The 133,100-nt window shown below is 41.5% G+C and overlaps 5 protein-coding genes across 7 annotated transcripts; 3 read left to right on the top strand and 2 right to left on the bottom strand.

Moving 5' to 3' along the window:
• Window positions 1-18,095: 18,095 nt before the first annotated feature.
• Window positions 18,096-24,423, top strand: LOC139477057 (3-[(3aS,4S,7aS)-7a-methyl-1,5-dioxo-octahydro-1H-inden-4-yl]propanoyl:CoA ligase-like). Its single transcript, XM_071259618.1, has 2 exons — window positions 18,096-18,179; window positions 22,757-24,423. The coding sequence occupies exon 2, from the start codon at window positions 22,771-22,773 to the stop codon at window positions 24,421-24,423; it is 1,653 nt and encodes a 550-aa protein (XP_071115719.1). The 5' UTR covers window positions 18,096-18,179; window positions 22,757-22,770.
• A 2,334-nt stretch (window positions 24,424-26,757) lies between these two features.
• On the top strand, window positions 26,758-44,647 carry LOC139477040 (phospholipase A and acyltransferase 3-like). 2 transcript variants are annotated; one of them, XM_071259601.1, is made up of 5 exons: window positions 26,758-26,858; window positions 27,990-28,387; window positions 29,066-29,210; window positions 42,530-42,659; window positions 43,525-44,647. In XM_071259601.1, the coding sequence occupies exons 2-5, from the start codon at window positions 28,000-28,002 to the stop codon at window positions 43,615-43,617; spliced, it is 756 nt and encodes a 251-aa protein (XP_071115702.1). In that variant the 5' UTR covers window positions 26,758-26,858; window positions 27,990-27,999; the 3' UTR covers window positions 43,618-44,647. The 2 variants fall into 2 exon arrangements, with proteins under 2 accessions (XP_071115702.1, XP_071115703.1); XM_071259602.1 differs by having other exon boundaries at window positions 26,765-26,842.
• A 1,858-nt stretch (window positions 44,648-46,505) lies between these two features.
• On the top strand, window positions 46,506-73,640 carry LOC139477011 (phospholipase A and acyltransferase 3-like). The gene is made up of 5 exons (XM_071259571.1): window positions 46,506-46,609; window positions 62,787-62,918; window positions 64,605-64,788; window positions 65,979-66,108; window positions 72,040-73,640. Exons 2-5 carry the CDS (start codon window positions 62,807-62,809, stop codon window positions 72,157-72,159), a joined length of 546 nt encoding a protein of 181 aa, XP_071115672.1. The 5' UTR covers window positions 46,506-46,609; window positions 62,787-62,806; the 3' UTR covers window positions 72,160-73,640.
• Window positions 73,641-75,215: 1,575 nt separating this feature from the next.
• On the bottom strand, window positions 75,216-101,830 carry LOC139477035 (uncharacterized). Of its 2 annotated transcripts, none has more exons than XM_071259596.1 (6): window positions 101,558-101,830; window positions 94,428-94,682; window positions 84,170-84,313; window positions 82,247-82,349; window positions 80,439-80,544; window positions 75,216-76,814 (listed from the first exon to the last, which is right to left on the bottom strand). In XM_071259596.1, the coding sequence occupies exons 2-6, from the start codon at window positions 94,675-94,677 to the stop codon at window positions 76,797-76,799; spliced, it is 621 nt and encodes a 206-aa protein (XP_071115697.1). In that variant the 5' UTR covers window positions 94,678-94,682; window positions 101,558-101,830; the 3' UTR covers window positions 75,216-76,796. The 2 variants fall into 2 exon arrangements, with proteins under 2 accessions (XP_071115697.1, XP_071115698.1); XM_071259597.1 differs by lacking the exon at window positions 101,558-101,830 and adding an exon at window positions 101,131-101,294.
• A 3,527-nt stretch (window positions 101,831-105,357) lies between these two features.
• Window positions 105,358-128,108, bottom strand: LOC139477033 (uncharacterized). Its single transcript, XM_071259595.1, has 6 exons — window positions 128,022-128,108; window positions 124,737-124,997; window positions 114,683-114,826; window positions 112,803-112,899; window positions 110,525-110,636; window positions 105,358-106,689 (listed from the first exon to the last, which is right to left on the bottom strand). The coding sequence occupies exons 2-6, from the start codon at window positions 124,990-124,992 to the stop codon at window positions 106,675-106,677; spliced, it is 624 nt and encodes a 207-aa protein (XP_071115696.1). The 5' UTR covers window positions 124,993-124,997; window positions 128,022-128,108; the 3' UTR covers window positions 105,358-106,674.
• Window positions 128,109-133,100: the final 4,992 nt, after the last annotated feature.

Here is a 133,100-nt window from a genome sequence, read left to right as displayed (position 1 = left end):
GTATCATACCCCACCTGTTGTTATCCCCTATCTGACAACACATGGGGTATGAATACACACCAGTACTACATATAAGAGATGAATCATACCCCACCTGTTGTTATCCCCTGTATGACAACACGTGGGGTATGAATACACACCAGTACTACATATAAGAGATGAATCATACCCCACCTGTTGTTATCCCCTGTATGACAACACATGGGGTATGAATACACACCAGTACTACATATAAGTGGTGTATCATACCCCACCTGTTGTTATCCCCTGTATGACAACACGTGGGGTATGAATACACACCAGTACTACATATAAGTGGTGTATCATACTTCACCTGTTGTTATCCCCTGTATGACATGGGAATTGAATTCACCCCAGTTATAATTGTAATTTTGATTCTTTTTCAGGCTGCAGATTTGAAAGCTCCGATTGACCCCCGCCTCACTGATAACATCAAACAAAGGGTCCATGATGGCATTTTTAATGTCAATGAAATGAAGCGACATTCACAAATATTTGTTGAAAGTCTCTTTGCAGGAAAGACCATGCCAAAAAGATTTAATAGAAGATTTTTTTCCCAGCAGGGAAGACTTCAGGAAGATTATATATAGAGAACGTAGAAATCTTCAGCGGGGCCTATTGGACCAAGAGTTCCTCCAAAATAAAATTGAAAATTGGAAGAAAACAAGACCTTCCGACAGTTGGCATTTTAGACCTTCCACATCAAATGATGAAGGTAGACAATCATGTAACAGTTTGCTCCTTGTTTACCAATCTGATTGGCAACAAAAACTGCTGAATAGATATGGACAAGAGATCGTCTTCTTGGATGCCACTTACAGAACGACCAGGTATGCTCTGCCACTGTTCTTTCTGTGTGTAAGAACCAACCAAGGATATGCCGTTGTTGCCACTTTTGTTGTTGAGCATGAGGATTCTTTCTCAGTCGGGGAGGCTCTTGGAGTCATCAAGGGGAATAATTCATCGTGGCAACCCAAAAGCTTCATGATAGATGCTTCTGAGATTGAAGCAAATGCAATAGCAAACACATTTCAAGGTCAGTGTATGTTAAAGTTAGACAGATTATAAAGTTTGTTTGTTATTTTACGCCACACTCAGCAATTTTCCAGCTTTATCACGGCGGTCTGTAAATAATCAAGTCTTGACAAGACAATCCAGTCATTGACATACGTATCGATCAACGCAATAAGGATAAGATGACTAGAATCAACCAAGTCAGCAAGACTGACCACCCAATCCGATTAATCGTCTCTTACTACAAGAATAGTCGCCTCTTAGGCAAGCATACCTATTCTCTTCCCGGACCTTCACAGGTCCGGAGTATAGTAAAGTATGAAAGTACGGTAATTTATGTTGAAAAGGTATGCATGTGTTACAGTTGGTTCTTACAAACATATCATCATTGTGAATATACTTGTACGTTATTGATATGGCAAGTCTAACGATATTCATTGTAATATATTTCACAATCGACATTTTCATCTGTGACTTCCACAGGAAACAGGCATGGCAGCGGTGGACATCTGCTGTTAAGAATGGAGTGGCTGAACACCAGGAAGAAATAATGAGGTTGCTGAATGTAAGTTTGACAGTTATATGTCTGTCCATTCCACAAATCAGTAGGGGGTGTGTTGCAGCCATGAGATAGTGGTAACCACAGGCTCTGGGTTGTGAGTTTATTCTATAGTAGTGGCAGAAGACAGTCTGTAAGAACAATAATTAGACAAAATACATAACATAAAGTCACACCTGGTGAACATGTTATCATAATGAACAAAGTACAGTAATAAATGGTATAATTTCATATAGGTATTACACAACATTATACGTAATTGAACTCTCTTATGTACATTATCAATATCTGGCAATATCAACTGATCAACATTTCTGAACCTTTGTCAGGGATTTAAGAACGGTTGAATATGATTTGTATTTGATTAAATTATTTATTCACTGCGTGTTGCAGAATCGCTAACAACTGAGGAATTTGAGACAAACAAAGAGGTGCTGAGGCAAAGCTCAATTTGGAGCAGCTTGGGGTTCAGAAATTACATCATCAATCATTGGCTGGCAGAGGACAAATATAAGGTTGGTAACTTCATATATAGTTGTCATCATCAATCATGGAAAATTAATTACCATTCATATATGAGGAATGGTACATTATTATTTTTTTCTTTACCAAACAATACACAGGGGGTAATGTATCAGTTATGGTCTACCTTTAAAATGTTTCGATTACACGGGTAGTGAATTAGCAAAGTGTATCAACTAATTGTAGATTAATTAATTTCCAATGTTTCTAGTATATTTGGCAGTAACACAACTGAAGTAATTTTTATGCATTAAGTACCATTTGTTACTTAACTTACACGTAGTATCTGACATAGCATCAAACTGCTGTTTGTATGTTAAGAGATATATTTCATACAGAAATGTTTCAAACATTCAAAAATATGTTGACTTTCCATCTTTTCAGAAATGGGTATGGGCCTTCAGGAACAGCTTGCTGTCATTTGTTGTAAACACAAACAATGGTGTTGAAGCTCAAAATAAGCTGTTTAAGTATGAATACTTGGCCCCATTTAGAGTGAAAGCTCTAAATGGTTTGATGTCTACCTTGGTTGACAACTTCTTTGAAGATGCTCATCGAAAGTAAGTCCCAAAGAATGTGTTAAAATTCTTCCATAAAATATGAATATATACCCACACACAGATCATAGCTTCTTTTTGTTTGATGAATAGGTCTTGCATGTGTAAGTCTGCATTATCTGTTTCCACACATAGTTTTTCAATATTTATATTTTTTGGTACAAAATAAAAACTTAACAAATACTATTTAAATTGCAGTAACTTGAGTAATGGTGAGTATGGTTAGTTAGTCTGTGCACTACTTCTCATTCCCTTATGCTTTGTACCCTGCCCCATACCTTTAACATGCATGTCCTTTGTGTGTATAGGGATTAAGTTTCCATTACTAGCTTTGAAATGATATGTTATTCCTTTAAATACCATTAGTTGTTTCAGAAACAATACATGTCGCTAAACATAATAAATTAGTAAAATCTAAATATTTTTTACATTTGTATACTTATCCTGCATTACTCCGTATTGCATTTACTGCTGTCTTTGACAGAGTGACGAACTGTGTGAGATCCAGCTGCTGAAAAAAGTTGTCCCAACCAGCTCAGGAGGCAGCGCCCTCTCACAGTCGGCACGTGACCCGGAAGTCATGACGTCACACAAAAACACATAACTGCTTTAAACATGACATCTGAAACCTCGTGGGGAGGTAGCGTAGCGAAAGGGAGGGCACTTAGACTTCGTAATGCAGGATAAGTATACAAATGTAAAAAATATTTAGATTTTACTAAAAATTTTTAACTTATCCTGCATTACTCCGTATTGCATCTTTATCAGACGGCATGGCCGGTGGGCATACCTGCAGATGTGAACCATAATAAACCCTCGTCAAGGTCCGATGAATCCGCACCGCATACAAGTGATGACCGGAACATCTACGACCATTCCTGTCTTCAGGAAACAAGAGTCGATGCAAAAACGAAACGCCCGAATAGGTAACCGAAATACAATGAGGCGTGTAGCCAAAATATAGAACTTACCGAAGAGCGAAAGCGAAACGCAGTAGAGCCCTCTAATCTGAGGCGATAAACACCAGAGAGTTCGACGGGCCCCGCTCGGGGAATCGAAGAATCAGCGGCGTCGGCGGCAAAATCTACGACCAATCCCAAGAGCGAATGCGAAACGCAGGAGAGCCCTCTAGGCTGGAGGCAAGGAACACCGGTGAGGTCGACGGGCACCGCTCAGGTATCAGAGAAGCAGCGGCGTTGGCGTCGGCGCCGGTGTCCACATCTACTACCGTTCCTGTCGTCAGGAAACGAGAGTTGATGCAAAAAGTAAAACCCGGATAGGTGACAGCAATAGAATGAGTCGGGTAACCCAAAACTAAAACTGACCTAAGAGCGAATGCGGAACGCAAGAGAGCCGTCTCGTCTGGGGTGATAAACACCAGAGAGGTCGACGGGCCCCGCTCAGGGTATCGGAGAATCAGTCGCGTCGGAGATAGGGTTATGGGCCGGGAAGGCGAAAATCAATCCCTCAGAGTTAGAAATTACGTTCGCCTTCCCGGTCATCACAAAAATTCTTATTATGGCAGATGATCGCCTTCCCGGTACTTGTTAATAATAAAGAAAACACCAATGAAATGAGGACACTATTTAATCTGGACAACAAAGTCAATATATAATGAATGGTGTACACTTGGTCGAACAGCTTCGGAGAAGACGAGAAAGTGCCATCTGCATACACAATGTCTGCTTGACACAACAGTTCTAGGTTCTTGTCAGTAGTGAAGATAAGGATAGGGTTTTCACCTTCGCGACATATGTACCGTATGAAGAAACCTCTCTCCTCCTTGAGTACGGGTCCACTCTCCTTCTAAGTTGACGTGTAGTCTACTTTGAGGCAGGCGTGGAACAGTCTTGTGACGCTGGCGGTAAAGGATAGTCTTCATCGCTGCAAAGGTCGGGATCTCAGCCAGCACACCATCAGGTACAACGTCATGGTTCTTCCTCAGGTTGGCGATCTCATCATCGTAGATCCTGGGTATAGGAGTCACCTCGGTCTTGGTACGATGAACTAGTTTCGATTTGAAGGCATCAACGTGCATGATGAAGGGCTGTTCTACATGGTTGTGTGCCTGTCCTTGTGACATCATCGGAGGTGATGAGTTTGGCCTTGCACTGGCTGGTGACACACTTCCAATAAGTCTTCTCATCAGTCTTCTTGTAAATACGATACTTATGACCACTGTAGTAAAGATGCTTGCCGCCACGAACAGAGTCGATGAAAATCAAACGTACCTGTGCATTAGCCATCGTTTTGAACGTTAATGATCTTGTACATATAAAAATCTTATATACTTCTTACTTGGGTTTCAGAACAAAGAGAAATCCTACTCACAATTCAAACAACTTTTGCGTTAAAGTCGCATCTTCTCAATACAAGATATAGTAGTAGAGATTAACTGATTCCCGCGTGTTGTTATAGCGTCATCGTTTTTTTACTAGATTACTTAATCTGAGTTCAATGGAAGTTAGTAATCACATTCTCTGAGTTCAATTTTAACAATTTTAGTAGATTATCTCTTTCTTTATTTTTCCGTCTCACGAGTTCAATGGAAGTTAGTAATCACATTCTCTGAGTTCAATTTGTTTTATCTCTTTCTTTATTTTTCCATCTCACGAGTTCAATGGAAGTTAGTAATCACATTCTCTGAGTTCAATTTGTTTTATCTCTTTCTTCACTTTTCCGTCTCACAACACCCCAGTGTCCTCAATGTATAAGTGTCCGTTGTATACATAACGAGGGTACACATCACTGATCTTTTCATTCGCCTTCCCGGTCCCCAGTCCCTTACCCCTCCATTCGCCTTTCCGGTACTACTGGTAAATAGATTTTCGACTTCCCGGGCCGACACCGGAGATAGATGACCTGGTGGGCTACAACCAGGGACCGAAACTGTGAACGCCGGCGACAACTTTCAAGACTACATCACGGAAGTAGTGGTTGGTGAAGGCGGTGTCCGATCGCCACGAACAGGCTTCCCTGAACGACTGGATGGAACAGTATACCGTGAAGAACCAGTGTAAATACGATCGCCCTGATCTCATTTTATTTCAGGTGATAGCCTTTGGGGGGAGGGTCCAATCCGGCGTCTCCATAAGCTTTAAGGATGACCGCCCGGAGCCACAGGGAAAAGTATTCCGGCTGACCAACGACTGCGACGAAGGGGAGACCGGCAGAAAAAGGTGTTTCCTAGACTTGCGGCAGTCTTTAGATCGTCGTAGAATAACCTTCAGTGCCCTTACTGGGCATAATTACGCTCTTCCTCATCCTCGGCACCCACACTGGACGAGGGGGGAGGGAACAAGGAATGATCTATCAGGCTGTCCTGGGAGTTGAGTCTTTACGCTGACGTCCCAGTACGGTCTATGATGAACGGCGCCCTGGGTACCGCATTCGAACCGGGCACGGGTTCTAGACGTCGAGGGCGTGCTGTGCATGGACACGAGCGGCAGTAGTCAAACCCAGTAGAAACACCCGTCTTCTTCTTAAGGTCGTAGAAGGAAGACGAGGGGAGTGGTTCGCAGGGCGTTGAAGACCACATTCAGATCCAACGCAGGCGGTCCGAACTTGGCCTTCAGGTCTCCGATCGTCCGGGATGGCCAGAACGGAGTAGATGGCGACCAGGTATGTAGGGGTGGTAAGCCATTCAACCGACGGGTGCTACGCAAGTACAGAAGGAACTGATCCAGGATCTGCGGTGACGCTGTCATCGGATCCTGGTGTTTGTCAGAACAAAATGCCCCGAACGAGCATCATTTATCAGCATACAGTCCCCCCTGTAGATGGACGGTGGGCTGAAGCAATAGCCTTAGTCGCTCTAGCCGAATAGCCCTTGGCTTTCTGCAGTTGTGTCAGGCGTGCAGACGAGAACATGCGGGTATTAGGGTGTGGCACGGACCGTGTGGATGGAGCAGAAGGTTGGACCACACCGGAAGTTCCAGGGGTTGTCTCTGGCTATTTTTCGGAGGTCGATAACCCAACTTCTGGCTGGCCAAGAAGGCGAGACCAAAGTCAATGGCAGGGGTTGAGTGGCCTGGATCTCTGAAGAACCGTGGGAGGGAGAACCGGAGTCGGAAAAGCGTACGCGCGTAATCCTTCTCAGGAACGGTGGAATGCTTCGACTGCGGACGTATCCGGCACAGGTGGAATGGAAGACGACAGCTGGCAACATTCAGATATGAGGCAAACAGATGTGTCGACCGTATGGCATAGTCTGGCCAGAGGCGCCGGAGAGCTTGAGGCGCCTGGAACGCCGGAGATGGTGATTCTCGGGGGCGCCGGTCGAGTTTGTAGCGCCGGGAGAGGGGCGAGTACTCTGGGTCCGCAAACACCACACTACGGTGACGTCGTCAGTGGACACGATCAACAGGGCGTGACCGAGAATGCACTGTCAGCAAGTGACGTCCCGGATAAGCCGTTATCTCGAGGCTGTTGCTGTTCCAATGGTCTTGATCTCTGGATCACAGGTGGTCACAATGTGGGCTGGTGTGGGCAGCTAGCCACTGACAAGGTGGCAGGGGAGGTAGTCAGCAACAGGGGTCTGCGATTGCGTACCGTCGGTATGATTCGGAAAAAGGTGTGATCGCCTGCGAACCAACCTCAAGTAGACGAAGTAAACCAGCTTCACAATCGACCGCCGGGGCATCGACGTAACCGGGTAGTAGGAAGTCGAGGCAATATGGCCATTGCACGAAGTAAGGAGATCGTTTTCATCCCTGAAGCGGCGTATAAGTACTCCTGTTCTTATATCGAGGTGACGATGGAGGACGACAACACGATACGAGGCAGGTATGCAACAGGGGTCAGTGGGACGGCCGAGGGACTTTAAGTATCAAATCGACACTGTGTCCGGTAGTCAAGGCGGAAGATAGGAAGGTGTCGTAGTCGAAAAGATCAAACCGGACGAAGGAAGGCGATCTTTTCCACCCCTTGAACGCCTATAGGCGCTATCGTTCTTATAGCGAAGGGTTGATGAAACAAGGTTCCTCGTGACAGCCGTGTTGGTAGAGGAGGTCTATTGTTTCCAACATCCGTGCATGGATGGACTGCGACAGGCGCCTGGTTGAGTGGTTGCACCAAGCGCACAGGTAGACATGGAAACCAATCTGTAGAAGTACATGGCACCCCTTGCCATGGTAAGTTGACCTGGTTCCTGTCGGAGTTGTTGACAGTCCGAATACTTGACACGTGACATGTAAATCACTCTGCGCAGTAGCCGAGAAAGCCGTATTGGAGTCGGAACTGAGGTGCAAACTCCACACACAGACAATCCTCAATGAACTGTGTGAGAGACGAACAAGTGGTGTACCCGAGTTTTGCGATAAAACACGGAACCCCATGGGCGTCGTGGAAAACCCGGGGATCGCCGAGGAAGAGTCTCTTTCAGGAACGCTGGCGCTAGGGTAGGGTAGAACAGCGTTGGTGTCGGCGATGTCGACGAAGTAAACTCTTTATAAGTGGATATCGTCGTCGAATCTGATACAGACGCTGTTCACATGACGCTCTGTTTCGAAGGAAATCCGCAGGTCATCTCTCCGGAATCATAGCGCTTTAAACGACGGGATTATGGATAACGTCTCAGTGGGCAAGTTGAATAGACCAACTGTCTATTGGTTGAAAAGATTCCACCCAGGAAGTAGAACGATAGTCACGATCCCGAAGACCGACGGGAGAGTAGCGACAGGAGCGGCGACAGTTGTTTCACCATGCTTCTCCGTGTGACGAGTTATGAGACGGCAGCAAGAAAAGAGGGCAGCAAGAGAAGAGGGCAGTGGCGCCGGGGAGGCGATTGCCGATGGTGCCCCTTAAGCCGAAGTAGAAGATCGGATAGTCGGCTCGTTGATCTGAGCTTGATAAAGCTTGTTGATCTAGGCGCCGGAGGTCATCTTAGGCGCCGGATATATCATAGGCGCCAGAGGCGCCGGGAGCGCCGGGAGCGCCGGGAGCGCCGGAGGCGCCGAGTCATCAGAGGCGCCGGAGGCGCCGAGACATCGGAGGCGCCGGGAGCGCCGGGAGCGCCGGGAGCGCCGGGAGCGCCGAGAGCGCCGAGTCATCAGAGGCGCCGGAGGCGCCGAGACATCAGAGGCGCCGAGAGCGCCGAGTCATCAGAGGCGCCGGGAGCGCCGGGAGCGCCGAGACATCGGAGGCGCCGGGAGCGCCGGGAGCGCCGAGAGCGCCGGGAGCGCCGGGAGCGCCGAGTCATCAGAGGCGCCGGGAGCGCCGGGAGCGCCGGGAGCGCCGGGAGCGCCGAGTCATCAGAGGCGCCGGGAGCGCCGGGAGCGCCGAGTCATCAGAGGCGCCGAGACATCGGAGGCGCCGAGAGCGCCGGGGGCGCCAGAGGCGCCGCGACATCGCGAGGCGCCGGAAGCGTCGGAGACATCAGCGTTGATGTGGTGGTGTTGGAGACCGTGAACGGTCGTATGTCGTGCCTTGGGAGGCAGACTCTACGTTGGGAGCGCTGGAGCCGCCGGTGGAGTAGGAGACCGTGAACGGTCGTATGTCGTGCCATGGGAGGCAGACTCTACGTTGAGAGCGCCGGAGCCGCCGGTGGTGTTGGGAGCACTGCGAAGCTCCGCTGAGCGCTGCTGCCGTCAACGTAGATGGGGGTCTACGAGCACGTTGAGCGAGGTGTGTCCTGGATACTCGCATGAGCTGAAGTATCACAGCGACGAATGACTGCAACATCGGCACTGCCTTGTGAAAGTACAGAGCGTCGTACAATCACGGCAGAAAGGGGCGGCCCCGACCAGATTTGTTCCCGCGACAACAAGTGCAGCGAGGCAGAAAATCTGGAATTTAAGCAAAACATAACTATGTTGCAAAGCCACAAAGTGCGGGAAGCATAATGTGATTCAGAAACTTTGTATTTCAATGAAGTTTTTGAGATCAACCAATGACGCTAAAAGGTAGCGAAAAAGCATAGCTTTAAGCAAACACATAACCATGTGGCCAAATCACAAAGTATGGGAAGCATAAAGTAACTCAAAAACAGTATATTTTATTGAAGTTTATGAGATAAACAATTACGCTAAAAGGTAGCGAAAAGGCACAGCCTTAAGCAAACACGTAACCATGTGGCAAAACCACAGAGTACGGGAGACATTATGTAACTCAAAAACTTCGTGTTATATTGAAGTTTATGAGAAGAAACAATTACGCTGAAAGGTAGCGAAAAGGCAAGGCTTTAAGCACACCAAAACAACATACATAAATGTAATGTATTACCCAAGCCAAAGAGAGAATTCAAAACGCAGAACACGACATTACGTGGCCACGTGGTGAATGGCCAAATGGCGGGAAAGAAAACAAAATGGCGGGAACAACATTGCGCCCGTAAGTTACTGTGACGTGAGCCACAGACGAGCGATAAACGTTACAATTTACGAATGGGAAGACCCTAAGGGCACGGCCCATAACAGGTAACAATGTAGCAGCATATAATGAATGTAGAAACACGCAAAATATAAAAAACAAACAATAAGCTTTAATTTCCACAAGGGATACAAAGTACGTCCGTCCGTGGAGGTGACAAAGCAGTTATGTGTTTTTGTGTGACGTCATGACTTCCGGGTCACGTGCCGACTGTGTGAGGGTGCTGCCTCCTGAGCTGGTTGGGACAACTTTCTTCAGCAGCTGGATCTCACACAGTTCGTCACTCTGTCAAAGACAGCAGTAAATGCAATACGGAGTAATGCAGGATAAGTTAAAAAATTATACTACTAATATGATAAACTGTCTTGAATACATTAGATAAAAACATTTAAATCCTACATAAAAACTAATGCAACTATATTAGATTATTATAATGATGTACTAGATGTTACTGTGTCTCTTCTCAAGCCACCTTGCACCTTCTTTCACTCTCGCTGCACCCTGCTTAACAAAACTTATTACTTATAAACTGGTTCTGGTGTTTGTCTTAGTATTAGAAAGTCATTGTAACATACTTAGAACCATACATTTCAATATAATGTGTTCATCCTTCCATGATGAGTAGATTTTTATTGTCAGTAATTTCATTACTTTTATTACATAGAATAATTTAGGTCAATGAAAAGTAGATGTTGTTTAATGCCATAGTGGGTAATAGTCCAGCTTTATCAAACATCTGTCACTAAATAACGTGGGCAGCGTGTTTTATAGTGATAACAGATTGTTCCCACTTATATATTAAGCCTCATAGGCTGACTCTTATGGCAAATTTTGCAATACTAGGAACATGAAACCCATATTTATACTTAATAATTGCATTTGTAGGTACCTGGATGCCAATGTGACAATGTCAGCGGGATGGAGGGAGGGGATGGAGAACATTCCCGTGGACTTCCACCATCGCCCAGCTCCATTCATAAAACACATGAGGGAGCTGGAGCAGAAATCTGCTGACATCACGGTAGACATGGTGATGGAGGTGGAAGGGGGCCTGTATGAGGTTAAATCAGATGACACTAAACACACTTATAGCGTCTTCTTGGGTAGTGAGGAAACCAAATCCATTCCATCATGCACATGTCGTCAGTTTTGTAAGATTCATTTACCTTGCAAACACTTTGCAGCTGTGTTCCGGCATGTACCTGGTGTGAGTTGGACTTCACTGCCCAACTTCTACAGGTCTCATCCAATCATCACTGTTGATGATGATTGTGTGAACCTTCTTCCTCCACACACTAAAGCAGCTGATGAAATTTCCCCATCCCAATCTGCCATCAAACATCATGATTGCCTTGAGCAAGCTACCATCATAAATTCAGTGGAAGAATCATCACTGCACCTGGCAAGCAGTGCCAAGTCTGTAAGGGAGGTCATTGCTGCAATACAGGGTCTTACATACCTGATACATTCTGCAAAGGCACTGCAGAAAGCCAAATCAGACTTGCAGATGGTTGCAAATGAACTCATGGTTCATGCTCCTAAAACGGATGGTATATTATTGGGTGATCCTCCACAAAAGTGTACAAAGAGGTTCAGAGAATTACCAGCCAGAAAAAGGAGGAAGCAGTCCAGTTCAGGTGTGTAGTAGCTTACAGAGCATGTCACACAAAGCTCTTTGACTCAGTGGTCAGTCGACGGTTGATATTCTTCCGCATCCCCTCAATCTTTAGTGGATCCTTGCCTGTTAACAAAATTAGTAAGACATCATACATTTTTTCAATAAATTAACTTATTTAATCCTTCACACATACTTTCACTCTTGCATGACATGACGGACATCTTTGAAAAGGAAAATTGATTGAATCAATTTTTACAGGATATAAGAAACAGAAGACAAGTCACTGCGAGGACATGGCACCTGGTAATAATTTCATCATGTTGGACACCCTATGCTGATAATCATTTTAAAAACAAATACACACTTCATCATGTCATTGTCATTAATGTTAATTCATGCCACATAAATATTAAAACTACTCACATAACCATGGTCACAAGGGTGAATGATGCATACTTCGAAACAACTGACCTTGAACTGTAGCTTTTTCTTCAATAATTTTTGGTAACTCATTATCATATTTATTTTATCAGTTTCAACCTCTTCACTGTCAGCGGTGACCGTTCCTCAAATAGGTGTTGAAAAAGGTAAGGGGATACAATGGTATTACTGTATATACTAAATGTAATGAATAACGCAACAAATAATGACTGAATGCCTTGAAATGTTTCAGTTATCATGAAATTATAAAGAACTAATCTGAAGCACTTGAAAATGTGAACTCAATGTTTGTGATCATGTTTGAGGAAAAAGATGTTGACTTGATTGATTTGATAAAATTAGAACCTAAACCTTTTCTTTTTCATGGTTCAGGGGCAGCAGAGTTCTTAGACATCATACAAGTGGGAGCACCTGCTCAGGCAATAACCTTGACCAAGAAAGGCCTGCGCTATTATGTGCACGGGGAGGTTTTGGAAGACAGAGATTTTAAAACATTGCAAAACAACAACTGGTTCAATGACAAGGTAGTGTACACATTTTGTTTTATGACATCCCTTCCTGAATTGGTATATATACCGTTACATACACAATGCAGTTTAACAGGAGAGAATAATGTGGGTAATACTGATGATTAATTGACTACATTCATAAACAATATTATCCCATGTCATATTGGATATATTCATATTTTTTATGCATAAGAATTATGATAATATTGTACATTCTAAAATAAGTTGTATATTCATAATATTTATCCTATCTCATTCTATACATTTCATCCTTTTTTCTGGATTCTGGCGCTGATAGGATAAGTTTAATTTATTTTGGTTTATTAATGATTCGATGTACTATGCACCAAACATTCATGACATCAGCTCACATTACCTACAACACTAAAATAAATACTAATAATACACTTACATGGTTATAGGTAATAAATGCGTTCCTGAAAAAAATCATGGAGGATGAAAACAGAAAATCCATGGAACATGTCTTTGTGAACCCATCTTACCTGGCAGTGCTCTAGGAAAATGATCAGTATGAAACATGGATGTACAAGAAGGTATGGAATTTATTATATGTGAGCTAATATTTTAATTTTAATATTGAGCATATATGCATATTCTCATACAAGTAGTTGTCTCTACTGTTTTTCTTTGCTCTTGATAATGCTTAGCCCAAAAGGTCCAATGGCATGTGGAACTTCTGTCAATCTGTATCCTGTCATCTCTTAACCAATACTTTTCCCTCTTTTGCTGAAATGAGAAAGAAGATTATATGTTACTAATGGTATGTCATATGTTTGCAGGTGAAACTCTCCTTGTACAAGTGGATTTTTATGCCTGTGAATGTCAACCGCAACCACTGGGTCCTGCTTGTTGCAGATGTTTACAAGAGGACAGTCTCCATACTTGATTCATTGCCAACACCAGGAAGCAGTACACTCATAGAGAAGTGGAAGTTAGTATATGAATAACAGTCAAACATAAAGGCACTTTTAAAAGTAAAAAACACACAAAAAGACATACAACTGCTTGGGCTTTGAACAGGGTGACGGGTAATCATGTAAACGAGCATATTTCAGGTACAGGTGGCCAAGTACCCGATGGAGGGAAATAATTCATATCTTCATTTCTATACAATATGTGTTGCACTTACAGCCATGGACAAGAAACAGTATTGCCTGGATGTAATCTGACATAGATGTTGCTTAGAAGGAATGACAAATTACTAGAGTTGTGTGGCATGATACTTAGACCATGTAGACATTCAAATTCGGGTCAGGTATGACACACATGTACTTGAGTCCAGTAATTTCTATTGTAAGACCAAGAGGTCATCATACATAGACACTGATTGTTACTATTGCTTGTTCATCAAACAAACAAACCAACAATAATCAATTACCGTATTCGACGTAATAAGCGCCCCGCTCTAATAAGCGCCCACGGCGATAATTGCTAACATATTGGCTAGTGAACAATCCCAGTTAGCACCCCTTCCGATTGATCAATGTACACAAGACTTATCTATTCGCGTATAATACGCACTCGTATGTTATATGCACCCTTAATTATGGGCAATTAAATTCTGGAAATATATATCTGTCGTATAAAATCATTTCAGGCTGTCAGCATAAACCACGAAATGTATCTTTCAACTCTGTTTTTTCCACCAAAATGATATTCTAATAAGAGCCCCCTATTTATAATTGTGAGAGCGCCCTGGGCGCTTATTACGTCGAATACGGTATTTCATTATTTCCCCAATCATACATAAAATACATTATATGAAGTTAGGAATATGTATGCTTCATATTAATATTTACTGCAGAAAGTACATGAAGTTAAGAGCATCTGATGCTGAGGAACTTCCAGACTGGGAGGAAGGGGATCTTGTGTCTTCCAGACAGTGTGACGGAAGCAGCTGTGGCCCATTTGTACTGATGGTATGTTCCATTAATAATGACAACGGTAGCTATATTGATTCCATGTCAAAGGTAATGGGATTTGGGGATTTGTTTCCACCCAAAAAATAAGACAAACTATGGACATGTTAGAAACATAATTGTTTTTAAAACTTACTATTTCTGAATCATATCTCACAGTATTTGTTACCGATGTATTCGATTTAGGTGCTAACATTATAACATTTGTGTAATGATTCACAGTTCATACATTCTCTCACTTCAGTACAAGGTTTCAATATTCATAAACATCATCACTGTTATATTAGGTTTCATTATTCATACATTTCATAACCTTAGTGTAATTTACCTGTTCACAAAACGCATGCAGTTTTAATTTGTTTCATTTTCCCCAAATGAGAATTAAGGACATTTTCAGTTTAAATCAAAGTTGTTGCCATGGACACAGACACATGCATGCCAATACCTCCTGAACACTGCTGAAAACGTGTTGAGGGGGATTAACTTCTCTCCAGCTTCCATCTTTAATACTTCATAAAATAACATGGTAATCAACGGCATTTATTTTTTCCCCAGAATGCCCTTGCCATAGTGAACAGCATCCCAATACAAGAGCTGAATACAGACATGGCAACAAACATGAGACAGTATGTCTCATCTTCATTGCTGCAAGCAGCAAAACAGCCTCCTTCACAACGATCAACATGTGACATGTTAGGATGTTGTAGACCAACAAGTGAAAAATGCTGGATTTGTTGTGATGTCTGCGGGAGATGGATGCACTTTTCATGCATCAATATCAATCAAAGCCCAGAGGGGGATTATGTATGTCCCATATGCATTGCGCAATATGAGTGACTGATACTTCTCTTCTGTGGCTGTATACAAAAATGTTCTGGGTTGATACCTTGAGTATCAATGCATAATGATGGTTGAAAGTGGTCCATCAGATGCCAGAATATAATCTACATTCCTTAACATATATCCAGATTAATTTTGGGTTGTATGTTGCAGCTACAAATTATTCTTGATGTGTAATGTTCATACAGTTCATTGTTTGCTAAAGTATGTGCTTTTAAGGTTTTTCAACTGTCTTAATATTATGAAATGTTCATATGCGACAGAAATTTTTTCCCAGAATTAAATTGCTCATAATTAAGAATGCATATAGCACACGAGTGCGTATCATACGCGAATAAATAAGTCTTGTGTACATTGATCAATCGGGAGTAGTGCTAATTGGGATTGTTCACTAGCCAATATATTAGCAAATATTGCTGTGGGCGCTTATTACGTTGAATACGGTATATGTAGTACTGGTGTGTATTCATACCCCATGTGTTGTCATACAGGGGATAACAACAGGTGGGGTATGATACATCACTTATATGTAGTACTGGTGTGTATTCATACCCCATGTGTTGTCATACAGGGGATAACAACAGGTGAAGTATGATACACCACTTATATGTAGTACTGGTGTGTATTCATACCCCATGTGTTGTCATACAGATGATAACAACAGGTGGGGTATGATACATCTCTTATATGTAGTACTGGTGTGTATTCATACCCCATGTGTTGTCATACAGAGGATAACAACAGGTGGGGTATGATACATCTCTTATATGTAGTACTGGTGTGTATTCATACCCCATGTGTTGTCATACAGAGGATAACAACAGGTGGGGTATGATTCATCACTTATATGTAGTACTGGTGTGTATTCATACCCCATGTGTTGTCATACAGGGGATAACAACAGGTGGGGTATGATACATCACTTATATGTAGTACTGGTGTGTATTCATACCTCATGTGTTGTCATACAGGGGATAACAACAGGTGGGGTATGATTCATCACTTATATGTAGTACTGGTGTGTATTCATACCCCATGTGTTGTCAGATAGGGGATAACAACAGGTGGGGTATGATACATCACTTATATGTAGTACTGGTGTGTATTCATACCCCATGTGTTGTCATACAGGGGATAACAACAGGTGGGGTATGATTCATCACTTTTATGTAGTACTGGTGTGTATTCATACCCCATGTGTTGTCAGATAGGGGATAACAACAGGTGGGGTATGATTCATCACTTATATGTAGTACTGGTGTGTATTCATACCCCATGTGTTGTCATACAGGGGATAACAACAGGTGGGGTATGATTCATCACTTATATGTAGTTATGGTGTGTATTCATACCCCATGTGTTGTCATACAGAGGATAACAACAGGTGGGGTATGATTCATCTCTTATATGTAGTACTGGTGTGTATTCATTCCCCATGTGTTGTCATACAGGGGATAACAACAGGTGGGGTATGATTCATCACTTATATGTAGTACTGGTGTGTATTCATACCCCATGTGTTGTCATACAGAGGATAACAACAGGTGGGGTATGATACACCACTTATATGTAGTACTGGTGTGTATTCATACCCCATGTGTTGTCATACAGGGGATAACAACAGGTGGGGTATGATACTTCACTTATATGTAATACTGGTGTGTATTCATACCCCATGTGTTGTCATACAGGGGATAACAACAGGTGGGGTATGATTCATCTCTTATATGTAGTACTGGTGTGTATTCATTCCCCATGTGTTGTCATACAGAGGATAACAACAGGTGAAGTATGATACACCACTTATATGTAGTTATGGTGTGTATTCATACCCCATGTGTTGTCATACAGAGGATAACAACAGGTGGGGTATGATTCATCTTTTGTATGTATTACCTGTCCCATGATATGGTTGGAATGAAGGTCCTCAGATGGTAGGTCAATATAAATGAGCTTTTCCCTTCTGACATCGTCATACACAGGTGATTCTAATACAGTTCTGAGCTCTTGGGACTTCAGTTGCTTGTGGTGATGAGATTCACTCATTAGCTGCACAAACAACATATTTGTGTATTTACTACCAGTTTAATCATTGTTTGGGATTTTGATTTTTAACTGCAGCTGTTGTATTGTAAATATTAGGTTAACATTGATGTAAGAATTACTAACTGGACGAAAGCTTGACACTTGTTTATGGGGAACATGCCCTGTGACCTGGTTATTAAAAAGGTTTTTGTGATAATGTTTGTTTTTTGTGTTTTTTGTGGTTCAATGTGACACTGACAATATATTCCAACTATGTGATGGAGGCCTTGAAATAATCGAATCACGACCAGACAACACAATGGACGATATTGTGCATATAACGATAAACACTAGGCCTAACTGATTACACATAATGAAACACGTATGGAGTGAGATATTCCCCATCTGTGGTTTATAACATAACTCACAAATATTTCAGATAGAACTAACAATAGAACTACATTGATGTAGCCTACGCAAGTACCGCCTATAACATTTCGATATATTCGACAGAAACATTCACAAAATAATAGCACATATTGCACTTATGGCAAAGTCCATATCATAGCTTAAATGCTTAAACAAATATCGTAAACATTTTCCAAAACGGTTAGCTGTTTGTGTGTCTGTGTGACACGTGTTTCTCAACGTGCGCATGGCGAAAATGACTTCCGGTTTGGGATCGTACTTGACGTGTTGTCGTGTTCCCAGTCCCTCGCTGCACCGGCGGAGAGAAACATCGAAAATATATATAAACAAATCAAAGTAAGCTGTTTTAAACACTTGATTCATGGATTATGAAAGGATATGTTTTGGTTTTGATTAGTCCGCAATCGATGACATTATTCTCTTACACCGTCGAAAAATGGAGAAACCAGGGTGTTTCTTGATACTTTTCCATATTTTTCGTAATTTATCCTCAACAAAGGAAATCTTTATATTGGCAAGTGTCCAGGCACGGTATGGCTCATTTATCACAACACTATTCAAACCCAGCAGCCCTCAGCAAGTTCAGTCATGCGCATACCATTGTGTCCAGCGCACATACGAGAAGTGGTTCATGTGAGACGAGAGCTGTGGGGTATGTACCCCCTTGGGTTTGCAGTCCCAGGCACACTTGCTTGAAACAAACAAGGGACGCCACAGCTCTCTCTTCTCTCGTTTAAAGGCAAGAAAATTTTAAATATTGTTGTTATTTACGTCTAAACTAGAATTGTTTTCGGTTCAGTTTGAATCAGTACTCCCGTGTAACGCTCAATCTAATACTGTAGTATGGTGCTAGAACATGCTAGTAAATGTCAGCTAATACTATATTAATGACCGTTTGATACTTAGGCAATAACACCATATGGTGTGTTAAGTGTATTGTCGTTAGTTCCTCCAGTTATATGTTTGAAATGTGAAATCAATATTCCTTTTCTATGTTTCGACAACTATATTCTGTGTTCATCAATATCTGCTCAACATGTAATATGCAAATACAGCCTGTATGCTAATTTAATTACCGTAGTAATTTAAATACAGTCAGCAAAGTACATTCAAACGTGCATCGATTAAGTATACAATTACGGTACTCTCTCAATTATCTGTTATTATCTAGCTCTCTCAATATATAGTAAAGCAACGTCTAATCGTAATACATTACAGTAGTCACCAAAATAATCGCTACTGAACTAACTATATCTCGCTAAAACTGAGCTATACCTTCTACCGTGTACCTTCTTCCCAATACATGGTTATTTTCCTTACCGTACTCTCCGAAATTAGTAAGTCGGTAAATTTATTACAAAAAAACAACAGGTATGAATGTTTACCGTCTTTACCGTAGTAAATGGTATGTTATCACCCAACCTTGCCATTCGTCACAACTCGCCCATTTCCGTAACCTGCAAGTAGACTCGCCCCCTAGCGATGAATGTTATGTGCGAAAATACGACAAACCAATCCGAATGCGCGTATGATTTCAAGTTCTTCGTCAAAGAATCCCTCAGAAATAATTTGTCAATTTATATATGTCTTGCATCTTAAAATATACCCAAGACACAGTTATATGTGTTCAATCATACTGTATGATTCCGCATTTCCCGCTGTGCCGTAGCTTGCATCTGAAATATATATCATATATGGGAAAATATATGTGAACCATCACGCAAAGAGTTGACAATTGTTTTAGGTATGCCCGTTTGCGCTAAGACGGAACCCGGTCGAAAAAATGAGTCGCTATTCGGCTTGTCCCGGAATAACACGAGTTGGTCACGAATGCCAACCTTGCTTGGGATCTATACCGAACCGCCGCTTTTTACAGAAGATGTTATCCATAAAATTGTGTCTACCTTGTCACCAAACCACTCTGCGCAGTTTACCGTATGTATTTCCATTATTCAAATTAATTTGAACAAGTCATACATATTTACCGTAGTTAACAAAATAGGCGCTCGATACCACATATAGACTTGTCAATTCAATTCAATTCAATTCAATTCTTTATTGTATGAAAGGCCACAGGCCCATATACAACGGAGTTACATAACATATTTTATAAAATACAAAGTCAAGGTAACAATTCACTTCGTAACAAAAAAGCATTATGTATGTACAAAGCCAGTTGATGTTGTGTTATAAGATCCTTGCAAGACAGTAATGAAGACAATCTTTTAGCATTAAAATGAGATAGAGACCACTTCGGTAAGTACTTGTCTCTTAGATTTTCGTATATGGGGCAAATAAACATCTTCGACAACAATGTCACAAAATGGGCATAATCGTATCGATTTTTCAATAGCTGAAAATCTCCCTGTGTTAATTTTTAGATCATTCAGGCCAAGTCTGAAACGAATAAGGGTGTTACGAGAATTCCTGTACCGTAAATTTGATAAATAGGATTCTGTCTCCTTATAGTTACTCAATTTATCTGTAAACTGTTGTCATTACCGTAATTACTTTAGTAAAGGTTGCATTCATTGTATAGTAACTCTGTGTTCATTTACCGTACATACTCCAATTCCCCATACATTGTAATTATTCCCAGGCTCAGATTGAAACTGTATGAGGATATTACTATCATCATTATGATCATTGTGATATTATTATAATTTACCGTACATACTCCAATATAACAAACATAGTATTTATTCCCAGGCTTAGATTGGAAGTGTATTAGGATATTATCATAATTATTATTATCATTGCATGTAATTATTTTATACGAATTAATGTATTTTGAATGATATGACCATGCACTTGCTTGAATATACCCAAAAAACTCACAGCTCTCTCTCCTCTCCTTTCAAGGCTTGCTCCCAATAGGTAATTCCCCATATCGAGGCCTGACCGTACTTTGGTCACTAATAGTTTCTAAGGGCGTAACGTTTCGGCCCTCGGATGGTAGCTCAGGGTGATGACGGAAGACAAAACTCAGGGGTGAAGTTTAGACGACAGCAGCCATGTTTATTGCTATTTCAAGCCTACTTTGCAGTGCTAAAATATGAGAAGACTATCGCACATGTGAATAGTCCAATCAGAACACGTTTGACATAATCAACATCCGGGTTTCGAAAACGTCGCTGTTATGGCTACAGCCCTCACCTATCGAAATTTGGGCTGAAGATATTTCAAATATTAAGCGAAGACAAATAGTTTCGAAGTGGTTCAAAGCTTTCAATTAGCAAGTACTTTTTAATATTAAATTTTTTATCTGCAAAGACTGAATGCGTATCTCGGTGACTGAGATGCAATGCTATTTTTAGTAAACCTCTGCTGGGCGTTTCATGTTATCGCGATGTGCAATGTAACTTAATACTGTGTTGTCTGCATGCCTCTAATATTAAGGGGCGACATGCGGCTGTAGCGTGTAACTTTCCTGTGATCATTTTGTTTGGCTGTCAGGGATGAAAGCTTAAATGTTTTCATTATCGGATCGACCAGGTATTCCACGTGAAGCTATGTCGCGTTATTATTACAAAGGACATAATTCGAGATCTACACAGGGTGGCGCCACGATCGAGCAAAGAAGGGTACAAAAGCCTAACGGTGTCACTTTGGAAGCAAAACTTCTTTTTTTTCTCTTCTTTTCAATTTTTTCAAATATAATAGTTCGATGTTTTAAAATAACCTTGAAATAACGATAAATTAATCGAAGTAACGAGAGAACAAACCGAAGAAACAAGTAATGAGAAAAAACTAAAATAAGAAGAATCAGCTCGAAGTAGCGAGAAAATAATTGAAATTACGAAAACTTTTACATAATATTGAAATTTACGGGAAATAGATATTTTTAATATGATATTCAGGATAGGAAAGCTTAGCTAATAAACTCTATGTCTAGAACAACGTGTAAGAAACATTTAAATCAATATATGGTGAAGAAAAGCCAAAGATTAATTTGTATTGAACTCGTTTAAACGTCATTCACAAAACACGATTATACGTGTAGGTAGACCTTATATAGATCCCCATTTTACAAGTTATATATGCATTAATTAAGCACCAGTTTAGGGCATATTGAGCAGGTGAAGTGCAATTTGTGCACATCATGTGCATATGTATGCTACTGAAGTTAAGTCACGTGATAGGATTTAGAAACATGTTCTAATATTTCTGGGGCGGTGGGGTAGCCTAGTGGTTAAAGCGTTCGCTCGTTACGCCGATTCGATTCCCGATATGTTTGAAGCCCATTTCTGGTGTCCCCCGCCGTGATGTTGCTGGACTATTGCTAAAGGCGACGTAAAACCATACTCACTCACTCTATTTAAATTATTAAACGGATAATCATTCTTCAAAGTAACATTGTTTTAAATCCACATGGGCACAGTTACAGTAATGAACATTTACAACTTGGTACAATTGTTAATGTGACAGATGACTTTCAGTTATTGTACTTACTCCAAGTACAGCTGCCAACACCCATCACAGCTCAGTGAGTGAGTGAGTGAGTTGGATTTAACGCCGCTTTTAACAGTATTCCAGTTATATCGCGGCGTGTCAGCTTAATGTGGGAGGAAAGCCCGAGGAGATGCAGGTCTTAGACGTTTACCAGTTCGGTGAAACCCATGAGCACGGGTATGGTGCTGACAAACCTAGAATCATAATCGGGTCGAACTGGGATTCGAACCCACAATCATAGGTTTCTGGCGTGCCCAAGGGACGCAAATCTGCATAGCGAATCGCGGCGCCTCAGACGACTGGGACTCCCGTGCCCCCTACAGCTCAGTGATACATGTATCTATGTCCATCCCACTTGCGTATTCTTTCTGAATGGAGTGTTGCATGTTTAATGTGTTTACATATATTAATATCCCACGCATTTTTACACCAGTCATGAAATGTACCATGGTGTCTTGCAGGTGATACATCTAAAATGGAAGAAGCATGCAAAGACCAGACTATTGCTGACAGAATCAAGCTCTGGGGAGAAACAGATCCACACACACCTGCCTTTATTTTCTGGAGTCCTAACGGGAGATTTATCCTGTCTCGGGGCGATGTCCTGGATCTGTCCAGAAGGTTTTCCTCCAGGCTGACTCAGAAAGGTGTCCAGCCGGGCGATGTGGTGTGCGTGTCTCTTCCGAACAGCCCAGAGAGAGTTGTGGTGGACTTTGGCGTGCAGCTGACGGGTGCTGTGTCCATGAACGGACAGATTCTACGTTCAGATGGGCAAGATATTATTGAATCAATGCGTAAAGCAAAATGTAAAGTCTTAGTTATTGATCCAGATGAAGGGAATGATGCATGGAACATATGCAGGAAACATGTGCACATTGAATCTGAAGACCGACACATGCCTATCGCCACGAGTGTGGAGGTCCCAACACTGGCTAACATTGCATTTTGTAGAACCAGAAAACCAGAGTCGTTATTCCTGAAAACTCTTCTTTCAATAGAAACTAGCATCATGAACATCCCGAAGCACAAGCCAACTGATGTTGCCTACATATTTGCAACTTCCGGCACCTCTGGGTACAGTAAACTTGTTCAGCATACTCACAGGTCTCTGATGGTGATCTGCTTCAGACTAACGGAAGATACAGGAATGAAAGACAAGCATAGTAAAAGCTTCATTAGTGGCCCCCTTGGGTGGATTGGGGGCTTCCCAGTATATTACCTTTATTCCGGGTGCCCCCAGGTATTGATAGATGATACAGCCGAGGCTGTGTCCGATAGACTCCAATTTATTTGGGATGTAGCCTGCAAAGAAGACATCCAAGTCAGTACCCTCGCCCCGTTTCAGTTTATGGGCATTCTTGGACGCAGGGACATCTGGGAGTCCTCAGGAAAGAAACTTCCTATGATTGTAACGGGAGGACAGCCTCTTCACAGAGAGTATCTGGATACCATTGGACAGCTTACAGAATCCATATTTTGCCTGTATGCCTCAACAGAGGTTGGGTATGTAGCTGGCATCGGTTTCAGGGAATCCAATCTGAGCCTTTTCAAGGAAAACATGGCAGGGGTTCTTGCTTCTGGTGTGGAGGCCAAAATAGTTGATTCAAATATGGCCAGTGTGGCAGAGAACACTCGTGGCGAAATTCTCATACGTTCAGAGACAATAACTGCAGGATATGTTGATGTTCCTGATAAACATCAGGCCTTTCTATCAGACGGATGGTTCAGAACAGATGATATTGGGTTCATTGACGGCAAAGGTTGTCTGATTGTGGAAGGAAGAAGTTCGGATGCCATCATGCACGGTCAGTACATCCTCTACCCAACATGGCTGGAAGAAAAGCTTGCCAGATGTTCTGGTATTAAGCAGAACTATATTGTTCCGGTGCCAGACAAGGTCATGCACCACGAGATTTGTGCCTGTGTCCAACTGGAGGAGGGAGCTCGCCTTACAGAGGAGGATGTCATAACCTTTGTTAGAGGTGATGTGGCTGAGACCGTGAGGTCGGACATGAATGTTGTTCCAAAGTATGTGTTATTCTTTGATTCGTTTCCTGTCACAAAGACATTGAAGTTGGATCGAAAAGAACTCACCAGGTTTGCTCAAAAGAGGCTGCAGCTGGAGTAGACATCAATAAGGCGTATATTCTATCAGGAGAACACAAGTTTAAGCTTTACATCAAATAATTGTTTGCGTTTGGTGAACAGGGCTCCCTAATGTTAAGGGGGCACGGGTGGCCCAGTCGTCTAGGGCGCCACGATTCGCTGTGCAGAGTTGCGTCCCTTGGGCACGCCAGAAACCTATGATTGTGGGTTCGAATCCCGGTTCGCCCCAATTATGTTTCTAGGTTTGTCAGCACCATACCCGTGCTCGTGGGTTTCACCGAAGTGGTAAACGTCTGATACCTGCATCACTTCAGGCTTTCCTCCCACATTAAGATGACTCGCCGTGATATAACTGGAACGCTGTTAAAAGCGGCGTTAAACCCAACTCACTCACTCACTCATTTACTCTGAATTGTTGGTATTATGAAGAAAGACGTGATGTCACAGGCAATGTTTGGTGGGATGTGGGTTTAACAGGGAGTTTTCATGTTTCATAAATTATATTGCTATATATGTTAGGATGTAACTTCGTACATTTCTATTTTTGAGGAAGTTGTCACTCATGTATCGTATTATTCAGAGGAACATATTCGCCTAAACATGCTCATTTTTCAGTCGTCTTAAGGCGCCGCGATTCGCTGTGCAGAGTTGCGTCCCTTGGGCACGCCAGAAACCTATGATTGTTGGTTCGAATCCAGGTTCGCTCCGATTATGTTTCTAGGTTTGTCAGCACCATACCCGTGCTCGTGGGTTTCACCGAAGTGGTAAACGTCCGCGACCTACATCACTTCAGGCTTTCCTCCCACATTAAGCTGACTCGCCGTGATATAACTGGAACGCTGTTAAAAGCGGCGTTAAACCCAACTCACTCACTCACTCATTTACTCTGAATTGTTGGTATTATGAAGAAAGACGTGATGTCACAGGCAATGTTTGGTGGGATGTGGGTTTAACAGGGAGTTTTCATGTTTCATAAATTATATTGCTATATATGTTAGGATGTAACTTCGTACATTTCTATTTTTGAGGAAGTTGTCACTCATGTATCGTATTATTCAGAGGAACATATTCGCCTAAACATGCTCATTTTTCCTACTTTATGTTGATTTAATCAGGTGTTAATTAACAACTTGTATTGTCATGACCCGTGAAGATCCTGGGTAGATTAGGTCTTCAGTGCCGACTTAATTTCAGAGCTGGAAACTGGATGTGAATAAGCTGCTAGATCTGAGAAGGGGATGCGAGTGAAATTGGGGTGAATGGTTTATTAGATATATCTTTGGAGCCAGTAAGAGGCAAGAAATAACTGCCAATGTTCTGTTCACATCATAAGTTTTCAGCTTTGCCATCTTTTAAGTTCCAACTTTGGATACATAGTCATTTTGGAAAATGTTATTTTTTTGTTATTGTCTTCCATCCACCCGCTGCCTCTGAAGCTGAACATGGAGGTGAGGAAAACCATGAAATGATATGGATGTCCTTGCAGACATGCACGTGCAGGTGCCATATCGGCAGTAAAACTGGGGGAAGCATGTTGTGTACTAGGGCTGCAACGGTTCACCAATTCTTCGATTCGGTTCGATGCTCGATTATTTCCATTCGATTCGATTATTTTCGATTCGATTCATTAGTCTAATAATATACAATAAATAAGTAACAAAACGTGTTTTTACTTCAACTTTTTTATTGAACAGTGCAACACTGTGCACCAACAGGACAAACTCATCACCTCAGACTGTGAGGTCAATCAGGTCATCAGGGATGATCATGTTTTTGGATAAAAACACAAGCATGTCCACATTGTCACTGCTGAGCAGTCACAACACCCCCGGCTGTTGAAAAGACCCTCTCACTAGCCACACTTGAGCCGAAACCTTAGTTTTTGGATGACTTGGGGTTGGTGACAGCACGTCGTCTGCCATGCTTTCAAAGGGAGGTCACTCTAATCTAATTATAACATTGTGTTGACGTAATATTAACAAAATCAGTATTTCACTCCTCTGCGGGGGTAAGTTTCAAAGTCAGCATTCATCACAAACTGATGCGTGGATCGATGCTCATGATGTCAATCAACGAATTGTCTCGTCCAGACTGGATTAATTTATTTACAGACCGCCGTCATATAGCTGGGATATTGCTGAGTGCGGCGTTAAACAACACAAGAACACAAACTGAATGTAAACACCATGAATAGGTCGGACATCAATACAGAGAATGTGCACTCGGAACTACTCGGGTGAGTCCGTAGTGAATGGGTCTATTGATCTATATTGGCGACTCCACGCGGTATTGATTCGTGTGAATAGAGGAACAACTGGTATCGCCGCGCTGTTATACATAGTGTTGCTGTGCTTTCGTTACGCTACACTATAACAGAAGGGAGCTTGTGCTGTTAGCCGCGGCTGAACGACAGTGTGCCTAGGTTTTCTGACGTTTATCAGGTGAGAGGTCTACAAGGTACGTATCACTAGATTGGATGTATCTGTTACCTAACTACGTCCTATTGGGCCCGGGAGACGCTGTTGAGGGCAAGTGATCCTTTAACCGGTTTAAGATGCAGACAGTACGTAGTCCAGTTAGTTTCGTATCTTTGTGTGGCCAGCTTTATGGGACAATAGGGACACTTTATGAGTAACAGCTTCTGGTGTCTTGCATACTGCGACGTTTCGATGTGAGGTGAGGTGAGGTGAGGTGAGGTGAGGTGAAATTTGGTTTAACTTCCAAGATTATTGCACTTATATAGCGACGTGCATGTACGTGTATGTGTGGCTGCTTGTACTAGTCCGGACTGATGCCGATTTATAGTGCTAACTCACTGAGAAACCATGCCGCAGTTTAACATGAATACCCCACTCAGACGCAGTATACTGACTCCGAGCCGACCAGTCCTTGTTTTAACCCCTGAATGCCGAGCGCAAGACAGGTTAACAACAAGAATGACGCGGCCGGGGATCGAACCCCGGACCTTCCTCTCTCCGGGCGGACGCTCTACCACTAGACCACGGAGGCGGTCGACGTTTCGATGTAGGTTCATACACCGTTATGTAGATTGACTCCGACCAAGTGATGAGAGATATATTTACATGATATGTTGTGATAAGCAGCAGATTAATATTAACAACAGGTAATAGATGACAAGTATGAAGCCAGATTTAAATATGAAAAGGAAAATTAAATGTAAATTTTCACTATGAAGCTGGAGTGACGACAACCACTTGACGAGAGGTACAGATGATACAGTCAATATCTATAATCGGTCAATATGTTTATTGACTCAAACTTTCAGTCAATATGTATCTCGAATGATTCACTTAGGCAATGTACATATTGACTGAAATTTTAAAAAAAATCAGACTGAAATTTTCAGTCAAAATACTGATTGTCTGAAAAATGAGCAGAATTTTGGGCAGATTGACTGAAATGAAATAGATTCCTTAATTGAATCTCCTCATTTGATTTGGATCTATTTTGATCTTACGAAGATGTGTTTCAGTTGTTTAGCACAGCACTACCGATGGCATCTTATGACAAGCGAAGGTAGGATAAGTTAAGCGAATTCATTTTAAGACTTTGTGCTATTTGATTCAGGTTTAAAGATATGTTTACACGCAAACGGAAGACGACAACCAAAGCTAAAGGCACGAAGAAGCACAACGGAGAGACGTTGACTGACGCTAAAGGCACGAAGACGCACAATGAAGAGACGTTGTTTGACGCTAAAGGCACGAAGACGCATAACGAAGAGACGTTGTCTCAGGCTAAATGCACAGTGACGCCCGAGGATGCATTAGCTCGCGCTGCAAGGATAAAGCAACACAATGAGGAGACGTTAGCTCGCGCTGCAAGGATAAAGCAAAACAATGAGGAGACGTTAGCTCGCGCTGCAAGGATAAAGCAACACAATATGGAGACGTTGGCCCAAGCTTCCCCGGGAGACATGCTGAAGTTTGACCGAGGAATCTACTGTCACTGGGCGCTATACATAGGTACGGAGCTACACTCTTTCGTCACAACTATATGTTGTGATGCATCGAGTGAATATTATGAAGCTCTGTGATTTCCTTCATGTGCATAAACACAACGGGGATATATTCCATCTTATAATGGATCCCCTATACTTTTCATACAAGGCGAACTATATTAAGATATTGGGATTGCGTTGGGCTGGGAATTTGTATGAAGGCTTCTGTTTCACTTTTCAGGCCAGCCAACTTCAACCAAGCGAAGAACTCTGCAGGGTTGCTGATCGTCTCAACACACTACATAAACTCGATGCAGTGGTCGTTCAGATAGCCTCTCCTTTAAAAACTGATTCTGGCCCGATTTGATGGCACTTCGCTTGGATGACACCTGGGCCCACTTGCACAAAGCGATCTAAGCGCTAAGATGATCCTAACTCCCATGCTTTAACATAGGCTTACAATAGTCATAGCGCTAAGACCGCTTTGTGCAAGTGGGCCCTGCTGTAGCAGTACAGAACCACCAACAAAATTAACATTGACATTGATATTATGTTCCACATCTCGTTTAAGAAAACTGTGGATTATGATTATGATCATGATCATTATGATGATGTCACTGGTCTGTCTTGATATAGCTGGAATATTGTTCACTGCGGCGACAATCATTCAGTGAAGTCTTCCACGTTTGTTTTACCATTGAAGGTGAAGGTCGTGTGATTCACCTTGCGGGCAGGGACGGAGATATGAACGATAACGCCAATGACGTGAAGGTCAGAGAGGACAGTTTCTGGAAGGTTGCTGGAGGCGATGAAGTTGACGTCAGCAATGATAAAGACGACAGATGGAAGTGAGTTCCTGTAGATTTCTATGATTACAGTTTGTGTGTATTTCAATCTGTCAACTAAGTCATTCAAGGTTTATTATGATTATAAATGTTGGCTGTGCACAAACTATACCCGTACTCGTGGGTTTCACGTCGACTGTGGTAAACGTCTACTACCTGCGGGGCGGTCGGGTAGCCTAGTGGTTAAAGCGTTCGCTCGTCACACCGAAGACCCGGTTCGATTCCCGACATGGGTACAATGTGTGAAGCCCATTTCTGGTGTCCCCCGCCGTGATATTGCTGGAATATTGCTAAAAGCGGCGTAAAACCATACTCATTCTACAATGTCTTTATACCCTTTCTCCCGCTAACTCTTTCACTTCATCCATCTTTCATTCATTTTCTATTATTTCTTCTGTTATCCTCATTGACCCATTTCCAGCCTTCTTCTTCCCCTTGCCTTTTCTTTCAGTTACCTCACGTACTCTGTAACGCTGTTTCAGTTGCCTCACTTACTCAAACGCTGTTTCAGTTGCCTCACGTACTCTGTAACGCTGTTTCAGTTGCCTCACGTACTCTGTAACGCTGTTTCAGTTGCCTCACTTACTCAAACGCTGTTTCAGTTGCCTCACTTGCTCTGTAACGCTGTTTCAGTTGCCTCACTTGCTCTGTAACGCTGTTTCAGTTGCCTCACTTGCTCTGTAACGCTGTTTCAGTTGCCTCACTTGCTCTGTAACGCTGTTTCAGTTGCCTCACTTGCTCTGTAACGCTGTTTCAGTTGCCTCACTTGCTCTGTAATGCTGTTTCAGTTGCCTCACTTGCTCTGTAACGCTGTTTCAGTTGCCTCACTTGCTCTGTAACGCTGTTTCAGTTGCCTCACTTGCTCTGTAACGCTGTTTCAGTTGCCTCACTTGCTCTGTAACGCTGTTTCAGTTGCCTCACTTGCTCTGTAACGCTGTTTCAGTTGCCTCACTTGCTCTGTAATGCTGTTTCAGTTGCCTCACTTGCTCTGTAACGCTGTTTCAGTTGCCTCACTTGCTCTGTAACGCTGTTTCAGTTGCCTCACTTACTCAAACGCTGTTTCAGTTGCCTCACGTACTCTGTAACGCTGTTTCAGTTGCCTCACGTACTCTGTAACGCTGTTTCAGTTGCCTCACGTACTCTGTAACGCTGTTTCAGTTGCCTCACGTACTCTGTAACGCTGTTTCAGTTGCCTCACGTACTCTGTAACGCTGTTTCAGTTGCCTCACGTACTCTGTAACGCTGTTTCAGTTGCCTCACTTACTCAAACGCTGTTTCAGTTGCCTCACGTACTCTGTAACGCTGTTTCAGTTGCCTCACGTACTCTGTAACGCTGTTTCAGTTGCCTCACTTACTCAAACGCTGTTTCAGTTGCCTCACTTGCTCTGTAACGCTGTTTCAGTTGCCTCACTTGCTCTGTAACGCTGTTTCAGTTGCCTCACTTGCTCTGTAACGCTGTTTCAGTTGCCTCACTTGCTCTGTAACGCTGTTTCAGTTGCCTCACTTGCTCTGTAATGCTGTTTCAGTTGCCTCACTTGCTCTGTAACGCTGTTTCAGTTGCCTCACTTGCTCTGTAACGCTGTTTCAGTTGCCTCACTTACTCAAACGCTGTTTCAGTTGCCTCACGTACTCTGTAACGCTGTTTCAGTTGCCTCACGTACTCTGTAACGCTGTTTCAGTTGCCTCACGTACTCTGTAACGCTGTTTCAGTTGCCTCACGTACTCTGTAACGCTGTTTCAGTTGCCTCACGTACTCTGTAACGCTGTTTCAGTTGCCTCACTTACTCAAACGCTGTTTCAGTTGCCTCACGTACTCTGTAACGCTGTTTCAGTTGCCTCACGTACTCTGTAACGCTGTTTCAGTTGCCTCACTTGCTCTGTAACGCTGTTTCAGTTGCCTCACTTGCTCTGTAACGCTGTTTCAGTTGCCTCACTTGCTCTGTAACGCTGTTTCAGTTGCCTCACTTGCTCTGTAACGCTGTTTCAGTTGCCTCACTTGCTCTGTAACGCTGTTTCAGTTGCCTCACTTGCTCTGTAATGCTGTTTCAGTGGCCTCACTTGCTCTGTAACGCTGTTTCAGTTGCCTCACTTGCTCTGTAATGCTGTTTCAGTTGCCTCACTTGCTCTGTAACGCTGTTTCAGTTGCCTCACTTGCTCTGTAACGCTGTTTCAGTTGCCTCACTTACTCAAACGCTGTTTCAGTTGCCTCACTTGCTCTGTAACGCTGTTTCAGTTGCCTCACTTGCTCTGTAACGCTGTTTCAGTTGCCTCACTTGCTCTGTAACGCTGTTTCAGTTGCCTCACTTGCTCTGTAACGCTGTTTCAGTTGCCTCACTTACTCAAACGCTGTTTCAGTTGCCTCACTTGCTCTGTAACGCTGTTTCAGTTGCCTCACTTGCTCTGTAACGCTGTTTCAGTTGCCTCACGTACTCTGTAACGCTGTTTCAGTTGCCTCACGTACTCTGTAACGCTGTTTCAGTTGCCTCACGTACTCTGTAACGCTGTTTCAGTTGCCTCACTTGCTCTGTAACGCTGTTTCAGTTGCCTCACTTGCTCTGTAACGCTGTTTCAGTTGCCTCACTTGCTCTGTAACGCTGTTTCAGTTGCCTCACTTGCTCTGTAACGCTGTTTCAGTTGCCTCACTTACTCAAACGCTGTTTCAGTTGCCTCACTTGCTCTGTAACGCTGTTTCAGTTGCCTCACTTGCTCTGTAACGCTGTTTCAGTTGCCTCACTTGCTCTGTAACGCTGTTTCAGTTGCCTCACTTACTCAAACGCTGTTTCAGTTGCCTCACTTGCTCTGTAACGCTGTTTCAGTTGCCTCACTTGCTCTGTAACGCTGTTTCAGTTGCCTCACTTGCTCTGTAACGCTGTTTCAGTTGCCTCACTTGCTCTGTAACGCTGTTTCAGTTGCCTCACTTGCTCTGTAACGCTGTTTCAGTTGCCTCACTTGCTCTGTAATGCTGTTTCAGTTGCCTCACTTGCTCTGTAACGCTGTTTCAGTTGCCTCACTTGCTCTGTAACGCTGTTTCAGTTGCCTCACTTACTCAAACGCTGTTTCAGTTGCCTCACTTGCTCTGTAACGCTGTTTCAGTTGCCTCACTTGCTCTGTAACGCTGTTTCAGTTGCCTCACTTGCTCTGTAACGCTGTTTCAGTTGCCTCACTTGCTCTGTAACGCTGTTTCAGTTGCCTCACTTACTCAAACGCTGTTTCAGTTGCCTCACTTGCTCTGTAACGCTGTTTCAGTTGCCTCACTTGCTCTGTAACGCTGTTTCAGTTGCCTCACGTACTCTGTAACGCTGTTTCAGTTGCCTCACGTACTCTGTAACGCTGTTTTAGTTGCCTCACTTACTCAAACGCTGTTTCAGTTGCCTCACTTGCTCTGTAACGCTGTTTCAGTTGCCTCACTTGCTCTGTAACGCTGTTTCAGTTGCCTCACTTGCTCTGTAACGCTGTTTCAGTTGCCTCACTTGCTCTGTAACGCTGTTTCAGTTGCCTCACTTACTCAAACGCTGTTTCAGTTGCCTCACTTGCTCTGTAACGCTGTTTCAGTTGCCTCACTTGCTCTGTAACGCTGTTTCAGTTGCCTCACTTGCTCTGTAACGCTGTTTCAGTTGCCTCACTTACTCAAACGCTGTTTCAGTTGCCTCACTTACTCAAACGCTGTTTCAGTTGCCTCACTTGCTCTGTAACGCTGTTTCAGTTGCCTCACGTACTCTGTAACGCTGTTTCAGTTGCCTCACTTGCTCTGTAACGCTGTTTCAGTTGCCTCACTTGCTCTGTAACGCTGTTTCAGTTGCCTCACTTGCTCTGTAACGCTGTTTCAGTTGCCTCACTTGCTCTGTAACGCTGTTTCAGTTGCCTCACGTACTCTGTAACGCTGTTTCAGTTGCCTCACTTGCTCTGTAACGCTGTTTCAGTTGCCTCACTTGCTCTGTAACGCTGTTTCAGTTGCCTCACTTGCTCTGTAATGCTGTTTCAGTTGCCTCACTTGCTCTGTAACGCTGTTTCAGTTGCCTCACTTACTCAAACGCTGTTTCAGTTGCCTCACTTGCTCTGTAATGCTGTTTCAGTTGCCTCACTTGCTCTGTAACGCTGTTTCAGTTGCCTCACGTACTCTGTAACGCTGTTTCAGTTGCCTCACGTACTCTGTAACGCTGTTTCAGTTGCCTCACTTGCTCTGTAACGCTGTTTCAGTTGCCTCACTTGCTCTGTAATGCTGTTTCAGTTGCCTCACTTGCTCTGTAACGCTGTTTCAGTTGCCTCACTTGCTCTGTAACGCTGTTTCAGTTGCCTCACTTACTCAAACGCTGTTTCAGTTGCCTCACTTGCTCTGTAACGCTGTTTCAGTTGCCTCACTTGCTCTGTAACGCTGTTTCAGTTGCCTCACTTGCTCTGTAACGCTGTTTCAGTTGCCTCACTTGCTCTGTAACGCTGTTTCAGTTGCCTCACTTACTCAAACGCTGTTTCAGTTGCCTCACTTGCTCTGTAACGCTGTTTCAGTTGCCTCACTTGCTCTGTAACGCTGTTTGAGTTGCCTCACGTACTCTGTAACGCTGTTTCAGTTGCCTCACGTACTCTGTAACGCTGTTTTAGTTGCCTCACTTACTCAAACGCTGTTTCAGTTGCCTCACTTGCTCTGTAACGCTGTTTCAGTTGCCTCACTTGCTCTGTAACGCTGTTTCAGTTGCCTCACTTGCTCTGTAACGCTGTTTCAGTTGCCTCACTTGCTCTGTAACGCTGTTTCAGTTGCCTCACTTACTCAAACGCTGTTTCAGTTGCCTCACTTGCTCTGTAACGCTGTTTCAGTTGCCTCACTTGCTCTGTAACGCTGTTTCAGTTGCCTCACTTGCTCTGTAACGCTGTTTCAGTTGCCTCACTTACTCAAACGCTGTTTCAGTTGCCTCACTTACTCAAACGCTGTTTCAGTTGCCTCACTTGCTCTGTAACGCTGTTTCAGTTGCCTCACGTACTCTGTAACGCTGTTTCAGTTGCCTCACTTGCTCTGTAACGCTGTTTCAGTTGCCTCACTTGCTCTGTAACGCTGTTTCAGTTGCCTCACTTGCTCTGTAACGCTGTTTCAGTTGCCTCACTTGCTCTGTAACGCTGTTTCAGTTGCCTCACGTACTCTGTAACGCTGTTTCAGTTGCCTCACTTGCTCTGTAACGCTGTTTCAGTTGCCTCACTTGCTCTGTAACGCTGTTTCAGTTGCCTCACTTGCTCTGTAATGCTGTTTCAGTTGCCTCACTTGCTCTGTAACGCTGTTTCAGTTGCCTCACTTACTCAAACGCTGTTTCAGTTGCCTCACTTGCTCTGTAATGCTGTTTCAGTTGCCTCACTTGCTCTGTAACGCTGTTTCAGTTGCCTCACGTACTCTGTAACGCTGTTTCAGTTGCCTCACGTACTCTGTAACGCTGTTTCAGTTGCCTCACTTACTCAAACGCTGTTTCAGTTGCCTCACTTGCTCTGTAACGCTGTTTCAGTTGCCTCACTTGCTCTGTAACGCTGTTTCAGTTGCCTCACTTGCTCTGTAACGCTGTTTCAGTTGCCTCACTTGCTCTGTAACGCTGTTTCAGTTGCCTCACTTACTCAAACGCTGTTTCAGTTGCCTCACTTGCTCTGTAACGCTGTTTCAGTTGCCTCACTTGCTCTGTAACGCTGTTTCAGTTGCCTCACTTGCTCTGTAACGCTGTTTCAGTTGCCTCACTTGCTCTGTAATGCTGTTTCAGTTGCCTCACTTGCTCTGTAACGCTGTTTCAGTTGCCTCACTTACTCAAACGCTGTTTCAGTTGCCTCACTTGCTCTGTAATGCTGTTTCAGTTGCCTCACTTGCTCTGTAACGCTGTTTCAGTTGCCTCACGTACTCTGTAACGCTGTTTCAGTTGCCTCACGTACTCTGTAACGCTGTTTCAGTTGCCTCACTTGCTCTGTAACGCTGTTTCAGTTGCCTCACTTGCTCTGTAATGCTGTTTCAGTTGCCTCACTTGCTCTGTAACGCTGTTTCAGTTGCCTCACTTGCTCTGTAACGCTGTTTCAGTTGCCTCACTTACTCAAACGCTGTTTCAGTTGCCTCACTTGCTCTGTAACGCTGTTTCAGTTGCCTCACTTGCTCTGTAACGCTGTTTCAGTTGCCTCACTTGCTCTGTAACGCTGTTTCAGTTGCCTCACTTGCTCTGTAACGCTGTTTCAGTTGCCTCACTTACTCAAACGCTGTTTCAGTTGCCTCACTTGCTCTGTAACGCTGTTTCAGTTGCCTCACTTGCTCTGTAACGCTGTTTCAGTTGCCTCACGTACTCTGTAACGCTGTTTCAGTTGCCTCACGTACTCTGTAACGCTGTTTTAGTTGCCTCACTTACTCAAACGCTGTTTCAGTTGCCTCACTTGCTCTGTAACGCTGTTTCAGTTGCCTCACTTGCTCTGTAACGCTGTTTCAGTTGCCTCACTTGCTCTGTAACGCTGTTTCAGTTGCCTCACTTGCTCTGTAACGCTGTTTCAGTTGCCTCACTTACTCAAACGCTGTTTCAGTTGCCTCACTTGCTCTGTAACGCTGTTTCAGTTGCCTCACTTGCTCTGTAACGCTGTTTCAGTTGCCTCACTTGCTCTGTAACGCTGTTTCAGTTGCCTCACTTACTCAAACGCTGTTTCAGTTGCCTCACTTACTCAAACGCTGTTTCAGTTGCCTCACTTGCTCTGTAACGCTGTTTCAGTTGCCTCACGTACTCTGTAACGCTGTTTCAGTTGCCTCACTTGCTCTGTAACGCTGTTTCAGTTGCCTCACTTGCTCTGTAACGCTGTTTCAGTTGCCTCACTTGCTCTGTAACGCTGTTTCAGTTGCCTCACTTGCTCTGTAACGCTGTTTCAGTTGCCTCACGTACTCTGTAACGCTGTTTCAGTTGCCTCACTTGCTCTGTAACGCTGTTTCAGTTGCCTCACTTGCTCTGTAACGCTGTTTCAGTTGCCTCACTTGCTCTGTAATGCTGTTTCAGTTGCCTCACTTGCTCTGTAACGCTGTTTCAGTTGCCTCACTTACTCAAACGCTGTTTCAGTTGCCTCACTTGCTCTGTAATGCTGTTTCAGTTGCCTCACTTGCTCTGTAACGCTGTTTCAGTTGCCTCACGTACTCTGTAACGCTGTTTCAGTTGCCTCACGTACTCTGTAACGCTGTTTCAGTTGCCTCACTTACTCAAACGCTGTTTCAGTTGCCTCACTTGCTCTGTAACGCTGTTTCAGTTGCCTCACTTGCTCTGTAACGCTGTTTCAGTTGCCTCACTTGCTCTGTAACGCTGTTTCAGTTGCCTCACTTGCTCTGTAACGCTGTTTCAGTTGCCTCACTTACTCAAACGCTGTTTCAGTTGCCTCACTTGCTCTGTAACGCTGTTTCAGTTGCCTCACTTGCTCTGTAACGCTGTTTCAGTTGCCTCACGTACTCTGTAACGCTGTTTCAGTTGCCTCACGTACTCTGTAACGCTGTTTCAGTTGCCTCACTGACTCAAACGCTGTTTCAGTTGCCTCACTTGCTCTGTAACGCTGTTTCAGTTGCCTCACTTGCTCTGTAACGCTGTTTCAGTTGCCTCACTTGCTCTGTAACGCTGTTTCAGTTGCCTCACTTGCTCTGTAACGCTGTTTCAGTTGCCTCACTTGCTCTGTAACGCTGTTTCAGTTGCCTCACTTACTCAAACGCTGTTTCAGTTGCCTCACTTGCTCTGTAACGCTGTTTCAGTTGCCTCACTTGCTCTGTAACGCTGTTTCAGTTGCCTCACTTGCTCTGTAACGCTGTTTCAGTTGCCTCACTTACTCAAACGCTGTTTCAGTTGCCTCACTTACTCAAACGCTGTTTCAGTTGCCTCACTTGCTCTGTAACGCTGTTTCAGTTGCCTCACGTACTCTGTAACGCTGTTTCAGTTGCCTCACTTGCTCTGTAACGCTGTTTCAGTTGCCTCACTTGCTCTGTAACGCTGTTTCAGTTGCCTCACTTGCTCTGTAACGCTGTTTCAGTTGCCTCACTTGCTCTGTAACGCTGTTTCAGTTGCCTCACGTACTCTGTAACGCTGTTTCAGTTGCCTAACTTGCTCTGTAACGCTGTTTCAGTTGCCTCACTTGCTCTGTAACGCTGTTTCAGTTGCCTCACTTGCTCTGTAATGCTGTTTCAGTTGCCTCACTTGCTCTGTAACGCTGTTTCAGTTGCCTCACTTACTCAAACGCTGTTTCAGTTGCCTCACTTGCTCTGTAATGCTGTTTCAGTTGCCTCACTTGCTCTGTAACGCTGTTTCAGTTGCCTCACGTACTCTGTAACGCTGTTTCAGTTGCCTCACGTACTCTGTAACGCTGTTTCAGTTGCCTCACTTACTCAAACGCTGTTTCAGTTGCCTCACTTGCTCTGTAACGCTGTTTCAGTTGCCTCACTTGCTCTGTAACGCTGTTTCAGTTGCCTCACTTGCTCTGTAACGCTGTTTCAGTTGCCTCACTTGCTCTGTAACGCTGTTTCAGTTGCCTCACTTACTCAAACGCTGTTTCAGTTGCCTCACTTGCTCTGTAACGCTGTTTCAGTTGCCTCACTTGCTCTGTAACGCTGTTTCAGTTGCCTCACGTACTCTGTAACGCTGTTTCAGTTGCCTCACGTACTCTGTAACGCTGTTTCAGTTGCCTCACTGACTCAAACGCTGTTTCAGTTGCCTCACTTGCTCTGTAACGCTGTTTCAGTTGCCTCACTTGCTCTGTAACGCTGTTTCAGTTGCCTCACTTGCTCTGTAACGCTGTTTCAGTTGCCTCACTTGCTCTGTAACGCTGTTTCAGTTGCCTCACTTACTCAAACGCTGTTTCAGTTGCCTCACTTGCTCTGTAACGCTGTTTCAGTTGCCTCACTTGCTCTGTAACGCTGTTTCAGTTGCCTCACTTGCTCTGTAACGCTGTTTCAGTTGCCTCACTTGCTCTGTAACGCTGTTTCAGTTGCCTCACTTGCTCTGTAACGCTGTTTCAGTTGCCTCACGTACTCTGTAACGCTGTTTCAGTTGCCTCACGTACTCTGTAACGCTGTTTCAGTTGCCTCACTTACTCAAACGCTGTTTCAGTTGCCTCACGTACTCTGTAACGCTGTTTCAGTTGCCTCACGTACTCTGTAACGCTGTTTCAGTTGCCTCACTTACTCAAACGCTGTTTCAGTTGCCTCACTTGCTCTGTAACGCTGTTTCAGTTGCCTCACTTGCTCTGTAACGCTGTTTCAGTTGCCTCACTTGCTCTGTAACGCTGTTTCAGTTGCCTCACTTGCTCTGTAACGCTGTTTCAGTTGCCTCACTTGCTCTGTAATGCTGTTTCAGTTGCCTCACTTGCTCTGTAACGCTGTTTCAGTTGCCTCACTTGCTCTGTAACGCTGTTTCAGTTGCCTCACTTGCTCTGTAACGCTGTTTCAGTTGCCTCACTTGCTCTGTAATGCTGTTTCAGTTGCCTCACTTGCTCTGTAACGCTGTTTCAGTTGCCTCACTTGCTCTGTAACGCTGTTTCAGTTGCCTCACTTACTCAAACGCTGTTTCAGTTGCCTCACTTGCTCTGTAACGCTGTTTCAGTTGCCTCACTTGCTCTGTAACGCTGTTTCAGTTGCCTCACTTGCTCTGTAACGCTGTTTCAGTTGCCTCACTTGCTCTGTAACGCTGTTTCAGTTGCCTAACTTACTCAAACGCTGTTTCAGTTGCCTCACTTGCTCTGTAACGCTGTTTCAGTTGCCTCACTTGCTCTGTAACGCTGTTTCAGTTGCCTCACGTACTCTGTAACGCTGTTTCAGTTGCCTCACGTACTCTGTAACGCTGTTTCAGTTGCCTCACTTACTCAAACGCTGTTTCAGTTGCCTCACTTGCTCTGTAACGCTGTTTCAGTTGCCTCACTTGCTCTGTAACGCTGTTTCAGTTGCCTCACTTGCTCTGTAACGCTGTTTCAGTTGCCTCACTTGCTCTGTAACGCTGTTTCAGTTGCCTCACTTACTCAAACGCTGTTTCAGTTGCCTCACTTGCTCTGTAACGCTGTTTCAGTTGCCTCACTTGCTCTGTAACGCTGTTTCAGTTGCCTCACTTGCTCTGTAACGCTGTTTCAGTTGCCTCACTTACTCAAACGCTGTTTCAGTTGCCTCACTTGCTCTGTAACGCTGTTTCAGTTGCCTCACTTGCTCTGTAACGCTGTTTCAGTTGCCTCACTTGCTCTGTAACGCTGTTTCAGTTGCCTCACTTGCTCTGTAACGCTGTTTCAGTTGCCTCACTTACTCAAACGCTGTTTCAGTTGCCTCACTTGCTCTGTAACGCTGTTTCAGTTGCCTCACTTGCTCTGTAACGCTGTTTCAGTTGCCTCACTTGCTCTGTAATGCTGTTTCAGTTGCCTCACTTGCTCTGTAACGCTGTTTCAGTTGCCTCACTTGCTCTGTAACGCTGTTTCAGTTGCCTCACTTACTCAAACGCTGTTTCAGTTGCCTCACTTGCTCTGTAACGCTGTTTCAGTTGCCTCACTTGCTCTGTAACGCTGTTTCAGTTGCCTCACTTGCTCTGTAACGCTGTTTCAGTTGCCTCACTTGCTCTGTAACGCTGTTTCAGTTGCCTCACTTACTCAAACGCTGTTTCAGTTGCCTCACTTGCTCTGTAACGCTGTTTCAGTTGCCTCACTTGCTCTGTAACGCTGTTTCAGTTGCCTCACGTACTCTGTAACGCTGTTTCAGTTGCCTCACGTACTCTGTAACGCTGTTTTAGTTGCCTCACTTACTCAAACGCTGTTTCAGTTGCCTCACTTGCTCTGTAACGCTGTTTCAGTTGCCTCACTTGCTCTGTAACGCTGTTTCAGTTGCCTCACTTGCTCTGTAACGCTGTTTCAGTTGCCTCACTTGCTCTGTAACGCTGTTTCAGTTGCCTCACTTACTCAAACGCTGTTTCAGTTGCCTCACTTGCTCTGTAACGCTGTTTCAGTTGCCTCACTTGCTCTGTAACGCTGTTTCAGTTGCCTCACTTGCTCTGTAACGCTGTTTCAGTTGCCTCACTTACTCAAACGCTGTTTCAGTTGCCTCACTTACTCAAACGCTGTTTCAGTTGCCTCACTTGCTCTGTAACGCTGTTTCAGTTGCCTCACGTACTCTGTAACGCTGTTTCAGTTGCCTCACTTGCTCTGTAACGCTGTTTCAGTTGCCTCACTTGCTCTGTAACGCTGTTTCAGTTGCCTCACGTACTCTGTAACGCTGTTTCAGTTGCCTCACTTGCTCTGTAACGCTGTTTCAGTTGCCTCACGTACTCTGTAACGCTGTTTCAGTTGCCTCACTTGCTCTGTAACGCTGTTTCAGTTGCCTCACTTGCTCTGTAACGCTGTTTCAGTTGCCTCACTTGCTCTGTAACGCTGTTTCAGTTGCCTCACTTGCTCTGTAACGCTGTTTCAGTTGCCTCACTTACTCAAACGCTGTTTCAGTTGCCTCACTTGCTCTGTAACGCTGTTTCAGTTGCCTCACTTGCTCTGTAACGCTGTTTCAGTTGCCTCACGTACTCTGTAACGCTGTTTCAGTTGCCTCACGTACTCTGTAACGCTGTTTTAGTTGCCTCACTTACTCAAACGCTGTTTCAGTTGCCTCACTTGCTCTGTAACGCTGTTTCAGTTGCCTCACTTGCTCTGTAACGCTGTTTCAGTTGCCTCACTTGCTCTGTAACGCTGTTTCAGTTGCCTCACTTGCTCTGTAACGCTGTTTCAGTTGCCTCACTTACTCAAACGCTGTTTCAGTTGCCTCACTTGCTCTGTAACGCTGTTTCAGTTGCCTCACTTGCTCTGTAACGCTGTTTCAGTTGCCTCACTTGCTCTGTAACGCTGTTTCAGTTGCCTCACTTACTCAAACGCTGTTTCAGTTGCCTCACTTACTCAAACGCTGTTTCAGTTGCCTCACTTGCTCTGTAACGCTGTTTCAGTTGCCTCACGTACTCTGTAACGCTGTTTCAGTTGCCTCACTTGCTCTGTAACGCTGTTTCAGTTGCCTCACTTGCTCTGTAACGCTGTTTCAGTTGCCTCACGTACTCTGTAACGCTGTTTCAGTTGCCTCACTTGCTCTGTAACGCTGTTTCAGTTGCCTCACGTACTCTGTAACGCTGTTTCAGTTGCCTCACTTGCTCTGTAACGCTGTTTCAGTTGCCTCACGTACTCTGTAACGCTGTTTCAGTTGCCTCACTTACTCAAACGCTGTTTCAGTTGCCTCATGTACTCTGTAACGCTGTTTCAGTTGCCTCACTTACTCAAACGCTGTTTCAGTTGCCTCACGTACTCTGTAACGCTGTTTCAGTTGCCTCACGTACTCTGTAACGCTGTTTCAGTTGCCTCACGTACTCTGTAACGCTGTTTCAGTTGCCTCGCGTACTCTGTAACGCTGTTTCAGTTGCCTCACTTGCTCTGTAACGCTGTTTCAGTTGCCTCACGTACTCTGTAACGCTGTTTCAGTTGCCTCACTTGCTCTGTAACGCTGTTTCAGTTGCCTCACTTACTCAAACGCTGTTTCAGTTGCCTCACTTACTCAAACGCTCGTATCAATACGTTTAAGTGAACTGTACGTTAATCTGGTACCTCACGTACACTCAAACGCTCCTATCGATACGTCTTAGTGAACTGTACGTTAATCTGTTACCTCACGTACACTCAAACGCTCCTATCGATACGTCTAAGTGAACTGTACGTTAATCTGTTACCTCACGGACACTCAAACGCTCCTGTCAATACGTCTAAGTGAACTGTACGTTAATCTGTTACCTCACGTACACTCAAACGCTCCTATCAATACGTTTAAGTGAACTGTACGTTAATCTGGTACCTCGCGTACACTCAAACGCTCGTATCAATACGTCTAAGTGAACTGTACGTTTATCTGTTACCTCACGTACACTCAAACGCTGTTTCAGTTGCCTCACTTACTCAAACGCTCCTATCAATACGTCTAAGTGAACTGTACGTTTATCTGTTACCTCACGTACACTCAAACGCTCCTGTCAATACGTCTAAGTGAACTGTACGTTAATCTGGTACCTCGCGTACACTCAAACGCTCGTATCAATACGTCTAAGTGAACTGTACGTTTATCTGTTACCTCACGTACACTCAAACGCTCCTGTCAATACGTCTAAGTGAACTGTACGTTTATCTGTTACCTCACGTACACTAAAACGCTGTTTCAGTTGCCTCACTTACTCAAACGCTCCTGTCAATACGTCTAAGTGAACTGTACGTTAATCTGGTACCTCACGTACACTCAAACGCTCCTATCAATACGTTTAAGTGAACTGTAGTTAATCTGTTACCTCACGTACACTGTACGTTTATCTCCCCGACAGTCCGTATCCTCCAGACGAAATCGTTGAAAGGGCGAAATCTCGACTGGACCGGGTTGGCTACAATCTGGTCCTGTTCAACTGTGAACACTTCACCTCCTGGTGCAGGTACGGGAAGAGCCAGAGCGATCAGGTAATGGCGATAGTAATACGTTATACACACATGGGCTGTGACGTAAACTTAACCTTAATTATATAATTGAAGTTGTCATAATGTAAATAAAATCTCTCGTATATACATGTGTTGTTTCTGCAGATCACAATTAACTGCAAACAATCCACAGTAACAATTGTTTACCTTCATGCTATTGCCATTCTGACGTCATCAGTTTACCCATGTGTGTGTACAGCATAAAAAACAACATTATTGAATGCTGCGAATCAAATCACTCTGAAGTGCTAGTATTTGACGGTGTTAGAAAATCTCCCCAACTAATGCTGTCTGTTGGAGGCAGCTAAGAATCGGTGACTTGGAAGAATGCGTTTATTCGTACCCACTCAACATCAATCACTGGTTTGTCTGGTTCGATCCCACAGTGCATGCTAATATGGCTGTAATATTGCTGACTGCGACGTTATCAAGCTAATTTCAATCTTTATTGGCTTGACCCCTTAAAGAAAGGTTTGTTGTGAGAAACACGCATCCCTCACATCTGTGTCATCACTCGCTATGTTACCTTCGTGATGAGGGGGCACGGGTGGCCCAGTCGTCTAAGCGTCGCGATTCGCTGTGCAGAGTTGCGTCCCTTGGACACGCCAGAAACCTATGATCGTGGGTTCGAATCCCGGTTCGCCCCGATTATGTTTCTAGGTTTGTCAGCACCATACCCGTGCTTGTGGGTTTCACCGAAGTAGTAAACGTCCGAGACCTGCATCACTTCGGGCTTTCCTCCCACATTAAGCTGACACACCGTGATATAACTGGAATACAGTTAAAAGCGGCGTTAAACCCAACTCACACACACGCACCTTCGTGATGATGTCTTGTCTTGGCACAGGTGGACCAAGTGGCTGCTGCTGGAGCACGGGTATTCGGAGGAGGAGTGATGCAGATATATGACATCTTTAAAGGTCTTGTGAACTCGAGCTAGCGCTGAAGCTGTGGCTGTGACGGAGGCTGATATTTCACATGTGTTTGTTTCTATGACAAGGCTTTCAGGATGGATCTGTGACTAGCTGTATTTGCTATTTTGACACCTGAAGCAGAGGCTGTATTTGTGGTTGTAGCTGAGAGTGATTACAAGGTTGTAGCTCCTGTAGCTGAGAGTGATTACAAGGTTGTAGCTCCTGTAGCTGGCAGTGATTACAAGGTTGTAGCTCCTGTAGCTGGCAGTGATTACAAGGTTGTAGCTCCTGTAGCTGGCAGTGATTACAAGGTTGTAGCTCCTGTAGCTGACAGTGATTACAAGGTTGTAGCTCCTGTAGCTGACAGTGATTACAAGGTTGTAGCTCCTGTAGCTGACAGTGATTACAAGGTTGTAGCTCCTGTAGCTGACAGTGATTACAAGGTTGTAGCTCCTGTAACTGGCAGTGATTACAAGGTTGTAGCTCCTGTGGCTGACAGTGATTACAATACTGTAGCTCTTGTAGCTGAGGATTTATGTATTGATCTGTTCACCACTTACTACAGACTACCAACGAACGTAGGACACATGTGTAACATCTGTCAGAGAGCTGGACAGGAACGGACTGATATTGCTTTAGGTAGTTGTACATGGTGTCCTACCAATATTGTTCTATTTACTTCATATGAACAGGCATTCTAAGCCTCTATGTTTCAAACATTGTATGATTTAACATATGACCGAATAAAACTGATTCCCACTTACTGTGTTTTACTGATGTTTATGCCTAGAAAGGCAGTAGGCCTCGGAAGTAAGACATACCCTTCTTTAAGGGTGTGGGGACGTTTAACCGGTAGCAGGTCAAAACGGCACCATGTCAGAACGGCCTCGACAGGTAAAGTCAAAACGGCTACAGAAAGAAGTCAAACGGCCACAACCCATAGTCAAGACGGCCAGAAAAGAGTCATTAGGGCCACACAGAAAATAAAGAAGTCAAACTCAAGTATTGTGTCACATTACAGTAAACTACGGTTATGACGAACACGCTTATAACGAACTGACGGATATAACGAACTTACCTTTTGGTCCCGACTATTTGCTGTTGTTATACTGTATATATGCTTATAACGAACTACAGTTATAACGAACTAAAATTAGTAATCCCTTTGAGTTCGTTATAACCGTACTTTACTGTAATTATGTAATTACTTGTATTATGCATTAATTGTAGTACATACATTGTACGAGTTTTGGGGTCGTCTTGACATGAGGCCCCGTTAAACCTTTAGCACTATGCAAGCAGTATCAGTGACGTGCCACGAAGAATGAACTTCACATTTTGCATAAGTAGACATTAGAAGCCTCTATTCTTTAAAGATTTGTATTATTTCACATATGACCGAATAAAACATTTTCCCACTAACTCAGTGTTACAGATGTTTATGTCTTAAAAGGCAGTAAGCTTTGGAAGTAGGACAGACCCTTCATTTAGGATGTGAATATGTGTGAGTATCAGTGACGTGCCAGGAAGAATGAACTTCCGCCCTTGTTCTCTTGTAAGATACAGCGATGTGACGATCTACAATACCCAATACGGGAAGCCTAGTGGTTAAAGCGTTCGCTCGTCACGCCGAAGACCCGGGTTCGATTCCCGACATGAGTACAATGTGTGAAGCCCATTTCTGGTGTCCCCCGCCGTGATATTGCTGGAATATTTCTAAAAGCGGCGTAAAACCATACTCAGTCACTCACTCACTCATCTGCAGCGGCTTATTATGCTGCACTAGTTTGACATATGTTCAATTGAGCTTTCCTTCACGCACTACAGACCCCCTCGGATACATAGACGCCACTTGTTGCATCCCGTATCACATTAACCTGACTATACAAGCACAACAATCTCTACCCGACGCAGAATAGCGTGCACGCCGCGTAGATTCTGAACAATCGTAAGTGTTACCCTGTAAACAGCATTTCAACCTATTTCATAACTGTTGAGAACAAACATTACGAATCAAATATATATTTTTAACATTGCTGACATCATGATGCTTATTTATGTATAGTTAATATTATCAGTAAGCTATAATGTCCCCCACAACAACCCCACCCTCACTCACTAACTCACTCACCCCAACTAACCCCCGCTCACTCACCCCACTCACCCTCACCCCACCCACTCACTCACCCGCACTAACTCACCCCACCCACTCACTCACCCCCCTCACCCCCACTCACTCACTCACTCACTCACTCACTCACTCACCCCACCCACTCACCCGAACTAACTCACCCCACCCACTCACTCACCCCACTCACCCCCACTCACTCACCCCACTCACTCACACACTCACTCACCCGCACTAACTCACCCCACCCACTCACTCACCCCCACTCACTCACCCCATTCACCCCCGCTCATTCACCCCAAGTCACTTACCCCACCCACTCACACACTCACTCACCCGCACTAACTCACCCCACCCACTCACTTACCCGAACTAACTCACCCCACTCACCCACCCCCACTCACCCACCCCCACTCACCCCACCCACTCACACACTCACTCACCTCCACTAACTCACCCCACCCACTCACTCACCCGAACTAACTCACCCCACCCACTCACTCACCCCACTCACTAACCCCCGCTCACTCACCCACTCACCCCCATATGACTTCATGACTTCTCATAAGAGGTAAATCCACACGCACCCGCAACAGTGTGAAACATCAGTGTAATTGAATCGCTTGTAAACACGACACATACTACCATTGATCGTGTATGTTTAATCCAGGTCACATATGACAGCACACCCAACCAGCTGATGTTGTTTTTATATCCTTGCACACTGACAAACAATAAACTGTCGTGTCTATAAATAGCCCTCGCAGTAACGATTCCTCGGAAATACAACTGGAAATCCCGGTGACGACATGACATCACCGCATACGTAGGCCTCGCTGTACGTGTACAGCGACCTGAGGAAGCGGACCCTGGATCTCTGGAAGAGGCGGGTAAGTGAACATATTTACCCATCATCTACACACTTCACGACGCGAACGTGTGAGTGAGTATGGTTTGACGCCGCTTTTAGCAATATTCCAGCGATATCACGGCGGGGGACATCAGAATTAGGCTTCACACATTGTACCAATGTCAGTAATCGAACCCGGGTCTTCGGCGTGACGAGCGAACGCTTTAATCACTAGACTACCCCACCGCCCCCGAAGTGAACGAAAACATGATAGGTGGACTGACATAGGGGGGCACAGAGTGCGAATCGCCTTCACCCAAACCCGCACCCCTATCCCACCCAACTCTCCAGCATCCCCACCTCACCCGAATCCCCACCCTACCCCACCCTCCAGCATCCCCACCTCACCCGCATCCCCATCACACCCAGACCTTCAGCATCCCCACCTCACCCGCATCCCCATCACATCCCACCCTCCTGCATCCCCACCTCACCCGCATCCCCATCAAATTCAACCCTCCAGCATCCCCACCTCACCCGCATCCCCATCCAATCCTCCAGCATCCCCATATCACCCGCATCCCCATCACATCCCACCCTCCAGCATCCCCACCCCACCCGCATCCCCATCCCACCCCACCCTCCAGCATCCCCACCTCACCCGCATCCCCATCCCACCCCACCCTCCAGCATCCCCACCCCACCCGCATCCCAACCCCACCCCACCTGTTCTGAAGCATCCGGGAACAATTGTCCGGGAACAAGGGTCCGGGAACAAGAGTCATGTTCCTGGACACAGTGGTTGACTCATGGGTACACAACAGCTTCGCGGAAAGCGTTAAAGTTGGTATGCAGCACGTGCTTCTTGCTGGATGAGCGCAAAATGCGCATGCTCTAGACACAGTTTATTTCAGTTGGCTTCTGGCATTCATATGGGTAAGGAGTAAATGGATATCTCTCTCTAAGTTAGCAAATTAGAATATTACAGAAATAGAATAGAAATAGTTGAGAGAGTTACCCATTTACATTGTTACCATACGGCAACTTAACTTTTAGTTTCAAATCCATTTCATTTGATCTTATCACATTTTCATTGTTCATTACATTACAAGGGGATTTCACGTTCAGTTGATTACAAGGGAAGTTCACGTTTAGTTGATTACAAGGGGATTTCACGTTTAGTTGATTGCAAGGTAAGGTAAGTTTAGTTTAGTTTAGTCTTCCACTGCGAACCACCACCCATTTGTACATACAATACCTTTGTGTTGTTGTGAAGACTGCGAGTGTACTACATCACATTTTTACAAAGAGGTAGGTGAATCAGCGTATTCGTTTGTGGATTCTGTTGTTCTGTGATGTCATGATGGATGTCCAGCCTGACATCCTTGTTGCAGCAATGACGTGTATATCGAACAGCGAATATTTTGACTCCCATCTTGAAAATATGACGCCATTTTATTGACAGAGTGTACTTTCGATTTGATAACAAAACTCGGTTTTTGCATTATCATCAGCATGCAATACATAGCCCTTATAATGCTGAATGGAATGGAATGGAATTAATGCATCTTTGCAAAGTTTGAGAGAGAATGTGTGTGAGAGAATGTGTGTGAGAGAATGTGTGTGAGTATGTGTGTGAGTGTATGTGTGTGAGAGTATGTGTGTGAGTGTATGTGTGAGAGTGTATGTGTGAGAGTGTGTGTGTGAGAGTGTGTGTGTGTGAGTATGAGTGTGTGAGTATGTGTGTGTGAGTGTGTGTGTGAGAGTGTGTGTGTGAGAGTGTGTGTGTGAGAGTGTATGTGTGAGAGTATGTGTGAGAGTATGTGTGAGAGTATGTGTGAGAGTATGTGTGCGAGTATGTGTGTGTGAGTATGTGTGTGAGTATGTGTGTGTGAGTATGTTTGTGAGTGTATGTGTGAGAGTGTGTGTGTGAGAGTGTGTGTGTGAGAGTATGAGAGTGTGTGTGTGAGAGTGTGTGTGTGAGAGTGTGTGTGTGAGTGTGTGTGTGTGAGTGTGTGTGTGTGAGTGTGTGTGTGTGAGTGTGTGTGTGAGTGTGTGTGAGTGTGTGTGTGTGTGAGAGTGTGTGTGAGAGTGTGTGTGAGTGTGTGTGTGAGTGTGTGTGTGAGTGTGTGTGAGTGTGTGTGTGAGTGTGTATGTGTGAGAGTGTATGTGTGAGAGTGTATGTGTGTGTGTGAGAGTGTGTGTGAGTATGTGTGTGTGAGTGTGTGAGTGTATGTGTGAGAGTGTATGTGTGTGTGAGTATGTGTGTGTGAGTGTGTGCGAGTATGTGTGAGAGTATGTGTGTGAGTGTGTGTGTATGTGTGAGAGTGTGTGTGTGAGTGTGTGTGAGTGTATGAATGAATGAATGAATGAATGAATACTCTTTATTTCCCCCAATGATTTGGAGAGTAGTACATACAATTACATTACATTATTTGACAACGGCAATGACAAAATACATGTGAATACAACAGGTTGAGCTGGGTAAGCAGTAATGAAGTGATGCGTGAAACTCTATTTACATGATGTGTGACATAGCTTCACAAATACAATATGGATGTTAAGTTCCATGAGCTGACATGTTTAGCCACGATACTCATGAATGTTGCCCAGCTGTCAAGTGTCATGTCCTGGACCACATCTGTAATAGCACCGAGGTATGTCAGAATCTTGACGGCATCACTAGACGTGTCCTCAAGTCTGAGATATGTTTCAAGGCTAACATTGTCAAATAGAGACTCACTAAGCACATTTCTCTGTTTCATTAGGCCATCACAGTAAAGCAATTGGTGCTTAACAATGTCATCACATTCACTGTTACAGATAAGACATAGTCCAGACGTTACAGGTAATATGCCGAGCTTTACAAGAGCATATACAGGGGGGGGAGTAATATCATACCATATACACAGAGACCAGAGACGATGTGGGGCAAGGCGGGTGTGGATAGCACTAAACCTATGCATGTCTGGACGTTGTTGCAAAGTATTTCTCCAATTCATATTTTCAGACTCACTAATAGCTCGTTGTACCATGCTCTTCCATACACTCTTAGATGGAAATTCCCCAGAGTTGATTAGTTTATCTAAGACGCCTGAGAATCCATACTTTTGAGCCACATTCAGTAGATCATGTGTTATGGATCTGGCACTGTGTGAGATCGTGGTGACATATTGGGATAGTCTGAGATAGAAAATCGGCTTCACAATGGTTGTGCCTGCTGCTCTACAGAGTCTTCCCAGAAAGAGAAGCTTCATTTTCTCCACCTTGCCCAGCATTGACCACAATCCTAGAACCTGGGTTGTAGCAGCTGTAGAGGATCTCCTGTGAAGGTTTTGGACTCGTCGTGCAAAGTAGCGCTGTAGGGTTTCCATCTCACTGATCTCACGGTTGTTGATATTAGGCCAGAGCTCACATGCATAGAAGGCAGTGGGGAAGATCACTCGTTGCCAGATATTCGATGAAGATACTGGGCTCAATCCTCCAGCTCTAAGACCAACATTTCTTAAGGAGTTGATTGTCTGTCGCGCCTTAGCACAAGCCCTAGCAGTTCGTTCACTTGCTTTTTCCGTGTGTATCAGAGAGCCGGCATAAATCGTACTGCTTTGGATCTTCATTGTCACATCTCCAATTCTGAACACAGGTCTATTACAATGTCTTCTGTTATTGCAAAAAGACAAGACACAGCTCTTATTTGCGTTATATGTCAGTCTCCAGCGCCGAGCATACTGGTGGATAGTATCAAGAGACATATTCAGTCCATGTACACTCGTACTCACAACAGTAGTGTCATCAGCCAGTACTACCGTTGGGATGTGCTCCTTACCAACAATTAGTCCACATTGTAGATTATCAAGCTGGGATATCAGGTCATTGATATAGACTAGAAACATCCATGCTGAGAGCACGCGACCTTGTCCTACTCCTTGTTGAACATTGAACAAATCACCTGTGCTCCCATTGTATTTAACACAATCACTTGCTTCTTGGTAAGATTGACGGATAATGTGCCATGCACGGCCTTTCACACCAAGATTGTATAGTTTCAGTAGCAGCCCCTCATGCCATATCCTGTCGAAGGCCTTTTCGTTATCCAGAAAGGCAACATATATATTTGAGTGTCTATCTTGATAATAGGAAATAGCCTCTTTTAACACAAATGTAGCAACACTGGCGCCATGCTCTTTCCGGAAGCCGCATTGGAGACGATGTGGGAAATCAGGATTAATAGATTTGATGTAGGACTCCAGTCTGTCTAGCAACAGCCTCTCAAATACCTTCCCAATCACGGATGTTAGAGTGATACCGCGATAATTAGCTGGGTTGCATTTATCTTTATTATTCCCTTTGTAGATGGGAATAATAGTTCCAGTTCTCATCATGACAGGCGTGTAACAAGTACTGATCATCATATTGTAGAGGTGTGCCAGATGTTTAAACAGAAGATTGTCAGCATTACAGAGGTGTTCTACAGTAATACAGTCTGGTCCAGGAGACTTATTCTTTTTCAGCCTCTTAATGGTTGATTTCACTTCATTAGATGCAATACTTGTCGCCAGGATTGGATCGTTCTCAGATATGTTACTGTTTGCTATATCACAAACCTTTGATTTTGTTTCCTCATAAAAGTCCGTTTCAAACTCAGGCCTATCGAGAGGAGACAGCAGATCTCCGTAGTAATCAGTCCACATATTGCAGATGTCTTCGGGTGTGCTGGCCGTCTTGTCTTTATACTGTAGAGATGTACACGTTACATTAGTCTTCCTCTGTCTCCTGACAGTTCTATAAAATTCACCAATGTCCACTTCACAGGCAGAGTTCAGCTCTGTATACTTGTGTCTGTCCCATTGCCGTTCGGCTTTTCTTTTCTGTCGACGGAAGTTGCATTTAGCTGCTTTATACTGTTTATAAGAGCCATGTGCATCTCCTCTAGGTTTACCTTGAGATATCCATTGTCGTCTAGCATGACGCATCTGGTAGTGGTAGTAGTCTAGACTAGATCCTCTCCAATAGGGCCGAAGGTATGGTCTGTATGATCCTGTTGGGATGTACATTGCTGTTGACGTGTGGAGAGAGCTCACTATAGCATCAAAGTAATATTCCACCATATCGCTGTCAGCATGTGTCACGTCTGGAAGGGTGTCCCCAAGTATTTTGTTAACTTCAGATGAGTACATCTTCAGTTCAAGGCCATTCGCCTTCTGCCATTTGTAAGTTGGGGGAGTCCATAGCTTTTGCTCTGTTAAGAACGCATCGCTAAGGAATGATACCACTACTGGTGAATGATCCGATATCTCGAAATCGATGTTGTTATTGACAGAGGTCGTCAGCACAGATGATTGAAGAGCATCTGGCAAGAAAATATAATCAATCAGAGATGACTGTGTTCCAGCCTTGTTGCACCATGTCTTGAGATGACCTAGAGTGACACCACAGTTGTATGATGGTATCATGTTTCTTGTATCCAAGTATGACTGCAGTACAGTGGAGCGAGGGGATGCTGGGTAATTTACAAGATCTGTATTAAAATCTCCACAAAGAACAACATAACTGCTTTCTGATAGCTCATCAACCACGTCGAACACTTCCTTGACACTCTCCTCATACACTGCTGTGTTGTGATTAGTGGAGGGGAGCAGAGCACACACTACATACATATCAGCACACTGGGGACGGGAGAGTCTCACAGCTACAACACTATCATACTCACATTCACATATATCAGTGTACCTGTACATATTTTTCTTAACTAAAATTGCCACACCGCCTTCCCCTCTACATCCTCGCTGGTTAGCCTTAACCTTAGACGCGACGTCAAACTTATCATTTAGACAGTCAAACCAGCTCTGCGTTCTATCGTTCAACCAGTGTTCACACACTGCAAGGGCATCACAGTCACTCGCTAGTTTCTCTAAGTACTGGCGACAATACAGTACACCTCTTACATTCCATGTTCCTATACTTAGCATGATAATAAGTATTAGGCAAGTGTTCAATGCTATCATGTTAGATGAGTTAGCGTGCACCATTGCTGTTTCTGTGTGACTGTGGTATCCATTCCCGACATCTTACATTTGGCGGCCAGAAATCTTCATTCTTAGTAACTTGTTCTGCTGTCCTACTGTCAATGTTCACTCTCAGTGTGTAGGTGGGATTGTAGCCTTCCCAGTGCCTCAGCAAACGAACGTAACTCACATGGACGCCACGTTGTTTAGCATATTCACATATGGCATCTTGCACTGTCTTTAGTGGTTTATCCGCTCTAACATACGATAGCACAAACCTTTTTGTTTTAAATTTTGGTGAAACACCTCTAAAAGCTCTGGACCATTCACTGTCGAATCTCACAGATCTCTGAGCATTGTCTTCGTGTTGTTTATGGCTAACGTCATCATATCCAACATCCCTGATATGGTCATCGGTGACTCTGTCATGTTGAGTAGGACTTGTACATATAGTGTCACTGTCGCCGCCCTCGTCGTTCTCGGTGTTGTCTCCAATAGTATTCCTCTCGTGGTTAATAGAAATGTCAACAACACTTGGAGTTTTTGTTTGGTTGGTCTCTGCTGTTCTGGTCAGAACACTGTCAGCCTCATGTCCTGGTTGTGCGCTGGAGCTCACAGTTCTGAGCAGCGGGGGGCTTCTAACTGCCTCAGAGTACATAAGCTTGTTGCGAGTGTTTACTGTGTCTATTTTGCCGTCTATAGCATTGGTTTTTCGCGTTAGGTTACTAATATTGTCTTTCAGATCACTTTCAAGGTGGTGTATCCGTGAATCTTTCTCACGTAGTTGAGAGACTAGTATCCGTACGTCTCCACGTAGCTTGAGCTCTACGTTTTTAGACCTTTCTATCTCCCTTGACGCTGTTATTAGATCGCTGTTCTTCTCTTCGATGGTCCGCTTCATATTCATGAGTTCAGTGTCGAATTTGCTGTGTAATTCTTCAATTCTTCTGTCCAGACTGGCATTATGTTCGCTCACAGAATCCCGCATTTCCATCATTTTTGCATAGATTAGTGTGAGTATGTGTGAGAGTGTATGTGTGTGTGTGTGAGTGTGTGTGTGAGTATTTGTGTGAGTGTATGTGTGTATGTGTGAGAGTGTGTGTGTGTGAGTGTATGTGTGTGAGAGTATGTGTGAGAGTATGTGTGTGACTATGTGTGTGAGCGTATGTGTGTGAGCGTATGTGTGTGTGAGTATGTGAGAGTATGTGTGTTAGAGTATGTGTGTGAGTATGTGTGTGATTGTGTGTGAGAGTGTGTGTGAGAGTGTATGTGTGTGAGTATGTGTGTGAGAGTGTGTGTGAGAGTGTGTGTGAGTGTATGTGTGAGAGTGTGTGTGTGAGAGTGTGTGTATGAGAGTGTATGTGTGAGTGTATGTGTGAGAGTGTGTGTGTGTGAGTATGAGTGTGTGAGTATGTGTCTGTGAGTGTGTGTGAGAGTATGTGTGTGAAAGTGTGTGTGAGTGTATGTGTGAGAGTATGTGTGAGAGTATGTGTGAGAGTATGTGTGTGAGTGTGTGTGTGAGTGTGTGTGTGAGTGTGTGTGTGAGTGTGAGTGTGTGTGTGTGTGTGTGTGAGAGTGTGTGTGTGTGAGAGTGTGTGTGAGAGTGTATGTGTGAGAGTGTATGTGTGTGTGTGAGTATGTGTGTGTGAGTATGTGTGTGTGTATGTGTGTGTGAGTATGTGTGAGTGTATGTGTGAGAGTGTATTTGTGTGTGAGTATGTTTGTGAGAGTATGTGTGCGAGTATGTGTGAGAGTATGTGTGTCAGTATGTGTGTGAGTATGTGTGTGAGTATGTGTGTATGTGTGTGTGTGTGTGTGAGTGTGTATGAGTGTATGTGTGTGAGTATGTGTGAGAGTGTATGTGTGTGTGTGTGAGAGTGTGTGTGTGAGTATTTGTGTGAGTGTATGTGTGTATGTGTGAGAGTGTGTGTGTGTGAGTGTATGTGTGTGAGAGTATGTGTGAGAGTATGTGTGTGAGTATGTGTGTGAGTATGTGTGTGAGCGTATGTGTGTGAGCGTATGTGTGTGTGAGTATGTGAGAGTGTGTGTGAGTATGTGTGTGAGTATGTGTGTGAGTATGTGTGTGAGAGTGTATGTGTGAGAGTGTATGTGTGAGAGTGTATGTGTGAGAGTGTATGTGTGAGAGTGTATGTGTGAGAGTGTGTGTGTGAGAGTGTGTGTGTGAGAGTGTGTGTGTGAGAGTGTGTGTGTGAGAGTGTGTGTGTGAGTATGAGTGTGTGAGTGTGTGTGAGAGTGTGTGTGTGAGAGTGTGTGTGTGAGTGTGTGTGAGAGTGTATGTGTGAGAGTTTGTGTGTGAGTGTGTGTGTGAGTGTGTGTGTGTGAGTGTGTGTGTGAGTGTGTGTGAGAGTGTATGTGTGAGAGTGTATGTGTGAGAGTGTATGTGTGTGTGTGAGTATGTGTGTGTGAGTGTGTGAGTGTATGTGTGAGAGTGTATGTGTGTGTGAGTATGTTTGTGCGAGTATGTGTGAGAGTATGTGTGTGAGTATGTGTGTGAGTATGTGTGTATGTGTGAGAGTGTGTGTGTGAGTGTGTGTGTGTATGTGTGTGAGTATGTGTGAGAGTGTATGTGTGTGTGAGAGTGTGTTTGTGAGTATTTGTGTGAGTGTATGTGTGTATGTGTGAGAGTGTGTGTGTGTGAGTGTATGTGTGAGAGTGTATGTGTGTGAGAGTGTGTGTGTGAGTATGTGTGTGTGAGTATGTTTGTGAGAGTATGTGTGCGAGTATGTGTGAGAGTATGTTTGTGAGAGTATGTGTGAGAGTATGTGTGTTAGAGTATGTGTGTGAGTATGTGTGTGAGTATGTGTGTATGTGTGAGAGTGTGTGTTAGAGTATGTGTGATAGAGTATGTGTGTGTTTGTTTGAGTATGTGTGTGTGAGTATGTGTGTGTGAGTATGTGAGAGTATGTGTGAGAGTATGTGTGTGAGAGTATGTGTGAGAGTATGTGTGTGAGTATGTGTGTGAGCGTATGTGTGTGAGCGTATGTGTGTGAGCGTATGTGTGTGTGAGTATGTGAGAGTATGTGTGTGAGTATGTGTGTGAGTATGTGTGAGAGTATGTGTGAGAGTATGTGTGAGAGTATGTGTGAGAGTATGTGTGTGAGTATGTGTGAGAGTATGTGTGAGAGTATGTGTGAGCGTATGTGTGTGAGCATATGTGTGTGAGCGTATGTGTGTTAGAGTATGTATGTTAGAGTATGTATGTTAGAGTATGTATGTGAGAGTATGTGTGTGAGTATGTTAGTAATATGGTAGGTTAATCAGCGTATTCGTTTGTGGATTCTGTTATGTCATGATGGATGCCCAGCCTGACATCCTTGTTGCAGCAATGACGTGTATATCGAGCAGCGAATATTTTGACTCCCATCTTGAAAATATGACGCCATTTTATTGACAGAGTGTACTTTCGATTTGATAACAAAACTCGGTTTTTGCATTATTATCAGCATGCAATACATAGTAGCCATTATACTGCTGAATGGAATGGAGTTAATGCATCTTTGCAAAGTTTGAGACGCCAATATAAAAAAAATAATACATACCGTATTCGACGTAATAAGCGCCCCGCTCTAATAAGCGCCCACGGCGATGTTTGCTAATATATTGGCCAGTGAACAATCCTAATTAGCACCCCTTTCCGATTGATCAATGTACACAAGACAAATATTCGCGTATAATACGCACTCATGTGTTATATGCATACTTAATTATGGGCAATTTAATTCTGGAAAAATATATCTGTCGTACATAAACATTTTAGGCTGTCAGCACAAACCACGACATTTATCTTTTAACTCTTTTTTCATTTAAATAATCTAATAAGAGCCCCCTATTTCTAATTTTGAGAGCGCCCTGGGCGCTTATTACGTCGAATACGGTAATTATTACTACACACAGGTAAATATGGCTTTATTTGGTGTTAATTGCTAGTCGTTTACAGAACTTCAGAAAACTTTTTTTTGACGCACGTTAAATGAAAGTAATTGTTTTTTGAATATATTTTGAGGCTATTTTACCCGAATTCTCAGCTGATCTGTAGCTCTGCCGATTAATTAGTACATTATTACAATCGAAGCTATCAAATGAATATAATTAATAGCCGTGAATATTCAACTCTACAATTCATAAGTGGACAAACTAAACTTCCTGACGAAAACAACGAATTTCACAGTTTGTCGTAAAGTGGAAGTAAGTAAAGTGTGAACATGCCGTTGTTCGTGTATAATTATATATCAGAAGCTACCAGAAAGATAACTACAGAAGTTGTTATTCATAAATTATCTCTACTTTGTCATCCGTCAACTTCTAAGTAATGTCTAACACACAATTTACCAGGGAACTGGTTAGTTTCCAATGTATTAAATTCCTATTCATTTGAGTATGTGTGTGAGAGCATGCGTGTATGTGTGTGAGAGCATATGTGTGAGTATGTGTGAGAGCATGCGTGTATGTGTGTGAGAGCATATGTGTGAGTATGTGTGAGAGTGTGTGTGAGAGTGTGTGTGAGAGTATGTGTGAGAGTATGTGTGTGAGCATGTGTGTAAGGATATGTGTGTGAGTGTGTGTGTATTTGTGTGAGTATGTGTGTTAGAGTATGTGTGATAGAGTATGTGTGAGAGCACATGTGTGATTATCTGTGTGAGACAGTGTGTGAGAGTTTTAGTGTGAGAATATGTATGAGAGCATGTATATGAGTATGTTTGAGCGTATGTTCGTGTGTACGTGTGTGAGAGTATGTGTGTGAGTGTGTGTGTGAGTGTGTGAGTGTGTGTGTGAGTGTGTGTTTGTGAGTGTGTGTGTGAGTGTGTGTGTGTGAGTGTGTGTGTGTGTGAGTGTGTGAGAGTGTGTGTGTGAGAGTGTGTGTGTGAGAGTGTGTGTGTGAGAGTGTGTGTGTGAGTGTGTGTGTGTGAGTGTGTGTGTGAGTGTGTGAGTGTGTGTGAGTGTGTGTGTGTGAGTGTGTGTGTGTGTGAGTGTGTGTGTGTGAGTGTGTGTGTGAGTGTGTGTGTGTGAGTGTGTGTGTGTGTGAGTGTGTGTGTGTGAGTGTGTGTGAGTGTGTGTGTGTGTGTGTGAGAGAGAGAGAGAGAGTGTGTGTGTGTGTGTGTGTGTGAGTGTGTGTGTGTGTGTGTGTGTGTGAGTGTGTGTGTGAGAGTGTGTGTGTGAGAGTGTGTGTGTGAGAGTGTGTGTGTGAGAGTATGTGTGAGAGTATGTGTGTGAGTATGTTAGTAATATGGTAGGTTAATCAGCGTATTCGTTTGTGGATTCTGTTATGTCATGATGGATGCCCAGCCTGACATCCTTGTTGCAGCAATGACGTGTATATCGAGCAGCGAATATTTTGACTCCCATCTTGAAAATATGACGCCATTTTATTGACAGAGTGTACTTTCGATTTGATAACAAAACTCGGTTTTTGCATTATTATCAGCATGCAATACATAGTAGCCATTATACTGCTGAATGGAATGGAGTTAATGCATCTTTGCAAAGTTTGAGACGCCAATATAAAAAAAATAATACATACCGTATTCGACGTAATAAGCGCCCCGCTCTAATAAGCGCCCACGGCGATGTTTGCTAATATATTGGCCAGTGAACAATCCTAATTAGCACCCCTTTCCGATTGATCAATGTACACAAGACAAATATTCGCGTATAATACGCACTCATGTGTTATATGCATACTTAATTATGGGCAATTTAATTCTGGAAAAATATATCTGTCGTACATAAACATTTTAGGCTGTCAGCATAAACCACGACATTTATCTTTTAACTCTTTTTTCATTTAAATAATCTAATAAGAGCCCCCTATTTCTAATTTTGAGAGCGCCCTGGGCGCTTATTACGTCGAATACGGTAATTATTACTACACACAGGTAAATATGGCTTTATTTGGTGTTAATTGCTAGTCGTTTACAGAACTTCAGAAAACTTTTTTTTGACGCACGTTAAATGAAAGTAATTGTTTTTTGAATATATTTTGAGGCTATTTTACCCGAATTCTCAGCTGATCTGTAGCTCTGCCGATTAATTAGTACATTATTACAATCGAAGCTATCAAATGAATATAATTAATAGCCGTGAATATTCAACTCTACAATTCATAAGTGGACAAACTAAACTTCCTGACGAAAACAACGAATTTCACAGTTTGTCGTAAAGTGGAAGTAAGTAAAGTGTGAACATGCCGTTGTTCGTGTATAATTATATATCAGAAGCTACCAGAAAGATAACTACAGAAGTTGTTATTCATAAATTATCTCTACTTTGTCATCCGTCAACTTCTAAGTAATGTCTAACACACAATTTACCAGGGAACTGGTTAGTTTCCAATGTATTAAATTCCTATTCATTTGAGTATGTGTGTGAGAGCATGCGTGTATGTGTGTGAGAGCATATGTGTGAGTATGTGTGAGAGCATGCGTGTATGTGTGTGAGAGCATATGTGTGAGTATGTGTGAGAGTGTGTGTGAGAGTGTGTGTGAGAGTATGTGTGAGAGTATGTGTGTGAGTATGTGTGTAAGGATATGTGTGTGAGTGTGTGTGTATTTGTGTGAGTATGTGTGTTAGAGTATGTGTGATAGAGTATGTGTGAGAGCACATGTGTGATTATCTGTGTGAGACAGTGTGTGAGAGTTTTAGTGTGAGAATATGTATGAGAGCATGTATATGAGTATGTTTGAGCTTATGTTCGTGTGTACGTGTGTGAGAGTATGTGTGTGAGTGTGAGTGTGGGTGTGTGAGTGTGTGTGTGAGTGTGTGTGTGAGTGTGTGTTTGTGAGTGTGGGTGTGTGAGTGTGGGTGTGTGAGTGTGTGTGTGTGTGTGTGTGTGTGTGTGAGAGAGTGTGTGAGTGTGTGTGAGTGTGTGTGTGAGTGTGTGTGAGTGTGTGTGAGTGTGTGTGTGTGTGTGTGTGTGTGTGTGTGTGAGAGTGTGTGAGTGTGTGTGTGAGTGTGTGTGTGTGAGAGTGTGTGTGTGAGAGTATGTGTGTGAGAGTGTGTGTGTGAGAGTATGTGTGAGAGTATGTGTGTGAGTATGTTAGTAATATGGTAGGTTAATCAGCGTATTCGTTTGTGGATTCTGTTATGTCATGATGGATGCCCAGCCTGACATCCTTTTTGCAGCAATGACGTGTATATCGAGCAGCGAATATTTTGACTCCCATCTTGAAAATATGACGCCATTTTATTGACAGAGTGTACTTTCGATTTGATAACAAAACTCGGTTTTTGCATTATTATCAGCATGCAATACATAGTAGCCATTATACTGCTGAATGGAATGGAGTTAATGCATCTTTGCAAAGTTTGAGACGCCAATATAAAAAAAATAATACATACCGTATTCGACGTAATAAGCGCCCCGCTCTAATAAGCGCCCACGGCGATGTTTGCTAATATATTGGCCAGTGAACAATCCTAATTAGCACCCCTTTCCGATTGATCAATGTACACAAGACAAATATTCGCGTATAATACGCACTCATGTGTTATATGCATACTTAATTATGGGCAATTTAATTCTGGAAAAATATATCTGTCGTACATAAACATTTTAGGCTGTCAGCATAAACCACGAAATTTATCTTTTAACTCTTTTTTCATTTAAATAATAATCTAATAAGAGCCCCCTATTTCTAATTTTGAGAGCACCCTGGGCGCTTATTACGTCGAATACGGTAATTATTACCACACACAGGTAAATATGGCTTTATTTGGTGTTAATTGCTAGTCGTTTACAGAACTTCAGAAAACTTTTTTTTGACGCACGTTAAATGAAAGTAATTGTTTTTTGAATATATTTTGAGGCTATTTTACCCGAATTCTCAGCTGATCTGTAGCTCTGCCGATTAATTAGTACATTATTACAATCGAAGCTATCAAATGAATATAATTAATAGCCGTGAATATTCAACTCTACAATTCATAAGTGGACAAACTAAACTTCCTGACGAAAACAACGAATTTCACAGTTTGTCGTAAAGTGGAAGTAAGTAAAGTGTGAACATGCCGTTGTTCGTGTATAATTATATATCAGAAGCTACCAGAAAGATAACTACAGAAGTTGTTATTCATAAATTATCTCTACTTTGTCATCCGTCAACTTCTAAGTAATGTCTAACACACAATTTACCAGGGAACTGGTTAGTTTCCAATGTATTAAATTCCTATTCATTTGAGTATGTGTGTGAGAGCATGCGTGTATGTGTGTGAGAGTATATGTGTGAGTATGTGTGTAAGGATATGTGTGTGTATTTGTGTGAGTATGTGTGATAGAGTATGTGTGATAGAGTATGTGTGATAGAGTATGTGTGAGAGCATGTGTGTGAGTATGTGTGTGAGTATGTGTGTGAGACTGTGTGAGAGTTTTAGTGTGAGAATATGTATGAGTGCATGTATATGAGTATGTGTGAGCGTATGTTCGTGTGTACGTGTGTGAGAGTATGTGTGTGAGTATATGTGTGAGTATGTGTGTGAGAGTATGTGTGACAGCATGTGTATGTTTGAGCGTATGTTCTTGTGTGAGAGTATTTGTGTGTGAGTATGTGTGTGAGTATGTGTAAGAGTATGTGTGAGTATGTGTGTGAGAGCATGTGTGTGAGTATGTTTGAACGTATGTTCGTGTGTATATGTGTGAGAGAAAGTGTGAGCATATGTGTGTGAGAGTATGTGTGAGAGTATGTTTGAGCGTATGTTTGAGCGTATGTTTGAGCGTATGTTTGAACGTGTGTGAGAGTATGTATGAGAGAGTATTTGTGAGAGTATGTGTGTTAGAGTATGTGTGTGAGAGCATGTGTGAGAGCATGTGTGTGAGACTGTGTGTGAGAGCATGCGTGTGAGAGCATGCGTGCGTGCGTGTCTTACTGTCCCACATGAAAAGTTTGCACTTGTTCCCAGCGACAAGTCGTTAAATAACATAATTCATCCATTATATACAAGCATCACTACATTAATTGTTTGATCAAAACATTTGGAGTAAGTGACACATCAAATATATAGGATGACACCGTAAAGGTTAGGGGTCAAAGGGAGACTACTCTTCAACCCTTAGAGGCCAAACCGTGTTGATAATTTATCAATAAAGTCACGAACGTGATCTAAACATATATTAATGTCCTTGCGCATCAAAATAAATGATATTAAGACACAAAACAGTGTCGAATAACGAATTTCTGTACTCGATTTTTCATGTGAAAAATGTGAGGTGGGTTTTGGAAAATCCAAAATGACTGCTACTGACGGTTTACGGTCTCATATCAGATCAGTATGAACTACTTGGATTTTTACTGACGGTATACGGGCGCTTAAAGTGTCAGTAGCTCTGCTCTCTGATTTGTCAGTCTCACTATAACACATCAGATATCTGCTAAAAACCTTGCATCAGCACTTTCAACATTTGACTTTAAATGTACATCACTTTCCAACAGGACAAAGAAAAGGAAAAACGCCATTCCCTGACCCCTGGGTTTGAAGGCCCGGGTTCGATTCCCCAAATGGGAACAATGGTTAAACCCACTTCTGGTGTCCACGGCCGTGATATTGCTGGAATGTTGTTGAAAGCGGCATAAAACCCATCTCACTCACGCACTTGATCTGTGGGGCATTGTTCACTCAACTTGATGACCATAGATATAGCTACATATCTATCTTCTTGATGATCTGTTTCTGTAGCATATGATTTCAAAGAGCGTCATATGACATTCAAGTCCTCAGTAAACGTTTTATGGTGGATACATTTGACACATCAGAGACGAAAAGGATGTCGGATGCAATTGCCAAGGTTGACAGTATACTTGCCTTTGCATGTGTTTGTGACGGGTGTCACCGGTGTAGCAGGATACGCTCACCCTTTCGCGAACACCTGGTATCGTCATTATTTGATAGTGATATAGACGGAATAAAACCTGCTCATGATATAGACGAAATCGAACAATCGACTCTGCTAAATGCATGTCGCTTTATTTACGTATAGGAATCAATACAGTGTAAAATGAAACACTCTTCATATACATTACCGTCACTATATGGCTGAAATATTGCCGATGTGACGTTAATTCTTAACTCACTCACTCATATACATTACACTACAGTACATATAAACAATAGATCAATAAGTAAATAATGAAAAGATTATAATATATGTTTATTTCCATATGGATGCTTATGGCGATGTGTTTTGTTTTATAATCGTGACAGTTGAGTGACCTACAGCCGGGATGACGTCCAAGGAAGTTCGCCGCCATAACGAGTCCGTGTACACTGACCTGGAGGTGGGAGACTTGGTGGAGTTAAAGCGAGGAATGTACTCCCACTGGGCGTTGTTCATCGGTAGGTCATCGTCACTCCTCATCAGTATCTGTATTGTCTGATGCTACAGGGAGCAAGGGTTGTCTGGTCATCTGGGACACCACGAGCAGCTGAGAGGAGTCCGACACCCATCCCCGAATGCGCTGTTCCCAGCAGACTTCTATATTAATGTGTACCAGTGGCTACCCTCCAGGCAGACTTCTATATTAATGTGTACCAGTGGCTACCCTCCCAGCAGACTTCTATATTAATGTGTACCAGTAGCTACCCTCCCAGCAGACTTCTACATTAATGTGTACCAGTGGCTACTCTCCAAGCAGACTTCTATATTAATGTGTACTAGTGGCTACTCTCCCAGCAGACTTCTATATTAATGTGTACCAGTAGGTACCCTCCCAGCAGACTTTTACATTAATGTGTACCAGTGGCTACCCTCCCAGCAGACTTCTATATTAATGTGTACCAGTGGCTACCCTCCAGGCATACTTCTACATTAATGTGTACCAGTGGCTACCCTCCCAGCAGACTTCTATATTAATGTGTACCAGTGGCTACCCTCCAGGCATACTTCTACATTAATGTGTACCAGTGGCTACCCTCCCAGCAGACTTCTATATTAATGTGTACTAGTGGCTACCCTCCCAGCAGACTTCTATATTAATGTGTACCAGTGGCTAAAGCACTTCTCCTGCCGTGATGTGACTGACCTAGTTGTCCTAATGAAGCAGTGTTTAAGAGAAAATCTGTCGCTAATCTGCCACCTGAACTATGCCAGTGCATTCTGTGATTACAGAACACCAATAAAAAATATATTGCACGAACTTGAATGAATGAGGTAAGCGAACTCAGTTTTTGCTCATGACTTAATTTCATATTGTAACTATCCATGTTCTGTAGAAGCAGTTTGCCATTTTGATCACCTGTTAGAACAAGAAGGAGCTGTTAATGGCATACATGAGGACATGGTTTGCTCAGGGCTTTCATATCGGGGCCAACGCATTCTTCTGTTATTCAACGACGTGTTGCAAACAATATGCTGGGGGTCGTAAAACAGGGGCCTTCGTTTACTAAGCGAACGCTTTATCGACCAAAAAACCCGAAAATGGTCATTTCAATATTCAAATTTCTGGTGTAAAAATATAATTAGGACCAGGATGATTGGAACCCATGGTAACAGGATGACGATATATTTAACACTGGTCGCTAAAAACGACGAGGTCAACTGCGCCCATTTATGTTGAAGAGAAAATGCAGGTGAAAGTTCAGAGACAATAGTAACTTGGCGTCGGAGCGGGGTATATTTTTAGCTCACCTTGAATGAAGGCACACGTGCACACACTGACATTGACTCCATGGCCTTACGTTCTTCTGCCTGGCACAAGGGATGAGCCTGAACGTTCAGTTCCTCTCAAGAAACTGACAATACCCTGAGTGCTTGAATTTATGAAGATGTGAAGAACCGTGATACGACATTGATTTTGTTATTGTGTGAAATTGAAAAAAACCATTTCTTTTAAAAAACCAGAAAGGTCAACACATGGAAAAATGTTTCAACATTGTCTACAAACTGCAATGTTTATGAAGCTGGAACATTGCTACCATATGAAGCAGTTATGTACAAACAGATCATTGCTTTAATCAAATTGCTTTAAAAGTCATAGAACAAGTTTTTTGAAAAACTTTAGCAGCGTTATTCATATTACATAGGTAACAACGAGGTGATCCATCTTTCCGGCGAGGACGACGACGGCCTTGGCGACTTTGACAGGAAGCACATATTCACTATAAGTGGAGTGACATTCGATAAGGCGATCGTCCGCCGAGACAACTTCTGGGACGTTGTTGGCGACGACATGGTCTACAAGAACAACTCCAAGGACTCCAAGTGGAAGTAAGTATTTAGTTAACATAGTTCAGGGAATCAAACACACCTGAAACATTTATGTGCCAAAAGAGCAATACCATGTAATGACAAGAATTTGATATTCGAGACAAAACAATTGGATTCGAAACCATTGGATCCTGCTTTAAGAAGAGCTTGATGTTCTACTGGACCACTGGACACCTTAAACAGAGACAAAATAGCGCAGAATCTAGGGTTCGGAACGCAATGCAGTAATGAAATCAATGATCAAGCAACCTGGTGATATAACCATTCAGATACCTATTAGAATTCCAGGGTCGAAAACCCCCCGTGTACCATGGTTGTAAGAGGCGACTAATGAGGATCGGTTGGTCACAATGTGCGACCTGGCTGATAGTTGATCATCATGCACAGTCGTTCACCCCTTAAATAAATAAATATCTAAATAGTCATTGTTGCGTCTTTGTCTGAACTTTTGTGACGACTGGTTTACGGGTGCACCCTTCCACAACTTAACAAACATCGAAAACACATACTATTTAGGAGAGATAGTACTGAGGAAATATTGTCAGCATAAGGCTTGAAGCAAATTATTGACCCTTTGTTTTGTCATAAAAGCAACAGCATATATTCCTTCTTGTTCATTGCACAAGGCGTTTGTAAGAGACCATTGGGCTTTGAAATAAATCAGTGTGAGATATAAATAATATTACTGACCCTTTGATTTGTCATAAAAGCAACAGCATATATTCCTTCTTGTTCATTGCACAAGGCGTTTGTAAGAGACCATTGGGCTTTGAAATAAATCAGTGTAAGATTTAAATAAAATTACTGACCGTTTGTTTTGTCATAAAAGCAACAGCATATATTCCTCCTTGTTCATTGCACAAGGCGTTTGTAAGAGAACATTGGGTTTTGAAATAAATCAGTGTAAGATTTTAGTAATATTACTGACCCTTTGATTTGCCATAAAAACAACAGCATATATTCCTTCTTGTTCATTGCACAAGGCGTTCGTAAGAGAACATTGGGTTTTGAAATAAATCAATGTAGGATTTAAGTAAAATTACTGACCCTTTGATTTGCCATAAAAACAACAGCATATATTCCTCCTTGTTCATCGCACAAGGCGTTTGTAAGAGACCATTAGGTTTTGAAAGGAATCTTGAAAATATAATATAGGTTTAACATGTTATGATTCATGACTATGTTTCCAGACCATTACGTCCGTCACAGATTGTAGAGAGGGCCTTGTCCAAGGTCGGCCGTGTCGGTTACAACCTCATCTTCAGCAACTGTGAACATTTTGTGTCCTGGTGCAGATACAACGTGGAGCGAAGTGACCAGGTTGGTCAATAGTCTTCATATTATTGTTCATATTTCATATTAAATGTTCATATTGAATTTAATTTTACAAATGTAGAGTCATGGACAATGATGGATGCTAACCATGTGACTAGAGGGATGTGACTGGAGGATGTGGCTGGAGGCATGTGACTGGAGGGATGTGACGGGAGGGGTGTGACTGGAGGGATGTGACGGGAGGGGTGTGACTGGAGGGATGTGACTGGAGGGATGTGACTTGAGTGGTGTGACTGGAGGGATGTGGCTGGAGGGATGTGACGGGAGGGGTGTGACTGGAGGGATGTGACGGGAGGGGTGTGACTGGAGGGATGTGACTGGAGGGATGTGACGGGAGGGATGTGACTGGAGGGATGTGACGGGAGGGGTGTGACTGGAGGGATGTGACTGGAGGGATGTGGCTGGAGGCATGTGACTGGAGGGGTGTGGCTGGAGGGGTGTGGCTGGAGGGGTGTGACTAAAGGGGTGTGGCTGGAGGGATGTGACTGGAGGGGTGTGACGGGAGGGGTGTGACGGGAGGGGTGTGACGGGAGGGGTGTGACTGGAGGGGTGTGACGGGAGGGGTGTGACGGGAGGGGTGTGACTGGAGGGGTGTGACGGGAGGGGTGTGACTGGAGGGGTGTGACTGGAGGGATGTGACTGGAGGTGTGTGACGGGAGGGGTGTGACTGGAGGGATGTGACTGGAGGGATGTGGCTGGAGGGATGTGACTGGAGGGATGTGGCTGGAGGGATGTGACTGGAGGGATGTGACTGGAGGGGTGTGACTGGAGGGATGTGACTGGAGGGATGTGACTGGAGGGATGTGACTGGAGGGGTGTGACTGGAGGGATGTGACGGGAGGGGTGTGACTGGAGGGTGTGACTGGAGGGATGTGACTGGAGGGATGTGACTAAATGGGTGTGATTGGAGGGATGTGACTGGAGGGATGTGACTGGAGGGATGTGACTGGAGGGGTGTGACTGGAGGGATGTGACGGAGCACCGAAACCTCTTTAGTCATCTCTTACTGAAATCCTGGGACACTCTGTTCTAATGTTATCCCTATAGAGAGGGCATGTTGTAAATATAGAGCGGCAGCCCAGAGCACTTTGGTCAAACGAACAAGGTACCAATATCCAAACACAGGAACATTTACTGTGTAACCCAACATATTCATATATGGATGTATGCCGGGGAGCCCCTGCTGCGTGTGGCCCCTGGCCCCCCAAAAGAAGGGGCCATTCAAGGGCTGGATCAAACATTGGAGGTACCACATGAAAGTAAGTGTAAATGAACTGGTACATCTCACAGAGTACAGAATGGGCCACGCCAGATAAATCTTCCTCTGCAAAAGGCCTGCCAGACACCCCCAAAGAGGGTCCCCAAATTTGGGCTGGGTTAAACATTGGAGGTACCACATGAAATCAACATAAAATGAACTATTTCACTCTACTAAGAATAAAAAACCCATTGCCAGACAAATCGTCTGCTGCAAAAGGCCCGCCAGACACCCCCAAATGTTGACCCTTAATGCACTCAGTGAACACTCTGGTAAAATTTGACTAGAGTATACATTCAAAGTACCAGATGAAAGTAAGTTTAGAGGAACAGGTACATGTTACTGAGTACAACACGGCCCATACCTGACAAATTTTCCTCTGCATAAGGTCCGCCAGACCCCCCAGAGAGGGTCCCAAAATTTGGGCTGGGTTAAACATTGGAGGTACCACATGAAATCAACATAAAATGAACTATTTCACTCTACTAAGAATAAAAAACCCATTGCCAGACAAATCCTCTTCTGCATAAAGACCGCTAGACACACCCTCACCCCACCCAACACAGTTGTCCCAGTGTGCATAATGAAACATTGGACATCAGCTCTAAGAGTCAACAGATGGTCAAATTTATGTTTTGTTCTTAAAGATGGAAGGATTTTATTGAGATTAAAATCACGTATTTATAAAATCAGGTCTGGGTTAAACATTGGAGGTACCACATCAAACCAACATAAAATGAACAATTGCACTCTACTTATTGCACAATACCCATTGCCAGACAAATCATCTTCTGCATAAGGCCCGCCAGACACCCACAAAAAGTTGACCCTTCAGGTATACACGGGTAAAATTGGTGTGGAATATGTATCGATTGTACCACATTAAGGTACGTTTGAATGAACAGGTTCATATCACAGAGTACAGAATGGGCCACACCAGACAAATCTTCCTCTGTATAAGGCTTAAACATTGGAGGTATCACATGGAACCAACATAAAATGAACTATTTCACTCTACTTATTACAAAATACCCATTGCCAGACAAATCCTCTTCTGCATAAAGACCGCTAGACACACCCTCACCCCACCCCACCCCACACAGTTGACCCTCTGTAATCCCAGTGTGCATAATGAAACATTGGACATCAGCTCTAAGAGTCAACAGATGGTCAAATTTATGTTTTGTTCTTAAAGATGGAAGGATTTTATTGAGATTAAAATCACGTATTTATAAAATCAGGTCTTTGAATACTAGTATTGATATCATAGATTAGGCCTATCGTTGAAATGTAATAAAAAAAGGCATGAATCTGATTCTTGTGAATATATATCTGATCAGCTATGAAGTCCTCAAAGCCTGCTATAGCCTGATAGCTTGGCTATGGATTCCTACAAACCCAAACATGCTTAGGTAGTCCTCAAAGCCTGCTATAAGAATTGTAAATGACAGTCCCTGATACCATTTGGAAATCTTTCGGTGATAATTGTGTTTAAAAACCTATGATCTCCGTTTATTTAGCAAGTTTTATCGTCTAAAAAGCTGAATGTAAAATTGATAAATATGGAGATATATTTGGCCTGAATTCAGATTTTTAGATGATAAAACTTGCTAAATAAATGGAGATCATAGGTTATTAAACACAATTATCACCCCGAATTTCCAGATTATCATCCTAAAACATTTCCAAGTGGCATTAGGGGCTATCATTATCCATTCAGCAACACTCAACAACAAAAGTGTATAGTGTATTTTTCAAACAAGTAAAGTTTGGTTTTCATTATTGTAGTACATGTATGGAATCAAGTCACAAAAACGCAAATGCTACAGAAAAGCATGCATTCCATGCAAATGTTTATGCAAGCCCCATGCATTTCGTGTGCGTTAACGGGATTCCATATGCATTGTTTAGCATCGTGCTGACAACAACCATTCAGAAAAACAATAAAATTATGCAATTATTCAACATTATGAAATGCCACGCTTGTCCGAAAACGAGCGTCTGCGAGCCATTGGTGTGCTTGAAGAAGGATTGAGTCAACGTGATGTTGCAAGACAATTTAACGTCCACAGAAACACCATTTGGTGTTTATGGCATCGTTGGCAACAGACGAATGCAGTCAGAGACCATCCTCGGAGTGGCAGGCCACGCGTAACCAATAATCGACAAGACAACTGGATTCGAAGAGCACACCTACAAAATCGATTCTATCCAGCAACAGTTACTGCAAGAAGCATCCCTGGCCTTTGACGATTATCTTCACAAACCGTACGTCTCCGCCTCAGATGTGCAGGGATTGTCTTCATTGTGTCATGGAAGAAGATCGGTTCTGGGGCGGCAGCGTTTTGGTATCGGGTCAGATTACAGCAAGACAGAGGACCCGTTTGATAGTGGTAGAGGTAAATCTCAATGGACAGCGCTACCGCGACGAGATCATCGGACCTGTTGTTCTACCGTTTTGGAGTCGTCATGGCCCAGGCATTACCTTTCAACATGACAACGCCCGGCCTCATATTGCTCGACTTGTTCAGGATCTCTTCAACAAAAACAACGTGAATGTCATCCCCTGGCCGGCTCGCTCCCCTGATCTATCAGCAATCAAGGACCTGTGGGATGAGATGGATCGGGGCCTTCGACGTCAACCACGTGTTCCACAGACACTCCTGGAACTTCGAAACATGCTCCAGCAGATATGGACAGATATCCCACAGAACTTTGTGCGACGCCTGGTCCATTCCATGAGACGAAGATGTGTTGCTTGCATCGCAGCCAGAGGCGGACACACTCGGTATTGATTTGTAAATTGGCATTTTGGCATGTTCATGTTTTTTTTAATGAAATCACGCATTTTCCGAAGTCAGTATGACAAATTAAAACCATTTGAACACTTACAGGAGTCTTTTATCTGTTGCAAGCCGAAATTGTTTCAGATTTGGTAAAAACATAACTTTGCATTAAATCTTATTCAATGTCACAGGAACTTTTGTTGTTCAGTATATAAAAATCATGGCACATAGCATCATATGCCTATCTGGCTTGTAGGAATCCATAGCCAAGCTATCAGGCTGTAGCTTTGAGGACTTCATAGCTGATCAGATATATATTCACAAGATTCAGATTCATGCCATTTTCATTACATTTCAACGATAGGCCTAATCTATGATATCAATACTAGTATTCAAAGACCTGATTTTATAAATACGTGATTTTAATCTCAATAAAATCCTTCCATCTTTAAGAACAAAACATAAATTTGACCATCTGTTGACTCTTAGAGCTGATGTCCAATGTTTCATAATGCACACTGGGATTACAGAGGGTCAACTGTGTGGGGTGGGGTGGGGTGAGGGTGTGTCTAGCGGTCTTTATGCAGAAGACGATTTGTCTGGCAATGGGTTTTTTATTCTTAGTAGAGTGAAATAGTTCATTTTATGTTGATTTCATGTGGTACCTCCAATGTTTAACCCAGCCCAAATTTGGGGACCTTCTTTGGGGGTGTCTGGCAGGGCTTTTGCAGAGGAAGATTTGTCTGGCGTGGCCCATTCTGTACTCTGTGAGATGTACCAGTTCATTTACACTTACTTTCATGTGGTACCTCCAATGTTTGATCCAGCCCTTGAATGGCCCCTTCTTTTGGGGGGCCAGGGGCCACACGCACCAGGGGCTCCCCGGCAGACATCCATATATGAATATGTTGGGTTACACAGTAAATGTTCCTGTGTTCGGATATTGGTACCTTGTTCGTTTGACCAAAGTGCTCTGGGCTGCCGGTCTAATAGTGTACGTGTGTTAAGTGTTATACTCAGTCGTACGGGAAAAAAAACGATATATAGTTCTATGCATGCACTGTTCACACGTTTCTCGGACATCTCAGGAAATTTGACTGACATTTCAAATATCCTCGAGAAAGCACCGAAGCATCAGAAACTAATTACCAATGTAACAATGATGCTTTTGCTGTGCCTTTTTAGACAAAGTGATGTTTCGAAAAGCATCCGAATGGAAAAGGGATGATAAATATTTGGTTTTGGTATCTGTACCCCAGTGAGGATTGCAGATCAGTATAGGTCCCCAGCAACCTACGCAGCTTACTGGAACGGGTGGTCAAGCGCGGTGAGGGCGTGTTAACAAACTTAACAGCGTAGGACATTGCTCATGTATCAATTACTGGTTTATCTGACTAAACTCAGATTATTAACAGGCCACTATCACATAGCTGGAATATTGCTGAGATCGGCCAACCGGACGTTTACAAAGGAAAAATAGTATCAGCTTAATTGCAGTTCTAATACCAGTTGTTAATTATGTCGCAATTTTCAGGTCAGAGAAATTTTATCTTTATTTTGTGTTTTCACCTAAACGTTTAAAGGACTGAGAACAATTCAAATGACAGGTAGATTATTAAAACGATGGTGTTATGTCTGCTATGGGCTAGAGTTACTTTCCGATACATCAAGTTTTGCCCCCGTTTCGTTATTGGAGCTACAGAATCAGAAAGCAGTATCTTATTATTCTTCGTTTCCTCTCGAATCGAGATGTTGGTCAGCAGATACTGAATACTAAGTCTAACATCAATGAAAATCAATGATTATTTATTAACCCTGTTCTTATACATGAAGTACACATATGGAATCCCATCTCCCTGCATTCCCTTCCAGGTGGAAAGTTATGCGACAGGCCTGGCAGTGGGTGGGGCTATTGCGGTGGTGATGGGGGCGGTCGCCTGGCTGGGGAGCGGCTCAAAGGACAAGACGAAGGAGAGAAAGTCAGAGTACTGAATACTTTAACCGGAGCATCCGATGGCTACGTTAGATTACTTGCATTGAATTGATTGAACTGTCACTGCTGATGAATGAAAAACTTCGTTGCATTCGTAATAAATGTGTGTTTAACACGGCTGACCAATGAACCATTGCAAATTGTAATGGAAATATTCCGTTTGAGGTGGATGCTTACACAGTTTTATTGAAACTGGCGGATATATAAGGTAGTTCAAAATGAAATATTGGCTGTGAGTGCCCACAGTTTAAGTGGATGAAAGTCACTGTGTGTATGAGGTGAGGTGAAATGGGGTTTAACGTCGCGTCCAAGATTATTGCACTTGTATAGCGACGTCACTGTGTGTATGAAAGTATTCTGTTCGAAAAGTGTTTTTTTTATCAAAACATTGTACCATGGAAGAATTTCTTAATCTTGTAATGTGTTCCATGTTATTATTATTACGAACAGTCCAAAACAACCCGTGTGCGTTTGGCGGCAGTTTGCAAGGTTTTGTGTCCAAGTATCCTTGGGATAATTACACCCATGAGCACTTGAAATAATTAGTACTCGTCCACACACAGATATATGTTCCATGTTTTGTCACGATTCAGATGTACATGATACCTCATTGTTGTGAGAGCCAACTTACACAGCGACTGGGTGGTCAGTCACGGGGACTCGAGGTGGTGTCAACGTACATCGTTCCCTGAGAGAATATGACGTTGATGGTTCTGCCGATAACTTGTTCAGTTAACCACGGCTATTTTACAGACGACCGTAATATAGTTAGAATATTTATGCCTATTGCGTCAAACAGCCAAAAAACATGTTGACATTTTGTCAAGGCAGTCTATTATTGCTCACCTATGCTTTTCCATTCACGAGTAGGTTGTGTGTGATTATCCAAGTTAAAATTCCAATACGTAAGCCTTATGTCCTTGATTGTTAAGACAGAGAAACTCAAATTTTAGACTTTTTAAGTGACATTTAAAAACATTCAAGGTGAATGGTTTTGAATGTCATCTTTTTGTTTTTCTGTTGTGTTTGTTTGTTTGTTTGTTGTTTAACGCCGCACTCTACCAGCTATATGATGGCGGTCTGTAAATCGAGTCTGGTTCTCTGTTGTGAATGCGCGGCGTAACACCCGACTTATTCGCCCACTACTGCAATGTATATACAGATGGTGATTGTTTAGAAGTATTTATCAACCTCCTCAGATATATTTTTGTAGCGGTTATTCATTGAGAGATGCGTCCATACTTGTTGCATTCTTATGTGTTCTGGGGCGGTCGGGTAGCCAAGTGGTTAAAGCGTTCGCTTTTCACGCTGAAGACCCGGGTTCGATTCCCGACCTGGGTACAATGTGTGATGCCCATTTCTGGTGAAGCCCATTTCTGGTGTCCCCCGCCGTGGTATTGCTGGAATATTGCTAAAAGCGGCGTAAAATAATACTCACTCACTCACTCTTATGTGTTCTTAATAACATTGGAGATGATTAAGAAACTGAATAAATATGTTCTTATACGTCATGCGTTGTGGGAGTTCTTGTATGCGATAGTTAGAAGTGCATGAAGACAGATGACATTCAAGCGATTACATACTCTGACATTTATTGATTAATACCAATCTGACAGTTAAACAAACCGTCATTGCATAGTTATCCAGTATTTAGACTTAGAGGGAGAACATGGTGGTAGGGTATTTGATTATGTGGAGAAAAGGTGGCTTCACATTGGAAACCTTAGTTTGCCGATTAACGTTTACAAACACACGTCTGTGTGTGAACATGGCGAAACTAGTTTTTGAATACTGACAACTGTTGGAGAATCTGTCTCTCTACGCACCAATAGTTTAATAAACATGTTGGTGTTTTCCAGATTTGTGCTACGTGTGTGTTGTAACATTAGCAAAATATGTTAACGTGTATCTTCACTGTAAAGATGAAAATGTCCCTGGCTTGCTGGAGGTCTGTTGACCACGTCTCTGTGTCATCCCTGAAGTGTCACCTCATCCTGGAGTATCAGCTGAATCATTGTATTTAGCCAGAACGATCTACTCCCGAATGTATCAAGGAGTCAAGATTTAATAGAAAGAATACCATCATATATGTATGCCCGAAAATAAAACAGTGATGTAAAGTAAAGTTATGTGCTATTTGTCCTTCAACGTAGTCAAGATTTAATATAGAGAGTACCCTTATATTATAAGTTTGCTCTTAATTGAAACCAGCAAGGGATCTGCTGTGCGTCTCTCAGGGGTAACTTGTATCAGATGTTGTCATCAGTGTGCAAGGATGTTTCTTTCTCAGCTCCCTGTGTAGACAATAAACAGTCCAAGGTTTTACCGACAGTCAATTCTCTGCACTCTGACACGAGGACTTAAGAAACAAGAGCATGTGTCAAGGAAACGCCATCAGTTTGTTCTGATTTTTAACACAGCAGAACCTTCCCATTACGTATCAGCGAATTTCATGCAATTTGGAAGACAAAGGAGTTCCTTGTGGCATCCCAAATCCGTTTACTACTCATACTATTAACACTACTACTACTACTACTACTACTACTACTACTACTACTACTACTACTACTACTACTACTACTACTACTACTGGGGGTAGGGGGCACGGGTGGCCCAGTCGTCTAAGGCGCCGCAATTCGCTCTGCAGAGTTGCGTCCCTTGGGTACGCCAGAAACCTATGATTGTGGGTTCGAATCCCGGTTCACCCTGATTATGTTTCTAGGTTTGTCAGCACCATACCCGTGCTGGTGGGTTACAGGAAGTGGTAAACGTCTGAGACCTGCATCACTTCGGGATTTCCTCCCACATTAAGCTGACACGCCGTGATATAACTCGTATACTGTTAAAAGCGGCGTTAACCCAACTCACTCACTACTGAGGGCACAGTCTTCGAAGGTGCTGCAATTCGCTGTACGAGTTGCGTCCCTTGGTCACGCAAACGCTCGTGGATTCGAATCCTGGTTTGCCCGAGGCCCGCTTAACCAGTCTCACTCCCTCACAGCCACTACTACCTCTGTCACAAAATAGGAATACATCATTCAGAAAGTTCGCCAAATTTATTTATCCAGTATGAGCATAAGAAGATGATAAACGTTACGGTAAAGCTAAATTCATTACGTATAGATACTTTGACCAATGGACATTTACAGGATGATTATGCGTAACACTTGTTTATCATAACACGTTAATCATTGTTAATCATTACAGTGACAATTCCTTTGGTTTTTGCGACTAACCAAATTGCAAAGCTTAAAGGTAGTATATTATCGGTAACGCTCAATTTCCTGGATTGGATATAATGTTTCCATGTAAAGACGTTAGCTTTACAGGAAATGAGTGTGTAAACGTTCATCAATATTCATTGGTCAAAGGCTGTATGTGTTTTGACTTCAGCTTTACGTGTTAGGCGTAAAGACATTTGCTTTACGCATGTGAAGTGTGGTTACACGTCAACCTACATGGTCAGTCTTTACACTTAAAGGATTAGGAGATAAACATACTGTGTTTTCAATGTAGGGCTAGGTTACCTGTGGATTTAACCGCATGAATTTGGAATCGAACGCGCATGACTAAATAAAACGCGAACTCTTTGGGGTTTGGAAATATATTGAGTGAAGCGGCATGGGTTGAGTCCAGTGTTTTGAGCGGGTTGTTGATCTGAATTACGGAATCACCAACAACAGTCTGTAAACAAAATATGCCGCTTAATATCACCAAGCAGTTTGTTTCCACCGTAATATTTCACTCGAACATATGACAAGCATTGAAAACATAAGCACGGCAAGCTAACATGAGGTGGGCATCCCTAAGGAAAACTAAGCAAGCTTTGCAAGACTTTCGTTCTACACAGCGCGTCACCATCATGACGTCATATCGTTCATTGTGACGCAAAAGATATGACGGTCACAGTCGTCAATAGAAAAGCACTAAGCTCTCTGTTGTCTCCAAAACGTAAATACATTCTTCTTGTAGATTTCTATCATGTTTTCTGCACGTAATGTATTGCCACACATCCTTTGAATATTGTAACCGTAACTGTGCATTTTGTAACATGTAATTATACATATAATTATATAAATATGCCTACCGACAATGACTGAAAAAAGTACTATTCTGGGAGTATTAGCTTCCGCGGTGATGCAGCCGTCAAATCAGCCCTTTCAATCAAAGGAGGTTTATTGTGATTTAATAGCCTCAGATTCACCAATCAGAATCGAGTAATTTAAAAATTCATGGAAGAATTGCGCTTTACTGTGTAACGTTTATATAATAGATTGACCCTATTCGGTAACTATGGACATGAGGATGATACGTGTCGCCATAAACTCACTGAAATTAAAGATGATGATGAGATGATGGCAAAAAGTGATCCTTTTTTATCCCAGCATTGAAACACATTAACTAACTGATCATGAGTGAAACAAACAAGAACATTTTTACAATATACACTGTTAAATACAGTTTGACATACAAATACAAACACTACATATGTGCAGTTTCCATGTTGATACACACCACATGCAGTTGAGAAATATACAAAGAGAACTAAAACTGGCAGGCGTCCATCATAACAGTTCAGCATGGCGACCAACGTGTTGTACTGTTGTCAGATGTCGTCAGCCATCATAAATTGATGTCAAAGACCCAAGAACGACTGAAAGATAAAAGATGAAATAGTACAACAATTGATCTAATGTGGAATAAATAGCAGCATCTTATTTGTGAGACATTTCCTACTGTGCATTAAAATACATAATGATTTCTGTTTCTCATTGTATTGTGCAATATTCTAGCATGACAAGTGGAAGAACTAAAATATCTAGTTTTTACATCATTTCGGAGTGAAACAACTGTGTTTCCCACTTTTCTGCCTTGAAATACGGATGCATTGTGTTACTTACTTGGAACCCAACGTTTATCGTACATGTATTATCAAGACGGTATAAACGTCTTAGATTACAGAGAGACCACTAACGGGTGAAATGGTTCCAGAAGTTTTAAATAAACCCCACAGTTATCTTTTCTTTGTCCAAATTTGCTGATGTATCATGTAAGTCATTCCTGATTATTCGTGTTCAGTCAGTAAAGCAGTGATCATACCACCCTACAGAGCAGAAGATGTCGAGATCTTCCACAAAATTACACAGCAATGAAAGACAACGGATACAAATTCGTGTCTAAATCAATTTGATGACATCATCACATGAACATCTCTGTGACGTGACAAGTCATGTTTATGTCACTATACTGGTCAGTTTTGAACAGTTTTGGACAGTGAGTGATTACTCGCAAGGCATTGGCACGAGTAAAGGCAAGATGTTTAGACGGTTGGGTGAAAGTTGTTTTTCCACACAGTATAGTACAGACATAGTCAGCACAAACTTGTGGTCATCTGTCACTCCTGTTGGGTGAAAATTGTTTCTCCAGACAAAATAGTGTAGACATAGTCTGGAAACAGTTTCGTCACAAACGTGTGGTCATCTGTTTGAGCAACGACTCCTGTCTGTGTGCTACTACTGCAGTGCATATATATCTTGATACTTTTATATATTTTTCACAAATTACCCTTAACAAAGAAAGGAAATCCTTATATTTGCAAGTCGGTAGGCACGATATAGCTCATTTATCACGACACTAATAAAACACAATGGCATTCCCTCAGCAAACTAATCTATGTGAACCTTAAATTACGTAATCCTAGATAAAGCATGTCGTATCCATGGCGAGACGAGTTTTCCTCTCTTGGTCAAGTGTCGATAAATATTCATCCCCAGCAGGCACATGTTTAACGATCTTCCAAACTATAATTAAAATAGACTTTTATAATTATATAATTATAAAAACTTTGTTTGGCAATACTGATATTACCATCTTATCAGCCCCTTTTAATGTCGTGAATACCATGGTCAAGCGTTAAGACCTATTCCCTTGGCCGCAGACATATGTTTAAAAACGGACATACCAGTAATTGATAGAAGTCCTCATTTGCTGCTTACCATATACTGAACTGAACTTTATCGGCTTTGGGCAGATAGCATTGTGTCAAACCCACAACATTAGAGAAATGGTAAATGTTATATAGAGAGCTGTGGGGTATTTAACTTCTAAGGCACACCAGCTTGAATACACACTAGAAAATCGCAGCTCTCTCCTCTATTGTTTCAAGGTAATAAACTGTTAAATAGTTTTGTTATTTTATGTCTAAACTTCCTATTTCATTATTATTGTCTAGAAGATTCGAGAGTTAAGTTTGAATCAAAACTGCCGTACTGTAACGGTCAGTTTAACATGTACAAGAACATGATATTTCTAAACGGCTGCTAATAATATATTATTTATTGTTTAATTCTAAGGAACTATTCAAACTATTTTAGGTACATTGCGTCGTGGGATCTTTCAGTTATATGTCTTTAATATACAAAACCAGTGTTCCATTTCTATATTTCCACATCCACTACCATATCCCCATTCTATGTCTATGTTCAACAATGTATACAAAGTCTACATTTTTATGGGTAGCGTACGTGTAGCGTGGTCACAAAACGGTTCCTAGAGTTCAGGCAACTACTTCAAACATTGTTTATGTTATACATAGGTCATTTTTTAAATGCTGCCCAGTCGCCCATCAAATGTTATGTGAGTAGATTTACCTCCCGTACGCGCTTACAGTATAATCTATAACAACAACAACGCATTTTGTATTTTAGGTTTTATCATCATGTATAAGCATATATATAAACAATTACTCTCTCTTATCCGGCACAACACAACCCACACACCCATTTCATTACCGTAGTCATCTAAATTCAGCTATTGTCTTCTTTTGTATCTCACGACAATGCACCTTGAAAGGCGCATCGTTTAAATATATAATTACCGTATTCACTCCATCATCTGCTATCGTCTAGGTCCGTGTATATATAGGAAACACACGTAATCAATAGCAACATCTCCTTCGTGATGTATTACTGTAGTCAGAAAAATAATTACTTCTGAAACTTACTATACTCTACTTACCGTACTTGCCGAAATTCTAACGTCGTCTTAGTGATACATTATCACAGTCACCACAATATTCACTACTGAAAGTAACTATTCTCTCCCTAAAACTGAGCAATATCTTCTACTGTGTACCTTCGTATCTTTATTCTGAACAATAACCCTGCTTTTTTACTTACCGTATTTGCCGAAATTATTATGTCAGGAAAGTTATAAGTAAAACTACTCATCTGAAAGTCTTTACCGAAGCAAATGCAACGTTCCTCATCTAAATACACAGTTTAGCGTAGATGCCTACGTATGTATTTTTCATTTATCAAATTAATGTTACCGATAGTAATAAATTCTTACCATAGTTACCCAAACAGTAGCGACATCCCATACATAAAATTGTCATGAAGGTTGTACCGTACATGCTCTATTAAAATGTTATAATTACTAGGCTTTATGTAAACTAATGTTATTATCATTACCGTTCTTACTCTAGTAAATGTTGTATCCTTTGTATATTGCCTATATGCGCATTTACCGAAACTACTTAAGCATTACAAACATTTATTCCCAGAATTAGATTGAAACTGTCTCAGGCTATTATTATCATTGTTTGTCATGATTACATGTGAATTAATGTAATTTGAATGATATGTCGCAACACTAGCTTGAATACACCCTAGGAACTCACCGCTCTCTTGTTTCAAGGCAAGCTACTAATAGCTAATTCCCCATAACGAAGCCTGACAGTAACGTGATCATTAGAGCAAAGCTGTCTTACTACAAAGATACTCAGTCAACCGTGTAAATCATTCTAACCATCTGGTCGTTCCCCTTCGTCTTCTCTGACAACGTGCACAATGTTCTGTAAACTTTTCTACTCTGGAATGATCACGATTCACAATGGGCCTTGAACATATAGGGTCACCCAATTGTAAATATTTAAATATTCAAGCCCTAACTGACAAGTTATCGTTCATATGTTGTTTGTGAGGTTATATTAAATCAGTGACTATGTGTCCATTGTGTTTGCCTGTGATCCAATCTCACACGGTCAACATTATCCAAATAGTGTCCAATTATCACTTCCATACATCAGACCTTCTTGCAGTATGACCTGTATGCTTATATCTGACAACGATCAAGGACTAGAAGCGACTGTTGATGTAACTGATCTCAAACAGTCTACACAAACATGCATGGTTTCAGGTGCACAATGCTAGTGATTAGAGTGGAATGCATATTGTTTGAACATGCATGTATAGGCTTTAAACATCATGGCACCTACGTTCTGGCCTGTGTAACACCACCATACAAAGTCATCACCATCAAACACCTGTCTGACTCTTCCTGTAGCTCGCTGTACCCTCTCTACACTGTCATAGTACCTGGAACTATTCACAAACACATGTACACCCATGTTCTCCTCCGGTGCTGCAATATTAACACAACATCCTGTGTCGGACACATCACAACTGAAATGTAGATCTCACATATATGTACACATATGTTCTCCTCCTGTCTCTGCTATATTACCAGAGAGAAAACTCTATCATATGGCATATATATGTTCCCCTCTAACCAAGGTGCAGTCCTAGTTGCATCATACTCAATGCGCTATCAAAACCTAAAATATCATACCAACGGTACATTTTATTCTGTAATATTAAGTAGTAAGGTCCTGCTCTGTTTATGCTATTGGTATCTCAGGATAAACAGGAGACAATTGAAATCGATACTGGAACATTCAAAAGGCGAGATAGAAATACTCTATATTCTCATCCCCCAAGGAAGGGCGGTAACTCATTCAGACATAAGACTAGAACTGCATGTCAGTGCAGCTGGGCAGCGTAGATATAAGGAGCAGACGTAGGTTGGACAACGCCAATAAAAAACGTTACATAACTCTATCGACATATGAACAGGGAGATGGTTTATTTGTGGATGTGTATAAAACTTAGAACTTTTGATAGAAATGTTGTAATTTCTGAAGATCTACACAAGTAAGCGGTTGATTAAAACTGCACGTGATCATTATACGAATTTAGGAACAGCAGCTGGCATCTCTCAATACATTGTGACAGTTTGCCATTTATAATGGAATGAAAATAATTTGATCTGAGTAACAAAATATCATTCAAAGACAAGTGACTGCTGCATGTATATACTTTCAACTGGTCGCTAAATATATACATATATATTGTTGAGAAAAGAATGGGTCATGTGAAGAGCAAATAACACAATCACCGGAAATCCAACTTCCAAAGAAGAATGTATATGTATGGTATGACAGTAATTTCAAAGTTGAAAATTAAATCAAACAAAAAGGCACTTGTGTTGCACTTGTAGGCCCCCAGCAACCTAAAGGTATGCTTGTTGGAAGTGGATCAGGTGGTCAGTTACTGACTTGGTCGCTTTCACGTCATCAATTCACTGAATCGGTGATCATAATGTCAATCACTGGATTGTGTTGTTCGGACTCGATTATTTACAGACCGCCGTCATGCAGCTGGCATATTGCCGAGTGCGGTGTTGAACATGTGTTAATATGTGTCAGGCCATAGAAATCGTATTTTGTCCTTTTTCCTGTGTTTTATACGAGTTCATCAACTGTTAATTTGACTGATCGTGGTTACTAATCCTCATAAATAAGTCACGACAGAGACGCTCGAGCGCGAAATATCATGTCAAGAAAGGGACACGGGGAATGAGTGTCACAATTAAAAAGAATCAACCATGTAACAAGGGTAACAAGGGTAACGTAGGGTCCGTTAAAGTTCTACCCGTGAAGGAAGTCCAAGTTACTCCCGCCGTTTTCACGAGGCTGAGTGATTATTTTCATTTTGACATGCAGATCCATTTTATGGTTTAATATTAAGGTAGTGTGTGGAAGAGAAATATTTTGTTAGTGACGTGGACGTTACACACGTTTACAGGAGAGTAAATCTTTGGTTTGATTGAGTAAACAGTTGACCTTTGCTGTCACCTGGCAATAATATTATATTCTGTCAACATGTAGCTCAGTATTACAAATGCTATCACCATTTACAGCAGAGCAAATGAGGGAAGTGTACATAGTGATTGGAAGATACTTACTGAAACGATATTCCCCAATATTTCGTGAAAGGCTCCTTAACGTCCAGTGGCACCTTTACTACCTTCCTTGTGTTCTTGTCTACTGTGACAACCATCCCGTCTCCTGCAACAACGTCACCATGCACTCAGCACGATATACGACATCACACCATCAACATATAATCAGGACATTCACGAGAAAGTGGGCAGGTATGTTCACAATGATAATAATGTCAATGTCACCTAAAGTACTTAGTCATATCATTATATTCCATATTGTATGTCAAACATCTGTACATATTTCAGTGAACTGAATCGTGATAGTTGTAACCATGTGTACATTTTCCTAAAAATATAGCACGGAGTAACTTAGTTGTCCTTGAAGTTAATCAGTATAGAATGATGTGAGTATTCCTTCTGGTGGCATTGAAGCAGAGGGAGAAAAAAACAGAAGCTTATCATAAAATTACCTGAACAATAAACCTGTTCTTGGTGTATTTCTAAATAATACATGCTTTTACTAACATATAACGTACACGAACATTCTGATGTGAACATTCTGACGCCACTTTTAACATTATTCCAGTAATAACACGGCGTGTCAGCTGAATGTGGGAGGAAAGTGAGTGAGTGAGTTGGGTTTAATGCCGCTTTTAACAGTATTCCAGTTATATCGCGGTGTGTCAGCTTAATGTGGGAGGAAAGACCGAAGTGATGCAGGTCTGATACGTTTACCACTTGGTGAAACCCACGAGCACGGGTATTGTGCTGACAAACCTAGAAACATAATCGGGGCGAACCGGGATTCGAACCCACAATCATAGGTTTCTGGCGTGCCCAAGGAACGTAACTCTGCACTGCGAATCGTGGTGCCTGGCCCGGACGACTGGGCCTCCCGTGCCCCCCCCCATGCAGATGTAGATGTTACACGTAGCGTGTGTCTCAAAAAGCGTAAATCTGTTGGGATCCCTGGACAGACTCGGACCAAAGTACTTCAAGCCTGTTGAGAGAGCAGTATAAGATGGGACTCACTCAGTCAGTCCTCTTTTTTAATTTCTTTCCTAATGGAGTCATTTGGCTCCTGCATGAAAACATACTGGAGCCAAAATGATAATCCATGGAGCCAACTGAACAACAAGCACATGTCATCACAGTTTTGTTGAAATGTGAACATTCAAACACTTTTAGTCACGTCTTACGAAAGACGCAAGGGGGGTGTTTGTCTGTCGTTGCTTTGTCGGGCATGTCACTGTCAAACTGCAAAGTCAATACTCTAAACACCACCACTGTATAACAACAAGGCAATAGCACATTCTATTCAGTATGTACCGAGCTTACTACGCTTTTCATTGGATGCACATCTTAGGAAACTGGACTTAAGGTGAAAATGCGCATATGATATAACGACTTATAGTTGAAAAAACCCTTTAAAACACAGCATAGTTTGTGATATTGCAGTGTTAACATGACGGACATGTGCTATGGAATACGGACATTGTTTTCTCAAGTACATCCTGCGAATAACTTCCAGCTAGGTATCTGCTAATTCTACTGAAAAGTCAACAATAATGAGGCAAACAAATCAGCAAATTAAAGTTCAGTCGCTTATGCGATCGGTCAGTCGCTTATGCGATCGGTCAGTCGCTAATAAGAGGGCTGGAAGGCTCTGTCATGATCACTAGGATGATTGTATTTCAGTTGACTCGGAAGAGTTGGGAAAGTTGATAATGCTATCAGCGACCTCCCCGGAATTGATTGCCTACAGCTGCCGTGATGTAGCTAGAACATTGGTGCCTGTGGCATAAAACAACAAACAAAGCAGCAACATTCAATGAGCAGAAAACAACGTATGAACTGTAGAATACACAAACACAACGCATATTACAGCTGAAGTCGAGAGTACATGTGGAGTAATGTGGGGTCTGTGATGTGTTTTCGTCTCACCAACAAAGATACCGCTGTTAAAGTTTCCTTTGCTGCCTATCACCACAACATCCCCCAGCTCGAGCACACTCCCCTCACTGTCCACCACTGTCTGGGTGCAGATCTTCACTGCATGGGAGGCTGGTCCTTGGTCACGTGGTCTGCCTGCAGGCGGGAAGTAACACACACATGTTTAGCAACTTACGCAGTCAAGGTGATGCATCCGAATTACACAATATGGTCTCGAAAGAAGAAGAAGAATGTTTTTGAAATATGTCTTTTTAAATATATGGACAGGTTTTTAATAACAGAATCATTTCTGGTAGATAGAAGACACATATGGTTGGTAACATTTTGGAATTAAATTTTCTCTACTGCATTTATAAAAAGGACAAATTAACTAAAAATGGTATTCATTTTCTATTTCATAGCGGTTACATTTCAAACATAAACTAAACGATGACTCTGTGGTTGTATTAAATCGAGTTTTCTGTACATAAAGAGTATGGCTTAAACAACGGAATTTACATAAAGCTCTAAGAAGATCTCTTTCATATGCTAAAGTAGACAGATATTTTTCTGGTTCGAGTATTGATTTATAAGATGAATAAAGGGAAGAAGAACTGGTGATTTTGTAATGCCAGTTATGGAATTCTACATCTTTTCTTGTTTGAATATAACCATGAGGCATTTCATATCACCGCAATCCTGAGACAACCAAACATATGAAAACCAAGTTTGAAACAATAATTTTCTTATATAGGAAACCCAGTTAGTTTGACCATTTTCGTCAAATGCTTTTAACATATGGTAACAGGCATAGAGATATCTTGTTTCGTGTAATCTAAGTTGTCAACACCAGTACTTAATACAACGACTGTAATAGTGTACACACTTTCATGTTCTTCCAAGCTCTCCTAGAATTGCATTTGTTGATGTTCTTTCAACCACGGAAAGAAGTACTGTTAAAGAAATAACTCTGAACCTTTTCAACGCTTTTTCAAATGGCACATCCCCAAATGTCCGAGCCTTTTAAAAGAACAGGAGCAATATTTGAATCAAATATTTTAGTAGCAGTAGAAAGTGGGAGAGATGGGAATTTTTAATCATATCTAACACAGGGAATTCGCTTTCCTTTCTTGAATAGATAGTGCTTTCACATGCTTTGGTCCAAACAAGCCTGAAGAGAATAAGAGACCAAGATATTTGAAATATGATACTTATTCAAATTGCGAACCTTTATAAAACCATTTCTAAGTTTTCCTCAGATAACCACCCTTTCTAAAAAACTATGACATTTGTCTCATCTATATTAACTTCAAGGCCCCATTTGTCACAATAAGAGTCTAAAGCATCTAGTTTTCTCTGCAGTCCAATTACACTATCATCAATAAGAGTGACAACATCAGCAAAAAATAACAACACGATTCATCAAAATTATCTTTCACAATCGAATCTCCATTTCACGTACAAACTCGTTTATAAAAAGTATAAAAAGAACAGGATATATGCATCCTTGTCTAATACCACTTGTGTTTAAAAAGACCTGTTTTCACATCTTCAACCCGTAGACATGATTGTATATGTTCATACACATTTCTAAGGATTTTAAACATTTTACCATGAACATCTCTCTTTAATAACACATATAACAACTTATTTCCATCTACATAGTCGACTGCTTTACTAAAGTCCATGAAATAGGCATAAAATCTGTGGTTTGATTTTCTAAGAGATTTCTGACATAGGGATTGTAAAACATTTCTTTTTATCAGTGGTGGAATAATAATTTCTGAATCCCGCTTGTGCTTTGTGTAGCATATCATTAACTTCGACCCAGTTTTGTATTCTCAGTTCCTGAACTGAAGTGAAAATTTTACCAACAATATTTTAAAGCGAAATTCCCCTGTAATTATCCGGATTTCGAGCGACACCTTTTTTATATAGTGGGACAATCACTCCTATATTCCACTCATCTGGACATTCGCCACGATGATATACAGAATTATAAAATATGTTTAAATATGACACAATGGAAAGTGCATTTTTATAAAGTTCAGAAGGAACACCGTCCATACCAAGTGCTTTACCAGACTTTAAACTTCTAATAGCTAAAAGTTATCATAATCAGAACTTGATACACTGTTGTGAACAGTGTTACAGACGACAGACATTGTAAAATTTTCTTCTTCTTCTCATAACACAATTTACGGTTTATCTTCTTTGTTGTCAAGTAGTTATCTAAATGTTGTCCAAATCTGTAGTTAATCCTAAAAAATCTAAACATATCTATTTCTTTCTCTTGGCACATGGACATTCAGAGTCAAACCAAGGAGATTGTCTCACTCTATCATATGATCTATTTCTATTTATAACTTTAAAGTGATCGCCAGCATATTGGAGTAATTCGACAATTTTAGCAGTCGCTGCATATACATTCGTATGTACAATATCAAGAAAATCATTAACTATAAGACTGCCGATATCAGAGTTTGATCGACTTTTAAACTTTCAATTACCGTAACTCTTCATTACTCTTCATTACTTAAGAACTTAATATGTGCGTTTCAGGTTTACTTGAATCATGTCCTTCCACTTATTTATTATTGGCCTTTAGAATACCTTTTCGCCATCATCGATATACCACCTCTTAATCCTTTCTCAACAAACAAGTGCATATCATAAGTGGTGAGTAACATTAATTCCACAGTGGTCTTCTTATAATGCATCCCAGAATAGTCAGGGACTGGAACAGTACCATGCTGGGTCCAGGCCGTATTGTTTTAAACATGTATTTCTAAATATAGCACATATATCAGCAAGTAACAGTACATCGGTTTTTAAGTGCAAATCGTGTTAATCGCAACATAATTTATCCCACACCCCGTGTTCATAATGGGCATCGGATATTTCAGATTCTATTAAGTTACCATAGAATGATTCAACGAGTGGTAATTTAGTTTCGTCGAATCTAGATCAATCATCCATATATTCGTAAGGATATACACCTTTTTTCAACAACAAATGCCGTGTTAACCGATCAGTATATTGATTTGTTATTGGCTAAATTGTCCGGGGAAGATAACAGACACTGAGCGGGGTCTATGAATCTAAGTCCATTACTTTGTTTTCTTCACTTACCGTCTGTAACTGGAGTAGTTATGCTTTTATAACATGAGGACTTAACTCTATTTGAACCTCGTCCAGTTTTTGAACTGGTGGTGTTTTCTCTTCTCTGGTCTTACAAAAACAACCATACCACTGCTATAATACCTAGGTCATCGGGAGCTCAAGCTTTCATTGTGTGTGTACTATGTTCAGTGAGGGCTTTTGCCTTCCTGGCTAACGTTCCCCTTTTACCAGCTGCAACTTTTCAAGGATTCTAAGTCACTCTCACATTTGGTGTTTCCCCGTTCACTTATGGTGTTTCCACATTCACTTGTGGCGTTTCTGCGACGTTAAGAACATTCCGTATCTATGGTAAAACTCACAGCTTACTGCAGTTAAAGAGTGTTTGATAAACAGTGTTTGTCGAGAGATTTGCATAAATACAGGCGATTCCCTGGCGGGATAGGAAGAAACGGACTACACATGTAGTCACAGCTGTGTATAATTGTACCATAACAGAACCTATTGTTTTAGTCATGGTGTAATTTGATCATCAGTTGTTCAAGTTTACAGTGCTTCGTTTCTGCTAACAGTTTTCTGACTTATCTCGCTCGAGCTTGGTATAAATAACATCATTTTCACATAGACATTCCTCAAATGAATCTCGGTCTTTGCAGTGAAACAGGGCAACCCATTTCGTCTGCTGTCTGAGATCTTTAAGGACAGAGTTGCATTTTTGAGTAAGAACCCAAACTCTGTGCTCCATAATTTGTCAGGAGAATACTAAACATGAAAGCATATCTTTCTTTTGGGTAAGTTCTTCTCTACTCGCACTGCAGTCGTCTATTATGAAAAGAGTTGATTCTCCTTTGCAATTTCGTGACATACTCGTAAACAGTCTTGTAAACGATTGCACAGAGTTGTGCACATCCTTCATTACACAATCGCTTTTTAGGTAGGTTATTTTAACGTTTATAGTTGGGAACAGAATAATAATATGGGCGCAAAAATTCTGATGAATATCTAGAATAAAAGCTGTTTTTCCACACAGCGTGGTTCCCTAGGTAAAATATTATTAACAGATCGCTTGCACAAATCTTCCATCTTGTATGTTAAGTTGCACGTCCACAATCACGTACAAATATACGATAAATTTACCAGGCGTTTCAGCCTAAATGTACTTCGTTATCTGTATAGTAACGCCCTCAGTAGCATTCTCTGTTCTCCACCCAGTATCGTGTAGTTGGTCATCATCTGTAGTTCGAATGTCGAGCCATAGCGCCAGAGCCAGATCTTTTGTGACCGTTAACTTCTGGGCTTCATCTTATAGAAGTTTTTTAATCTCATGACACTGTTGATATGCTTGTATGCCTTGATTATATAGTCGATTAGGCACACCTTCGATAGTCAATTCCACTTTGTAATCTTGGGGTTGTAGAACGCCTTGGTATCTCTGGCAAATGGCTCAGAAGTGTCCTTAACAACATTAAACTACCCTTCAACGATCTAGCGGGGAGACTTATCTCTTTTGTTCCTGGCTAAACTTCTTTTATACTGGTTATGAGTTTGTCTGTCTAATTCAGGATCCGTTATCAGCTCATACTCCAGTGGGATATTGTCAATGGAATAGCGAGCATCATCGCCACCGGTTTTGATTTCTCTGCCGTAGTCAATAAAAGTGAGTTCATATTCTAACCTATCGCCTAGGGATGCTTGATAGAAGGGCATGTGACTATCCAGTTAATCAAAGTCGAGTTGGCTATCCAATGCAATAGCAACAGCCTTATCTTCTATGATGTTAATATCACCAGCAGAAGCACCCACATGCAGTCTAGTGCTTGTGTCAAAACCTAGATACTGTAAGTTTTTTCCGTTCTTTTGTTATTCTCCAGAGATCCATGTAACAGAAGTGTACATCGTTGTCAATACTCAAGACCTCATTACCGCTGATTTTAATCATGATTTTCTTTACAATCGCACAGCCTTTTTTCTGAACAAGCTTCCTGACAGGGTTATCAGAAGTCAAATTAATTGTAAATCATAGTCGGGCAGTTCCTGGAACTAACACATCATGAGCGCTGAGATTAGGAAAGCGAACCAGAAGTGTTTGATTCTGATCAATGGTACTCGGGTTATTAGTTATAGTTACAGACTGGTGAATTGCTTTGACTCCTAATGGATCCCGAAGTCTACTCTGTGGATTTAACTTGCGTCCGTATTGTGAAGACATTGTCTATATTGAAATGATGTAACCTTATGTTTAAATTAAAAATGGATGATATTAATCTAGATTACCTAACTGATACTAGTACAATAGATGAGGGTACTGATGAAACCAGCTTTATGAATCTTAATGAGGAACTTGTGCAATCAACCATTAATGATTATTACAATGTCTTAAAAGAAGACCCAAAAATATGTTACTCCAATTGGCCGAAACTATTCCAAGTTTACAATAGATAGTAAAGGAATATTGCGACTGTGTGGCTCTCCGAATATTGATCTTATGAATTCTTGTACGATATAGCATCCACATCATTTGTCATGAATTAGGTCTTATAGACTACAACAACTCACAAGGAAAACTTTATGTAAAGACTACTAGGGTTCTTCAGACTGTGCGGACTGAACTCGGGGCAATGGTGGCTTCCATAGATAAAGGTTTGGAAGACGTACCACATGACACAAAGCAGGTCTTGGATGGTCTTTGAGAACTCTTGGAAACCTACGATTACCACATTACAGGTACCATTCTTGGAGTACAATATTTGAGAATTACGAGGTCTTGACAAGGCAATGCAAACAATTCGGGGGTCACTCGTTGTGACAGTGTGAAAGCAACACCACCCTTATAGTTCATACGATCGTCTCTCCACTCGTTACTCGATAGAGCAAAGCTTGGAAGAAGTCGACCTCTTTTCAGTAAATCATCGCTGACTTCTTCAACAGAGTGTGCGCCAGCGTATGGAATACCTAGACCATGGTTAACTCCAAGCAGACGCCAATCGTTAGGAGAAGAAACATAAAATCCCTGACAAATAAGTTCATATGCCCACCTATTGTACGGATTATTTGATGCATTCCATGCTTGATCCTGCGGTAATGGGGCACTAATTTCTTTAAGTATACATCTAATCTGATAGTATACATGAAATGATAAAACAAACTCATTCAGTTCAAAGCTGGTGGCATAAAGAGATACACCACATCCTGTTGTAGCACATCACATGGCAAAGTTTAACTAGTTTTGCCTAAATTGCATTGGATTGTGTAACCATTTTGGCACTAGTTGCTATGAACCTCTATTTTTCAAAGATAACAGGGAAATGAACAATAAAATGAGCAGCAGAGTCTCTTACTAAAATCGACAGGTTCGGAAGATAGGTTGCTTCATAACTACACTCGATATTAACACCTCCCATATTATACAGTATCTTTGTATATTTAATATGCATGTTACACTTCCGGGAATCGCTCTAAAACTCGGCTGGGCAACCTTAAGTTGCTCTCTGTGATGGAACGTATCACCCACGGTGGACCAATAAAGACAGGTAATTATAAGTTATTACTCGATAAAGAATGTCGCACTATATCTGATGGGTATTACAGCGTTTGCTCACTCAATGATGAAATTTTAAAGCCTTTGGGAGCTAGCCTCACATGAAATGAATCGAATGGGGTGCTGATTTTTGTGGAGCACATTCTATAAAACTTGACAGGGACTTTTGGATTTATAAGAAGAAACGTAGCATCAATCACAACAGTGCATGGAGTTAAATTACCCGATATAGTTCCCTATCAAGAGTTGTGCATCCATCTTGAGCAGATTAGTACAACGGATAATATTCAACATGAGAGTCCTTCAACTCTGCTAAGAGCTATTCAAGTCAAAGATGAAAAATACAATGGTGGTAGAACGGAATCTTTCTCATCTTTGCAGTATAAGAAGTTTAAGCAGGGTATTATTACAGATCTCAAAATTTCTGTATTAGATGTAAAACATCAACCTGTACATATACGATATTTGAGTGTGACACTCCATGTTATAAATAATGGTTGATTCTTCAGGTCATGGAACGAATTACCTTAGAGAATGATATACATTTGCGCTTTCCGATCTTGGAGACAAACCTGCTATCAAGGGCAAGTTATGTACTTTACACTTACAAGATACTGTCTACAAGCGGAAAGAAGTTATATTCACGGTATATTTGGAGATTTAAATGATGTTGATGTTAGTAGACTATATAAAAAACCGATGACCCAGGCTATATGTCATTGAGTCGTCCATCATTAAAAGATGTTAGCTTAGATTTGGTTACTGGATTCAATGATGTATTAAATAACTTGAAGGATATACCTGATGGTACTACAATTCTTATGGACTTATTTTGGGGGGATGCGCCAGAAGATGCCCTATAGATATTACCAAGTCTCACCTCCAATTCCCACTGATTCATCAGTCTTATCCCATGTCTCACCCGGAGACCCCTCAGTGCCATGCATTATAATGTTATTGCATCTACTCTGAGCGTCAGCCTTATCAACACTATCCTCTAACTCTGTCACACGGTTCCTCAGTTCAGTATTTTCTGATTTCAGTTGATCAAATTATTTAGTGAATTCAGATTTCACATTATCAAACTTTTTGTTCAAGCCTGAAATTTACGACCTGATACTTTTCAAAATATCCGCTACATTTTCCTCGGCATGAACAGTACACACTGTTACTTTTATCAAAGGAATGTATATATACTGAACAACAAAACTTCCTGTGACATTGAATAAGATTTCATGCAAAGTTATGCTTTTCATCAAATCTGAAATAATTTCGGTTTGCAAGAGATAAAAGACTCCTGTAAGTTTTCAAATGGTTTAATTTGCCATACTGACTTCAGAAAATGCCTGATTTAATAAAAAAAACCATGAACATGTCAAAATGTCAATTTACAAATCAATAGCTTGTGTGTCCACTTGTGTCGCATGGGGATATCTGTCCTGTGTGATATCTGTCCATATTTGCTGGAGCATGTTTCGAAGTTTCTTGAGTGTCTGTGGAACACGTGGTTGACGTTGAAGTCGCCAATCCACTCATCCCACATGTGCTTGATTGGTGAGACATCAGGGGCGTCGTCATGTTGAAAAGTAATGCCTGGGCCATGACGACGCAAAAAACGGTAGAACAACAGGGCCGATGATCTCGTCGCGGTAGCGCTGTCCATTGAGATTTCCCTCTACCACTATCAAACGGGTCCTCAGTCTTGCTGTAATTCCACCCCATACCATAACGCTGCTGCCCCCGAACCAATCTTCTTCCATGACACAATTATTGACGTAACGGTCACATCGACGTAGGTAGACTCCAATCCCTCCTTCGCTGTGACTGAGGTGAAAACGAGACTCATCAGTGAAGAGAACTTGTCCCCACTGCATGGTTGTCTGCACCACTGTTTCCTGTCAAAATGGGACGTCTGGCGGGTCTTCTGGCGACAATCCCTGCACATCTGAGGCGGCGACGTACGGTTTGTGAAGATATTCGTCAAAGGCCAGGGATGCTTCTTGCAGTCACTGTTGCTGTCTGGAATCGAATTCGTAGGTGTGTTGTTCGAATCCAGTTGTCTTGTCGATTATTGGTTTCACGTGGCCTGTCACTCCGAGGATGGTTGGTCTCTGACTGCATTCGTCTGTTGCCAATGTTGCCATAAACACCAAATGGCACGTTGACTCGATCCTGCTTTAAGCACACCAATGGCTCACAGACGCTCATTTTCGGACAGGCGTGGCATTTCGTAATGTTGAATAATTGCATAATTTTGTTGTTTTTCTGAGTGGTTGTTGTCAGCACGATGCTAAACAATGCATATGGAATCCAATCTCATTAAAATCAGACCTTACTTATCGCTACCGCTAAACGGAGATCTGAAGACATCCCATTAGGGGTCATGTCAGAACGACCTTTCATCCGACCAATCAGTGCGTCGCTTACAATATTATGAAAGTGACAGCCGGAATGTGATTTCTAATCATGCAATCTCGAAAACTTTAACATTGGGTATTCCGAACGGTAGTTTAGCGGGTTTAGCGACTGAATCCTTACAATCTAGTCAATCTATTAGCCATTCCAGAATGTTGTTTTGTTCAGGTTTCAAATTTGTAATCGAGAATTTGTCAACATATGTTTCGAAGCATAGTCGCCAATTTGAAATTTGTGCCGTCATTCCATTGGTCGGTCAAAGTTCGTGCAAGGTCAGTCTGACGTGACCCGTAATAGGATGCCCTCAGATCTTTTTTAGCGGTAGCGAGAACAAAGATCTGGTTTTAATGAGATTGATATGGAATCCCGTTAACGCACATGTTTTTATACCCATCCTTTGGTAGTGAAATGTATGGGGCTTGCATAAAAGTCAACTTTTGCATGGAATGCATGCTTTTCTGTAGGAGTTGCGTTTTTGTGACTTGATTCTATACATGTACTACAATATTGAAAACCAAACTTTACTTGTTTGAAAAATACACTAAAAAATTGGTGTCACAGGAACTTTTGTTGTTGAGCATATTTACCAATTACACAATATGGTCTGGAAAGACTCACCATTGTTATTTGACTGACAGGTCCACTATAATCAATACTCGCTGTTACTTTTTTCACAGGAATGTAGATATGTACCAAGTCAATATGAATCATGCATTATTTGCATTAATAAAAATTCAACAAATTCTATTATATGTATGAGATGTATATGTTACAGATTTCAGCAAACTCGTGATATATGCATGAATGACACAGAGACTACAAACGCGACAGGCAAAGACAAAAGGACATAAAGAATGGTGTTGCCACCACACACAGATATCTGGCAGAAGTGCGAACATCCACACACTGTTTGCTGAACCAACACAACTGCTGGCTGACTACTGCCTTGACGTTGACTGAAGTATCGAGTATATACCTAGTCCTACAATGAAGGAGTCCCCATGACTACCATGAATATATTACCATGGTTACCATCATGATATCACCATGACTACCATCAGTATATATCACCATGACTAGACACATATAACCATGATAACATGTTACAGGACATTTAAGATACAAACGAAACATGCAATGTGATATGAATTCTCATAATTATAGGTGCTGGGATAATGTGTAATCACGTGACTTTACCTGGGGCCGTTGCAGGTCGGCCATTTTTCTTGGCCTTCTTTTTAACCTGAACTTGGACTTGACGGAGATAAGGTTCAGTTTTGCCATCTGTATCAGTTGTTGGGGGAGGAGGTTGGTTGTAGTAGTTGATGTTTATTATACAGTTGTGGAAAATGTTGTTGGCGTTGGTGTTGTTGTCACCAACTTGAATTTCTTCGCCATTTTGGATGTCTATCACTTTCGTTGGTCTAGACGAGGGTGACGCCGCCATTTTGCCTGCAGAAACAGAGGTCACATAAATGCGAACACATGAACAGTATCAAACACGTGAGTGAATTGGGTTACATGCGGGGAGGCACCAGCAATGGGATTCAAAGACTTACCCATGTAGGAGTGAGTGAGTACAGTTTTACGACGCTTTTAGCAATATTCCAGCAAGATATGGGCTTCACACATCAAACTCGGGTCTTCAGTGTGACCAGCAAACGCTTTAACCACTAGGCTACCCTACCGCCCCGTTCCATGTATGTATGAAATGGCGTGATGAGGAAAGGCTTTCACCACAAGAGCAATATGATCATCGCTGAAGAGAAGAAATATCATCAATTCTCATTGTAATTATAACGTTTTGACTTGTTCAAATGTTCTCCAGCAACGTGCTGACTACAACAGTAGGTCGAGATAAGTAAAGTGTCAGTATTATCTGTGTCTTCATTTTGAATGGAATTTCGAGTGTATCGTGAGTTATTTCAAGTGTGGTTAGGAGTTCGCGTTGATAACGAGTTACGCCCCTCTAATTATCGAGTGCAAGAGGTATCCATTCAATAACCAGCTTGTAGCATGGACCTGTCAATCAAATGTCAGGTCACATCACCACCTCGGAAGATCACGCCCTCTTTCTTGACTTGCACGTGGCAGTTTTGCAGGGGGAAAACGGGCGACCTTCAGGGACTCGCCGACACCGTATATAATTCTGTTGAGAGGATGATTTGATGACTTTTGCTGTTGGTGAGTGAGTGTGTTTTAACAGTATTCTAGTTATATTGCGGCTTGTAAGCTTAATGTTGGGGGTAAGCCCGAACTAGTACCGTGATATACACTGGTCACTGGTTCAACTAGTACTGTGATATACAATGGTCACTGGTTCAACTAGTACTGTGATATACAATGGTCACTGGTTAAGCTGGTACTGTAATATTGAATGGCCACTGGTTCATCTGGTATTGTGATATACAATGGTCACTTGTTCAAGTGGTACTGTGATATACACTGGTCACTTGTTCAACTAGTAGTGTGATATACACTGGTCACTGGTTCATCTGGTACTGTGATATACAATGGCCACTGGTTCAACTAGTACTGTGATATACATTGGTCACTTGTTCAACTGGTACTGTGATATACACTGGTCACTGGTTCAACCGGTACTGTGATATACACTGGTCACTGGTTCAACTAGTACTGTGGTATACAATGGTCACTGGTTCAACTGGTACTGTGATATACATTGGTCACTTGTTCAACTGGTGTTGTGATATACATTGGTCACTTGTTCAACCGGTACTGTGATATACAATGGTCACTGGTTTAACTGGTGCTGTGATATACAATGGTCACTAGTTCAACTGATACTGTGATATACACTGGTCACGGGTTCAACTGGTACTGTGATATACAATGGTCACTGGTTCAACTAGTACTGTGATATACAATGGTCACTGGTTCAACTGATACTTTGATATACAATAGCACTGGTTCAACTTGTACTGTGATATACAATGGTCACTGGTTGAACTGCTACTGTGATATACAATAGCACTGGTTGAACTGCTACTGTGATATACAATAGCACTGGTTGAACTGCTACTGTGATATACAATAGCACTGGTTGAACTGCTACTGTGATATACAATGGCACTGGTTCAACTTCAACTGTGTCAGACTCCGCCGTGTTAAATACAGACAGGTAGCTCTACCGCTATTCGTGTATTGCCAGTATAGCGACTACACGAGTTGTGTCCCTTCTTCATTGTTCCCATCAATAGGGCCCGTAAGTCTCGCGAAGCGCTACTTCCGGTGCCAGCATTTCCGGTGACATGCCTATACTCGTGAACTAGTTCTGCTTTCGAAATGCGCGACCGCCAAAGCTAACTCTGTAGACGGTACCAAGTAAACTACCACGCTTGGTTGTCACCGCTGTTGACAGTCGTAAAAGTTTACTTGTTTCAGAATAATATGATCGGTTATTTGTCATTCATGTTAGGTTTATCGGTTCCTGACTGACAACTGACAACCATGGGACCGTTCGTAAAGGTATGTGTTCTTTTCTTTACCTTTAAAATAATTTTGACAACCAGTGCGGTACTATCGTTCAGACGTGTATTTATAGTCTCAGTGGACAGTGTTTTATGATTACTGAGGATGTGTTGCCTGTTTCTGTGATGTAGTATTATTTATGAAGATGTAACTACTAATAGGTAGGCCACTTTACCCAACTTACCACGTTATTCTGATATATGACAGCATGAGCAGTGTCAAGGAAGCCGTGCCTTTGACAGTTTGAATAGGCATTAAATTAGGCAAGATTTGGAGGATGAAATTTGGAAAATCTATGCTATGAATATATTTGTAAACGTGAAGTTTATTTCAGTATATTGTATTAATTTATTTTTTTAGTAATTATAGTACTCAATAACCCAGTCATGTGTTTGGAACTTAAAATTTAATATACGGTTCACTATATTTGGTCATATTTACCATGTTTACTCTGTCACACAACTTTAATTAAGTAAATAATTTTCCATTAAGAAATTTGTTAGTTTTGAGAAGAAACGTATTTTTAAATATTTTTTTTTTATGAAGGAGACAAGAGGGTTTTTATGCAATGCAGAAACCTTGTGCATAAATTAGTTTGTAAATTAGTTTAAATGTGAATAGATATATAATAACTCTCAGCTACATGTACTGGATGACTGTATGGAATTGCGGATGTCAGAAATTAACAAGAAAGACTCAAAAGACACCCCCCTCAAAAGATAATAGTAAAAAAAATGTTTTGTTTTTTTAAATAATCAAAAGTTGAGAGAAAATGAATGATCTCCTCTACTTTGGATGAATGACAGTCATTACTGCATGCCAAATAGATTTTCTTAGCCCTGCCTGTAAATATATTGATCCCAAAAATAATTATCCAAATTAAATTAAATAAAGTTCTTCTCATCAACATGCACCAAAAAAGAATGTATGGGAAAATAAACATAAAAACTTATAGTGTCACAAACCTGTAAAACATGCATGCCCCTTAATTTCGAATCACATTTGAATATGCATTATCATGTTATAATAAAAGTAAGTAAGTCAAATTGTTTTATTTTAGTCACATATTTCAATGAAAGACCTCTTAGTCTCAGGTGGTTTCAGGTTTGTGAAACAAGTAACTGCGGTTAGTATTACATATGAATATTCACAGTGATATACCTATTTTTCAAATTGTGTAAACATTATTTGTTAAGTCCGGTGATGAATAGAACTGGTGTTGGACAATAGTTATTTTACACTTTACATGTATGTACTTGATGTCTAGTTCTATTTTGGTGCAGAACATGAATGGGTTTTTTTCTTGGTCATAGAGTGAATTCCTGCTGTACAGCAACCAAAAGATAAAGCAGCATCCAGCACACAGCAACTTCAAGTCAGAAGTGGCCAAAATGCAAGACAAATACACTGAATTATGGAGGCGATCACCAATGACGTCCTACATTAAGAAAGATACTTACTAATATATGAAGCGTAATGTTATTCTGAGGGAAGAAATAAAAGTGTTACACCTTGTCAGCAATATAATTGTTATGACACTGCAGACTGTGATTGATAGCAGGGGCAAGATTAAAAGATTAATTGTGATGAACGGTAGGTTTTTTTAAATTAATATTTCTGGTTGTGAGGCTCAATTGAACCAAGTAAAGAAAATGGCCACAAGTTCAAAACGTTAATACATTCACCTTATCACTCAATCAACACTGATGAACACAAATTTAGTGCAACCATATTGACTTGATGCAGAGATAGAAACAATTGCACCTATTTTTCATATATTTGTGTATTTCAAATATTCTGCCAATAAATCCAAGTCAAACAAATGAGGTAACTGACATTTCAGATTTTCCGCTATCCATTTGGACCAATCTGTTCTAAGATCTGGTCAAGAAATGTCAATGTTTATTGGCTATTGTTCTATGAATCAGTGTAATTTGCATGCTGGACCCTAAAACAGCGATGTAAAAACAAGACATGTTGATATTTCAACAAAGAATTCATTTCACAAAGCAACAACTGATATGCCATTGGTTAAGTTAAATTTTCATTGGTAAGCATCTGTTGTATTTTTTGTGGAAACTTTTGACCCATAAACTGGAAATCTATTATCACACATTCCTTGTGCTTTGTTATGATATTATATTCAATATCAATTCACTATCATGGCTGATACCAGAAATATTAAAAATCATTTTTTGTATGGCATTATCCCAGACAAAAAACAATAAATAAGCTTCAGATCTATTCAGTAATTTTATTCCAAGGTCAAGAGTATTAAACATTCATGGCAAATATTCCCAAATGCCAAGCCTGAACAAATAAATGCCAGCATGAACTGTTACTGGTGTCAGTATCTAGATTCACACTGGACTTTATGAGAGAGTCCTAAGATGTTCTGCAACACCATGTTGATGACAAGTAGGTCCTGTTCCAGCAAGTGTCCAGTGTATATGGTGTATTCTGATGGTCACAGACATCATTTACAGAACCAGTACTTCAGATAGAACTTTAATATGTTTACACCTGTATACACTGTAACACAACAAGAGTTGTTCTTTCATAGGCAATGCAATGCTTGACCACAAAATATTCCAAGAAATATGTCATAGTCCTAGATGCTCTTGAGGTGCAGTTATGTTTGGCATCAAGGTAATTCTGGTGATCCATATGCATCTACTCATGAGTTAGATGAGGAAATCTTTCTCCACTCAAACATGGAAATATGGCCCAACTGCAAAAGATAAATAACACTTATGAGATCATATAATATATACTTCTAAAATACCAACCATTTCTTACAATGCCCACATCAAGATATACTTAATAAATTATGCATGTACATTGTACCTTCAACTGAATATGATAAACAAATGCTAAATGGGGTTGTAATGATCAAGTCTATTCGCATCATACAGAATACATTGAAGTGAGGTCACTTTTCAGAGATCTTAAAAACAAACACCGCACGGATTTAATCATCATTATTTACAAATTAGATTAATATTTTTTGTGTGTGAATAAAACCTAATTTTTCAGTGCACATAACATTATCATCGTGATATTGGCACATATCCTTATTTATTAACACAGGCACCCCCATAAGTCTCCTTGCACAACATTAAGTATTGACAAAATTTGCATTGCCAAAATGCACATGATAGGCCTTCTTTAGATATGACTATAGTTTGTGTCATCTCCCCTGGACCTACAAATATATAATTCTGTGACGTTCTCTATCAGAGCTGAACATTTATTATTGGAAAAGGCTCAGGATAGATGTAATGGAAATTTGCCATAACATTGTATGGTGCATAAACCGAGAGCATATTGCAAATACCTTCAGAACGAATGTTTATGCTCATTTTTCAACGCCATCACCATTGTACGTGTGATGATGAACCATGAACCGATCAGTATTGCCTTATCAACACTGACAATTATACCAACTTATCAGAAGTGTGCAAAAAACTTACCTCAATATTTATGAATGGGTAGCGGCCAGTTTGACATCGACCATAAGACGTCTTGACAACACTGCAACCGCTTTGACAAGCCAACACTTGCTATTCATGTTCCCCATCTCGAGTGTTTTAATGCCTGTGACAATGTCATGTTTTTCTAAGTTACACCTGCGTGTTCCAAATATGATTCGCCGGGCCCTGTCCGACGTGACACTGCTGTCGCCATTGCCGCGAGACGTCGTTTGTCACCGGAAGTACTAATAACGTTAGGTCTCGCGTAGTCCCGTGACCTACTTACACCCCCTATAAACCCAGTCTCGTACCCACAATCGATGTACTAAGCTGTGTTTGTGTGTGTTTCTCTGGGTCCGTCCCCGATACACTGGTTGAACCAGTGACTATTGTTTGGTCACTGGTTCAACCGATACTGTTATAAACCGACCTATATATAATCTGTTTTGCCCCTATTTAAGATGGAGCCGTGAACGACGTTCGAAGTTGTTATGTGTTTGTTGCTAGGTAACGGTAAAGGTGAGAAGAGCTGACGTCAGCGAGTCACACAGTCGATCCTTTTGTAAGTCGATATTCATAAGGTGTTATTGAACAATTTCAAATACAATTTTATAGAAATATTTTAAAACGTGTTTATATTCAGTGTGTAAAAATCTGAAGGACAAACTTCAGACCATCATTTACGCAGTATTTTGTCAGGTCGCTCCACTTGACGGGCAATGAAAACATGTCAATCAATATAATCAGTACATTATAGATTGATGTTGACACGTTGGGTAACTGTTGATTCCTGTCGGGACAACACTGCTGTTTCTTATTGTTATTTACTTGTCTGTCGGCTGGCATGTGGTCTTTATTTACTTTATCTGTAATATTACAAATCTTTCACTTATCAAAACGTTTTGATTATAAGGGAATGAAAGAGAAGTTCCTACCGGTTTCTTGATAAAATTAAGTGATGGTGATCGAATAAAGTAAAGAACACTTCAACCTTATAAACATCTACATGTAGTTTCCTCCAGATGTCATTGTACTGTTTGAGGACAGTATGAGGTGTATTCAGTTATACAGTGCTGACGTCACTCATTGACACGGTGGATCTATTTATAGATGTCAAGTGACAATTGAATTATAACTGAGTGTTTGAAGGTCTTGAAAAACAACTCAACGCGATACAAAATATCCAATACGTAATATTAAAGCATAAACATGCTATTTTCCGGATGTGTTTATCTTAATGTAGATGAATGTAGGGCAATATACTGATTTAAGGTGAGTTAGGTTTTCAGAGAGTAGGAATCAGACAAAGTTGCCGTCTTGTGTCACTAATGACGATCTATCACTATAAAATCATCAACTTACAGATTTGCGATGAATACCTGGAGATTTCTGTCCGCTAAACACTCCTGCTTGCTGCCTGTGACTTGCCGCCTCCGACTCGGGTAATAACACAGGGGAACCCCCTTCACATCACGTGACCCCAGCTTTCATTCAGAAAGGTTAGGAACGGATTGATGAAAAAAAACAGTTTGCCGGGTAAGTGACAATATGTCTCACACAGTCGAGGTCATGTTTTAAGGAGGGAGTTCGTTAACATTGCAGTGTATCGGGGACTGAGCCAGGGAAACACACACAAACACAGCTGGCTACATCGATGGTGGGTACAAGACTAGGTATGACAAAGGGACACAACTCGTGTAGTCGCTATACTGGCCATACTCGAATAGCGGTAGAGCTACCTGTCTGTATTTAACGCGTAACAAACAGGAAATAATCGATCAATGCATGTGTGTCAGTTCCTGGGTGATCAGAGGTCCCAGAGAGTAACACGGCGGGGTCTGACACAGTTGCGCCCCTTGGCGTGGAAACGAGATGATGGAGTCGAACATCGCCTTCCACAGCCAGGTCGATGTATATGTGGGTGTGGCTGCTTGTACTTCTCCCGACTTAAAGTGAGTGAGTGAGTGAGTGAGTATGGTTTTACGCCGCTTTTAGCAATATTCCAGCAATATCACGGCGGGGGACACAAGAAATCGGTTTCACACATTGTACCCACGTCGGGAATCGAACCCGGGTCCTCGGCGTGACGAGCGAACGCTTCAACCTCTAGGCTACCCGACCGCCAACCGGACTTTAAATGCATGGCCACAGAAATATGATGGCTCTGTTTAACATGGTTTGGTAAAGAACGGATTGATTCAACAAGAACCAGCTGGTTTAGATTAGTGACTAAATATCCCACACGGTCGAGGTCAGGTCTTGAGTAGATGTTCGTTATCCGTATAGTGTATCGGGGACTAAGTCGGGGTTTTATCTCAACTCGGACCTGGAACATTCACACCATGGTGTTGTAAACCAAATAAGTCCGAGTTGTATTTGATTCTGAAGCAAGATACTCTGACACGTCAGTGAATGATAATCTCATGACCGTAACGGATCTTCTGACCTGCGTGGTCTAGTGGTGTAGTGTCCGCCCGGAGAGCGGAAGGTCCTTGGTTCGATCCCCGGCCGCGTCATACCAAAAGACGTTAAAAGATTGTACTTGTTGTTACCCTGTCTGGCGCTCGTCATTAAGGGGCTAAAACAAGGACTGGTCGGCTCGGAGTCAGTTTACTGTGTCTAAGTGGGGTATTCATGTTAAACTGAGGCATGGTATCTCAGTGAGATAACACTATAAATCGGCATCAGTCCGGACTAGTACAAGCAGCCACACAAAATACACAGACACGTACATGCACGTCGCTGTATCAGTGCAATAATCTTGGACCCGACGTTAAACCCCATTTCACCTCACCTCTGCGATTTAGACTGTAATCAGTCGCACTTGCAGTCGACATTGTGGGATGCGTGAGTGCCCGAAACTGATTCGGATTCGCTGCGCTTCCTCTGGAAACCTGACATGAATCAACCGTGCCCTCCTGAAGTGCACAAAATGTCCGTCCACTTATTTGGTGCTGCTGACTCGCCTCGAACTATGCGATCAAACGATCCGCTCAGGACAATGCAGGCAAGTTCAGTTTTACTGCTCTTCAGAGTGTCCCGCACGACTTCGTCGTCGATGACCTAATTATATCCGTGAAGTCCGAAGATGAAGCAAAATGCCTGTCGCAACAACTTATCCAGCTATTGCAGCTATCCAAATTCGCAGGAAGTCCTGAACATTATGAGTGAAAGAGCTATCGAGACTGACTTGGATTTTGATTAACTACATATGCAGCATGCACTTGTTCTGAGGTGGAATATGCCTGATGATCCACCCACAGAGATGATTAATAAGCAAGGTCAGTTCTTTGACCCATGTGGATTTCTAGCTTTGTAAGAGCGAAGTGTTTGATCCAAGAACTGTGGCCACAGAAACCATTATTTCCTCCCTGACTATCTTTCTGCCTATTGCATCAAACAGCCAAAAAACATGTTGAAATTTTGTCCAGGCACTCTATTATTGTTCATCTATGCTTTTCCATTCACGAGTTGGTTGTGTGTGATTATCCAAGTTAAAATTCCAATACGTAAGCCTTATGCCCTTGATTTTTAAGACAGAGAAACTCAAATTTTAGACTTTTTAAGTGACATTTAAAAACATTCAAGGTGCATGTTTTATCAAATGTGTATGTTAGTAATGGTTTTGATTGCATATTTCTGTCTTTCTGTTGTGTTTGTTTGTTGTTTAACGCCGCACTCTTCCAGTTCTATGATGGCGGTCTGTAAATCGAGTTTGGTTCTCTATTGTGAATGCGCGGCGTAACACCCGAATTATTCGCCCACTGCTGCAATGTATATACAAATTGAAACCAGGAAGGAAATCTGCTATGCGTCTCTCGGGGGTACGCTTGTATCAGATGTTGTCATCAGTGTGCAAGGATGTTTCTTTCTCAGCTCCCTGTGTAGACAATAAACAGTCCAAGGTTTTACCGACAGTCAATTCTCTGCACTCTGAACACGAGGACTTAAGAAACAAAAGCATGTGTCAAGGAAACGCCATCAGTTTGTACAGATTTTTTAACACAGCAGAACCTTCCCATTACGTCTCAGCGATTTTCATGCAATTTGGAAGAGAAAGAAGTTTCTTGTAGCATCCCAAATCCGTTTGCTGCTGCTGCTACTACTACTACTAGTACTGCTGCTGCTGCTGCTGCTACTACTGCTACTACTACTACTACTACTACTACTACTACTACTACTACTGCTGCTGCTAATGCTACTACTACTACTACTACTACTGCTGCTGCTGCTACTGCTGCTGCTACTACTGCTACTACTACTACTACTACTACTACTACTACTACTACTACTACTGGGGGCAGGGGGCACGGGTTGCCAAGTCGTCTAAGGCGCCACAATTCGCTCTGCAGAGTTGCGTCCCTTGGTCACGCCAGAAACCTATGATTGTGGTTTCGTATCCCGGTTCATCCCGATTATGTTTCTAGGTTTGTCAGCACCATACCCGTGCTCGTGGGTTTCACCGAAGTGGTGAACGTCTGAGACCTGCATCACTTCGGGCTTTCCTCCCACATTAGGCTGACACGCCGTGATATAACTGGAATACTGTTAAAAGTGGCGTTAACCAAACTCACTCCCTCTCTCACTGATGAACCAAAATCCGTTGTCATGTGCCACACAATGCCAACAAACAATATGTGCCTATAAGTCTGTCAGATCACACGTCAAAACGAGAGTAAAAAAGCACGAAAACCAAATCATTGTACTAAAAACCAATAGCGAGTATGTGTTAACAGCCTCGCACCATCGTCTCATGCTCCCGTTCAGTGTCTGGATGGGTGCCATACGATTGTTCCACTCTTCAGTGAAATCATGGCTGAGTCACAGGGTGTAGTGAGTTCGATGGGGTTGGGGTTGGGGTCACTACTTGGAGCACGGTCTTCGAAGGTGCTGTAATACGCTGTACCAGTTGCGCTCTTGGTCACACCAGCGCTCGTGGATTCGAACCCTGGTTTGCCCGATACAATTGTCAGCACCATACCCGTGCTCGTGGGTTTCACAGAAGTGACAAACATCTTAGACCTGCATCACTTTGGGCTTTTCTCTCACATTATGCTGACACGCCATGATACAACTGGAATATATTTCAAAGGCGCGCTAAAACAGTCTCACTCCCTCACAGCCACTACTACCTCTGTCACAAAATAGGAATACATCATTCAGAAAGTTCGCCAAATTTATTTATCCAGTATGAGCATAAGACGATGATAAACGTTACGGTAAAGCTAAATTCATTACGTGTAGATGCTTTGACCGATGGAAATTTACAGAATGATTATGTGTAACACTTGTTAATCATAACACGTTAATCATTGTTAATCATTACAGTGACAATTCCTTTGGTTTTTGCGACTAAACAAATTGCAAAGCGTAAAGGTAGTATATTATCGGTAACGCTCAATTTCCTGGATTGGATATAATGTTTACATGTAAAGACGTTAGCTTTACGGGAAATGAGTGTGTAAACGTTCATCAATATTCATTGGTCAAAGGCTGTATGTGTTTTGACTTCAGCTTTACGTGTTAGGCGTAAAGACAATTTGCATCACCAACAACAGTCTGTAAACAAAATATGCCGCTTTATATGACCAAGCAGTTTGTTTCCACCGTAATATTTCACTCGAACATATGACAAGCATTGAAAACATAAGCACGGAAAGCTAACATGAGGTGGGCATCCCTAAATAAAACTAAGCAAACTTTGTAAGACTTTCGTTCTACACCGCGCGTCACCATTATGATGTCATATCGCTCATTGTGACGCAAAAGATATGACGGTCACAGTCGTCAATAGAAAAGCACCAAGCTTTCTGTTGTCTCCAAAACGTACATATATTCTTTTTGTAGATTTCTATCATGTTTCTGCACGTAATGTGTTGCCACACATCCTTTGAATATTTTAGTTACCGCAACTCTGCATTTTGTACCATGTAATTATACATATAATTATATAAATATGCCTACCGACAATGACTGAAAAAAGTACTATTCTATGAGTATTAGCTTCCGCGGTGATGCAGCCGTCAATTCAGCTCTTTCAGTCAAAGGAGGTTTATTGTGATTTAATAGCCTCTGATTCAGCAATCAGAATCGAGTAATTTAAACATTCATGGTAGATTTGCGCTTTACTGTGTAACGTTTATAATAGTTTGACCCTCTCCGGTATCTATGAACAGAAGGATGATACGTGTCGCTATAAACTCACTGAAATTAGAGGTGAGCTGAAATTACTGCCTGCAGATGATGGCAAAAAGTGATCCGTTTTTATCCCAGCATTGAAACACATTAACTAACTGATCATGAGTGAAACAAACAAGAACATTTTTACAATATACACTGTTAAATACAGTTTGACATACAAATACAAACACTACATATGTGCAGTTTCTGTGTTGATACACACCACATGCAGTTGAGAAATATACAAAGAGAACTAAAACCGGCAGGCGACCAACGAGTTGTACTGTTGTCAGATGTCGTCAAAAATCGCAGAGCTGAAAGATAAAAGATGAAATTGTACAAAAATTGATCTAATGTGGAATAAATAGCAGCATCTTGTGTGAGAGACATTTCCTACTGTGCATTAAAATACATAATGATTTCTGATTCACTTTGTATTGTGCAATATTCTAGCATGACAAGTGGATGAACTAAAATATCTAGTTTTTACATAATTTCGGAGTGAAACAACTGTGTTTCCCACTTTTCTGCCTTGAAATACGGATGCCTTGTGTTACTTACTTGGAACCCAACGTTTATCGTATCTGTAATCTTCTATGTGGTAGTGAAAGAATTAATTGCATTCAGCGCACATCATATGTACCAGTCTGATTTGTCAGTGAGTGTGAGAGTGGTCTTGTGTTGCTAATCTAGCAATGCACTCTCATTTTCACTCATACTAATCATATGAAGAATCTAACCTGGGTCTTCAGCGTGCTCACTGACAATTCGACAAGTAAACTACCCTAGTACCTGCTTTGTGTTTGACAGAACGCCACTGTGCGCCACTGTGTCAAGCCATCTGCTGCCAGAGAACGTTCAACATTACCTTTTCTTTGTCCAAATTTGCTGATGTATCATGCAAGTCATTCCTGATTATTCGTGTTCAGTCAGTAAAGCAGTGATCATAACACCCTACAGAGCAGAAGATGTCGAGATCTTCCACAAAATTACACAGCAATGAAAGATAACGGATACAAATTTGTGTATAAATCAATTTGATTACATCGTCACAAGAACATCTCTGTGACGTGACAAGTCATGTTTATGTCACTGCACTGGTCAGTTTTGAACACTTTTGAACAGTGACTGATTACAGGCAAGGCATGGCGACGAGTAAAGGCAAGATGTTTAGACGGTTGGGTGAAAGTTGTTTTTCCACACAGAATAGTACAGACATAGTCAGCACAAACTTGTGGTCATCTGTCACTCCTGTTGGGTAAAAGTTGTTTTTCCAGACAAAATAGTGTAGACATAGTCTGGAAACAGTTTCGTCAAATACGTGTGGTCATCTGTTTGAGCATCGACTACAGTGCATATATTTCTTGATACTTTTATATATTTTTCACAAATTACCCTTAACAATTTTTCACAAATTACCCTTCACAAAGGAAATCCTTATATTTGCAAATCGGTAGGCACGGTATAGCTGATTTATCATTTATCACGACACTGATAAAACACAACAGAATTCCCTCAGCAAACTTATTAATGTGAACCTTAAATTACGTAATCCTACATAAAGCATGTCGTATCCATGGCGGCACGAGTTTTCCTCTCTTGGTCAAGTGTCGATAAATATTCATCCGCAGCAGGCAAATGTTTAACGATCTTCCAAACTATAATTGAAATAGACTTTTATAATTATATTATCATAAAAACTTTGTTTGGCAATATTGAGATTACCATCTTATCAGCCCCTTTTAATGTCGTGAATACCATGGTCAAGCGTTAAGACCTATTCCCTTGGCCGCAGACATATGTTTAAAAACGGACATACCAGTAATTGATATAAGTTCTCATTAGTTGCTTACCATATACTGAACTGAACTTTATCGGCTTTGGGCAGATAGCATTGTGTCAAACCCACAACATCAGAGAAATGGTAAATGTTATACAGAGAGCTGTGGGGTATTTAACTGCTAAGGCACACCAGCTTGAATATACACACCAGAAAATCACAGCTCTCTCCTCTCTTGTTTCAAGGTAAGAAACTGTTAAATTGTTTTGTAATTTTATGTCTAAACTTCCTATTTCATTATTATTTTCTAGATGATTCGAGAATTAAGTTTGAATCAAAACTGCCGTACTGTAACGGTCAGTTTAACATGTACAAGAACATGATATTTCTAAACGGCTGCTAATAATATATTATTTATTGTTTAATACTTAGGCACTATTCAAACTATTTTAGGTACATTGCGTCGAGGGATCATTCAGTTATATGTCTTTTATATACAAAACCAGTGTTCCATTTCTATATTTCCACATCCACTACCATATCCCCAGTCTATGTCAATGTTCAACAATGTATACAAAGTCTAGATTTTCATGCGGTAGCGTACGTGTAGCGTGGTCACAAAACGGTTCCTAGAGTTCAGGCAACTACTTCAAGCAATGTTTATGTTATACGTTGTTCATTTTTTAAATATTTTCCGTCAGTCGCCCATTATGTGGGAGTAGATTTACCTCCTGTACGCGCTTACAGTATAATCTATAACAACAACGCATTCTTTAGGTTTTATCATCATGTATAAGTATATATATAACAATTACTCAGTTATGTCCAGTGCAACACAATCCACACGCCCAATTTCATTACCGTAGTCATGAAAATTCAGCTATGGTCTTCTTTTGTATCTCACGACAATGCAGCTTCATGTGCGCATCGTTTAAATATATATTTACCGTTTTCACTACTCCATTATCTGTTATCGTTTAGGTCCGTACATTACGCACGTAATCAATACCAACATCGCCTTCGTGATGCATTACCGTAGTCAGAAAAATAATTACTTCTGAAACTTACTATACTCTTCTTACCGTATTTGCCGAAATTATTACGTCGCCTTAGTGATACATTACCATAGTCACCACAATATTCACTACTGAAAGTAGTTATTCTCTCGCTAAAACTGAGCAATAGCTTCTACTGTGTACCATCGTATCTTTATTCTGCTTATTTTATTTACCGTAATTGCCGAAAGTATTATGTCAGGTAAGTTATAAGTAAAACTACAAGTATGAAAGTTTACCGTCATTACCGAAGTAAATGCAACGTTCCTCATCTAAACACACAGTTTACCGTAGATGCCATACATGTACGTATGTATTTTTCATTTATCAAATTAATGTTACCGTTAGTAATAAATCCTTACCATACATGTAGCTACCCAAACAGGCGCGACATCCCATACATAGAATTGTCATGAAGGTTGTACCATACATGCTCTATTAAAATGTTATAATTACTAAGGCTTTCTGTAAACTAATGTTATAATCATTACCGTGCTTACTCTAGTAAATGTTGTATCCTTTGTATATTGCCTATATGCGCATTTACCGAAAATACTTAAGCATTACAAACATTTATTCCCAGAATTATATTGAAACTGTCTCAGGCTATTATTATCATTGTTTGTCATGATTACATGTGAATTAATGTAATTTGAATGATATGTCGCAACACTAGCTTGAATACACCCTAGGAAATCACAGCTCTCTTGTTTCAAGGCTAGCTACTAATAATTAATTCCCCATAACGAGGCCTAACAGTAACGTGATCATTAGAGCAAGGCTGTCTTACTACAAAGATACTCAGTCAACCGGGTAAATCATTTTAACCATCTGGTCGTTCCCCTCGTCGTCTTTTACAACATGCACAATGTACTGTAAACCTTTCTACTCTGGAATGACCACGATTCACAATGGGCCCTGAACATATAGGGTCACCCAATTGTAAATATTTAAATATTCCAGTCCTAACTGACAAGTTATCGTTCATATGTTGTTTGTGTGGTTATATTAAGTCAGTGACTATGTGTCCATAGTGTTTGCCTGTGATCCATTCTCACGCTGTCAACATTATCCAAATAGTGTCCAATTTTCACGTCCATACATCAGGCCTCGCAGTATGACCTGTATGCTTATATCTGACAACGATCAAGGAATAGAAGCGAGTGTTGATGTAACTGATTACCTATTTCAAGCTGTCTACACAAACATGCATGGTTACCCGAACATCTTTTCACGCGCACAATGCTGGTGATTAGAGTGGAATGCATATTGTTTGAACATGCATATATAAGCTTTAAACATCATGGTACCTACTTTCTTGCCTGTGAAACACCACCATACAAAGTCAAAGTCATGACCATAAAACACCTGTCCGACTCTTCTTGTAGCTCGCTGTACCCTCTCTACACTGTCATAGTACTGGTAACTGAAATGTAGATCACAAACACATGTACACATATGTTCTCCTCCTGCCCCTGCAATATTAACATGCTTTACCATCTAGGGCCGGACACATCACAACTGAAATGTAGATCACAAATACATGTTCACATATGTTCTCCCCCTTCCCTGCTATATTAACATGCTTCAACATCTAGGGTCGGAAAAATCACAACTGAAATGTAGACACAAATACATGTACACATATGTTCTCCTCCTGTCCCTGCAATATTAACATGCTTTACCATCTAGGGCCGGACACATCACAACTGAAATGTAGATCACAAATACATGTACACATATGTTCTCCCCCTTCCCTGCTATATTAACATGCTTCAACATCTAGGGTCGGAAAAATCACAACTGAAATGTAGACACAAATACATGTACACATATGTTCTCCTCCTGTCCCTGCAATATTAACACAACATCTAGAGCCGGACACATCACAACTGAAATCTAGATCACACATATATGTACACATACGTCCTCCTCCTGTCTCTGCTATATTACCAGAGAGATAATTTTATCATGTGGCATATATATGTTCCCCTCCAACCAAGGTGCAGCGCTAGTTGCATCATACTCAATGCGCTATCAAAACTTAAGGTATCATACCAACGGTGTCGTGAAAATACATTTCATTCTGTAAAATTAAGTAGTAAGGTCCTGCTCTGTTTATGCTATTCGTATCTCAGGATAAACAGGAGACAATTGAAATCGATACTGGAACATTCAAAAGGCGAGATAGAAATACACTATATTCTCATCCTCCAAGGAAGGGCGGTAACTCATTCAGACATAAGACTAGAACTGCATGTCAGTGCAGCTGGGCAGCTTTGATAGAAGGAGCAAACGTCGGTTGGACAACGCCATAAAAAAACGTTACATAACTCTATCCACATATGAACAGGGAGATGGTTTATTTGTGGATGGGTAGAAAACTTATTTTGAAGAACTCTTGATAGAAATGTTGTATTTTCTGAAGATCTACACAAGTAAGCGGTGGATTAAAACTGCACGTGATCATTATACGAATTTGGGAACAGTAGCAGGCATCTCTCAATACATTGTGACAGTTTGCCATTTATAATGGAATGAAAATAATTTGATCTGAGTAACAAAATATGATTCAAAGACATGTGACTGCTGCATGTATATACTTTCAACTAGTCGCTAAATATATACATACATATTGTTGAGAAAAGAATGGGTCATGTGAAGAGCAAATAAAACAATTACCGTAAATCCAACTTCCAAAGAAGAATGTATATGTATGGTATGACAGTAATTTCGAAGTTAAAAATTAAATCAAACAAAAAGACAATTGTGTTATTTGGATAGTATAGTATCGGAGTATATTCATGTGAAATGTCAAGTGGGATTTCCAAGTACGAATGTAGGCCCCCAGCAACCTATATGTATGCTTGTTGCAAGTGGATCAGGTGGTCAGTTACTGAATTGGTGGTTTTTACGTCATCAATTCACTGAATCGGTGATCATGATGTCAATCACTGGATTGTGTTGTTCGGACTCGATTATTTACAGACCGCCGTCATGCAGCTGGCATATTGCCGAGTTAGGTGTTGAACATGCGTCAATATGTGTCAGGCCATAGAAATCGTATTTTGTCCTTTTTCCTGTGCTTCATACGAGTTCATCAACTGTTAATTTGACTGATCGTGGTTACTAATCCTCATAAATAAGTCACGACAGAGACTCGAGCGCGAGATATCATGTCAAGAAAGGGACATGGGGAATGAGTGTTGCAATAAATAAGAATCAACCATGTAACTAGGGTAACGTAGGGTCCGTTACCAGTTCTACCCGTGAAGGGAGTCCAAGTTACCCCCGCCGCTTTCCCGCGGCTGAGTGATTATTTTCATTTTGACATGCAGATCCACTTTATGGTTTAATATTAGGGTAGTGTGTGGAATAGAAATATCATGTTGGTGATGTGGACGTGGACGTCCTGTTCGTTTACAGTAGAGTAAATCTTTGGTTTGATTAAGTTAAACAGTTGACCTTTGCTGTCACCTTGCAATAATATTATATTCTGTAAACATGTAGTTCAGTATTACAAATGCTATCTCCATTTACAGCAGAGCAAATGGAAATAGGGAAGTGTATATAGTAGTTGGAAGATACTTACAACAACATTCCCCAACTTTTCCTGAAAGGCACATTAACGTCCAGTGGTACCTTTACTACCTTCGTTGTGTTGTCGACTGTGACGACCATCCTGTCTCCTGCAACAACGTCACCATGCACTCAGCACGACATACGACATCACAACATCAACATATTATCAGGACATTCACGAGAAAGTGAGCAGGTATGTTCACAATGATAATAATGTCAACGTCACCTAAAGTACTTAGTCATGTCATTATATTACATTTTGTATGTCAAACATCTGTGCATATTTCAGTGAACTGAATCGTGATCGTTGTAACCATGTGTACGTTTTCCTAAAAAATATAGCACGGAGTAACTTAGTTTTCCTTCAATTTAATCAGTATAGGATGATGTGTGTATTCCTTCCAGTTGCATTGAAGCAGAGGGAGAAAAAACCAGAAGCTTTTTCATAAAATCACCTGAGCAATAAACCTGTTCTTGGTGTATTTCTAAAAATACATGCTTTTACTAACATGCCCTATAACGTACATGTACATGCTGATGTGAGTGAGTGAGTTGGGTTTAACGCCGCTTTTAACATTATTCCAGTTATATCACGGCGTGTCAGCTTAATATGGGAGAAAAGCCCGAAGTGATGCAGGTCTCAGACGTTTACCACTTCGTTGAAACCCACGAGCACGGCTATGGTGCTGACAAACCTGGAAACATAATCGGGGTGAACCGGGATTCGAACCCACAATCATAGGTTTCTGGCGTGCCCAAGGGGAGCAACTCTGCACAGCGAATCGCGGTGCCGGGGCCGGACGACTGGGCCTCCCATGCCAACCCCCCCCCCCCCCCCCCCACACACACACACACACACACACACACCATGCAGATGTAGATGTTACACGTAGCGTGTGTCTCAAAATGCGTAATCTGTTGGGATCCCTGGACAGACTCGGACCAAAGTACTTCAAGCCTGTTGAGAGAGCAGTATAAGTTTGGACTCACTCAGTCAGTCCTCTTTTTTAATTTCTTTCCCAAAGGAGCCATTTGGCTCCTAAATGAAAACATACTTGAGCCAAAATGATGTTCCTTGGAGCCACCTGAGCCAAATGAACAACAAGCACATGTGATCACAGTTTTGTTGAAATGTGAACATTCAAACACTTTTAGCCACGTCTTACAAAAGATGCAAGGGGGTGTTTGTCTGTCGTTGTTTTGTCGGGCATGTCACTGTCGAACTGCAAAGTCAATACTCTAAACACCACCACTGTATAACAACAAGGCAATAGCACATTCTATTCAGTATGTACGGAGCTTACTACGCTTTTCATTGGATGCACATCTTAGGAAACTGGACTTTAGGTGAAAATGCGCATGCGATATTACGACTTATAGTTGAAAAAACCCTTTAAGACACAGCATAATTTGTGATATTGCAGTGTTAACATGACGGACATGTGCTATGGAATACGGACATCGTTTTCTCAAGTACATCCTGCGATTAACTTCCAGCTACGTATCTGTTAATTCTACTGAAAAGTAAACAATAATGAGGCAACCAAATCGGCAAATTAAAGTTCAGTCGCTTATGCGATCGGTCAGTCGCTAATAAGATGGCTGGAAGGCTCTGTCATGATCCCTTGGATGAATGTATTTCAGTTGACCCGGAAAAGTTGGGAAAGTTGATAATGCTATCAGCGACCTCCCCGGAATTGATTGCCTACAGCTGCCGTGATGTAGCTAGAACATTGATGCCTGTGGCATAAAACAACAAACAAAGCAGCAACATTCAATGAGCAGTTTACAACGTATTAACTGTAGACTGCACAAACACAACGCATCTTACAGCTGAAGTCGAGAGTACATGTGGAGTAATGTGGGGTCTGTGATGTGTTTTCGTCTCACCAACAAAGATACCGTAGTTATAGTTTCCTTTGTTGCCTATCACCACACCATCCCCCGGCTCGAGCACACTCCCCCTACTGTCCAACACTGTCTGGGTGCAGATCTTCACTGCATGGGAGGCTGGTCCTTGGTCACATGGTCTGCCTGCAGGCGGAATAACACACACATGTTTAGCAACTTACGCAGTCAAGGTGATGCATCCGAATTACACAATATGGTCTCGAAAGAAGAAGAAGAATGTTTTTGAAATATGTCTTTTTAAATATATGGACAGGTTTTTAATAACAGAATCATGTTTGGTAGATAGAAGACTGATAATTTTTTGAACAGATGGTTGGTAACATTTTGGAATTAAATTTTCTCTACTACTTTTATAAAAAGGACAAATTAACAAAAAATGGTATTCATTTCATAGCGGTTACATTTCAAACATGAACTAAACGATGATTCTGTGGTTGTATTAAATCGAGTTTTCTGTACATAAAGAGTATGGCTTAAACAACGGAATTTACATAAAGCTCCAAGAAGATCTCTTTCATATGCTAAAGTAGACAGATATTTTTCTGGTTCGAGTAGTGATTTATGAGATGAATAAAGGGAAGAAGAACTGGTGATTTTGTAATGCCAGTTTTGGAATTCTACATCTTTTCTTGTTTGAATATAACCATGAGGCATTTCATATCGCCGCAATCCTGAGACAACCAAACATATGAAAACCCAGTTTGAAACAATAATTTTCTTATATAGGAAACCAACCTGACATAGGGATTGTAGAACATTTCTTTTTATCAGTGGTGGAATAACCATTTCTGAATCCTTTGTGTAGCATATCATTAACTTCGACCCAGTTTCGTATTGTCAGTTCCTGTACTGAAGTGAAAATTTTACCAACAATATTTTAAAGCGAAATTTCCCTTTAATTATCCGGATTTCGAGCGTCACCTTTTTTATATAGTGGGACAATCATTCTTATATTCCACTCATCTGGACATTCGCCACGATGCTATACAGAATTATAAAATATATTTAAATATGACACAATGGAAAGAGCATTTTTATAAAGTTCAGAAGGAACACCGTCAATACCAAGTGCTTTACCAGACTTTAAACTTCTAATAGCTAATAGTTATCATAATCATGTTTGATAAGAAACTCTTTCACATTTATATCAAAATCACTATGTGATTCTGTATCTTTGATAATTAGCAATTTTTGGAGGTAGTTGAACGAATCAGAACTTGATACACTGTTGTGAACACTGTTACAGCACAGCAAGGATCTGATTTTTCTCCAGAACATTTTACAGTCGTTTGCCTGTACAGCAGATTCAATCTAATGGACGACAGACATTGTAAAAGTTTTCTTCTTCTTCTCATAACACAATTTACGGTTTATCTTCTTTGTTGTCAAGTAGTTATCTAAATGTTGTCCAAATCTGTAGTTAATCCTAAAAAATCGAAACATATATATTTCTTTCTCTTGGCACATGAACATTCAGAGTCAAACCTAGGAGGTTGTCTCACTCTATCATATGATCTATTTCTATTTTCAACTTTAAAGTGATTCCCAGCATATTGGAGTAATTCGACAATTTTAGCAGTCGCTGCATATACATTCGTATGTATACATTAGTATGTACAATATCAAGAAAATCATTAACTATAAGACTGCCCATATCAGAGTTTGATCGTCTTTTAAACTCTTTATTACCGTAACTCTTCATTACTCTTCATTACTTAACTTAATATGTGCGCTCAGGTTTACTCAAATCATTTCCTTCCACTTATTTATTTTTGGCCTTTAGAATACCTTTTCGTCATCATCGATCTACCACCTATTAATCCTTTCTCAACAAACAAGTGCATATCATAATTGGTGAGTAACATTAATTCCACAGTGGTCTTCTTATAATGCATCCCAGAATAGTCAGGAACTGGAACAGTACCATGCTTGGTCCAAGCCGTATTGTTTTAAACAAGTATTTCTAAATATAGCACATATATCAGCGAGTAACAGTACATCGTTTTTTAAGTGCAGATCGTGATAATCGCCTGAATTCTTACAACATAATTTATCCCACACCGCATGTTCATAATCGGCATCAGTTATTTCAGATTCTATTAAGTTACCATAGAATGATTCAATGTGTGGTAATTTAGTTTCGTCGAATCTAGATCAATCATCCATATATTCAAAAGGATATACACCTTTTTTCAACAACAAATGCCGTGTTAACCGATCAGTATATTGATTTGTTATTGGCTAAATTGTCCAGGGAAGATAACAGAAACTGTACGGGGTCTATGAATCTAAGTCCATTAATTTGTTTTCTTCTCTTACTGTCTGTAACTGGAGTAGTTATGCTTTTATAACATGAGGAGTTAACTCTATTTGAACCTCGTCCAGTTTTTGAACTGGTGGTGTTTTCTCTTCTCTGGTCTTAAAAAAACAACCATACCAATGCTATAATACCTAGGTCATCGGGAGCTCAAGCTTTCATTGCGTGTGTACTATGTTCAGTGAGGGTTTTTGCCTTCCTGGCTAGCGTTCCCCTTTTACCGGCTGCAACTTTTCAAGGATTCTAAGTCACTCTAACATTTGGTGTTTCCCCGTTCACTTATGGCGTTTCTGCAATCACTTGTGGCGTTTCCACCTCCATTAATATTATTAGGTTGGCACTCATGTTTAAATTGACAATCTTTAGCCGTTGGTAAGTGGCGTTAAGAACATTCCGTATCTATGGTAAAACTCACAGCCTACTGCAGTTAAAGAGTGTTCGATAAACAGTCTTTGTCGAGAGATTGCCATAAATACAGGCGATTTTCTGGTGGGATAGGAAGAAACGTACTAGTCACAGCTGTGTATAATTGTACCATAACAGAACCTATTGTTTTAATCATGGTAGCTCCTAGTCTAGACTCGTAACGCACATATATTTTTTTTTCTTCATCAGTGACGTTATCGATTTTTTCAGTGGTAGAATTTTTCCCCAAGTCTTTGGAACATTTTCCATCGGCTACCAAAGATGCAAGTCTTTCTCTATGTTGATCTGTAGCTACAGGTTCTGGCTCATCGTTGAGCAGTTGCCTGAGAAGTTCATAGCATTCCATCTTTTTAATGTAATACCCTAGCCGATATTTAAGTCTAACATAATGAAATGTGACATATCCAATACAGCCAGAAATAATAAACTGTTGCAAAAGAATGAGGATTTCAAACCACATAATCGCTGCTCGTCATATTTTGCTATATTTTGCTACATTTTTGCCATATTTTGCTAATCAGTTGCTAAAGTTGCTAATCAGTTGCTATAATTTGATCATCAGTTGTTAAAGTTTGCTTAGCAATTGCATAAGCAGTTTACAGTGCTTCGTTTCTGCTAACAGTTTTCTGACTTATCTCGCTCGAGCTTGGTATAAATAACATCATTTTCACATAGACATTCCTCAAATGAATCTCGGTCTTTGCAGTGAAACAGGGCAACCCATTTCGTCTGCTGTCTGAGATCTTTGAGGACAGAGTTGCATTTTTGAGTAAGAACCCAAACGCTGTGCTCCATAATTTGTCAGGAGAATACTAAACATGAAAGCATATCTTTCTTTTTGGTAAGTTCATCTCTACTCGCACTGCAGTCGTCCATTATGAAAAGAGTTGATTCTCCTTTGCAATTTCGTGACATACTCGTAAACAGTCTTGTAAACGATTGCACAGATCGAAGTTGTGCACATCCTTCTTTACACAATCGCTTTTTAGGTAGGTTATTTTAACGTTTATAGTTGGGCACAGAATAATAATATGGGCGCAAAAATTCTGATGAATATCTAGAATAAAAGCTGTTTTTCCACTCCCCGTTTGCCCTAAGATGATAGCACAGCGTGGTACCCTAGGTAAATTATTATTAACAGATCGCTTGCACGAATCTTCCATCTTGTATGTTAAGTTGCACGTCCATAATCACGTACAAATATATGTTTAATTTACCAGGCGTTTCAGCCTTCAATGTACTTCGTTATCTGTATAGTAACCCCCTCAGTAGCATTCTCTGTGCTCCACCCAGTATCGTGTAGTTGGTCATTATCTGTAGTTTGCATGTCGAGCCATAGCGCCAGAGCCAGATCTTTTGCGACCGTGTTAACTTCTGGGCTTCATCTTATAGAAGGGAGTTTTTTAATCTCATCACACAGTTGATATGCTTGTATGCTTTGACTATATAGTCGATTAGGCACACCTTCGATAGTCAATTCCACTTTGTAATCTTGGGGTTGTAGAACGCCTTGGTATCTCTGGAAAATGTTTCAGAAGGGTCCTTAACAACATTAAACTACCCTTCAACGATCTAACGGGGAGACTTAGATTGATATTCCACGTTGTATCTCTTTTGTTCCTGGCTAAACTTCTTTTATGCTGGTTATGAGTTTGTCTGTCTAATTCAGGATCCGTTATCAGATCATACTCCAGTGGGATATTGTCAATGGAATAGCGAGCATCATCGCCACCGGTTTTGATTTCTCTGCCGTAGTCATTAAAAGTGAGTTCATATTCTAACCTATCGCCTAGTGGGATGCTTGATAGAAGAGCATGTGACTATCCAGTTACTCAAAGTCGAGTTGGCTACCCAATGCAATAGCAACAGCCTTATCTTCTATGATGTTAATATCACCAGCAGAAGCACCCACATGCAGTCTAGTGCTTGTGTCAAAACCTTGATACTGTAAGTTTTTTCTGTTCTTTCGTTATTCTCCAGAGATCCATGTAACAGAAGTGTACATCGTTGTCAATACTCAAGACCTCATTACCGCTAATTTTAATCATGATTTTCTTTACAATCGCACAGCCTTTTTTCTGAACAAGCTTCCTGACAGGGTTATCAGAAGTAAAATTAATTGTAAATCATAGTTGGGCAGTTCCTGGAACTAACACATCATGAGCGCCGAGATTAGGAAAGCGAACCAGAAGTGTTTGATTCTGATCAATGGTACTCGGGTTATTAGTTATAGTTACAGAGTGGTGAATTGCTTTGGCTTCTAATGGATGCCGTAGTCTACTCTGGGGATTTAACTTGCGTCCGTATTGCGAAGACATTGTCTATATTGAAATGATGTAACCTTATGTTTAAATTAAAAATGGATGATATTAATCTAGATTACCTAACTGATACTAGTACGATCGATGAGGGTACTGATGAAACCAGCTTTATGAATCTTAATGAGGAACTTGTGCAATCAACCATTAATGATTATTACAATGTCTTAAAAGAAGACCTAAAAAAATATGTTACTCCAATTGGCCGAAACTATTCCAAGTTTACAATAGATAGTAAAGGAATATTGCGACTGTGTGGCTCTCCGAATATTGATCTTATGAATTCTTGTACGATATAGCATCCACATCATTTGTAATGAGTTAGGTCTTATAGACTACAACAACTCACAAGGAAAACTTTCTGTAAAGACTACTAAGGTTCTTCAGACTGTGCGGACTGAACTCAGGGCAATGGTGGCTTCCATAGATAAAGGTTTGGAAGAAGTACCACATGACACAAAGCAGGTCTTGGATGGTCTTTGAGAACTCTTGGAAACCTACGATAATACCACATTACAGGTACCATCCTTGGAGTACAATATTTGAGAATTACGAGGTCTTGACAAGGCAATGCAAACAATGTGGTGGTCACTCGTCGTGACAGTGTGAAAGCAACACCACCCTTATAGTTCATACGATCGTCTCTCCACTCGTTACTCGATAGAGCAAAGCTTGGAAGAAGTCGACCTCTTTTCAGTAAATCATCGCTGACTTCTTCAACAGAGTGTGCGCCAGCGTATGGAATACCTAGACCATGGTTAACTCCAAGCAGACGCCAATCGTTAGGAGAAGAAACATAAAATCCCTGACAAATAAGTTCATATGCCCACCTATTGTACGGATTATTTGATGCATTCCATGCTTGATCCTGCGGTAATGGGGCACTAATTTCTTTAAGTATACGTCTAATCTGATAGTATACATGAAATGATAAAACAAACTCATTTAGTTCAAAGCTGGTGGCATAAAGAGATACATAACATCCTGTTGTAGCACATCACATGGCAAAGTGTAACTAGTTTTGCATAAATTGCATTGGATTGTGAAACCATTTTGGCACTAGTTGCCGTGAACCTCTATTTTTCAAAGATAACAGGGAAATGAACAAAAAATGAGCAGCAGAGTCTCTTACTAAAATCGACAGGTTCGTAAGATAGGTTGCTTCATAACTACACTCGGTATTAACACCTCCCATATAATACAGTATCTTTGTATATTTAATATGCATGTTACACTTCTGGGAATTGCTCTAAAACTCGGCTGGGCAACCTTAAGTTGCTCTCTGTGATGGAACGTATCACCCACGGTGGACCAATAAAGAGAGGTAATTATAAGTTATTACTCGATAAAGAATGTCGCACTATATCTGATGGGTATTACAGCATTTGCTCACTCAGTGATGAAATTTTAAAGCCTTTGGGAGCTAGCCTCACACGAAATGAATGGAATGGGGTGCTGATTTTTGTCAGTGGAGCACATTCTATAAAACTTGAAAGGGACTTTTGGATTTATAAGAAGAGACGTAGTATCAATCACAACAGTGCATGGAGTTAAATTACCCGATATAGTTCCCTATCAAGAGTTGTGCATCCATCTTGAGCAGATTAGTACAACGGATAATATTCAACATGAGAGTCCTTTAACACTGCTAAGAGCTATTCCAGTCAAAGATGAAAAATACAATGGTGGTAGAATGGAATATTTCTCATCTTTGCAGTATAAGAAGTTTAAGCAGGGTATTATAACAGATCTCAAAATTTCTGTATTAGATGTAAAACATCAACCTGTACATATACGATATTTGAGTGTGACACTCCATGTTATAAATAATGGTTGATTCTTCAGGTCATGGAACGCATTACCTTCGAGAATGATATACATTTGCGCTTTCCGATCTTGGAGACACAGAATGATTTGACAAACCTGCTATCAAGGGCAAGTTATGTACTTTACACTTACAAGATACTGTCTACAAGCGGAAAGAAGTTATATTCACAGGACCAACACCTAATCTAGGAGATTTAAATGATGTTGATGTTAGTAGACTATATAAAAAACCGATGACCCAGGCTATATGTCATTGAGCCGTCCATCATTAAAAGATGTTAGCTTAGATTTGGTGACTGGATTCAATGATGTATTAAATAACTTGAAGGATATACCTGATGGTACTACAATTCTTATGGACTTATTTTTGGGGGGATGCGCCAGAAGATGCCCTATAGATATTACCAGGTCTCATCTCTAATTCCCACTAATTCATCAGTCTTATCCCATGTCTCACCCGGAGACCCCTCAGTGCCATGCATTATAATGTTATTGCATCTACTCTGAGCGTCAGCCTTATCAACACTATCCTCTAACTCTGTCACACGGTTCCTCAGTTCAGTATTTTCTGATTTCAGTTGATCAAATTCCTTAGTGAATTCAGATTTCACATTATCAAACTTTTTGTTCAAGCCTGAAATTTCCGACCTGATACTTTTCAAAATATCCGCTACATTTTCCTCGGCATGAGCAGTACACACTGTTACTTTTATCAAAGGAATGTATATATACTGAACAACAAAACTTCCTGTGACATTGAATAAGATTTCATGCAAAGTTATGCTTTTCATCAAATCTGAAATAATTTCGGTTTGCAAGAGATAAAAGACTCCTGTAAGTTTTCAAATGTTTTAATTTGCCATACTGACTTCAGAAAATGCCTGATTTAATAAAAAAAAACATGAACATGTCAAAATGTCAATTTACAAATCAATAGCTTGTGTGTCCACTTGTGTTGCATGGGGATATCTGTCCTGTGGGATATCTGTCCATATTTGCTGGAGCATGTTTCGAAGTTTCTTGAGTGTCTGTGGAACACGTGGTTGACGTTGAAGTCGCCAATCCACTCATCCCACATGTGCTTGATTGGTGAGAGATCAGGGGCGTCGTCATGTTGAAAAGTAATGCCTGGGCCATGACGACGCAAAAAACGGTAGAACAACAGGGCCGATGATCTCGTCGCGGTAGCGCTGTCCATTGAGATTTCCCTCTACCACTATCAAACGGGTCCTCAGTCTTGCTGTAATTCCACCCCATACCATAACGCTGCTGCCCCCGAACCAATCTTCTTCCATGACACAATTATTGACGTAACGGTCACATCGACGTAGGTAGACTCCAATCCCTCCTTCGCTGTGACTGAGGTGAAAACGAGACTCATCAGTGAAGAGAACTTGTCCCCACTGCATAGCTGTCTGCACCACTGTTTCCTGTCAAAATGGGACGTCTGGCGGGTCTTCTGGCGACAATCCCTGCACATCTGAGACGGCGACGTACGGTTTGTGAAGATATTCGTCAAAGGCCAGGGATGCTTCTTGCAGTCACTGTTGCTGGCTGGAATCGAATTCGTAGGTGTGTTGTTCGAATCCAGTTGTCTTGTCGATTATTGGTTTCACGTGGCCTGCCACTCCGAGGATGGTTGGTCTCTGACTGCATTCGTCTGTTGCCAATGTTGCCATAAACACCAAATGGCACGTTGACTCGATCCTGCTTCAAGCACACCAATGGCTCACAGACGCTCATTTTCGGACAGGCGTGGCATTTCGTAATGTTGAATAATTGCATAATTTTGTTGTTTTTCTGAGTGGTTGTTGTCAGCACGATGCTAAACAATGCATATGGAATCCAATCTCATTAAAATCAGACCTTACTTATCGCTACCGGTAAACGGAGATCTGAAGACATCCCATTAGGGGTCATGTCAGAACGACCTTTCATCCGACCAATCAGCGCGTCGCTTACAATATCATGAAAGTGACAGCCGGAATGTGATTTCTAATCATGCAATCTCGAAAACTTTTACATGGGGTATTCCGAACGGTAGTTACGGGTTTAGCGACTGAATCCTTACAATCTAGTCAATCTATTAGCCATTCCAGAATGTTGTTTTGTTCAGGTTTCAAATTTGTAATCGAGAATTTGTCAACATATGTTTCAAAGCATAGTCGCCAATTTGAAATTTGTGCCGTCATTCCATTGGTCGGTCAAAGTTCGTGCAAGGTCAGTCTGACGTGACCCGTAATAGGATGCCCTCAGATCTTTTTTAGCGGTAACGAGAACAAAGATCTGGTTTTAATGAGATTGATATGGAATCCCGTTAACGCACTTGTTTTTATACCCATCCTTTGGTAGTGAAATGTATGGGGCTTGCATAAAAGTCAACTTTTGCATGGAATGCATGCTTTTCTGTAGGAGTTGCGTTTTTGTGACTTGATTCCATACATGTACTACAATATTGAAAACCAAACTTTACTTGTTTGAAAAATACACTAAAGAATTGGTGTCACAGGAACTTTTGGTGTTGAGTATATTTACCAATTACACAATATGGTCTGGAAAGACTCACCATTGTTATTTGACTGACAAGTCCACTATAATCAATACTCGCTGTTACTTTTTTCACAGGACTGTAGATATGTACCAAGTCAATATGAATCATGGATTATTTGCATTAATTAAAATTCAGCAAATTCTACTATATGTATGAGATGTATATGTTACAGATTTCAGCAAACTCGTGATATATGCATGAATGACACAGAGACTACAAACGCGAAAGACAAAGACAAAAGGACATAAAGCATGGTGTTGCCACCAAACACAGATATCTGGCAGAAGTGCGAACATCCAAACACTGTTTGCTGAACCAACACAACTGCTGGCTGACTACTGCCTTGACGTTGACTGAAGTATCGAGTATATACCTATTCCTACAATGAAGGTGTCCCCATGACTACCATGAATATATTACCATTGTTACCATCATGATATCACCATGACAGCCATCAGTTTATATCACCATGACTAGACACATATAACCATGATAACATGTCACTGGACATTTAAGATACACATGAAACATGCAATGTGATATGACTTAATATAATTATAGGTGCTGGGATAATGTGTAATCACGTGACTTTACCTGGGGCCGTTGCAGATCGGCCATTGTTCTTGACCTTCTTTTTAACCTGACCTTGGACTTGACGGAGATAAGGTTTAGTTGTGTGGTCTCGTACAGGGACTGTATCAGCTGTAGGGGGAGGTAGTTGGTTGTAGTAGTTAATATTAATGATACAGTTTTGGAATATTTTGTTGGTGTTGTTGTTTTCACCAACTTGAATTACTTCCCCATTGATGTCTATCACTTTCTTCGGTCCAGACAAGGGTGACTCCGCCATTTTGTCTGCAGAAACAGAGGTCACATAAATGCAAACACATGAACAGTATCAAACACGTGAGTGAATTGGGTTACATGCGGGGAGGCACCAGCAATGGGATTCAAATACTGTACCATGTAGAAGTAAGTGAGTACAGTTTTACGACGCTTTTAGCAATATTCCAGCAAGATAAATGGCTCCACACATTGTTCCCATGTGAGGAATCGAACTCGGGTCTTCAGTGTGACCAGCAAACACTTTGACCACTAGGCTACCCTACCGCCCCGTTCCATGTATGTATGTATGAATGGAATGAGCAAACGCTTTAACCACTAGGCTACCTTACCGCCCTGTTCCATGTATGTATGTATGAATGGAATGAGCAAACGCTTTAACCACTAGGCTACCTTACCGCCCTGTTCCATGTATGTATGTATGAATGGAATGAGCAAACGCTTTAACCACTAGGCTACCTTACCGCCCTGTTCCATGTATGTATGTATGAATGGAATGAGCAAACGCTTTAACCACTAGGCTACCCTACCGCCCTGTTCCATGTATGTATGAAATGGCGTGATGAGGAAAGGCTTTAACCACAAGAGCAATATGATCATCGCTGAAGAAATATGATCAATTCTCATTGTAATTATAACGTTTTGACTTGTTCAAATGTTCTCCAGCAACATGCTGACTACAACAGATAAGTAGAGTGTCAGTATTAGCTATATCTTCATTGTTGAATGGAATTTCGAGTGTATCGTGAGTTATTTCAAGTGTGGTTAGGAGTTCGCGTTGATAACGAGTTACGCCCCTCTAATTATCGAGTGCAAGAGGTATCCATTCAATAACCAGCTTGTAGCATGGACCTGTCAATCAAATGTCAGGTCACATCACCACCTCGGAAGATCACGCCCTCTTTCTTGACTTGCACTTGGCAGTTTTGCAGGGGGAACACGGGCGACCGTCAGGGACTCGCCGACACCGCATATAATTCTGTTGAGGGGATGATTTGATGACTTTTGCTGTTAGTGAGAGTGTGAGTTTTAACAGTATTCCAGTTTTATCGCGGCTTGTCATCTTAATGTGGGGGGTAAGCCCGAACTAGTACCGTGATATACACTGGTCACTGGTTCAACTAGTACTGTGATATACATTGGTCACTGGTTCAACTAGTACTGTGATATACATTGGTCACTGGTTCAACTAGTCCTGTGATATACAATGGTCACTAGTTCAATTGATACTGTGATATACAATGGTCATTGGTTCAACTAGTACTGTGATATACAATATGGTCACTAGTTCAACTGATGCTGTGATATAGAATGGTCACTGGTTCAACTTGTACTGTGATATACATTGGTCACTGGTTCAACTAGTACTGTGGTATACATTGGTCACTTGTTCAACCGGTACTGTGATATACACTGGTTACTGGTTCAACTAGTACTGTGGTATACACTGGTCACTGGTTCATCTGGTACTGTGAAATACATTGGTCACTGGTTCAACTGGTACTGTGATATACATTGGTCACTTGTTCAATGGGTACTGTGATACACATTGGTCACTGGTTCAACTAGTACTTTGAAATACACTGGTCACTGGTTCAACTGGTACTGTGATATACATTGGTCACTTGTTCAACTGGTACTGTGATATACACTGGTCACTTGTTTCACTGGTACTGTGATATACAATGGTCACTGGTTCAACTAGTACTGTGATATACCCTGGTCACTGGTTCAACTAGTACTGTGATATACCCTGGTCACTGGTTCAACTAGTACTGTGATATACACTGGTCACTGATTCATCTGGTACTGTGATATACATTGGTCACTTGTTCAACTGGTACTGTGATATACACTGGTCACTTGTTCAACTGGTACTGTGATATACAATGGTCACTGGTTCAACTAGTACTGTGATATACCCTGGTCACTGGTTCATCTGGTATTGTGATATACACTGGTCACTGGTTCATCTGGTACTGTGATATACATTGGTCACTTGTTCAACTGCTACTGTGATATATACTGGTCACTGGTTCAACTGGTACTGTGATATACAATGGTCACTGGTTCAACTGATACTGTGATATACAATGACACTTGTTCAACTGATACTGTGATATACAATGACACTGGTTCAATTGCTACTGTGATAAACACTGGTCATTGGTTCAACTGGTACTGTGATATACAATGGCACTGGTTCAACTGCTACTGTGATATACAATGGCACTGGTTCAACTGGTACTGTGATATACACTGGTCACTTGTTCAACTGCTACTGTGATATACAATGGCACTGGTTTAACTAGTACTGTGATATACAATGGTCACTGGTTCAACTAGTACTGTGATATACAATGGTCTCTGGTTGAACTGCTACTGTGTCAGACCCCGCCGTGTTACTCTCTGGCACCTCTGATCACCCAGGAACTGACACACATGCATTGATCGATTATTTCCTGTTTGTTATGCGGTAAATACAGACAGGTAGCTCTACCGCTATTCGAGTATTGCCAGTATAGCGACTACACGAGTTGTGTCCCTTCGTCATTGTTCCCATCAATAAACCCAGTCTCGTACCCACCATCGATGTTCCCAGCTGTGTTTGTGTGTGTTTCTCTGGCTCAGTCCCCGATACACTGGTTGTTTGGTCACTGGTTCAGCCGATACTGTTATAAACTGACCTATATATAATCTGTTTTTCCCCTATTTAAGATGGAGCCCTGAACGATGTACGAAGATGTTATGTGTTTGTTGCTAGGTAACGGTAAAGGTGATAGGAGCTGACGTCAGCGAGTCACACAGTCGGTCCTTTTGTATGTCGATTTCATTCGGTGTTATTGAACAATTTCAAATACAATTTTATAGAAATATTTTAAAACGTGTTTAAGTTCAGTGTGTAAAAATCTGAAGGACAAACTTGAGACAACATACTGATTTAAGGTGAGTGAGGTTTTCAGAGAGTAGGAATCAGACAAAGTTGCCGTCTTGTGTCACTAATGACGATCTTTCATTATAAAATCATCAACTTACAGATTTACGATGAATACCTGGAGATTTCTGTCCGCTAAACACTCCTGCTTGCTGCTTGTGACTTGCCGCCTCCGACTCGGGTTATACCACAGGGGAACCCCCTTCACATCACGTGACCCCAGCTTTCATTCAGAAAGGTTAGGAACGGATTGATGAAAAAAAACAGTTTGCCGGGTAAGTGACAATATATCTCACACAGTCGAGGTCATGTTTTAAGGAGGGAGGTCGTTAACATTGCAGTGTATCGGGGACTGAGCCAGGGAAACACACACAAACACAGCTGGCTACATCGATGGTGGGTACAAGACTAGGTATGACAAAGGGACACAACTCGTGTAGTCGCTATACTGGCCATACTCGAATAGCGGTAGAGCTACCTGTCAGTATTTAACGCATAACAAACAGGAAATAATCGATCAATGCATGTGTGTCAGTTCCTGGGTGATCAGAGATCCCAGAGAGTAACACGGCGGGGTCTGACACAGTTGCGTCCCTTGGCGTGGATACGAGATGGTGGAGTTGAACATCGCCTTCCACAGCCAGGTCGATGTATATGTGGGTGTGGCTGCTTGTACTTCTCCGGACTTAAAATGAGTGAGTGAGTGAGTATGGTTTTACGCCGCTTTTAGCAATATTCCAGCAATATCACGGCGGGGGACACCAGAAATGGGCTTCACACATTGTACCCATGTCGGGAATCGAACCCGGGTATTCTGCGTGACGAGCGAACGCTTTTACCTCTTGGCTACCCGACCGCCCCCCGGACTTAAAGTGCATGGCTACAGAAATATGATGGCTCTGTTTAACATGGTTTGGTTAAGAACGGATTGATTCAAGAAGAACCAGCTGGTTTAGATTAGTGACTAAATATCTCACACGGTCGAGGTCAGGTCTTGAGTAGATGTTCGATATCAGTACTAAGTCGGGGTATTATCTCAACTCGGACCAGGTAGATTAACACCATGGTGTTGTAAACCCAAATAAGTTTATTTTGTAATTAATTCTGCAGCAAGGTCCTTGCAATTGGTTCGATCCCCAGCCGCGTCATACCAAAAGACGTTAAAAGATGGTACTTGTTGTTACTGTGTCTTGCGCTCGGCATTAGAGGGCTAAAACAAGGACTGGTCGGCTCGGAGTCAGTATACTGTGACTGAGTGGGGTATTCATGTCAAACTGCGGCATGGTATCTCAGAGAGCTAGCACTATAAATCGGCATCAGTCCTGACTAGTACAAGCAGCCACACAAATACACACACACGTACATGCACGTCGCTGTATCAGTGCAATAATCTTGGACGCGACGTTAAACCCCATTTCACCTCACCTCTGAGATTTAGACTGTAATCAGTCGCACTTGCAGTCGACATTGTGGGATGCGTGAGTGCCTGAAACTGATTCGGATTCGCTGCGCTTCCTCTGGAAACCTGACATGAATCAACCGTGCTCTCCTGAAGTGCACAAAATGTCCGTCTACATATAGTTGGTGCTGCTGACTCGCCTCGAACTATGCGATCAAACGATCCGCTCAGGACAATGCAGGCAAGTTCAGTTTTATTGCTCGTCGGAGTGTCCCGCACGACTTCGTCGTCGATGACCTAATTATATCTGTGGAGTCTGAAGATGAAGCTAAATGCCTGTCGCAACAACTTATCCGGCTATTGCAGCTAATCAAATTCGCATGAAGTTCTGAAAATTATGAGTGAAAGAGCTATCGAGACTGACTTGGATTTTGATTAACTACATATGCAGCATGCTCTTGTTCTTAGGTGGAATATGCCCGATGATCCACCCACAGAGAGGATTAATAAGCATAGTCACACTTCTTTTGCATTAGGTTTTTCATATAGGATCGGCTTACAGCCTTGAAGACAATGTGTGGTTTAAACAGAGGTGGGGGCACGGGTGGCCCAGTCGTCTAAGGCGCCGCGATTCGCTGTGCAGAGTTGCGTCCCTTGGGCACGCCAGAAACCTATGATTGTGGGTTCGAATCCCGGTTCGCCACAATTACGTTTCTAGGTTTGTCAGCACCATACCCGTGCTCGTGGGTTTCACCGAAGTGGTAAACGTCTTCGACCTGCATCACTTCGGGCTTTCCTCCCACATTAAGCTGCCACGCCGCGATATAACTGGAATACTGTTAAAAGCGGCGTTAAACCCAACTCACTCACTCACTAAAAACAGAGGTGTCACAGATTTGTCGAGAGCTGCCTTTGCTGCAGCATCACCTACTATTCCAACATGACTGGGCAACCAGCATTAGACGATGTTGTATTCGCTAGAAGCAAGGTCATTGTATAGTTCTAAAATATCTAAAACACCTGGAGAAGAAAAGGAATGGAAAGAAGTGTACTGACGCAAATTCAAATTGTCAGCCTGTGTGAGATATGTCTCCTAGAGACAGATCGCGTGTAATTGTATTAAAAGATGTTACTCGTTAAAATTGGTCTTGAGACCTCTGCAGCTCCACTGCACTAGTGGAATGCAATGTTACAGGTTGGAAAACAGGAGATCTCCCATTTCTTGGCAATTTACTTGTGTTGTACCCTTGAGAATGTGGAGAGACATCCATATCCTCCAAGGTTTGATGGCATTTCTTGCAGTGGTCACATGAGTGGGCACCATGCCCAAACTGCTGACATTTGTAACACCGAAGTGGATTTGGAATGTATTTATCCATTTCGTTGTTAAAATATTCTGCTTTGATGCTTTTTGGAGGAGCCGGTTTTGAAAAAGTCATTAAATATGTGTTTGATTTGTAGATGGCATCTCTTTTGTATGTGAAACGTTTGACATGTGTAATTCCCTGATCTTTCAATTCACCTGCAATTTCAATTTCAGTCATGTCATAGCGACATCGACACGTGTCTATCTCTGATAATGCCTTTGCTCGAGTTTTGTGTGGCGAAATCAGAACAGCAGTGGAGACTAAATGTTTGGCAGCTTGTAAGGTTGTAGATTGTTTTTCTGTCTTCATTCGGCAAGACACAATCCAGGTAGAAGTTTTTTTGACATTTTGCACGTCTCCGGCAATGCCATAAAGTGCCTTGGAGATATCCAAAGGACTGAGTCTCATTGGTGTACAATCGGCAGCGGAAATGACTACAAATCGAGACCAACTATTAGAACAATATTTGGAGTAGCATGTTCCTTACAGAGGAATCATCTAATGCTCGTGTTTGTTGTATTTTGGTCGAGCCATGGTGAAGTTGTAATTAGTTCACATCCCAGCTCCCCACACGACACGGAATGTCACAAGGACAATGCTGTAAGCCAGTGGATTTCCGACTGGCAGCACTAAGGATACTGAGATGGTACACTGATGCAGATTAACGAAAAATCAATTGATCCACCAGATATGCTCATGAGCCTTCTGGGGATACGACTCTAGGTAACTGAAATATTTCACAATCAAAATACAAGATTTGTTACATAAGAATTTGCCCAAGTCCTAAAGTAAAACGTTAAATCAAAAGTCATTTCAGTAGAAACACAAAAAGTACTCAGGTCTTGGCATGACCAACCGATTGATAGGACCGGACCCATCCTACCACCCGTCTCGGCCCGGGCGAAGTAAGGGTTCAAGTGGTGTATTGGGCAAAGGAGCGCTATTCCTGAAACCAGTGCCCTCAACCACTAGACTCCCATCTTCCGGCGACACAGGGCGCAACCCACGGCAAACGGGTTGCCTTTGTATTACGATATTTGATTCAAACGACATTATGTACAATCAACAATATGCGTGTAAAGATAGTATTATTTTGTTCATGTGCAAACAACATTCTGCATGCGTAGATGCAATTATATGATTAGTATGCAAATGACTTTCAGGACGCAAAGACGATCTTTTATTGTTCCGGTACAAACGACAAAGGAAGCACTGGGGTAGCCAAGTGGTTAAATGTTTCGCTTATCACACCGAAGGCCCAGGTTCGACTCCCTACATGGGAACACTGCGTGAACCTACGGTGTCCCCCGCCGTGACCTCGCTGGAATATTGCTAAAATCAATACACGGCCACTCACTCATAAACGACAAAATGCATGTATACGTGATGCTACTTTTTTTCTTGTTCAATCGACAACATGCAACAATTAGTATATATACATAAAATAACAACATTCTCCATATATACATTCTAATATTTTGTTCATATACAGACGAAAATATGTGTGTAAACATGATTTAAAAACAAATAGTGAAAAAAAAGCGAAAAAGGTCAGCACATCCTAAATTCACGTTTGAAAGTTGTATGACCAACAAATCGTTGGTTTTATGCAACATGGTTCCTTAAAATGAAATCTATAGAAAAAAACTCAGTGGCCACATATAATAGTCACTAACATCGTCAAAGTAATAAGATGATCTACCAACATTGTACCAGATAAATATTTATCTGAAACGTAATTAATTGGTACTGGTATCTTGAAAACATTTGAGAAGAAGTAAACTATAATTGTAAACTATAAAGGTATTGGTTGATTTCAGTGCAACAATTTCTCTTAATCATTGGTACCTTGCTTACTGCAGCAACGATTTAAATGTACTTTTCCAAATTTGTTTAAGAATACCAACTGTTTTAGGAAATAGTAATGGAACAATAATATAATAATTCATGAAACTGTTACTAAACTATGAACTGAAAACTGTCATGGCAAACATTGCACGCTCAGGATGAAAACGGTTTCTTGGCACACAATTCATTTATCTCATCAGGTGCCTTCACAGGCTGTTGGACAACGTAAATATACGAATAGAAATCCGTACCATGCCCACAGATGTTTATGTTTCCATGACCTTTGACCGAAATATTGTGTACTTTGCTTTTGATAAACAAAATGCACCCGACATTAAAGGTTCCTGTAGCTTCATCTACAATTATCAGTTAGGCAGGAGTACTGCTCTGCGGCGGCAGGCAACATCTACCTTTTCATGCAAATTGTTTGGTGTCAGAGCGGATTTATCTATTAATATTATATTCACAGCTAAGTTGCCAATTACGCTCACTGGGGTAAAATACGTTGTTCTCCTGCGTTAAAGTCGAAATCGTGGTCTACATTTCACTGTTTTGAATTTTATCAT

This window comes from Haliotis cracherodii, unplaced genomic scaffold (assembly GCF_022045235.1).
Source record: "Haliotis cracherodii isolate W230 unplaced genomic scaffold, xgHalCrac1.p SCAF_30, whole genome shotgun sequence".
NCBI lineage: Eukaryota > Metazoa > Mollusca > Gastropoda > Lepetellida > Haliotidae > Haliotis > Haliotis cracherodii.
Note: the sequence above shows the minus strand (reverse complement) of the source record. Positions and strands in the feature narration are given on the sequence as shown.

Excerpts from the sequence above, each read along its gene's own strand:
- LOC139477035 (XM_071259596.1), bottom strand. The coding sequence starts at position 94,677 with ATGGCGGCGTCACCCTCGTCTAGACCAACGAAAGTGATAGACATCCAA. Across the intron at positions 82,350-84,169 it reads TAACAGCGGTATCTTTGTTG|GAGACGGGATGGTTGTCACA; the intron begins GTGAGACGAAAA and ends ACGTTGTTGCAG. Across the intron at positions 80,545-82,246 it reads TATTGGGGAATATCGTTTCA|TTCCAGGTACTATGACAGTG; the intron begins GTAAGTATCTTC and ends GTTTGTGAATAG.
- LOC139477011 (XM_071259571.1), top strand. The coding sequence starts at position 62,807 with ATGACGTCCAAGGAAGTTCGCCGCCATAACGAGTCCGTGTACACTGAC. Across the intron at positions 62,919-64,604 it reads CCACTGGGCGTTGTTCATCG|GTAACAACGAGGTGATCCAT; the intron begins GTAGGTCATCGT and ends CATATTACATAG. Across the intron at positions 66,109-72,039 it reads ACGTGGAGCGAAGTGACCAG|GTGGAAAGTTATGCGACAGG; the intron begins GTTGGTCAATAG and ends ATTCCCTTCCAG.
- LOC139477057 (XM_071259618.1), top strand. The coding sequence starts at position 22,771 with ATGGAAGAAGCATGCAAAGACCAGACTATTGCTGACAGAATCAAGCTC.
- LOC139477040 (XM_071259601.1), top strand. The coding sequence starts at position 28,000 with ATGTTTACACGCAAACGGAAGACGACAACCAAAGCTAAAGGCACGAAG. Across the intron at positions 28,388-29,065 it reads TCACTGGGCGCTATACATAG|GTGAAGGTCGTGTGATTCAC; the intron begins GTACGGAGCTAC and ends TTACCATTGAAG. Across the intron at positions 42,660-43,524 it reads GGAAGAGCCAGAGCGATCAG|GTGGACCAAGTGGCTGCTGC; the intron begins GTAATGGCGATA and ends GTCTTGGCACAG.
- LOC139477033 (XM_071259595.1), bottom strand. The coding sequence starts at position 124,992 with ATGGCGGAGTCACCCTTGTCTGGACCGAAGAAAGTGATAGACATCAAT. Across the intron at positions 114,827-124,736 it reads CCGATCTGCAACGGCCCCAG|GCAGACCATGTGACCAAGGA; the intron begins GTAAAGTCACGT and ends TTCCGCCTGCAG. Across the intron at positions 110,637-112,802 it reads AAAAGTTGGGGAATGTTGTT|TTACCAGTACTATGACAGTG; the intron begins GTAAGTATCTTC and ends TCTACATTTCAG.